Below are 143,347 nucleotides of genomic sequence, written 5' to 3'. Positions count from 1 at the left end.
TCATGTATATTAGTATATAGTGAAAAGTATTGTTTCTTGCATGCTACACAAAGCATACTGTTCATAGAGAAGGAAAGGAGAGGGTGCAGAGGGTTTCAGATGTTATGGTTGTTGCAGATGTGAGTGTTTGTCAGTTAGTAGCTGACCTTGCAGAGTGTTCAGGAATTGAAGGTCAATCTTCCAGGACACTGCAGCGTGTAAATCTGGCAAAACATCATTAGGGACATTTCATAGTCCCTACAGTGCAGAACAAGATCATACAGCCCATCAAATCTGCACCGACTCTCCTACAAAGCATCTTACCCAGGCCCTGTACTCCTAACCCCATGTACTTACCCAACTAATCCCCCTAACCTACGTATCTTCCAAGATGAAGGGGCAACGTATCATAGCTGATCCTCCTAACCTGCACATCTTCGGACACTAAGTGGCAATTTATCATGGCCAACCTACCTAACCCGCACATCTTTGGACTGTAGGAGGAAACCAGAGCACCTGGAGGAAACCATGTAGACACGGAGAATGTACAAACTCCACACAGCCAGTGATCCAAGCTGGGACTCGAACTCGGGTCTCTGGCGCTATGAGGGCAGTAGTGCTAACCACTGTGCCACCATGCCGTCGTGCCTTCTGGATGTTCTCTTTAAACATTTCTTTTTGCCCTGCATAAAAATATTGAAAATAGGGGAAGAACATTGTTTGGCTGACAGTCCAGCATCATCCAACTTGGTAATGTCTCTTTCTGCTTTCCGACTGGTGTAGGAAGGCAGTGCACCACAGGGGTGGGATGTTGGCTGATTAGTAGCTGGGAGGGGTTGAGAAGAGTCACGTGATGAAACCTCATGTTCATCACTATTGGCAACCCTATTTACCACAGCAATGTTTTCCAACCAGGGAACACATGGTTTCAGAGGAACATAGGAACATTCATCCCTTCTTGTTTACTCTGGATCTTGCTGATCTACTTAGACTATGGCCTCTCCAACTTCCCTTTTCACCCATAACGGCTGTCCTGGGAATCTTGCCAAAATTCTGGATCCTGGATACACATCATCTGTCAAAGTAGTGGAGAGGTAGGGGTCATGTGACATGGGCATCTGACCTGTGGAACAAGTAATAATGCCTTGCTGAACTGAAAAAGCTCAGTATATTGTTTAACATCTGACTGGCAGACCACCCTAAAAGAGCTCTGGTCCAGGCCAGACACCTGCCACCATTTACTACCTTCTGCTTGAAGTTTTGTACCATAATCTACAAGATTGATTCATCTCTACATGCCCAAGTCATCATGTGATGTCAACACCCCTGGCAAAGTGAATTATACAGCATTAGACAACCAACCTTCATGAAGGAATACCTTACTGGACTATGATTCTAGACTCCAGAACACACATGAAACAATATAATTATTTTCTCCCTGGTCCCTGTCCTGCAAAACCTTCCCTCTAACCTTCTTTTTACTGCAAGGGGATGATGTTGGATCCCTCTTTTCCGTATTTAGAGTGTGTGCAAATAAGGAAGGCACGGTGGTACAATGGTTAGCACTGCTGCCTCACAGCGCCAGGGACTGGGGTTCAGTTCCACCCTCGGGTCATGGTCTGTGTGGAGTTTGCACATTCTCCCTGTGTCTGTGTGGGTTTCCTCCCACAGTCCAAAGATGTGCAGGTCAGGTTAATTGGCCATGTTAAATTGACCCTAGTGTCAGGGGGATTAGCAGGATAAATATTTGGGGTTACAGGAATAGGGCCTGGGTGGGATCGGTGTAGACTCAATGGGCTGAATGGCCTCCTTCTGCACTGTAGGGATTCTATGATTCTATGAAATAAACTAACCCTTCAAGTTTATCCTATCTCAAGTTTGATGGGTTATTAACAGGAATTCGGATCGTCCCAAAACCGAGGATTGGGGAAAACACCATTGTTTATAAATATGGAAATAAGTCAAACCACCTTCCTGTTTAAGGATGGGTGGTGAGATGAGCCATTAGTGTGGTTTAAGATAACCCCGTCTGTAATGTCAGAGAAATGAAGAGAAAGAGACTAAAACAGGCCAGAAGTTAAGTTGAGACCTCAGCTATCGAAACAAATCTTGTCGGTTGTCAGTGATAAGACTTTATAAGACCCTTGTCAGGCCTCATTTGGAGTACTGTGCGCAGTTCTGGTCGCCTCACTATAGGAAGGATGTAGAAGCTATTGAAAGGGTACAGAGGAGATTTACAAGGATGTTGCCTGGACTGGGAGGCATGCCTTATGAAGTTAGGTTGAGGGAGCTGGGACTCTTTTCCCTGGAGAGACGAAGGTTGAGAGGCGACCTGATAGAAGTTTATAAAATGTTGAGCGGAATGGATAGGGTGGATTCTCGGAGGCTATTTCCCCGGGTTGAAATGGTCACTACGAGAGGACACAGATTGAAGGTGCGGGGAGGCAAGTACAGAAGTGATGTTAGGGGTAAGTTTTTCACTCAGAGGGTGGTGAGTGAATGGAATCGGCTGCCGTCAGTGGTGGTGGAGGCGAACTCGCTGGGGTCTTTTAAAAGACTTCTAGATGAGTATATGGAATTTAATGGGATTGGGGGTTATAGATAGGTCTATTGATTGGTAGGTGTTGATGTGATCGGCGCAACTCGTGGGCTGAAGGGCCTGTTTGTGCTGTAGTGTTCTATGTTCTATGATGCTCCAAGTTCAGAACATAATCATAGAATCCTTACAGCGCAGAAGGAGGCCATGGTGTCTGCACCGACTTTCCAACAGAGCATTTTACCCAGGCCCTATCCCTGCAACACTACATATTTACCCCACTAATCCCCCCAACCAACACATCTTGGGACAGTAAGAGACAATTTAGCATGGCCAATCCTCCTAACCTGCATATCTTTGGAATGTGGGAGGAATGATGTAGAGATGCCGGAGTTGGACTGAGGTAAACACAGTAAGAAGTCTCACAACACCAGGTTTAAGTCCAACCAGTTTATTTGATAGTAATCCCACAAGCTTACAGAAACGGTGTTCTTCATCAGGTGTGACTTAAACCTGGTGTTGTGAGACTTCTTACTATGTGGGAGGAAACCAGAGCACCTGGAGGAAACCCACACAGACACGGGGAGAATGTGCAAACTCCACACAGACAGTGACCCAAGCCGGGAATCGAACCTGGGCCCCCGGCGCTGTGAGGCAGCAGTGTTAACCACTGTGCCATAACAGGTATACTAACTGGATCTCTTGATCTATATCTTCCTTCCTTCACATTCCCCTCCTTCAATAAAACTCCCTCTAACGGCCTCCTCCTTCTCTGACTTTCCCAGTTACCGTGTATAGCAGCGGTACATGAGCCTTAACGTTCAGTTCTGCGAGTCTGAAGGGAGCATTTAGCAGTGCCTGAGGAACGGGCTGGCTCTGCACAGACCTCCAGCCACAGAAATGAATGAGGGTGAATCTGAACTAGTCACGTTAACCATGGATCTTTGGCAGCTACTCACAATTATGTTCTGAATGTTGAAGCTTGCAGAAGTGGGTAGCTTCTCCTAGAAGAGGGACAAACCTGCTGTCAAGGCCTTTGGTTAGTTTCCTTTCTGTTTCAAACTTTATTTATTAGTATAGACTTACAAAAAACACATTAACACACAATATATCGGCCATTCCTTCGCAGTGGCTGGGTCAAAATCCTGGAATTCCCTCCCTAATGGCATTGTGGGCAGACCCACAGCACATAGACTGCAGCAATTCAGGAAGGCAGCTCACCACCAGCTTCTCAACGGCAACGAGGGATGGGCAATAAATGCTGGCCAGCCAGCAACACCCATGTTCCATGAACGAATTTTTAGAAATTGAAAATCTCCTAGTCGCCACACTCCGACACCTGTTCGGGTGCACTGAGGGAGAATTAAGCATGGCCAATGCACCTAACCAGCATGTCTTTTGGACTGTGGGAGGAAACCGGAGCACCCAGAGGAAACCCACACAGACACGGGGAGAATGTGCACACTCCGCACAGAAAATGACCCAAGCCAGGAATTGAACCTGGATCCCTGACACTGTGAGGCAGCAACGCTAACTACTGTGCTACTGTGCCGTCCACTAACAAGGGAAAAAGAGATTACCTAGTAGGGGTGAAACCATGATGACATGGGAGGGGTCTGCCTCTCGGCCTTTTGGTTAAGTTATGCGCCAGATCAAGCCCATGACGTTGTGCGATGCATCATCCTGTCAGCTTGGATCTTGTTTGTCTCTCTTGTGGACACCGTGAATTGGATTCAATCTGAATTGCTTTTTAAAGCAAACAAGAAGATGGATTAAGAGTCCACCCGGTCCACCCTGAGAACTGGCTTTGTAACTTTAAGAATGGAATAAAAAAGAAAATTAAAAATCAGATTTCTCACAGTCCGAAGGGGAGATAACATATTCTGATACAACTGCTGAGTGTGTCATCGTTCTGTTGGCAAGTGGGGGATCGTCAACAGATCTCCCTATTTGGTAGAATACGAGTTTCCCTATTGGAAGAGTGGTAGCTTGCCCACTAGGGAAGGAAGTGAAGGGGTGTTTAAGACCAATTGGTTCCACTCAAGCGACCAGTCGATGAGCTCGGGGCTGACCCGTACACCATAGCCACAGAGTGGCACGCTGAACAGGTTGCAAATAAAAGGTGACGGAAGTCTGGCCTCAGTGAGATTATTACAACCAACCTCAGGTAACTTAAATGAACAGCCTGTTTGGGGCAGCGATGACCTGGTGGTACTATCGCTAAACTATTAATCTAGAAACTCAGCTAATGTTCTGGGGACCCGGGTTCAAATCCCATCACGGCAGATGGTGGAATTTGAATTCAATAAAAAATATCTGGAATTAAGAATCTACTGATGACCATGAAACCATTGTCGATTGTTGGAAAAATCCATCTGGTTCACTAATGTCCTTTGGGGAAGGAACTTTACAAGGTTGTGAATGTAGCCCAATCCATCACGCAAACCAGCCTCCCATCCATTGACTCTGTCTACTCTTCCGGCTGCCTCGGAAAAGCAGCCAGCATAATTAAGGACCCCACACACCCCAGACATTCTCTCTTCCGCTTTCTTCCTTCGGGAAGAAGATACAGAAGTCTGAGGTCACTTCCTGACTCAAGAACAGCTTCTTCCCTACTGCTGTCATACTTTTGAATGGACTTACCTTGCATTAAGCCGATCTTTCTCTACACCCTAGCTATGACTGTAACACTACATTCTGCACCCTCTCCTTTCCTTCTCTATGAACGGTATGTTTTGTCTGTAAAGCACGCAAGAAACAATACTTTTCCCTGTATGTTAATACATGAGACAATAATAAATCAAATCAAATCAAAATTAAATCTGCCATCCTTACCTGGTCTGGCCTACATGTGATTGCAGAACCATAATAATGTGGTTGACTTTCAACTGCCCTCGGGCAATTAGGGATGGGCAATAAATGGTGGCCAGCCAGCCACGCCCATGTCCCATGAATGAATAAAAAAAAGTCCTTCTGCAAACCAGCCCTACCAACTTCCCATGGGAACACTAAGATGTTCCTTAAATTAGTTCAGTGCCCAGTCACTCTTCCTGGCAACTGTTTCGGCTTTTGATCATCCTGTAAAGTATTATCAATGTCTGTCTGAAATTTGCCTTGCACAATGTTGAATCTGTTCCCACTTGTCCAGCTGCTCTTCCTGACTATTTCTGGAAGTAGGATTTTCAAAGAGCAAAGACCAAAGAAAAGTACGGCACAGGAACAGGCCCTTCGGCCTGCCAAGCCTGTGCCGATCTTGATGCCTGAACTAAACTAAAAATACCTTCTGCCCTTACTCGGACCATATCCCTCTATTCCCTTCCTATTCATGTACCCATCCAGATGCCTCTTAAATGTTGCTAACGTACCTGCTTCCACCACGTTCCAGGCTCACTACTCTCTGCGTGAAAAAGTCCCCCTTAAATTTTCCCCCTCTCACCTTGAACCTGTGCCTCCTTGTAACTGACACTTCCACCCTGGGAAAAAGCCTCTGACCATCCACCCTGTCTGTGCCTCTCATCATTTTGTAGACCTCTATCAGGTCTCCCCTCAGCCTCCGTCTTTCCAATGAAAATAAACCTAATTTATTCAATCTCTCCTCATAGCTAACACCCTCGAGACCAGGCAACTTTCAATGTGAAGTTAATGCTCCATTGTAAGGAGGAAAAGATATTTTCATTCACACAAAAGCGGAACCTTGTAAATGCTGGAAATCTGAAATAAAAATGTTGGAAAATCTCTGCAGGTCAGGCAGGTTTCAGGCAGCTGTTCACAGATGTTGCCTAACCTGCTGAGTTCTTCCAGCATGTTCCAATTTCTTGCATTTATATAACGCCTTTCATAACCACTGGTCTCAAAGCATTTTACAGCCAATTAAGTGTTTTGAAGTTTAATCATTTGGCAATGCAGCAAAAGCGGTCATCAAATCAATTTGCTTTGATTTTAATTTATTATTGCCATGTATTGGGATACAGTGAAAAGTATTGTTTCTTGTGTGCTATACAAAGCATACTGTTCATAGGGAAGGAAAGGAGAACATGCAAAATACAGTGTCACACTCATATCTAGGGTATAGAGAAAGATCAACTTAATGCGACGTTAAGTCCATTCAAAAGTCTGATGACAGCAGGGAAGAAACTGTTCTTGAGTCGGTTGGTACGTGACCTCAGACTTTGGTACCTTTTCCCCAATGGAAGAAGATGGAAGAGAGAATGTCCAGGGTGTGTGGCATCCTTAATTATGCTGGCTGCTTTTCCGAGGCAGTGGGAAGTGTAGACAGAATCAATGGATGGAGGCTGGTTTGCGTAATGCACTGGGCTTCGTTCATGAGTCTTGTAATTTCTTGCAGTCTTGGGCATAGCAGGAGCCATATCTGATACAGCCGAAAAGAATGCTTTCTATGGTGTGGTGTGTCTCCTCGTGTTGGTCGTTGCTGGCAATGGTCACCGTTGTTGTAGCTCGTCCGTGGCGTCAGAGAGAGAGAATAAGAGAGACAGAGCTTCTTCTGTTATACAGCACCTTTTATCCTTCCTTGGTTTTTGTGTCCCTTTTTGGGTGGTCTCCTGATTCTTGTCAATCAATCGATCAGGGTTTGATCACCCTGGTCAACAAGAGTCCAATCAGGTGCTGCCACACCGATCTCTGGGTGTGTACCCAACAGCCCATGCCTGTAGATGCTGGAGGCACGTAGGACACACACCTCCCTCCCAAATAAGGGGTTAAGACTCCCCTTTGTCTGATAAACAGATATATTTGACCAGAGAGTGTCCATTGTCTTTGGGATGACCTATTTCCTGTGTATTCGATCATCTGAATTGTAGCCTGCTGTTTCAGTGCTTGTCCAATTATCCCAGCATGCTCTGCAAATCGCCATTTTAGGTGGCCCATTTGGCCATACATGTGTGTTGTAGCCTGGAGCTATGGATAGTGATAAATGTTCTGTTCCTGTTGGCAGATTAGGGTCATTGCCCTGGAGGGATTTACAAATTCATAGAGTCATAGAACCACTACCATGCAGAAGGAGACCATTCAGCCCATCAGGTCTGCACTGATCAGAACCCCACCCACGCCCTATCCTCATAACCTCATTACCCCACTAATCCCCCTAACTTATACCTCTTTGGACGCTGTAAAAGGAAATTTTAAATCAGCTAGTGAGATTCACAGACAGATGTAGCCTTTTTGGTGACAGGATAGCTAGAAGGGGTCAAAGCATTCTTTATAACAAGTTAATATGGGCAGTTTGCTCATATGTGAATCCAATAATAATATTAAAACAAATGAATAGGATTTTAAAGCATATAAAAGCATGGAATGTATTTTAATATGGAAAATGTATTGTTTGTCTCAGAAAGAGCAAATGCTGCAAAGTGTAATGGTAAAGTCAGGGAGCTGGAGTGGGGAATCCATTAGTCAGAAAAAGTAAGTATTAGAAAGTTTCAGGTTTTTGGTACAAATGTTGTAACATTACAGCAGCTCACATTGTCCAGATATAAGATAGTACTTTTTACAGGGTTGCCAGAAACCACGTATCTTTCTGTCTTGGCAATGTGCCTGTGGGAAAGTTTCCATAGTTACACAGCAACCAGGAAGTGGGTTTAGCCAAAATGGGAGGACGTCCGGATTGAATGGGCAAATGAGACATCATTATACTGAGATTGCAATTGAGTGAGATACTTTGTCAAAAACTGGACTGACATGTGATCACCAAATGAAATCGATTTTAAGCTAACGAAAAGGCGTATCTTAGATAACAAAAGGTATAATCGTTCTGTATTTTGGCTGAGTGTCTCAGATCTTTGGAGAGGATTCACAGCCCTGGGTCTAAGCTGTCTGACCCTTTGGAGATCTCCGAACGGCCGTAATTAATGCTTAGAACATAGAACATAGAACATTACAGCACAGTACAGACCCATCGGCCCTCGTTATTGTACCGAGCTTTGCCTGAAACCAAGATCAAGCTATCCCACTCCCGATCATTCTGGTGTGCCTATCCAATAACCGCTTGAAAGTTCCTAAAGTATCACAACAGGCAGTGCATTCTACACCCCAACCACTCTCTGAGTAAAGAACCTACCTCGGACGTCCCTCCTATATCTCCCACCATGAACCTTATAGTTATGCCCCCTAGTAACAGCTACATCTACCCGAGGAAATAGTCTCTGAATGTCCACTCTATCTATCCGCTCATCATCTTATAAACCTCTATTAAGCTGCCTCTCATCCTCCTCCGCTCTAAAGAGAAAAGCCCCAGCTCCCTCAACCTTTCCTCATAAGACCTGGTAACTCTACTCTGCACTCTCTCCAATGCTTCCACATCCTTCTTATAGCGAGGTGACCAGAGCTGCACACAATATTCCAAATGTAGTCCCACCAAGGTCCTGTATAGTTGCAGCATAACCCTATGGCTCTTAAACTCAAACCCCCTGTTACTAAACACTAACACGCTATAAGCCTTCTTCACGGCTCTATGCACTTGAGTGGCAACCTTCAGAGATCTGTGGATATGAACCCCAAGATCTCTCTGTTCCTCCGCATTCCTCAGAACCCTGCCGTTGACCCTGTAATCCGCATTCAAATTTGTCCTACCAAAATGAATCACCTCGTACTTATCTGCCATTTTTAATCCAGCTCTACATCTTATCAATGTCTCCTTGCAGCCTACAACAGCCCTCCACCTCATCCACTACTCCACCAATCTTGGTGTCGTCAGCAAATTTACTGACCCACCCTTCAGCCCCCTTCTCCAAGTCATTGATAAAAATAGCAGAGGACCCAGCAGTGGTCCCTGTGGTACACCGCTGGTAACTGATCTCCGGTCTGAAAATTCCCCATCCACCACCACCCTCTGTCTTCTATGAGACAGCCAGTTACTTATCCAATTGGTCAAATTTCCCTCTATCCCATAACTCCTTACTTTCTTCATGCACCATCTACCATGGGGAACCTTATCAAACGCCTTACTAAAATCCATGTATGCAACATCAACTGCTCTACCTTCATCTACACACTTAATTACCTACTCAAAGAATTCAATCAAATTTGTAAGGCAAGACTTACACTTCATGAATCCGGCTGACTATCCTGGGTTAAGACATATCTTTCCAAATGGTCATAAATCCTATCCCTCAGGACCTTTTCCATTAACTTACCGACCACTGCAATAAGACTAACTGACCTATAATTACCAGGGTCATTCCTATTTCCTTTCTTGAACAGAGGAACAACATTCGCCACTGTCCAGTTCTCTGGCACAATCCCCTTGGACACTGAAGACCCAAAGATCAAAGCCAAAGGCTCTGCAATCTCATCCCTTGCCTCCCAAAGAATCCTATGATATATCCCATCTGGCCCAGAGGACTTACTGACTCTCAGGTTTTTCAAAATTGCTAATATATCCTCCCTCAGAACATCTACCTCCTCCATCCTATCAGCCTGTACCACACTCTCATCCTCAAAAACATGGCCCCTCTCCTTGGTGAACACTAAAGAAAACTATTCATTCATCACCTCTCCTACCTCTTCTGACTCCATGCACAAGCTCCCACTACTATCCTTGACTGGCCCTAACCTCACCCTAGTCATTCTTTTATTTCTCATGTAAGAGTAAAAAGCCTTGGGGTTTTCCTTGATCCGACCCGCCTAGGACATCTCATGCCCCCCCCCCCAGCTCTCCTAAGCCCTTTCTTTAACTCATTCCTAGCTACCTTGTAACCCTCAAGCGACTCAACTGAACCTTGTTTTTTCATCCTTACATACGCTTCCTTTTTCCTCTTGACAAGACATTCAACCTCTTTTGTGAACCATGGTTCCCTACTTGGCCATTTGCTCTGTGCCTGCCAGGGACATACCTATCAAGGACACGCAGTATTTGTTCCTTGAACAAGCTCCACTTTTCATTTGTGCCCATACCTGACAGTTTCTGTTCCCATCTTATGGTCCCTAATTCTTGCCTAATCGCATCATAATTACCCCTGCCCCAGTTATAAACCTTGCCCTGCTGTGTGACCCTATCCCTCTCCATTGCAATAATGAAGGACACCGAATTATAGTCACTATCTCCAAAGTGCTCTCCCACAAACACTTGGCCTGGTTCATTACCCAGTACCAAGTCCAATGTGGCCCCACCTCTTGTCGGCTTATCTACATATTGTGTCAGGAAACCCTCTTGTACAAAAAAACTGTCCCATCTGAACTATTCGACCTATAAAGGTTCCAATCAATATTTGGAAAGTGAAAGTCACCCATGATAACTACCCTGTGACCTCCACACCGATCCATAATCTGCTTTGCAATTTCTTCCTCCACATCTCTATTACTATTTGGGGGCCTATAGAAAACTCCTAACAACGTGACTGCTCCTTTCCTATTACCTCAGTAGGCAGATCCCTCTTGAACTGCCTTTCAGCAGCCGTTAAACTATCCTGGATTAACAATGCTACTCCTCCATCTCTTCTACCACCTTCCCTTACTGAAACATCTATATCCCGGAACTTCGAACAACCGTCCCAATCCCTGTTCAAGCATGTCTCTGTAATGGACACAACATCCTAGTTTGTCTTGTCTTCTTTGATTTTTGTGTTTTAAATAAATTTTGGTTACATCTTTTGAACAGAGACTTAGCTTTTTGTGAGTTTTTGAATAGAGCCTAAGTTTACATACATTGGCCACCTTTTTGGAAAAGAAATTCTCCACTATAGAGACTAAGGGGCAATTTAAACATGGCCAATCCAGCTAACCTGAACATCTTCGGAGTTCATGTTAAATACAGAGCAGGCTCAAGAGGCTAAATTAACAACTCCAGGAAACCGATGGGTTTGATTTGATTTATTATTGTTACGTATTAACATATAATGAAAAATATTGTTTCTTGCGCATTATACAGATAAAGCATACCGTTCATAGAGAAGGAAAGGAGAGAGTGCAGAATGTAGTGTTGCAGTCATAGCTAGAGTGTAGAGAAAGATCAACTTAATGCGAGGTAGGTCCAATCAACAGTCTGACAGCAGCAGGGAAGAAGCTGTTCTTGAGTCGGTTGGTACATGAACTCAGACTTATGTATCTGTTTCCCGGTGGAAGAGAGAATGTCCGGGGTGCGTGGGGTCCTTAATTATGCTGGCTGCTTTGCAGAGGTAGCGGGAAGCGTAGACAGAATCAGTGGATGGGAGGCTGGTTTGCACGATGGATTGGGCTACATTCATGACCTTTTGTAGTTTCTTGGTGTCTTGGACAGAGCAGGAGCCCATACCAAGCTGTGATACAATCACAAAAAATGCTTTCTTTGGTGCACCTGTAAAAGCTGGTGACGGTCTACCATGGTGGGATTTGAACCCAAGACCCCAGAGTATTGGTCTCTAGATTACCAGGACTAGTGACAATGCCACTGCACCACTGGCTCCCCTAGTTAATCACACCACTGAAAATTTAGGACCCAGCTTAGGGTAAGCAGTGAGATATATGCCAAAGAAGTCTTTTAGTCAAAGATATCATTGTTGAGATATTAATTAAATGAAGTTGAAATATGTCCTTGGAGTTTCAGCTTTAACAGTTAATGCCAGTAAAATCAATTAACATCAACAGCACAAAATAGACTCCTCACAAATCATAGGATCCTAAAGTGCAGAAGGAGGCCATTTGGCCCATTGAGCCTGCACCTACAACAATCCCACCTCGGCCCTATCCCCGTAACCCATGTATTTACCGTGCTAATTCCCCTGATACTAAGGGGCAATTTATCACAGCCAATCCACCTAACCCGCACACCATTGGAGGAAACTGCAGCACCCGGAGGAAACCCACATAGACATGGGGAGAACTTGTAAATTCCACACAGACAGTGACCCGAGGTCGGAATTAAACCTGGGTCCTTAACGCTGTGAGGCAGCAGAGCGAACCACTGTGCTGCCGTGTCACCAATCTTTCACCAGCACAGATCTGCTTCTCACCGATGTTTATGAAATTGGGCAGCACGGTGGCACAGTGGTTCCCTCTGCTGCCTCACAGCACCAGGCACCCAGATTCGTGTTTCCAGCTTGTGTCACTATCTGTTTGGAGTCTGCATGTTCTCCCCGTGTCTGCGTGGATTTCCTCCGGGTGCTCCGGTTTCCTCCCTTAGCCTGAGAGATGTGCGGGCTAGGTGGATTGGCCATGCCAAATTGACCCTAGTGTCAGGGGGACTAGCAGGCTAAATGTGTGAGGTTACGGGGATAGAGCCTGGGTGGGATTGTGGTCAGTACAGACTCAATGGGCCTAATGGCCCCCTTCTGTACTGAAAGGATTCTATGGCCCAAGATCTTTTTAGAAACCTGTTTTCTGGTTTAATTTTTGCTTGTTTTGAAATGAGAAATCTCGGCAGTTTTTTCTAAGTTGACGGGAAGCAGGAACTGGAAGGGTGAAAAATCAGATGCTGATTCACCAGAAACCCACTTAGCATCGCAAACAATCTAACCATCAATTAATGTGTACTTCGCTCCAATTTATTAACCTGAATATTTCAAAAAGAGACAGATGTGACCTGAATAAAAGCTCACATTCCATGAATCCAATATTTTTCAGCAGGGTTCCCAGGAGCCCAGGGTTCTGTGATCATCACCAAAGTGTTTCCGAAACTGACCAAGTCATTTGAAAATTAAATTAAGTTTATTTATTAGTTACAAGTAGGCTTTCATTCACACTGCAATGAAGTTACTGTGAAAATCCCCTAGTCGCCACACTTTGGCACTTGTCTGGGTACACTGAGGGAGAACTTAGCACGGCCAATGCACCCTAACCAGCATATCTTTCAGACTTTGGGAGGAAACCGGAACAGCCAGAGGAACCCCACGCAGACACGGGGAGAACATGCAGACTCCGCACAGACAGTGACCCAAGCCAGAATCAAACCCAGGTCTCTGGTGCTGTGAGGCAGCAATGCCATCAATTGTGCCATCAATTGTACCAAATACAAAAGAAGATGTTTTTTAAACTCTGCATGAAAACCTAAAGTAAAATGATTATGACATGTTGGTACATTGTACATTTCATTCCAATATATTACAAATACGCAGAGGAGGAGCAATTCATTTTTTGAACATAAGTGTAGAGTTTATTCATTCCCTTGAATAGGCGACAATATCAGTGATATGATGAATTTCTTTCATTGGACAGAACTGAAAGAAAATTAAATCATTACAGAAGCAGGAAGTAAACTTTGAGACTGGCTGCTAAGCCAGTCCCTATACTAGACAGGACCTCGAAAATAATCTGTCCACTGAACACATAGTTCCAAACTATATGTTAATTCTTATCTTGTTATTGTGAGTGTCCTTGCAGTCTGTCTGGCAAACACAGGTTTTGCAGCTGTTGTTACCAAAATGTGTTGCATACTTTTCAGGAATGTGGTCAATTTATAGCTAACCTAGCATGCCTTCTGAGTTTTAAAATGTAATCAATTTAGTTTTAAAAATTAGCAGTGTTAATTAGCCCCTACAGTCTAGCGTTTAAATGTAAGTACATAGGCAGAAATATCTTAAAATGAAGTCTTTGCATAGACTGAAGGCAAACTTGACTAAGCATACAACTCAGTGGAATTGGGTTAATAACCCATTACTGCAGGTGGTGTTTGATCTTTTATTTGGATATGCAAGGGGTCTAATGACTCCGTCAAGCCCACACCAATATGGCAGGCAATGTATAAAAGCAAGTTACTGTGGATGCTGGAATCTGAAACCAAAAGAGAAAATGTTGGACCCTTTGTCAAAGCCCTTTTGTCAAAGGATCATCCAGGCTCGAAACGTCAGCTCTTTTCTCTCCTTACAAATGCTGCCGGACCTGCTGAGATTTTCCAGCATTTTTTCTTTTGGTGGCAGGCAGTGCATTTCTGACTTGTAAAGTGTGTATGCTTCCTGCTGCCATATCGAAGACGCCCACATCCTATTGAAGAATAAAGAGTGGCCGGGGGTGGGGGGGTGGGGTTTGCGGTGGTGGGGGGGGTGGCGGTGGGGGGAGCTTTGAGTCAGTTTGAGAGGAAAAGTTAAACACATTAAAAAGTCCTGAGTCTGCGAGAGATTGCAGCCAGATTTATTGTCAGCTGAGTTGGCCACAGACCATTTAACCCTTCAGATGACGTGGATGGCCCATTTCAAAGTGTAGCTTTTTTTTATACATGAAATCGCATTTTCTCGTCTCAAATCAGACTGAAGAGAAAAGGATACTTTTAGGGGGAGTGTGGACAAAATCAAAAGTCTGGAGCACTCATGTCAAAGTAAGTGGGGCAGGAGCAGAACCACAGAGCCAGCTGGCCACTTGCTCAGCTCACTACCTAACTTCTGCCATTAATGTCAACACTTCCTTTTTTATTGCCTTTTCTTCTCTGCAATTTTTACAGATCCCTGTAATTAACTTTCCTTTCTTCTGGAAGTTAACCTGCAGCTGTTGTGGTCGGCTAATTAATGGCATCCATTGCTTTTTGATTTAAAAGTCAACGACAATGAGATTGAAAGCCCCGGCAATCTTAATATGATTTTGTTCCAATCTGCTCTGCAGAAGAGGGGAGTATTTTGTTTAAAAATAAAAATAGGGGAGGGAGTGAGGAGAGAGCTGAGGATACCTGACGACTGTTTGAAAAATAAGCAGCTCTCTGACCTCCTGAGATTCGACAAGATGTTCCTGTTGCAAATAGGTTATTAATGAACTTCAAATCGTATCCATCTGCCAGACTGTTCCCATTGCCTGTGGTGTTTATTCCTTTCATGAATGTTCTTGGAATCAGGTTTTAGATCTCCGGGCGGTGCAGTGACACAGTGGTTGGCACCGTTGCCTCACAACGCCAGGACCCGGGTTCGATTCCCAGCTTGGGTCATAGAATATTGGAGTAAGATGAGGCCATTCAGCCCTTCCAGCCTGCTCTGCCATTCATCACGATCATGGCTGATCATCCAACTCAATAGCCTAATCCTGCTTTTTCCCCATAACCTTTGATCCCATTCGCCCCAAGTGCTGCATCCAGCTGCCTCTTGAATACATTCAATGTTTTGGCATCACTATTTTCTGTAGTAATGAATTCCACAGGCTCACCATTCTTTGGGTGAAGAAATGTCTCCTCATCTCCATCCTAAATGATCTAGCACGAATCCTCAGACTGACCCCTGGTTCTGGATTCCCCCACTATCAGGAACATCCTCCCTGCATCTACCCTGTCTAGTCCTGTTAGAATTTTATAAGTCTCTATGAGATCCCCCCCCATCATTCATCTGAATTCCAGTGAGAAGAATCCTAACCTAGTCAATGTCTCCTCATACATCAGTCCTGCCAGCCCCGGAATCAGCCTGGTAAACCTTCACAGTCTGTGCAGAGTCTGCATGTTCTCCAGTGTCTGCATGGATTTCCTCCGGGTGATCCGGTTTCCTCCCACATTCTGAAAGACATGCAGGTTAGGTGCATTGGTCATGCTAAACTCTCCCTCAGTGTACCCAAATAGGCAACGGAGTGTGGCGACTAGGGGATTTTCACAACAACTTCATTGTGGTGTTAATGTAAGCCTATTTGTGACACTAATAAACTTTTTTAAAGAAGAAACTGTACTTTGCGCCATTGTAACACAACTTTATTTTAACATAAACCTACACTATTGTGTTACTTCTTCAATAGAGAACTCCCCAACAAGTTGATTAATATTCCGTGTCTCAGCCAGTCAACAAGAAATGTTGTTTTCAGATCTGACTCCAGTCTCCCAGCTGGGTCCTTCCACTGGTTTCAATTGGTGGCTCCATGATGACTCATATTTAATCCCTACACTGTTGCACTTCACCATCTCCTCGAGTCCATTGCTCAGAACAGGGTAACTTTTAAAAATTAATCAATGCCCCTTCTTGTGAACCACCCTCCCTCAAAAATGTTTCTTGTGACTAATAAATAAACTTTAAATTGCCACGTTGCAGGGTTCATTCATTCCTCAGAATAGGCAAAGACAGCACTGGTACTAAGTTGAATTTCTTTTATTGAACAGACCTTAAAATTAACATTACAAAAAGCCAACTGAAAAGAATCACTGGAGAGAGATTTTTGGGGTCTGACAGAGAGAGGACATGCCCCCTTTTCTTCGTGTCTGCTGCTTTTCCTTCAGCTTGCATCCAATCCATGTTGAGACAGAGAGAGAAAGAGATACTGGCTTTTGCCAGTCCGGTACTAATCACAGCAGAACCAACAACAGATTCTTGACTGAACTAAAAACATAGAACTGTGACTACAATATATGTTAACTCTTACCTAAGTTATTGAAATTGCTCGGCACATGCTGTCTCTGACTTTCATAACTTGCGGATGCTGTTTATGAAAATCTTTATGAAAAAGCCTGTTTTTGCTGGCATTGTACTTTCAAAAAATGCAGTCAATTTTCCTAGCTAACCCAGCATACCTGCTGAGTCTTAAAATATGGTCCATCTATCTAAGCCCTACAATCTAGCATTTAAATTTATTTGCATAGGCAGAAATGAACCCTTTGTATTTATGAAGCAGTCATAACTAAGCATACAGAGGATCCCTCAAATTCCAAGAAGTGATGAACAGAAAAGACAAAACCTTAAACATCTGTCTCTCTTCCATATTCTCTTGTTTAAATTCTGTTTTTCGCAATGGATCATTGCTGCTCTGATTAAAGACTGCAGTTGGTCACATGCTGGTTATTCTAGCCACCATCACTCAGAAGACTGACCTTTAGAAAGTCTCTAGGACAAAGAATGGAACCCTCTAGACAAAGCCACTGATATTGGACTTAGGCTCTGATATTGGACACTCCACTCACATGAAGTTATAGCAATAATTTCTTTGACTTTGTGAGAGGAAGTAAGGAAGATAACTTTTGTTTTTCAAACTGAATGAGACTCCATTTCCATTTATTTTACATCATTTCTTATTTTCATCCATTTCATTTCTTTACTTTTTCCGCTTCCAAAATTTCACTTTCCTTCTTGCTTCAACCTCCCTCCCCCAGGGCACTAGGGCCATCTGCCACATGCCTACAGTCTGCACCTCTGCTCTGCCATTTACACATTCCGATCTCTCAATGGACGCTGTTAGCACCATTCCTAGCTTTTATCATCACCATTTACATTCCCTTTGTCTTTTTGCCTATGTCATTCCTATCAATTATAGCCACCAACCCCTTACCCTCCCGGTATAAATCTCGTTCTATTTTCCTTGTCTTCAGCTCTGATGAAGGTCACCCAGACTCGAAACATTGGCTCTACTCTCTCTCACACACACACACAGATACTGTAGGACCCACTGAGATCTTCCAGAATTTTCTGTTTTTCTTTTAAATTCCAGCATCCGCATTATTTTGCCTTCATCTGAAATATACTGAATGTCCTCGTCTGTATCTTTTTGATTGGAGTATTTGCACCAACACTGGACTGGCTCATTCTGTCCCGCACTGACCAGTGCTGCTCTGATGTATTTGGCTGACTTTTCCATCTCGTTGCTCATCAGCAAGTTCTATGTTTGGTCACCTCGAGACTCACACATCGCAATACCTTTACCGTCACTCTGACAGAGGTAAGCTTGGATTTCAATTCCACAATTATTCATACAGCCGTGTTTTCACAATGAAAGAGCACTAAAGCAGTGATCAATTTGTGTATTTCTGCAGTTTGCGCCTTTGCACTCTGTGGGGCAATGGTGGGTGGGGTTGGGAAAGTGTGAGGTTGGGCAGTGGGGTGGGGGTGTGCAGAAATGAAGTTGAGCGTGGGCCACTGCGAATTGTAAATCTGCCTCTGGCAGAATGACCTCCTTCCGCTCATTGACTTGGACTCTCCTCCACTGACTGGTTAGCTGCAGGAAGCATGGGTGTCACTGGCTAGCCAGCATTTATTGCCCATCCCTAGTTACCCTTGAGAAGGTGCTGGTGAGCTGCCTTCTTGAATCGCTGCAATCCATGTTCTGTGGGCTGACCCACAATGTCATTAGGGAAAGAATTCCGGGATTTTGACTCAGCAACTGCGAAGGAATAGTGATATATTTCCAAGTCAGGATGGTGGGTGACTTGGAGGAGATCTTGCGGGTGGTGATGTTCCCATGTGTCTGCTGCCCTTGTCCTTCTAGATGCAAGTGGTTGTGGGGTTTGGAAAGTGCTGTCTAAGAATCTTGGGTGAATTGCTGCAGTGTATCTTGTGGATAGTACACACCGCTGCTGCTTACCATCCGTGGTGGAGAAATTGAATGATTGTCAATGCAGTGCCAATCAAATGGGTTGCTTTATCTTGGATAGTGTTGAGCTTCTTGAGTGTTGTTGGAGCTGCACGCATCCAGGCAAGTGGGGAGTATTCCATCACACTCCTGGCTTGTGCCTTGTAAATGGTGGATTGGCTTTGGGGAGTCAGGAGGGGAGTTACTCGCTGCAGTATTCCTAGCCTCTGACCTGCTCTTGTAGCCACTGTGTTTATGCAGTGAGTCCAGTTGAGTTTCTGGTCAATGGTAACCCCAAGCATGTTGACAGTGGGGGATTACTTTTCCTTCCAATAACTACGCAGACCGATTTTCAGGTCCAAAGTTGTCCTTCATTACCCCAAGGGAGAGAGGAAAATACAGCTCTGGTGCAGTGATAAAAAAACTAGCCAGTGAAAGGGGGACCAAACAAAATTCGCAAAATGGACTTTTCTCCTTCTGTCTGAAGTCTTTTCACCTTTCTCGCCTCATTTAAGACATGCTCTAAAATGACCTCTACTGCCAAATTTTTGGTCACCTGTCCTAATACCTCGGTTTTATCCAACAACATTCCTTGGAAGTCCTTTGGGTTATTTGCCCACATTAAAGGTTTCCTTTTAACTCAGCTTGCTCTGGTCATTAGTGCAAACTTGGCCTATAACCAGGGATCGGGGAATACAACCACAATGGAAACTTCTTGAAACTACAGGGAAACTTTTGGGCAGATACAGAAGAGAGGCCATAGCTAAGGACAGGGTTCTGGCAAGCTGGAAGCAGAGAATTAGAACTTAGGAACATAGAGCAGCAAGGTGGCACAGTGGTTAGCACTGCTCCCTCACAGCACCAGGGACCTGGGTTCAATTCCCAGCTTGGGCCACTATCTGTGTGAGTATGCATGTTCTCTCTGTGTCTGCGTTGGTTTCCTCTGACAGTCCAAAGATGTGCAGGTTAGGTTGATTAGCCTATGAGTGTCAGGAGATTAAATATGTGTGGCTACAGGGATGGGAGCTGGGAGGGATTCTGGTCAGTACAGAGTTGATGGGCCAAATGGCCTCCTTCTGCACTGCAGGGATCCTATGATAGGAATTAGGAGCAGAAGTAGGCAAATTCAGCCCTTTGAGCCTGCTCCACCATTCAATCAGATCATGGCTGATCTCTCCCTGGTCTCAAATCCACCTCCCCACCTAATCCCTTTTTTAATTAGAAATATATCTATCTCCTTAAAACCATTCATAGATTCAGACTCCGCGGTGCTATGGGACAGCAAGTTCCACAAATTCACCACCCTCTGTGAGAAGTACTTCTTCATGTGGCAGATGGATTACAACGTGGAAAAGTGTGAGGTTATGCACTTTGGAAGGAAGAATGGAGGCATAGACTATTTTCTGACTGGAAAATGCTTAGGAAATCAGAAACACAAAGGGACTTGGGAGACATTGTTCAAGATTCTCTTAAGGTTAATGTGCAGGTTCAGTCGGCAGTTAGGATGGCAAATGCAATGTTAGCTTCATGTCGAGAGGGCTAGAATACAAAAGCAGGGATGTACTTCTGAGGCTGTATAAAGCTGTGGTCAAACCCCACTTGGAGTACTGTGAGCAGTTTTTGGCCCCACATCTAAGGAAGGGTGTGCTGGCCTTGGAAAGGGTCTGGAGCAGGTTCACAAAAATGATCCCTGGAATGAAGAGCTTGTCGTATGAGGAACGGTTGAGGACTCTGGGTCTGTACTCGTTGGAGTTTAGAAGGATGAGGGGAGATCTTATTGAAACATACACAGGATACTGCGAGGCCTGGATAGAGTGGACGTGGAGCGGATGTTTCCACTAGTAGGAAAAACTAGAACCAGAGGGCACAACCTCAGGCTAAAGGGACGATCCTTTAAAACAGAGATATGGAGGAACTTCTTCAGCCAGGGAGTGTTGGAACTGTGGAACTCTTTGCCGCAGAAGGCTATGGGGGCTAGGTCACTGAGTATCTTTAAGACAGAGATCGACAGGTTCTTGATTAATGAGGGGATCAGTGATTATGGGGAAAAGGCAAAGGATGACAAAAATATCAGCCACAATTGAATGGTAGAGCAGACTCAATGGGCTGAGTAGCCTAATTCTGCTCCTGTGTCTTACATCTTAGGTCTCATCTCAGCTTTAAATCTATTTGATCTGATTTGATTTATTATTGTCATATGTATTAGTATACAGTTCATAGAGAAGGAAAGGAGAGAGTGCAGAATGTAATGTTACAATCATAGCTAGGATGTAGAGAAAGATCAACTTTATGTGAGGAAGTCCATTCAAAGGTGTACCCCCTCTCAACCTACACCTGTGACCTCTTGTTCTAGGCTGCCCTATAACAGGAAACATTTGGACTACATTTATCAATCCCTTTTAAAATTTGACATACTTTGATCAGATCCATCTCACCCTTCTAAACTCCAGCGACTATAAACCCAGTGGCGATCATCAGGTAATTTCTAGGGTCCGTGGGCTTTCTTGACCTACCCTGTGCATTTACAATCATGGGGAGATGCTGGCCTAGTGGTATTATTGCCAGATCATTAATCCAGAAACTCAGCTAATTTCTAGGGACCTGGGTTCAAATCCTACCATAGTCATCCAGATATTTTTTATTGAATTCAAATTTCACCATTTGCCAAGGCAATATTTCTTTGATTTGATTTATTATTGTCACATGTATTAGTATACAGTGAAAAGTATCGTTTCTTGCTGGCTATACAGACAAAGCATACCGTTCATACAGAAGGAAAGGATAGAATGCAGAATGTAGTGCTACAGTCATAGTTTGAGTGTCGGGAAAGATCAACTTAATGCAAGGTATGTCCATTCAAAAGTCTGACAGCAGCAGGGAAGAAGCTGTTCACGGTTGGTACGTGAGCTCAGGCTTCTGTATCTTTTTCCTGAAGGAAAAAGGTGAAAAAGAGAATGTCTGGGGTGCGTGGGGTCCTTAATTATGCTGGCTGCTTTGCCGAGGCAGCAGGAAGTGTAGACAGAGTCAATGGATGGGAGGCTGGTTTGCTTGATGGATTGGGCTACATTCACAACTTTTTATAGTTCCTTCCCTAAAGGACATTAGTGAACCAGGTGGGTTTTTCCACAATCAACAATGGTTTCAAGGTCATCAGTAGATTCTTAATTCCAGATATTTTTTATTGAAGTCAAATTCCACCATCTGCCGTGATGGGATTTGAACCCGGGTCCCCAGAACCTTAGCTGAGTTTCTAGATTAATAGTTTAGCGATAGCACCACCAGGCCATTGCTGCACCAAACAGGCTGTTCATTTAAGTTACCTGAAGATGGTTGGTACATGACTTCAGACTTTTGTATCTTTTTCCCAACGAAAGAAGGTGGAACAGAGAATGTTCGGGTGCGTGGGGTCCTAAATTATGTTGGTTGCTTTTCCAAGGCAGCAGGAAGTATAGACAGAGTTGATGGATTTGAACGCAGATCCCCAGAACTTTAGCAGAGTTTCTGCATTAATAGTCTAGTGATAATACAACAATACCATCGCCTTCACAGAGCAGCCTACAAACTGTTGGGAGATTTTATCCATTGGCTCTTACATAAATGTTTCAACCAATGAATGTCAAGAAAGAGCCTTCTGCTCAGATAGTGTGGGATTTTACCAGATTGCTGCATTAAATTTTACAGCTGCTCACACTTCAGAGTAGAGTCATTCATTTCACAAAACTCTGAATGCAATCTGTTTAAAACAAATTAACTTGTTTGTTAACCCTACTGGGCAGAGGGGCGAGGGGGTATGGAGTGGGAACGGGAGTTAATCTGAACAATGTAGCATTAACTGAAGAAGTGTTACTGTAAATAGCTGTTTTACATTTCAATTGCTCGGCCTTTTAACTTCTTGCTGGAGGTTCATGAAATCAATTACAATACTCCTTTTAAACAACTCAAAATTCAATGCTCCTTAATTTATTTAATGAATAATTCATCCCTCTTAAAATTCTACACTTAACAAGTTTCAATTCTGAGAGTGAAAGAGGCAAATAGATATTTATGCTTATCGAACCCTTAGGTGGGACTCTTCACCTGGGGAGGGACGCAGAAAAGGTCCTGCATAAAAGAAGCAGGGTATACATAGACAGAATGCAGCGGAGGTTCACCAGACTGATTCCTGGGATGGTGGGGTTGTCCCATATATAATGACTTAGGAGACTAGGTCTGCAGTGCCAGAAGGCTGGAGGATAGTTCAAGAAGGGGAGTAGAGACAACCCAGGTAATTATCGACCATGATGTGGGTATGCCGGCGTTGGACTGGCGTAAACACAGTAAAAAGTCTGACAACACCAGGTTTTAATCCAACCGATTTATTTGATAGTAAACGCACAAGCTTTCGGGGTTAGTCCCTTCGTCAGGTGAATGGAGAGTTCTGGCCTCAGACCTGAGTCCTGAGACCTCAGTCTGAGGCCAGAACTCTCCATTCACCTGACGAAGGGACTAACCCCGAAAGCTTGTGCGTTTACTATCAAATAAATCGGTTGGATTAAAACCTGGTGTTGTCAGACTTTTTACTGGAATTATCGACCAGTGAGCCTTACTTCTGTTGTGGGCAAAGTTTTGGAAAGGATTATAAGAGGTAGGATTTATAATCATCTAGAAAGGAATAATTTGATTAGTATTAGTCAACACGGTTTTGTGAAGGGTAGGTCGTGCCTCACAAACCTTATTGAGTTCTTTGAGAAGGTGACCAAAGGGGTGATGAGGGTAAAGCAGTTGATGTGGTGTATATGGATTTCAGTAAAGTGTTTGATAAGGTTCCCCATGGTAGGCTATTGCAGAAAATACGGAATATGGGATTGACGGTTATTTAGTGGTTTGGGTCAGAAATTGGCTAGCTGAAAGAAGACAGAGGGTGGTGATTGATGGGAAATGTTCAGTTACAAGTGGTGTACCGCAAGGGGCCACTGTTGTTTGTCATTTTTATAAATGACCTGAATGAAGGTGTAGAAGGATGGGTTAGTAAATTTGCGGATGACACCAAAGTCGGTGGAGTTGTGGACAGTGGGAAGGATGTTGCAGGTTACAGAGGGACATAGGTAAGCTGCAGAGCTGGGCTGAGAGATGGTAAATGGAGTTTAATGCAGAAACATGTGAGGGCATTTAAATGATCATTGGTTAAACATATGAATGATATTGGAATTGTGTAGGATGGGCTTTAGATTGGTTTTCACAAGTCGGCGCAACATTGAGGGCTGAAGGGCCTGCACTGTAATGTTCTATATTCTATGTATTCTTAAACGGATAGCACGGTGGCATGCACTGCTGCCTCGCAGCACCAGAGGCCTGGGTTCAATTCCCAACTTGGATCATTGTCTGTGTGGATTCTGTACATTCTCCCCTTGTCTGCGTGGGTTTCCTCCGGGTAATCTGCTTTCCTCCCACAGTGCAAAGATGTGCAGGTTAGGTGGATTGGCCATGGTAAATTGTCCCTCAGTGTCCAAAGATGTGTAGGTCAGAGGGATTGGCCAAGCTAAATTGCCTCTTAGTGTCCAAAGATGTATAGGTTAGGTGGATTGGCCATGCTAAATTGCTCCTTAGTGTCCAAAGATGTGTGGATTAGTGGGGTAAATATATGGGGTTACGGGGATAGGATCTGGGTAAGATGCTCTGTCGGACAGGCAGTGCAGACAATGGGCCAAATGGCCTCCTGCAAGGTAGGGATTCTATGATTCAAATACCAATTGCATGTCAATGGTGGTATCACATTCTCTGTGAGGAAGCTGAATCTCTGATGATCCAGAGGTATACGTCTCTAGTTGTGCAGTGGAATTTGAACACAAATTCATGCAAAATTCCATCTATCATCGATTTAAATGTGGAAGTATTATCTCAGTCCCAACCGCACAGACAATTTTTATCAAATTTTTTTTACACCTTAAACACTGTATGGTAGCAGTAATATTAGGCTTTCATTATTGTTATACCATAACCATGATATCCAGGAGGGGTCAGCTAATTAATTACAGAGCAACATTTGGACTTGGGACCAGGGTGGCATAGTAGTTAGAACTGCAGCCTCACAGCACCAGGGACCTGAGTTCAATTCCTGGCTTGGGTCACTGTCTGTGTGGAATCTGCACGTTCTCCTCGTATCTGTGTGGGTTCCCTCCGGGTGCTCCAGTTTCCTTCCACAGTCCAAAGATGTTCAGGTTAGGCAGCTTGGTCACGCTAAATTGACCCTGAATGTCAGAATAAATGCGTGGGCTTACGGGGATAAAGTTAGCTGGGATTTTTGTCAGTGAACTCAATGGGCCGAAGAGCCTCCTTCTGCACTATATGGATTCTATGATTCCAAATAGATGACATTAGTCCACAAACCACAGGAACCCAGAGCTCAAGTCTAGTTCACCAGTTATATTTGTTTTTTTCTCATAACTTCAGAGTCTGATGCAACACATCAAAGAAAATATGAAATCCTTGTTTTAAAAAAATTCATTAGTCACAAGTAGGCTTATATTAACACTGCAATGAAGTTGCTGTGACAATCCCCTAGTCGCCACATTCTGGTGCTTGTTTGGGTAAACTGAGGGAGAATTTAGCGTGGCCAATGCACCCTAACCAGCATCTCTTTCAGGCTGTGGGAGGAAAGCGGAGCACCTGGAGGAAACCCACACAGACACGGAAGAACATGCAGACTCCACACAGACAGTGACCCAAGCCTGGATAGAAATTGAACAATTGGTATTTTCCTTTTATTTTACGCATCCTTAAATTTGGGGGGAAATCAGAAAATGTTCCCATGAATGTACTTATTTCGCTGGTCTGGTTTCACTGGAGTGGGCTAAAGGGCTCATTGATCAGTGCAACTTTATTCTAAGCTACTAAATGGCGACAGGATTTAGATAGATTTTTCCTTAAGTTAGTGGGACCTCACCAAAATCCAACAACATAAGGCAGGAGAAAGGCCAGTGTAACAGTCTGGCTGCAGCTAGTCTGCAGGAGCAGTTTGAATGCAGGCATACAGTGACACAAATGAGATAAAAGCAGTCAGCAATGGCACTGTGTGTGTCGGTGAAGATTGGAAACATTAAGCAGGAAGGCCACAGCACCTTCTGCAGGCTGCATCATGGTGGTGCAATAGAGAATATTACGTTTCTCTACATCCCAGCTACCTCCCTTTGAACCAGAACAAAAATCGGGAACTTGAAACAAAATTCATACACTAAAGTATGCAAACAAAAACAGAAAAAGCTGGAAATTCTCAGCAGGTCTGACAGTATCTATGGAGAGAGAATATAACCAAAGAGCAGCACAATGGCACGCTGGTTAGCTCTGCTGCCTCACAGCGCCAAGGACCCAGGTTCAATTCTGACCTCAGGTTACTGTCTGTGCAGAGTCTGCACCTTCGATGTGGGTTTCCTCTGGGTGTTCTGGTTTCCTCCCACACTCCAAAGATGTGCGGGTTAGGTGGATTGGCTATGCTTAGTATCAGGGGGACTAGCTAGGGTAAATGCATGGGTGAGATTGTAGTTGGTGCAGACTCAGTGGGCCTCCTTCTGCACCACAGGGATTGCTTTGAGACAGGATAACCCTTCGTCAGAGCTGATTTGAAACATTAGCTCTATTCTCTCTCCACAGATCCACTGAGATTTTCCAGCATTTTCTGTTTTTGTTTTAGATTCTATCATTTGCAGTATTTTGCTTTGATCTAAAGTATGCAAAACCTTGTTCCTAGTTTAAAGTTTATTAGTGTCACAAGTAGGCATACATTAACACTGCAATGAAGTTACTGTGAAAATCTCCCAATCGCCACACTCCGGCGCCTGTTCGGGGACATAGAGGGAGAATTTAGCATAGCCAATGCACCTAACCAGCACACCTTTCAGATTGTGGGAGGAAACTGGAGCAACCAGAGGGGACCCACGCAGACAAAGTGCAGACTGCGTACAGACAGTGAACCAAACCGGGAATTGAGCCCAGATCCCTGGTGTTGTAAGAAGCAGTGCTAACCACTGTGCCACCATGCCACCCAGAATCTGTATTGTCAGCCTGCTGTTGACTAAGACTGGAAACTGAATGCTTTCTTTACTCCTCAACTTTTTTCTCTTTTTAAAAGCTTCATTTCCCAACACTTGTCAAACATCCAATTCAAATAAATTCTGAGTAACACTGTTACTGTATTCTGAATACACTTGAATGACTACAACTTGTCCCTAATTACATACCACCAACCAGGTAAACTGGCGAGATTCTTTTGGAATTCTATACACTCTTTGTTTCCTTTAACAATGTTGTGCCAGTATTGCAATTCAACAAAACACAACAATTTACTTAACTTCTGACAATCCCTATTGTGCATTTCTACATGCGACTTGTAAAAAGTTTTTTACTGTATTCATAGAATTAATCGAAAGGCAGAAACACCACTACACGTTTGAACTTCAACTCAATCTCTCCCAGTGGGTGGTCAAAATGATGACTATAGAACAGGAATTTGCACATGAGGTTATTCCAGTAAATAAACCTGGCTGAAGAGGCTACACCTTAAAAAATACAAACATACCCATACACCTCTTAACTTATGAATCTATCATTTTCTAATAACTCATTTATTTTGTTTGCAGTGGTTGCCCGATGCAGTAGGATTACCAGCTGGGAAAACCCTGTGGGCAGCATAGTGGTTAGCACTGCTGCTTCACAGCGCCAGGGACCCAGGTTCGATTCCCAATTTGGGTCACGGTCTGTGCGGAGTCTTCATGTTCTCCCCATGTCTGCATGGGTTTCCTCCGGGTGCTCTGGTTTCCTCTCTCATTCTGAAAGATATGCTGGCTACATGTATTGACACAAACAGGTACCGCACTGTGGTTACTAGAGGAATTTCACAGTAACTCCATTGCAGTGTTAACGTAAGCCTTACTTGTGACTAACAAATAAACTTTAACTGTAAAATAAGCAAGCCCATGTCAATGCTTATGCAAGTAATCTTAGGAGGGAGTTTTCCGAGTATATCCCACATCTACTGGTTTCCAGTAGCAAGGCTAAATTACTACTGACAGCAGTACTCAAATTGGATCTGGCCGATGCATTTTTAATTCATTTCCTGCATCCTTATATTTTGGGAAACATCGGGATTGTTTAATTGTTCCCAAAAAATATCCTTCTATCACTGGTCTGGGTTAAAGGACGCATTATGATTGTACAACTTGGAATGTTCACAATAACTTCATTGCAGTGTTAATGTAAGCCTACTTGTGACACTAATAAATAAACTTTAAATTTTTAAAACAGAAAGAGAGACAGGAACACTACTTCCACGACAATTTTTACTGAGAATTGAGGGTTGCATTTTAAAAATAGAATTCATAGATTCCCTAAAGTACAACAAGAGGCCATTCAGCTAGTCGAGTCTGTACCCATCCAGGCCCTATCCTCGTAACCCTGCTAATCCTCCTAACACTAGGGTCAATTTAGCAAGGTCAATCAACCTAATGCGCACAGCTTTGAACTGTGGGAGGAAATCAGAGCACCCGGAGGAAACCCATGCAGACATGGGGTGAATGTGCAAACTCCACACAGACAGCAACCTGAGGCCAGAATTGAACCTGGGTCCCTGGTGCCGAGTAACTGAAGCACATCCTGTCATTTATCTTCCTCACTTAATTAATATTGAATTCACCAAGTTGTTCTGAGTTGGACTACCAGGGGCACATTACTTTGTCCTTTGTAGATAACACAGGCAGAACTCAGACAGCACAATGATGATTTATCAGCAGACACAGTCCAATGGAAGTGACAGGCTAACTGCTACAGCAGAAAAACTGGAGATTAGATGGGCGGTGTGCAAAAAAATGATCAAAAGAAAAATGCTTGTGAACTTGGAATGGAAAGACTTGTTTACATTAATAGGCTTTGACTTGACTTTCACAATGCATTGCTCATACACCACATAAAATCATGGTATCTCCTTAGAGAAGACTGGCAGGAGATTTGATAGAAGATACTAGATTGATACCTGGAACAAGTGAGATGTCTTATGAGGGAAGTTTGGACTGAATTGGCTCATTTCCACTGGAGTTTAGTAGGATTAGGGGTGAATTAATTTAAATGTACAAGATCCTGAACAATAAAGGTAAACAAGAAGGCACCATTTTTAAATTAGCCGTCACCCTTTTAGGGTGGGGATAAGTTTTTTTTCCTCTGAGAGAGCCGTGCAACTTTGGAACTCTGCTCAGAAGATAGAGGTTGATCAATTCTTGGTAGCCTTGGAAGGAAACCAAAGGCTATCAGTTGGGTAGATGGGAATGTGGAACTCAAAACGAAAAAGGAGGCATGTGTAAGATTCAGAAAACTGAAGGGGAAACACAAACCGATCAACCAAGACCTTACGAAACAGTGGACAAACTCAAGGGGCTGAATGGCCTACTTCTGTTCTCATTTCGTACGTTGGTACATAAGTTTTCAAAATCATGGGGATTAAGACAAAGTAGATAGGGAGAAAATGTTCCCACTGGTGTTGGAGTCAAGAACCAGTTGTAGAGATGGGTGCAATTTTGTCTTTTAAAAAGCACTTAGACAGTTACATGGGTAAGATGAGTAGAGAGGGACATGGGCTAAACGCAGGCAATTGGGACTAGCTCATTGATAAAAATCTGGGTGGCATGGACAAGTTGGGTCAAAGGGCCTGTTTCCATGCTGTAAATATCCAGAGGATACAATTTTCACATGATTGACAAAATAACTCAAGGTGACATGAGTTTTTAAACACAATTGATTGGGATCTGGAACGTGATGCTTGAGAGTGTGCTGGAAGCAGATTCAATTTTGCGTTTTGAAAGTGAGTTTGATGAGCACCTTAAGATAAATGGAGTGGGACTGAATGATTTGTTCTCGTGGAAAGCTGACGAGGACTGAATGTGTTGAATCCTCTTCTTCTGTGCTGCAGCCACTCCATGATTCCAATATTCCTATTTCATGTTATACCCAGTCAAATTACTGAGTGAATAAAATACAGCAATAGCATTTCCACTCTTCGTGGATCAGAGGGAGAACAAGGAAAGCTTTGTTGACATATTTTCCGCCATTAATCCATGTCCCTTTGATGATCCTATGGGTTGTGAACGGAGCCCAGTCTACCACGCAAACTAGCCTCCCTCTGTCTACACTTCCTGCTGCCTCGGCAAAGCAGCCAGTAAAATCAAGGATCCCACACACCCCACACATACTCTCTTCCACCTTCTTCCATCATGAAAATGATGCAAAGTCTGAGGACACCTGACTCAAGAAGAGCTTCTTTCCTGCCCCATTAGTCTTTTGAACAGACCAACCTGATAGTAAGCTGATCTTTCTCTAAACCCTAGCTATGACTGTAACACTATAGTCTACACCCTCTCCTTTCCTTCACTCTTTTGTATTCTATGAATGGTATGCTTTGTCTGTATAGCATGCAAAAAAGTGGTTAGCACCGCAGCCTCACAGCGCCAGGACCTGGGTTTGATTCGCAGTTTGGGTCACTGTCTGTGTGCAGTTTGCACATTCTCCCCATGTCTGCTTGGGTTTCCTCTGGGTGCTCCGGTTTTCTCCCACCATCCAAAAGACTGGTTAGGGTGCATTGGCCATGCTAAATTCTCCCTCAGTGTACCCGACCAGGTGCTGAAATGTGGCGACTAGGGGATTTTCACAGTAACTTCATTGTGGTGTTAACGTAAGCCGACTTGTGACACTAATAAATAAACTTTAAACTTTTAAGAAATAATACTTTTCACTGTAGCCCTATATATGACAATAATAAATCAAGTCAAAAAGAAATCAACAAGCAACAAGTAGCTTCACAGCTACTACAATCCAGGTGTTCAGTAAAGCCACATAGTTTATTTCACTCCACCACAAAATTAATTTAACTATGTTACAGCAACCAAAATTTACAAAAATGTACAGTGATCTAACAATGCATCAAACACCTGAAGTTCTGTAAAGCATTTCATTTCATATAAATTATGATGCCAGTGAATGGTCCAAGCTCCTTTTACTGCAAACCAGCAATCACCAGCACTCCAGTGCAGAACGTTGGCTGCAAAGTCAGGGGCGTCTGCTCACTTAGGGCAGTACCATCTTTTTCAGTTGCCCTGCGTAACTAAGACTTGGTCATTAAATTCTGCTTATCCTCCGTTCATCTTGAAAGTATTAGAAACCACCGATCATTGCAATATGTGTTTTGTGAGGTTAAGAAAAAAAATCGCTGCTATCATTAATACACTTCTAGAAACACACCCTTTGATAGTTTGTGCCTATGTAGGACAATTTTGTGAAATGTCAGGTTTGTGCTAATTTTTGTTGGTGCACCAATTTGGAAATAGGTACAGCACCTCTGTTCAGTTGTAAGAAAAAGTATCCCATTGAGTTGTGAGGGACATGAGTTGGGGACAGAGGCTGTGGATTGGGGTGGTGGTGGTGGTGGTCGTGGTGGTGGGGCCATGTAGGTAGGGGGAGGGAAGGGTGCAGGCCTCAATATCAAAACCACAAATGATGATTCAAACCTAAAACTGCTGCTACAAGAGACTAAACAAAACAAAGGTGCTAGTTGTGCAAGTTCATTTATTTATTAGTGTCACAAGTAGGCTCACATTCTTTTTTCTTTCAGATTCCACCATCCACAGTATTTTGCGTTTAGGCACTGCAACGAGGTTACTCTGAAAATCCACTAGTCGTGACACTCTGGCACCTGTTCAGGTACACTGAGGGAGAATTTAGAATGGCCAATGCACCTAAGCAGCATGTCTTTCGGACTGTGGGAGGAAATTGGAGCACCCGGAGGAAACCCACGCAGAAATGGGAATAATGTGCAAATCTCACAGACAGTGGGAATCAAAACCAGGTCCCTGTGAGACAGCAGTGCTAACCACTGTGCCACTGAACCACCCCACTTGTGCTAATTTGTGTTTGGAAATAAGTACAGCACATCTTTTCAGTTATGAGAAAGATATCTCACTGGGTTGTACATTTGCGTTGGGGACACAGGCTGTGGGGGATGGGGAGAAAGAGAGGGAAGGGTGCAGGCCTCAACACCAAACCAAAAATTATGATTTTAACCTGAAACTGTTGCTGCGTGCGAGAGATTAAACAAAAAAAAGTGCCAAAGAACTCTAGATTAAAGCAACAGAAATGCCTTCTCTAATCTTTTTCATCGCTGACCTTACAGAATTTTTAATAGTTTTAAAGTGAGATAGCTACTTTCGAGGTTTTTTAACAAGATCAATTATTTTTTAAATTTAATTTAGTTTCCCCCCTCCTGACAATGCAACTCTACCAAAGTGTCATTTTTCACGTGCACGCGTGAACAAGGAGTGTCAAAATAATCCTTTTCTTAGCCTACACCTACTTACTCTATCTTCCCGCAGGAGTTGTCACTGGATAGCACTCGATATGGGAATCCTGGCTGATTTTCTTTGTCCCTAGCCTGCGGAACCGCGGCCAGATTTGTGCCCAAGCTGAGATTGGCTAATTTAGCTCAAATTGGAGTTCACTGGACCCTTCCGCAGCTCCATAGGCAGCAGTTTCATAATCACAATGGCCTGTCATCAGAAGAATTCTGGTCATTTAGAAAAAGCCTTTTAAATGAACTGTTACAACTTCAAACTAGGCAGCCGCTGCAACTTTGTACATTGTAATCTTAAAGGTAGAGAGGAAACAGGAAATACTGAGAAATACTTAAAGATCTTGGGTTAATAATTGTAGTTAAAGTATTGTGCAGCTTGTTTTAAACTGCAACCTCACATCAATGAGAAATCAATTAGTGCAACATAGCATGTGCTACATAAATATATTTTTCAAATCCATTTACACAAAAATAGACATGCAAAAGTCTTTGGATGTTCAGAATGGTGGCATAATCACAGAATTATATCTACATTTTTTTGAAAATCTATCTGAAAAGGGCTTTAAGCACTTTCATGTTGACAATATATTTTTAAAATCTGCAAAGTCTTCCCACAATTATATAGAGTACTTTGTGCAGTTTTGGTGTCCTGTCCCAGGGAAGAATTTACATGCCCTAGAAAGATTGCAATGAATGTTCACTATATTGGTTCACAGGATAAGAGGGCTTTTCTCAGAGGAGAGATTGAGCAGATTAGGCCTACGTTCCTTTTAAAGTTTGGAAGACAGAGACGTGATCAAATTGAATTCTTGAGGGGCTTTATAGGGTAGATGCTGAGAAAGTGTTTCCTGTAGCTGGGAAATCCAGAACACTGGGTAACAGTGTCAAGATAAAGAGATCAGCCACTTAGGATCAAGAGACGTCTTCAGTTAGAAGGCTGTGAATCTTTGGAATTCTCCACTGGAGAGAGCTGTGAATGCAAGGCAGAGGTCAACAGAATTTTGGGCACTGAAGAAGTGGAAGGATATGGGAGCAGTACGGGGTGGTGCAATTGAAGAGATGGTCTTGTTGAATGGCGGAGCAGGCTGAAAGGGCCAAATGGCCTCCTCCACCTTCAACGAAGAAAAAAAATATAAAGGTTCAAAAAAGAATTGAAGCTGAAAGCCACTGGATTGCACCTAATGTTTGAAATGTACGCTCAAAATTCAGCCTGACAGGTTTGCTTGTGCAGGTGGGGGTCAAAATTGCCGGACAAATACTTCTATTAATTTTCAGCTGACACTAATGCTGCTCCAAGGCAGTACCATACATAAGAGTTTGGTTAATTAACCTAAAGGGGAATTTTCGAAGTCTGCCATTGTCATGAGAATGCACACATTACACACACAACTTAAAGAAAGATATCCTTATTTGAAAGCACTACTTTTCCAGGCCGTGACAGGAAAGCTCCTTCCAGTCTTGTGCATATTAAAACTGAATAATCACAGAATCCTACAGTGCAGAAAGAGGCCGTTCAGTCCATCGAGTCTGGACTGACCACAATCCCACCCAGGTCCCCCATCCCCACAACCCCATGCATTTACCCTAGCTAGTCATAAGAACATAAGAAGAACATAAGAAATAGGAGCAGGAGTAGGCCATCCAGCCCTTCGAGCCTGCCCCGCCATTCAATAAGATCATGGCTGATCTGTCGCTGCTCAGTTCCACTTTCCCGCCCTCTCCCCATAACCCTTAATCCCCTCTCCTATCAAAAACCCACCAACCCGCGTCTTAAAAATATTTAGCGAGGCAGCCTCCACCACTTCAACGGGCAGAGAATTCCAGAGATTCACCACCCTTTGAGTGAAGAAGTTCCCCCTCAACTCCGTTCTAAACCGCCCCCCTTTTATCTTGAGGCTGTCCACCCGATACAAAGGGGCAATTTAGCATGGCCAATTCAATCCACCTAATCTGCACATTTTTGGACTGTGGGAGGAAACCAGAGCATCCAGGAGGAAACCAATGCAGACACAGGGAGAACATGCAAACTCCATACAGATAGTGACCCAAGCTGGGAATTGAACCTGGGTCCCTGGCACTGAGGCAGCAATGGTAAGCACAGTGCCACCGTGCTGCCCCAGTGAGGAATACTCAGGTCAACAACAAAACTTTTTTATAAACATGCATTAATTTTTAAAGTTCTACTCTTATTGTTGGCCTGGAATTTGGGAAGAGTTAAAAAAAACCTTCTGTACCAAATAGTTGGACTGCCCTAGATGCAAAAACAGCTTGTAATGCTGCAATTCTATTTGAGGGAGTGATAGTAATTTTCAATGGTATAACTGGACATGAGACAAGGATATCCAACTGGTTAGTTACTGGGAAGCATTTGAAAACAAATAGCAGGGTCTGGCTACTAGTCCCAAGTACCGAAGATAACAATATATTTTCCAAATTGGCAAACAAGTTCATCAACAATAAATTTTTAATGTCCTAATGATCATAAACCATCCAAAATAACCCTACATTAACAGAAAAAAAGGAAAGAAACGCTAACTACTGTGCACATATTCCTGACATGCAGTGGTTTGGAATTGGGAGGACTTGTGTGGTTACTGTCGAAACAGAATTTTCAGACATGTTCACCTTCAGAAGTAAAAATAAACTTATGAATTCTCATTGGAAAGTATACCACATGTGATGAAAGCTAAGGGTCAAAGAACAGTACAGCATAAGAACAGGCCCTTTGGGCCTCCAAGCCTGCACCGAACATGTTTACCTATCTAATTCCCAATTTAGCCACCAGCTTCATCATAATCCTTACTCCTTAACCATCTCATATCTACTATGCAAACTGTCTGCAACTCCAGTGGTCAGTTATTGCCTTTGTAGCTAAAGTAGCGGCTGAGAAGACATTGGGCAAAATTTCACCAGCACACCCCGCCCGCGGTTCATACGATCCCACCCCAGGCCAATGGGAATGCCGTTCTCCGAGCCTCATCCATCCCTGGAATCTGAGCGTGCGTGCCAGTAAAATTACGGCCATTGTGTCTCTTGATATCAATGCACAACCCAAGGCTCTGTAAGCCAAGAAGTAATATTTCACCACTTGTGGTTCCCAAACAGTGCTCAATACTTCATTGTGTTCTTGGATATAGTTAATGAAGGGCAATGTTTCCATCCAATAAGGCCTATACTTTGTGATACAAGTGGGCAACAGTCTGTTTCACTAGCTAATAAAGCGGTATACCTTTATCAATGTCAGTGCAATGGAATTATTTTCATTCACCAGGTTATGTCACGGACTTGGTGTCTTGTCCCATCTGCTTCACAGAATCATGAATTCTATGTTCTCATCAGTTCACAGTTAAGTAGATGGACTGTTTGTCTGACACTGGTAGAAGCTTTATGACTAATCTATTATGGTTCTGAAACCAATCAGGGTCAGGGTCAGAAGATAACAGATCACTTCTTAGTGACCTTATCAAAGTGGTGATGTAACACTTTAAACCATAATGACAAGAACCTGAATCTGATCATCTACATCATTCCTCAAGTATCATCATCGGTTGTTGTACTGACAGTATTTTCATCATTTGTTATATGTCAGAATTTGGGGATGCATTGAATCGCAGAGCTCTAGCTGTATTAACCCGTACATTACAGGAAAATTCACTCCCTCATGTGATGTGATGAAAGCTAAGGGTCAAAGAACAGTACAGCCTAAGAACAGGCCCTTTGGGCCTCCAAGCCTGCACCGACCACGTTTACCTATCTAACCAACCGTTATATTCCTCTATTCCCCGTTTGTTCATATGCCTATCAAGATAAGTCTTAAATGTGCTAATGTAACTGCCTCAACTAGCTGACAGTGCAACAAGCACTTACTTTCTTTATAAAGACTTTCAATATCCATAAATGAAAGTAGTAAAATAATTTACTTTCAGGTCCATGAGCTTGAAGTGACATGAATGAACACGATTCGTTTCATACACAAAAGAAACAGGAAGTGCTGGATAGACTCAGCAGGTCTGGTAGCATCTGTGGAAAGAGGAACAGAGTTAATGTATTAATGCCAGATGCCTCCTCTTCGGAGTTGAAGAGGGATAGAGATGTGATGGATTATATGGTTGGAGAGCAGGATGGAAGAGATGGAGTAGAATAGAAGATCAGGGACAGGTCGGAGATAAAAGTTTATTTATTAGTGTCATAAGTAGGTTTACACTAACACTGCAATGAAGTTACTACGAAAATCCCTTAGTCGCCATGCTCTGGCACCTGTTTGGGTAAACTGAGGGAGAATTTAGCACGGTCAATGCATCTAACCAGCACATCTTTGGACTATGAAAGGAAACCGGAGCACCCGGAGGAAACCCATACAGACAAGGAGAGAACGTGCAGACTCCACCATGAAGGTTCACCAGGCTGATTCTGGGAACTCATGTACGAGGAGAGATTGACTAAGTTAGGATTGTTTTCGCTGGAGTTCAAAGGAATGAGGGGGACATCTCATACTTATAAAATTCTAACAAGCCTATATCAGGTAGATGCAGCGAAGATGTTCTCGCTGGTTGGCAAGTCCAGGATCAGGGGAATCCAGAACACATGCAGACATAGGAGACTCCACACAAACAGTGACTCAAGATGGGAATCAAATCTAGGTCCCTGGCGCTGTGAGGCAGCAGTGCTAACCACTGTGCCACCCGTGCTGTCCTGCCACTGTGCCAGAGAGATTGATAAAGATGTCATGGATACAAGACGAAGGGGATGTCAATGAAATCATTAAGGACTAAAGAAGGTGCTGATAGTAGCATAAAGGTAAGATGGCAGAATATTTGTTTCATCCTGGCCTTGAGCACAGATGCGATGTCTAAAACCACAGTTGGGGGGGAGGGAGCGGCGGGGACGGTGTTGTGTCGCATTGACTTTCTTTTTTGCCTTGATGCTGCAATGAAGTCTATTGCGGGAGACAACACTCTAGCTTCGCTGAAAACATTCAGGAATTTGTGGGGAGAGTGACAGTCAGGAAGGGGGTAAACTTTCCTCTGATCAATAATTTTACCATCCTGCTTTGAATTCACATCGACTGTTTTGCTAAAATCACCAGCAAGAATTTTCACCCAAAGAAGGTAAGCAGAGAAGAAAACGACACAAATCCTGCTTTCACTCTGCAAGCTATTTATAAACATTGCTTTTATTTGATGTACGCATTTGCTTTCTTCAAACTAGGCAAAATAGTAAGCTCTCTAGTGGAATGCAAATGATTGGAGAGATAGGAATGCAAAGAAATGTCTTTGTTACCCATGTACACGTTATTTATCAGTCTGCTGTCCTACAAGGTCCCTCCTCCCCAGCATTTCTTCACCTTATTTGCTGAACCGGTCCCTGTGCTGACTGTGCAACAGTCTCTCCTCTCTCACGTTCTTGAGGAGAAGTTAATACTTGAAATCATCTTCTGGATCTTGTCCTCATTTTTCAGTATGTTTGCCTTGACAGCACAATTCTTATCCTGTTGATCCTTGATCAATTGCTCCAGTTCAGCGAGTTCAGTCTTTAATGGCTCCACAGCTGTGTCTGTGATACTGCAAGGACAAAAAAATTTAATTTACGCACGCAAGCGAGCAATGTGGTCAATACTGCCACAAAATACTGAAAAGCTACATAGGTTTCAGCAATTGCGCTGGTGAAATAAGTAATAGTCTGGGAATGCGGTCCATCATGTCATAATGGAGATGGACTGAGTGATCCTAGAATCATAGATCCCTACACAGCAGGAGGTGGCCATTTTGCCCATTGAGTCTGCATCGACCACAATACCACCCAGGCCCTATTCCCATAACCCAACGTATTTACTCTGCTAGTCTCCCTGACACTAAGGGGCAATTTAGCATGGCCAATCAACCTAACCCAGGTTGGGAGGTAAGTGGAGCACCCGGAGGAAACCCACGCAGAACGTGGAGAACGTGCAGACTCCACATAGACAGTGACATGAGGCCAGAATTGAATCCAGGTCCCTAGCACTGTGAGGCAGCAGTGCTAACCAATGTGCCACCGTGGCAGTTCCTGTCACTTATGTTAAATGATACTAAGATATCCTCTGCCTGATGATCCCTGACTGAAAAAATTTTAGTAAAGAGAGAAAGGACAGTATTACTTTTTTGATCACAAGACACCCATCAATGGTTGTGAAATCAATTGCGATCCTTACTTGGGAAGCAAAGGCATTAACAGATATACAGAAAAGGAAAGGAATTGGGATTAAAAAGATGAAAAGCCACTATGCATAATAAAAAAATAAATGTTTAACAGCTGTTCCCATATGGACCTCAGATACATACGAGCAACAAGTCAGCCAAGGGTCACAGGTGTGCAAGTCAGAAACACCGATATTCAAACTATAGATTTCTAGTCAGACCACATCTACAGTACCACTTCTTATCACCACATCCAGTTGCCATCCCAAGGAAGATATTCAAGCACTGGAAATAGTTTCGAGAAGAGTTGCTTGGCTGATCTCTTGTACCAGAAAACTGAGTTAAAATAAAATAGAAGTGTGATTTTCAAGGAGAAAGCAACAAGAAAATGGCCAAGAGTATGTAAGATAGAGAAAGAACTGTTCAGAAAAGCTAGGTCTTGAACAGGCCTTCAAACTCAGTCATGATAGAAGGACAGGGGAGTACAGCTTCAAACAAGAACAGGCAAATTTACCAATGATGGGAAGTAGTTCTTCATACAAGGAACGATTAACACGTAGAATGAATAGGCTTTCATGACGAGTAACAGAGGCATCTTACAGTTTGAAGATGGATACCATGATAGGAAAACTAGATGGATGAGTCACGAGAGGTCAGATAGTCTTCCTTATCCCTATATAGCTTGGGATTCGAGAATGGATTCTATAGTGTGAGTAATAAGTGTAAGTTAGATGTATAAGTACTAGATGAGATTCCTTTACAAACCTGAAAAGAAAAGCTATGTTAGAAGGGGGTCATTAAGGTACTGTTGTTAAATATCTATTGAAGATTTTTTTAAACAGTGACATTTTTAAATGAGCAAATGAGTGTAATTGCCTCCAAAGGAAGTCAGAACTTGTGTCCCACCCACCCCACTCCATTCCCAATATCACAATTAAAGAACTTGATGAAGTGTGGGGAGGTGATGGGGGGATGGCACTGATGAAGAGGAAGAGAGGAGAATGTGATCACTCATCTGAAGAAGCAGATACACTGTTACGTTTAATTTTGTTTATTAGTGTTACAAGTAGGCTTACATTAACACTGCAATGAAGTTACTTTCAAAATCCCCTAGTCGCCACAGTGTGGTGCCTGTTCGGGTACACTGAGGGAGAATTTAGCCAGCCAATACACCCTAACCAACACGTCTTTTGGATTGTGGGAGGAAACCAGAGCGCCCAGGGGAATCCACGCAGACACAGGGAAAAAGTACAGACTACACACAGACAGTGACCCAAGCTAGAAATCGAACCCGGGTCTCTGACGCAGTGAAGCAGCAATGCCACCCAGTTAAGTGACGAAAGGAACACAAGTATTGCATTGTATTGAGGTCATTTTCTTTCATTCCCAGCTAAGTGTGTGCTACATCACCCAGCCAGATTCTGGGTGTCACACATTCTCGCGTAATTGACATTTGATTGAATTAGAAAACAAACCATTCTGTGCAATCTCCATTCAAATTAAAAATTTCACCAAGCTGCATAGAGGCTGAATTAATTCAATAAACATTGTGGATTTGTTTTAAAATAGCCTCTGTAGATCAGCCAAAAAAATATTGTTCAGATAGACACAGAGCGCCATCTGGAGCCCTTTTGTCTGCTTCCTAGTTGCAGACCAACCATGCACTGATAATAAATTCTAGCAAGTCTTTCTGTTCTAAAATGCAGAAAACATCATGCATCTATGTATAGAGTATTCCTTTCAAAAGAAACACGACCACCACAAACCATGGGAATTTCTGTCCAGTAAAAAATCTGACAACACCAGGTTTTAGTCCAACCGATTTATTTGATAATAGACTCACAAGCTTTCGGGGTTAGTCCCTTCGTCAGGTGAATGGAGAGTTCTGGCCTCAGACAGAGCATATAAAGCACAGACAGTTTAGAGATTACTGTGCTTTATATGCTCTGTCTGAGGCCAGAACTCTCCATTCACCTGACGAAGGGACTAACCCCGAAAGCTTGTGAGTCTATTATCAAATAAATCGGTTGGACTAAAACCTGGTGTTGTCAGACTTTATACTGTGTTTACGCCAGTCCAACGCCGGCATACCCACATCAATTTCTGTCCACCCAGGGAAAAAATTACCAGCTGTGCACTTTAAAGGAAGCTTATCTATATGGGGCTCCTAGTCTCAAATTCAGTGGCTAGCACTGCTGCCTCACAGCACCAGGGACCTGGTTTGATTCCTAGTTTAGGTCACTGTCTATATGGAATCTGCATGTTCTCCATGTCTGTGTGGGTTTCCTCTGGTTTCCTCCCACAGTCTGAAAGGTGTGCTGGTTAGGTGCTAAATTCTCCCTCAGTGTACCTGAATAGGCATCGGAGTGTGGCAACTAGGAAATTTTCACAGTAACTTTTATTGCTGTGTTAATGTAAGCCTTACTTGTGACACTAATAAATAAACTTACAAACTTAATTTTGTAATTAATTTGTAATCAGACCAATGAAAAAATATACAATGGAAGACAGACTTGTAAACTTATAATACAAGGCACTAGATGGACATTGCTGTGGAATTTTAATGATTTAGAATGGATTGAGAAAGTCAAGTATTCAGGCATTTGATGAAACCAGATGACTAAAGATGCACGAACCGAGTAACTTGTGGCAACAGTCAATAAAAACAAAGTTGATAATGGAAATCTTAAGCAGGTCATTGAGCTGAAATACAATTTAAATCCCTTTTTCATTACAAATGACTGGCATTCACTAGCAAAAAATAATTTCAAGTGCCAGAATGAAAGAATGCCTATTAAAGGCAGAAGGAAAAGACGGAGGCTGAGGGGAGACTTGACAGAGGTCTACAAAATTATGAGAGACATAGACAGGAGTGGGTAGTCAGAGGCCTTTTCCCAGGGTGGAAGTGTCAATTATAAGGGGGACATAGGTTTAAGGTGAGTGGGGGAAAGTTTGAGAGAGACGTGCAGGTAAGTTTTTCACACAAAGTGGTGGGTGCCTGGAATGCGCTGCCAGAGGTGGTGGTGAGACCAGGCACATTAGCAACATTTAAGAGGGATCACAATGGGTACATGAATGGGGAGGGAATAGAGAGATGCAGTCCGAGTAAGGGCAGAAAGTTTTTTTTAGTTAGGGTATCATGATCGGCTTGTTATAGTGCTGCACTTTTCTTTGTTTTTTTTGAAAATATGCTTGGTGTGCCAGAAAATTTAAAAAGAGACTTAGAATATTGCCATCAACCCTGGCAAAATTAAAAATGACAAATATTGTTATCTACCTGGGCTTTTGCCTCTTCTCTACTTGCCAGTTTAATAAATTTATTACCCTGTGCTATTTTCTATTCAACAATAGCTAGCATTGGAAAAACTGTTCGAAGTTCCTAAGGATAAGATGTAGCAGGTCAGCAGAGAGGCAACAGAGGTAAAAATAGAGTGGAAAGATACACTAGTGTAGTGCACTCTGGAGAGTTGCAATATTTTAAGCTCTACCCAAAGCTGAAAACTCACCCTGAGCTAGCTAGCAAATAGAAGTTTCCAACCCTGACTGGAAGCTTAATAAAAGGATCAAGGGATATGGAGGCAGCAAAGCAAAATCAGGACACTGAATTTGATGATCATAGCTGATCATAGTAAATGGCACGGAGCAGGCTCAAAGAGCTGAATGGCCTACTGCTTCTTCTATTTTCTATGTTTACTAAATGTGATCCTAAATTTAACCATTTTAGAGATATTTCACAAAACACAAATAAATACTCAAATCCCAAATCAAGTTAAGATTGAAGAATCATCATAGATTTTTCACCACTACAAGTTCTGAATGCACAGTTCTTCTTTTCACCAGATTCTTTTATGAATGTATTAAGTTAGCTCTCTCAGCTAGGCATTAACTAAAATAGCAACGATCTTTCATTGTTTCTGAAGTTGCGTTTAAGAAAAGCACAGGTCCTACTCCGCAGTTGCGCTATGCATTACATTCCATTCCATCTCATATACTTGAGATGTGCTACATTTTAATAAAAACACTGATTGGGGTCAAAGAACTCCATTCCAGAAAATTTAGAAGGAAGGACAGTAACACATAGAAACATAGAAACTAGAAACAGGAATAGACCATTCAGTCCTTCGAGGCTGCTTCACCACTCATCTTGATCATGATTGATCATCAAATTCAATATCCTGATCCCCTTTCCCCCATATCCTTTGATTCTTTTAGCTCCAAGAGCTATGTCTAATTTTTTCTTGAAATCACACAATGTTTTGGCCTCAACTATTATCTGTGGTAGTGAATTCCACACATTCACCACCCTCTGGGTGAAGACATTTCCCCTCACTTCACTTACCCACCAGTTCACATTGTTAATTAGCAATCGTCCAGATTTCTACACACTTTTTCACAGATTTTGGTGCTTCTAACCTTTGTTCTCTTAGAAGAGATTCTGCATGCTTCTTGTTTTCCCTGCGCCACATTGACAATTCATTCTGCATGGAATCCATGTCTTCCTGTATATAATCCATTATTTTTCCCAAAGGCAAGGCACTGCGGCACAAGGTCTGGATGGAGGTGCGTAATTTTTCAATTTCCTTGGCCACAAGTTCCCTCTCCTTCTTCTTTGCTGTTTCGGAGATGATGGTTTTCTCCTGAAAAACAATTTTGCAGCAACATTACAAGACCGCTTTCGACATCAATCCCAACCTTGTGAAACAATAACACACAGTCCAACAATTTTGCAGCAACATTACAAGACACGCTTTTGACATCAATCCCAACTGTGTGAAACAATAACACACAGTCCAAAGATGTGAGAGTTAGGTTGATTGGCCATGATAAATTGACGCTAGTGTCAGGGGGATTAGCAGGGTAAATACGTGGGGTTACAAGACTGAGGCACACGTGGGATTGTGTTCGGTGCAGACTTGATGGGCCGAATGGCACTGTAGGGATTCTACATTAAAATTTAATAAAATTAAAAATAATAATAATGACATCAATTGAATTGTGGTCAAGAAAAATTGCTTACCAATCACACCTCAACTATACACAAAATAATAATAACCAATGCTGGAATTACACAACATGTGTCCCGACATCTGTCAAGAGATGGGGCTAATGTTTCAGATCTTATACCAAAATTGTTCTGACAACAAGTAAATGGACAAAGCATCTTTAGGAGATGTATTGTTCATTAGTTTCGTTAAGTTAGTGCTGTTAACTCATGTAATTCAACCATAATAAATTCAGCAGAGCCTTGTTCATCTTGAACTTACTACATTAAGAATGTTTGAGAACTTCTCAAAGTTAATGTTGATGTGCAGAGCAGCAATTGTACAGATACTTGTAGGACTATACTTTTTTTAAAGAAACAATTTGCTCAGTATAAATCCTTAGATTGAGAATATGCCTCATGTGCCACGAACATAAAACCAAATTGCACATCTATTCATCAATATATGTACAACATGAACATTATAAAATGAGGTAAGGCAACATGTAAAACGCAAATGCTATGGAAGTTTGACAATTACTAACCTAATGTCATTTAGCTTTAATTTGCCCATAAACAATCGCAGCACATCATGCATTAGACATTTATAGCATGTTTCCTTAAATTTATAGATGTGATTTATTTTTATTCCTTTCTGGGATCAAGCATGGTGGTCAAGGGCAGCATTTATTGTCCACTCGAACCGCTCTTGAGGAAGTGGTCATGAGCTGTCTTCTTGAACTCCTGCAGTCCACGTGGTTCAGGTGCATCCAGAATGCTGTTAGGAAGGGAGTTCCAGGATTTTGAGCTATCAACAATGAAGTAATGCTGGTACAGTTCCAAATCAGGCTAATGTGTGGCTTGGAGGAAAGCTTGAAGATGCTGATGTTCCCACATACAAGTTGCCCTTGAACTCCCTGGTGGAAGAGATTGTGGGAGAGGCTGTGGGAATTTGAAAGTGTGCAAAAGAGAACTTTCTTTCTTGGTGTATCCCCAGCCCAGAGTAGAAGGAAGAGATGGATCTAGTTTTGGAAAAGAAATTGTTCAAGTGGAATATGTTTCAGTTGGGAAATACACCAGCAGGTTTGGGAGGGTTATGGAAAAGTACAATGCTGTTTAAAAAAAAAAATCAAAGGGGAAAATGCTCATCTGGAGGAGAGCAAATTTCAGTCCAGTTTAAATGGGATTTGACCACAAATGACATCTGATTTATTTATTCATGGGACATGGGTGTTGCTGGCTAGGCTAGCAGTTACTACCCATCCCTAGTTGCCCTCGGGGTGGTGGTAAGCTGCCTCCTTGAACCACTGCAGTCCATGTTCTGTGGATTGACCCACAATGTCATTAGGGAGGGAATTCCAGGATCTTCCTGATAATGGAAGAATATCAAGAGAAAGAGTAAACGGCACAATTCAAGGAGCAAGTGAGAGATATAGGAGAAGCAATAGGATAAGCAGGGGGAGCTTATGGGATCCTTGGTCTTATTAATAGAGGTATTAAGTGCAAAGGCACAGGAAGGAATTTAAGGCCTTAATATAGTGCAGAAGAGATATGCTAGAATGGGATCAAGGGTGAAGGACTTCATTCATGGCAAGACTACAAAAACTGGAGATTTTCTCCTTGCAGCAAAGACAGTTCGGGGAGTTTAGTATTAAAATTTATTTATCAATGTCAAGTTACTCGTGACAAGTAGGCTTACATTAACACTGCAATGAAGCCACTGTGAAAATCCCCCAGTTGCCACACTCTGACACCTGTTCGGGTACACTGAAGACGAATTTAGCATGGCCAACGCACTTAACCAGCACGTCTTTCAGACAATGGGAGGAAACCGGAGCACCCAGAAGAATCCCACACAGACACAGGGAGAACATGCAAACTCCGCACAGTGGCCCAAGCTGGGAATCGAACCCAGGTCTCTGGCGCTATGAGGTAGCAGTGCTAACTATTGTGCCACCGTGCCATGCTTTAATGAAGGTGTTCATCATTAACCCCTTAATGAAGGGTTTTTGACAGGGTAAATAAGGCAAAAAGCTGTTTCCAAAAGGGGTCAGCAATCAGAGATCCTAGATTTAAGGTAACCGGGAAAAAAACCAGAGGCAACATGTTTAAATAAAAATGTTATTCAGTGAGCTGCCATCTGGAATCCCTGCCTGAAAGAATGGCAGAAAGAACTGTACAAATACTTGAAATAGAAAAACAAATACTGGGCTATGGCTAATGACCGGGGAGTGGAACTAATTACGTAGCTCTTTCAAAGAGCTGGCACAGGCAAGCTGGGCCACTTGGCATCCTTTTGTGATGCATCATTCTACCATTCTAAATAGACGAATGCAGTGTATACAGCAAAGGCTATGGCCATGATTGTGTCCTGGCTGTAGTGCTGAAGATTCACACTAACTTCCCTCAACCCAAGTTGTTCCAGTACAGTTACAATACCGGCACTTACTCAGCAATGTGGATTCTGTCCATAAAAAAAGGGACAAATCTAATCCCAGCCCATTACTACACTATCAGGCTACTTGTAATCAGCAGCTGGAAGCTGTTGTCAACAGTGCTTTCAGCAACACTTGCACACTAATGACCTGCTCACGAGGTTCAGTCTGGGTCCACCAAGACCACTCAGTCCTTAGTCTTTGTCCAAGCATGTGCACAAAAGCTGAGGTTAGAGTCAGCAATCTTGACACAGCATTTGCTTGAACATGGCACCAACGAATCCTGGTAAAACTGAAGCCGATGGAGATAGAAGGGGAAAAAAAATCATCACAAGCTGGAGTCATATTTGACACATAGGAGGATGTTTCTCGTTGTTAGAGAACAGTCATTCAGCCTCGGCATTACTGAAGGAGTTGCTCAGGGCAGTGTCCTCAGCCATCTTCAATAACCTTCCTACCATTATCAGAAGCGGTGGTGTTCACTGATGACTGATTCAGCTGCATTTTCAACTCAATGGATAGGTTAATGCAGAAATATAGCAAATGCTGGACAACATTCAGGGTTGGGTTGAGTGACAAGTAACATTTGTGCCGTGCAAGTACCAGCCAATGGTTATCTCCAACAAGAGAGAACCTAAATATCTGTTCTGGGAATTGTATGGTATTACCATTGAGGAATTCTGCACCATCCATGGAGGCAGCACTGCTGCCTCACAGTGCCAGGGACCCAGGTTCAATTACCAGCTTGGGTCACTTGCGGAGTCTGCACATTTGCCCCATGTCTGTGTGGGTTTCCTCCAGGTGCTCCGGTTTCCCCCTCAGTCCGAAAGACGCGCTGGTTATGTTCATTGGCTATGCTAAATTCTTCTTCAGCGTAACTGAACAGGTGCTGGCAGACATGCTGAGTTTTTCCAGCAACCTCTGTCCTTACCTCCAACTTGCTGTATTTGGAAAAAAAAAGGATCTGACACAAAGTATGATTTTTCAAATAAATCTTTAATGTAGATTATGATCACACTAATTAAAATTCATTTGGTCAACAGATGGATTACGTGTTAATAAAGCTCCTTTCGTTCTCTAACCACTCCCCAGATTGCCGAGAGTAAGCAAGGTGTTTGAAAAGAAAGTTTGCATTTCTGCAGCACTTTTCATGACTTCAGGGTCCCAAAGCACTTTTGAAAGGTTATCACTGTCGTAATGTAAAAAATGGAGCAGTCAATTTGCACACAGCAAGCTCTCATCAGAAGGAATGCAATAAAGGGAGGCAATGGCCCAGTGATATTATCGCTAGACTATTAATTCAGAAACTCGGCTAATGATCTGGGGACCCGGGTTCAAATCCCGCTATGGCAGGTGGTGAAATTTGAATTTAATAAAAACTATCTGGAATTAAGAATCCACTGATGGCTATGAAACCATTGTCAATTGTCGGAAAAACCCATCTGGTTCACCAATGTCCTTTAGGGAAGGAAATCTGCCGTCCTTACCCAGTCTGGCCTTCTTGTGACTCCAGACCCATAGCAATGTAGTTGACTCTCAACTGCTCTCTGAAATAGAGGGCAGGTAGGGATGGGCAATAAATGTTCACCCAGCTAGTGACACCCACATCCTGTAAAAATTAATAATCAGATCATCTGTTTTTGTGATGTGAAATAGAGGATAAATATTAACCACAACACTAGGGATAAGCCCACCCCCCACTCTTTGTAAGAGCTTTTACAACCACTGGATGGGACAGAGAAATGGTTTAACATCTCAGTGAAAAGACAACATAATGAACACAGCTGAGGTTAGCTGGACATTTTCAGCTAGCATTGGTGGGGAGAACAGTGGATTTGATTTTTTTTTGGGATGGCCAAATTATCAAATGCATTGTGGCTTCCACATCCAAACATCAACTCTTCTGCTGGTTTTGCAGATGCTACCTGATCAGCTGAGTGCTATTATTATACTTCCAGTTTTTTTTTGCCTTTTTACGTGGCTCAGCATGAGAATGTGGCCATGCAGAAGGATAATACTGGTAATGAGAAATGGAGTTTGTGGCAAGAACTGAAGACAGTCGGTGGAATTCTCCAGCACCCCCCTCTCCTTCCCACCCCACAGTAGAGGTGGCTCTCCATCAGCCACCTGTAGCATCTTCCAGTCCTGTTGAAGACAATGGCAATTTCCATTCCTTGCCGGTAGCAGTGGTCAACTTAAGAACATAAGAACATAAGAAATAGGAGCAGGAGTAGGCCATCTGGCCCTTCGAGCCTGCCCCGCCATTCAATAAGATCATGGCTGATCTGTCGTGGCTCAGTTCCACTTTCCCGCCCTCTCCCCATAACCCTTAATCCCCTCTCTTATCAAAAACCCATCAACCCGCTTCTTAAAAATATTTAGCGAGACAGCCTCCACCACTTCAACGGGCAGAGAATTCCAGAGATTCACCACCCTTTGAGTGAAGAAGTTCCTCCTCAACTCCGTTCTGAACCGCCCCCCCTTTATCTTGAGGCTGTGCCCCCTAGTCCTACTGTCTTTTTTGAGCGGGAAGAGTGTTTCCACCTCTATCCTATCCATCCCATTCATCATCTTATACGTCTCAATGAGATCTCCCCTCATTCTTCTAAACTCTAACGAGTACTTCAGAGGGACTGAAAGATTCTGCTGGCAGCAAGGGCTGGAGAATTCTGCCCAATGGCTTCAGTCTTCCCAATGTTTGGCTTGGATCAAATTACGGCGCAAGACAAGATATCAGACAAGAATTCTAACAGCAATGATGAAAGCTGAGGAAAGCAATGAAGAGGTAGAGCTGGTGTCATCAGCATACATGTAAGTTGAAGTAGAATCCTACTACTGCAGATAATGTTGCCAAATAGCAGCATGAAAATGAGGAAGACAGGACCAAGGATAGATCAATCAGGACTCCTGAGGTGATTGTGCAGAGGTGGGACAAAAAAACACTGCTCTAGTTCTGATCAAATAATTGATTGCACAGAGCTGGTAGACAAAATGGGGGCACTTGAGGAGGATGTTGTGGTCGACAGAGATGAGACAGAGGTGGGCATGGGAAAGGGCATAGCTACAACATGTACCAAGAGAATAGCAATTCTTACATTTATAATAATTGGGATAGCAGAGCAAGGGGATGCATCACCAACACTTCCTGAATTAGTGGTTAAATTGCATAATGAAGTGCAACACTCTGATCAACATATTAATACAAAACAAAAATAAAAATGCACGGTTTATGCAATCAGAATATAGTGAGAAGGAAACTGTTTGGTAAATTAGTCAAAGCATTATGACATATTCCAGAAATAACACAGGGTAAAATAAAAAGGAAATCAATAAGACTTGCACCTTCTTTTGCTCGTTTTCCTGGGGAGTTCAACTAAAGTTAATTACTCACAAGCAGGCTTACATTAATACTGCAATGAAGTTACTGTGAAAATCCCCTAGTCACCATGTTCCAGCAACTGTTCGGGTACACAGACAGAACTTAGCATGGCCAATACACCTAGTCAGCATGCCTTTTGGACCGTGGGAGGAAACTGGAGCACCCGGAGGAAACCCAAGCAGACACAGCGAGAATGTGCAAAGTCCACATAGACAGTGAGCCAAGCTAGTTAAACTAAATACTTTGCCAATAACTTGTATGTCATTGCACAATATTTTGAGTATGTTATTATTATTCCCCTCCCTTTGTAAAGAGGAGTTTACTTCCTTGAAAGCTGACAGTAACATTTTGTTTGATGCATTCCTATTTTAGATGAACTACACTTGGATGTGGAAATTGTGACATTAAAATGCAACATCCCTTTTTTTGATGCCAAATGACTTCTTCAGCAACTATTAGGTTATAAACTGCCACAATGTACAGCGTAAAGGCCAAGGAATCTCAGTGTGCTCTCTTTAACAGCTCAATCACATTAGCGACAAACCTCAGTTGCACGTTTTAACTCATTACGGAAAACTCCAAACCTTTGAGGATGGCCCATTCATTTTTCAAACTCCTTTCACAGTCAAGAGTATATTTTGTTTAATCATTCTGATGTTAAACCCAAGTCCAGGGAGACTATTACGTGACATTTTTTTGTTACACCAATCAGTACCATCAATAAAATCTTTATAAACAGACAGCTGATATTTAGAGGTTTAGCCTGCCTCTCAGGAACTGCCTGTGCCAAGTCATGTCATTCTGTCATCCCTCCCCCTCTCCCCCTCCATGCCCCCCTCCCTCTCTCCCTCCCCTTGGCCCTGTTTCCGACACAAGTCCTGCACTGTTTGTACAGCTGTGTTTGTAGACCCTGGGGAGACCTGCCAAGTGCACAGGGTGCTAAAACTGCTGCTGCCCGTTACCACACTGAGGCACACACATTTATATCATGAAATGAAACAAACAGCAGTGCAGACAGTATCCAGACTAAGTTTATTCACTTGCTGTCAATGTTATAAGCAATTCTGCACAGTATTGCTTTCCTCGATTTTTATACAAATACGTGGAATAGCCGTGAAGCAGTTAACGTGTACGGGGAGTGTGTGGGTGGCTTTCCAAACTGAATTCCAATGACAGGCACCCGTAAAAATAAATCACGGTACATCTCCTTCTTACAACAAGGGAATAGGAATAATTCAGACCATTTATTCCCAGTCTATACTGCCTCCTTAAACCACCACTGTCCTGTCTGGACAGCAATAACTCAACCATTTATAGGTTCTCACCATGGCCTACGAGCTCTGGATTCCAATATTTTTATCATCTTTCACGAGGCACCAAGAAAAATATTTATGTTCAATGCAGCAGAAACAGTCTGATTTCCCCATTACCTCATTCAATGAGAAAAACACTGTTCCCATAAGTGGCAGGTGGCACGCAGACAGCTTTCTTTTTACAGAAAAAGCTTGGAAGTGTCTAAATCTGCTTAGTATTGTGATGTCCAAAACACGTAATTATCCAAAATGAAACGAATTGGTCATTACTGTTTTAAAGCCCAAAGGAGCTGTGGTCAATTACACTATTGTGAAATATCTCCAGATTGATGAATAACTTGACAAATTTCGCTTTGATAATTTTGCCAGACTTCTCTGCTAAAGTTATTTCACATGAAGAGCTTTTACAGTCTAATTGGAAGTTCTAGATTTTTCCTACTTCCAAAACTTCTCTCTCAATGCCCTTCGGTCAGCTCTTCTGATTAAGTATCACCGACACAGTGGTTAGCACTGCTGCCTCACAGCACCAGGGACGGTTCGATTCCAACCTTGGGTTACTGTGAGGAGTTTGCATGTTCTCCTTGTGTCTGTGTGGGTTTCCTCCAGGTGCTCGGGTAGCAGTGGTCAAATATTTGCAGGTTAGGTGGATCGGCCATGCTAAATTGCCCTTTAATGTCCCATGAGGGTTAGGGGCATTAGTGGTGTAAGTGACAGGGTTATGGGGATAGGGCAGGTGGGTGGGCCTGGATAAGATGCTCTGTCAGAGTCAGTGCAGACTCGATGGACCGAATGGCCTCCTTCTGCAATATAGGGATTGTATGATTCCATGAAAGCACAACGCTTAATTCTAGCACTTGGTGATGCAAACTATGCAGATAGGTTAGCCAGAGAAAAAAGTATAAACTTAAAAATTGTATAGTCCTGAAAATTATAGATGAATGCTGTGAAGGTGCCAAACTATATATTTTTTAAATTAATTTAGTGGACATGGGCGTTGCTGTCTAGACCAACATTTATTGCCCATCTCCAATTGTCCTTAAACTGATGTTCTGCTCGGCCATCTTAAAGGGCCGTTTGAGAGTCAACCACATTGCTGTGGGAACACATGTAGGCCAGATCAGGTAAGGCAGGCAGATTTCCTTCCCTAAAGCTCATAAAGTGAACTAGATTTTATGGCAATCAATAATGGTTTCATGGTCATTATTAGATTTTTAAGCTCAAATTTTCACTGAATTCAAGTTTCACCATCTGCAATGGTAATATTTGAACCCTGATCCTTGTAGCATTGCCCTGGGTCTCTGGATTATTATTGTACTTTGCTATGAATATTGCTTGTCACTGAGCATAATATTTGCTTTCTATAAGTGATTGATAGATTGTTCTTGATTTGTTAATACCTGTGTTTTCTGATAGCTACATGGGTTCCACAAGTAGTCAGTTCAGTTGCTCTCAATACACTTTTCACCAGAGACTCTCAATTGGAATTCCAGACAGGTTTATTTCAGAGCTAGTAAAATCATACTTCTGCAAAGGAGGAACTCTTCAAAAGCTGGGCATCAGCCAGAAAAATGAGATTTTTGTCTGTACCCAGCCTGTAACGTACCTGAACTGGAATGACACGATGGCCATACCTGGTCCTAAGAAGGGGAATGCTTACAGTATTTTAGGATTGATATCCTTCACCTTTTTAATGGTATTTTCTTGCATCAATCACTTGATGTCCATTGAAAATAAAGAAATAAAACACCCTTGCAAATGAGATAGATGGCAACTAAATTATTTACCATTGCAAACTGATGCAAACATATGGCCATCGAATGCAAGTTGGAAACATGGAATATCATGTTATGTAGAAAAGGACGGCTGCTGAAATTCCAAATTTTGATGCACTATAGTAAAAGTTAGCTAGGTAGAGTTAGCAGCATGGAAATGCGTTCGACAAAGTACAGACTCTACACAGTATTTAATTCATGAATTTAGTGAGTGAGGAATTCGGTCCAGTGAAGGGACAGGTGCTATTGCGGCCTTTTCCAAGACAACAGTTGACCAAGAGAGGGAGCAACAGACAGCAAGACCAGAGAGCCGAGGTCTAGAGCATTAAGCAGGTGACCAGGTAGGTGAATGGATGGTGAGCATTACTTCTTTTCTTTAATCTAGGACAGTGGTCTAAACCAGGACTGGGGAAATAAAGCACTATATAAGTACTACATTAAATTTATAGATTAATCTGTTAAACTATTTACTATCGCTACAAAAAAATCATTGAATGATACTTCAAAACTTTAATTAGGTAGATGAAATACAATAGAGATAAGAGGGAAGGTAGTGTGTTGCAGCTATACCATGTAGATGCTGATGGCCAACCATGTGATTCACTGGGAGTAGTTTATAGACATTCCATGGGCAATTTTAATCTTCAAATCAAATTAGCAATGGAAGCCTTAATGATGAGGCCATCGAGTGTATTTGGGACCATTTCTTAGAAAGATGTGTTACAGAATAAACCAGGGAATAGACTATTTTAGATCTGTAATGTGCAATAAGACAGAATTAATCAATGATATCATAGTAAAGGATGTACGAGGCAAGATTTTCTTTACACACAGGGTGGTGGGTGCCTGGGACTCACTGCCGGGGGAGATAGTGGAAGCAGATATAATAGTGACTTTTAGGGGGCATCCAGACAAGTACACGAACAGGGTGAGAATGGAAGGATATGGTCCCCGGAAGGGTAGGAGATTTTAGTTCAGTCAGGCAGCATGGTCAGTGCAGGTTTGGAGGGCCAAGCCTGTTCCTGTCCTGTAATTTTCTTTGTTCTTTGATCCTCTCGACAAGATTGATCATAATACGCTGAATCACACATTCAGTTTGAGGGTGAGAATCGTGGATCAGAAGCGACCATCTTAATCCTTAATGAAGGGCAATTATAAAGGTATGAAGGCAGAGCTGACTACAATAGACTGGGAAAATAGGTTCAAAGTTAAGACGGTAGATAAGCAGTGAAGTTATTTAAGGAAATATTGCATAACTGCCAAAGATATATTCCATAGAGAAAGAAAACTTCCATGAGAAGAATGAGCCATCTGTTGTCAAGTAAGGAAGTTGAGGATTGTATAAAATTGAAAGACCAGACGTATCATACTGTGAAATTTAGGAGAAGACCAGAAGATTGAGAAAATTTAAACAACCAGCAAAGGGCAATCAAAAAGAATAGAAGAAGAAATTAGAACAGTCCAAAGGAGTTCTAAAAGTGTATAAAAAGGAACTGAGAAGCTAGAGCAAACACTGGTTTCTTGGAGATTTGGGAATCAGAGCTGGATCTCAAATATTTCCAATCTATATTAAATTCATGAAGGAACTGAGTTTATTATAGCCAAATTTGCTGTCAATACAAAGATAGGAGGAAAAGCAAATTATGACGAGCACACAGCCAGTAAAGGAATATAGATAGGTTAAGTGAATGGGCAAAAAATTGACAGATGGAATATAATGTGGGAAAATGCGAGGTTATTCACTTCAGCAGGAAAAACAGAAAAGCGGAATATTATTTAGGAGGAGAGAGACTGCATACGGAGAGATTTGAGTGTCCTGGTACGTGAATCTCAAAAGGTTAGCATGCGAGTGCAGCAAGTAATTAGGAAAGCAATAAAATGTTAGTCTTTATTGAAAGCAGGATGGGATATAAAAGTGAAATTTTACTGTACAGGGCATTGGTCAGATCACCCAGAATACTGTGCTTTGTTTTAAGTTCCTTATTTAAGTAGGGATATACATTGGAAGGAGTTCAGAGAAAGTTCACCAGGCTGGTTCCTGGGATGAAGGGGTTGTTTCATGAAGAAAGATTGAGCAGGTTGGGCCTATACTTATTGAACGAGAGGTGATCTTACTAAAACAGAAGATTCCAAGGGGGAAATGACAGGATCGATGCTGATGAAATGTTTCCCCTGAAGAAACCTAGAGCTAGAGTCAAAGTTTCAGAATAAGGGGGCTCCCATTTAAGAAGTAGCACTTATTGCTTTGGTGAAGAAAGAGAGCACATAAAGGGTTAAGGAGGCCCTCTAAACTGTGGCACATTCACTCACCAGCTACAAATTATAATGTTGTTTATTTGGTCTTCAAGGAGCCTTCATCAAATGCAATTTTACACATAAAATTGCCATATTAAGACATTGTTGGTGAAAGTGCTCTAGTCTACAAGCTGAAAGCTACACTGAAAATGTAGCTTATGATAATATACAAGTGTTTGAGTCACACTAAAGGTCACTCTGCAATTGTGTGCAAAATCTGATTAGTTACAAGAAAAAATAACTTTCTTCAAATTTGAGATTTGAGTTTATTTCATAAAATGCTCAGCACACAATTTGATTACAACTTTCATGAAGTCATTCAGTGTTGAACTTTGGAAATTAGCTGGATGGTACCTACTGGTTACCTGAAAGCAGATGAGAGAGCCTGCATAAGCACACAAATTGAGTTGGAAGTGATCTGAACATTTGTTAAACTGATTGCCGTCCATGATAGGTTGTTAGAAAGAAATTGGTTATAACCATCACCTATTGTACTTCCACATGCAGTGTACATATATATTGGTGGGTGACTTATCCCCATCTCAACCTCTCTCTTGACATTTGACAATCTCACAGAAATCATAAAAGCAAATTATTGCAGACGCTAGATCTGAAACCAAAAGAGAAAATGCTGGAAAATCTCAGCAGGTCTGGCAGCATCTGTAAGGAGAGAAAAAATGGGGAGTCAGTAGGTCTAAACATACACTTTGTTGTCCCAAACAGGGATTGTGTTTATGTTGTTTTTTTTAACATGCTAGAATGTACGGTACTTCAAAAGATCTTAACAAAGCACCAACAAATGTTACTGGTAATGCAGTTAGCTCAGAACCCTTTGTCATCCAATGTAGTGTTGCTTATAGATGCTACCAGACCTGCTGAAATTTTCCAGCATTCTCTCTTTTGGGCACAAAGAAATCATGTTGTATCTTTTGCTTCACCTGTGGGATTACTATCATTTGCAATTGGTCCAAAATAGTTAAATCATGAGATGATAGTACAAATATCTTCCCACCATGCTACCATTGCCTGACTGCATGATGTCATTAACATTTCACCTGACTTCACTCTATGACTCCTTTGCATATAGCAGAGTGGTTGTGTTTTCACCCTGTTTTTGCTGTTTTCAAATTTAACGCTAATTTAAATTTAACGGTAATCCTGATTTTTAAAGATAAATTTAAGGGTGGAAAACTGGATTATGCTCAATCTACAAATTCAGTATGAACCTATATTGCATGTCATCATGTTCTGGAAACAGAATGCATTATCAGCTCCAAATATGCACCAAAAAAGGCAAGAGCATCAGTGGTAAGCAAGATTTAACAATACACTGGATGACAAAGGGTACTATGCTAACTGCATTACCAATAATATTTGTTGGTGTTTTATTAAGATTTTTTGAAATGTAGAATATGGCATGTAAATCATCCAACATGAACACAATCCCTACTTTGGGCAAAGTGCACATTTAGACCTAGTGACTCCCCATTTTTCAGCTAATAAATGCACAAATAGGAGCCGGCCTCAATTTTTCAGCTCAGGAATACATAATTAGGGTCATACTCGCCTTATAAGTCAGTCCACTAGATCAAGCAGCTGTTGCAGACCATGTTGCCAAGATGATGGGCAGGAGTTTAAGACTCAAAGCAGATTGCGCTTGGCACGTGTTAACCAGAAAATTTTTCACATTTCAAAATGGCGACCACCTACAGTGGAACCAGCATTTCAAATTTTATACTCTGTACAAGTCAAACTGTTTCTGTAAGGATTTTTTGAAGCTTCAAAGACTGACATATATGCCACAATCTACAATATGTTTCACAGATATTGTGGGTTAGCAACACCATAAACTGCTTGGTGGTAAAATACTGCACCTGTCTCCATGTTAAAAAATGAAAGTATTAAAATTATTAGAGGAGTAGGGTTTGAACATTTACATCGATTATTAGCCTGGTAGAAAGGCAGCTCTTGGAAAATACTTCCTCTTAACTGAGTGCAGCAGAGTGCACTGGAGGTTTCCAAATTCATTAGATTTTCCAAGCAACAGAATGATAACCATAAGGTCCATTTAAATCTTATGCCATAATTATTTTTCTTTGTGGTGGGAATGAGGGGAGGTGCAGCCACTTGTCAATGAAAGGTGCGAGCAGTAAAAAGCGTGGAGATTCGAGGGCGGGGGTGGCAGGGATAAAGCAAGAGAGATTCAGTAAAAGCTGACTGGCAGGTGGCATGTTCCTTTCAGTCACCAGTGGTGGCGAAAGGTATGGGAAGAGGTCAGGAGGAAAGATCAGTTTAAGATTGGAGGGTGTGGGTCCTGGTTGGATTTTAGTTAACTGCATTGAACAAGAGGATGGCAAACTCTTAGTATCATTTTTTTAAAAACAGATTGCATAAAAGTTTATGGTTTAGCAAGGCATCTGAACCTAAATTAATAACAGCATTTGTTTCCATTTGTTCTTTTTTTCTCTCGCTAGGAATAATTAGCAATTTCTCATTTTTAAACGGTCAACACACATTCACATAGCAAAGTTGTTATATGGAGAGACTTGAATTCAAACCATTATCTTGCAATTGTATCTTTGCTTATACGTGCCCTGTTTGTGAATCCACTCACCTGATGGAGCAGTGCTCCAAAAGCTTGCGATTCCAGATAAACTTGTTGGACTTTAACCTGGTGTTGTGAGACTTCTCAAAGTGGTATTAAGTATTTAGAGAAAAGTTTATAAATGGAATGTGGATGTATAGCTATTTACAATTCCTGACTGTCATATGAAAGAATGCATTTTTAAACAAAAGGCTAAAAGTATGGGTTTTGCATATGATGTAACAGCATCATCAAACACACATTCAAACAAAATATTTGACCATCATTTAGAAAATCATTTAGCTCTGTTTAATCTTAATTGTGAGAGACCATTTGTGAAGGAGGGTTACCACTTATATAGATGATATCCTTTCATAAGGCAAATCCAGATGCTGCCTACTCTCACTTCACTGCAAGTGCTACGTTGCAAGAGGTTTCGTCCATCAGAGATTTCAAACCAAGGCCCCATTTGGCTATTCAGATTGAAATACAAAATCCCATGGACTCTATTCAGGAAGTGCAGGAGAGTTCTCCGAGTGTTACAGATAAAACTTATCCCCATTGAAAACAGATTTACTTATCACATTAATCTTTGTGGGGTTTTGCTGTGTACAAACTAAGAAGTCTCACAACACCAGGTTAAAGTCCAACAGGTTTATTTGGAATCACGAGCTTTCGGAGCGCTGCTCCTTCATCAGGTGAGTGGAGAATTGGGTTCACAAACACAGCACATGTAGACAAAGGCACAATTGCAAGATAATGGTGAGTATTTACAGGAAATCAAGTCTTTACAGGTACAGACAGTATGAGTGGAGAGGGGGATATCACAGGTTAAAGAGGTGTGAATTGTCTCAAGCCAGGAAGGTTCGCAAGATTTTGCAAATCCAGGCTGTTAGCGCGAGTGGGCGAAACGACCACTACGGACTCAGGGTGAAGTTCAATAACGGCACAGTTTTATTTTCTTTACATCGACAGAGAAGCACAGTCAGGACAATCGGACTGTCCCAAAAGCACTCTGCCCGTCCCTCGCAGCAGGCTATAGGTATACCTGAACTTCAGTGCAGTATGCAATTCAAATGCTAATACTTTATTTACAGTATTCGACCTTAGCCATCCTGCCTCGATGTTTCCAAGTGTTGAGGAAATTGTTTTACGTGTGTGTTAATTGTTTTGTCTGATTGGTTATTTAATAGTCTAGAATCTCTGGGGTTTGAACCATAGGTGTGTCATTGATCTCAAAAGAGGTTTTGAGGGGCCAGGAATGTTTCCTTAACTATGCTAATTTTAGGTGTCTTCATGGGTTGTCTGACTGTTTTAAAGGTGCTAATTTTGATGGGGTGGAGATTTAGTTCCTGTAGGTGCCATCCTGTCCAGCTTCCGTTATGTGCTAGCCCTCATTTGCATTCTAAAAGCATGCTCTTGCCTACTGATCAGTGTCTGTTTGTGATTCTTAGTGGAGAGCTCTGAGGGTAACTTTAGTCTGCTTCCATTTTGTGTGCCCAATTTCATAAAATTTGTTGTCCGATAACACAGGCCAAATGGTGGGGGTTACGTGTAATGTGACATGAACTCAAGATCCCAGTTTAGCTCAGTTGGCTATACAGCCGGTTAATGATGCAGAGCAACGCCAATAGCATGGGTTCAATTCCCATACCAGTGAGGTAACTCAACCTTGGCCCTTGCCTAAGATGAGGTGATCCTAGATTATCACCGTCAGTCACAGCCTGTGGTCATGTGGGACTACGGTGACTTTACCTTACCTTTTACATAGTATACACAATGAGTTCTTGAAAGAACCACCACTGAACAGGCTCATTGTGCCAGTCTGCTTCAGAAGAAGACAGGGCACCAAAAGTAGACATTTGAGGCAATAATGTGGTTTCAATACTGTGCCTGCAGCATCTGCAAAGAGGCAGCTATTAAATAGTGTAACTGGAATGTTATCAAGTGCCTTGCAGACCTTACTGCCTGGTCACTGAGGCACCCATGGTACGATCAATCCCAGTGAGCTCATCCTTGTTGTTGAACCCACACTCGACTATTACAAACTGCACTTCACTGTAGCACATCCGTTCAAATAAAATTCATTCAAAATAATACTGTAAACTTACATTGTTTCTAGAATTCTAATCTGTTGCACATTTAACATTAAAATAAATAACTCATTTATGATAATGATTTTGTGTTTTTGGAGTTTTAATACTTTATTAGTGTCACAAGTAGGCTTACATTAACACTGCAATGAAGTTACTGTGAAAATCTCTAGTTGCTACATTCTGGCACTTGTTCAGATACACTGAGGGAGAATTCAGCACAGCCAATACACATAGTCAGTGCGTCTTTTGGACTGTGGGAGGAAACTGGAGCACCCGGAGGAAGCCCATGCAGACACAGGGAGAACATGCAGATTCCTCACAGACAGTCACCGGGGTCCCTGGCGGTGAGGCAGTGCCAACCACTGTGCCACCCTTACCACAGCCATTCCAGGCTGACACTCCAATGCAATCCATGCCCCATTGCAAAATGTTATTTTAATGTATTGAACACACTGCAATAAATTTAGATTCTTTATTCTTGGTATAGTTCTTTTAGGTTTAATTCTTTCTGAACAGTATGTCCAATGATTATATTACCTTTCCCTTCCATCCCAAGTCTGGCTAACCTCTCTCTCTCTTTTAAGCTGCAAATTCTTCTGACCTTCAACTAGGTGCTCCCAGTAATTAACACTATAATGACCCTTTCATTGACATTACATTTTTAGAGGGCAACTTTCATCAAAAATCTACTTGCACTCGTCCAAAGCACAGCTCATCAGAATGTACAAGGTTTGGTCAGTAAGTAAGCTAGTCTCTGCGGTAAGCCATGTTCCTAGCAAAACTGCATACTTCACAACTTGATTAATGAGCTTTGACATTTAGACTAGTTAAGGGGCTCATTATTTGCTAGAGTGGTGTTATAGGTGCATTGCGAATTGCTATTTTACCACTACTGGTAACAAAACTGCATTTTAAAACTTCACTCACCAGTTTTCATTAGCAGGTAATAAATTAATAGCAAGCATTTCTCCTTTTTTTGAAGAAGGGAAGCCTAGTCTAAGTTATCCATACTTCAAGTTTACTTCTGTCAACATCTAATATATTACTGTAACTCCAGGACCGTAGATGCGAGCCCATGTTAGTTTTAACAAAACATTGTCAAAATGTCTATATACATTTCTCCCGATTTGCAACCAAATGAGAAATAAATAAGATAAATTTCAAGCAGAATTGAAAATACAGGGAGATTTGGGTTTGTTTTGTTTAGTGAAAGGCCTGTGGTGCCAGTATATTGTAGCAGGCTAATTTTATTCAATTGCATTTAACATCAAACCCTTTCTGATCAGGAAGGAAACAATTACAACTGCCTTCAGCTGACTACACAAAAAAAACTCCAAAAAATACACTAAACTCTCAGAGTGTGTAATGATCTTAATGAGGACCAGTTGTTTCCAGCCACTGATCTGCTAAACTTTTTTTTTAACACTTATTTAAAGCAGCACTGTCTCACCCCTGACCAGTGCACTTGTAAATGTTTCCTTGTTTAACCTCTCATGCTTGCTTGGCTCACAGCTGTCAATTCTGGACAGTTAACCTAGAGCACAGATGAATAGAGTCAACTCAATTTAGGCAAATGTTCAAGTTGTGTAAAATTGAATAGGAAAAACATTATTGCATATTCACACTGTGATTAATTTCTCACCACTACAAACAAATTAAAAATTAAGTTACAAAAACAATAAGCACCAGTAAAATATTTGGGGCAGGAGGTAGGGCAAGAAAGCAACTGCAATTGGGAAGGAGGGCACTAAACCATCGATGATCACACCAATTAACTCTGAGTCTCAGAGCCGCTTAAAAAAATCTTAAAAAAGGGCATATAAAGTATAAAAAGGATAGGCAATCTCACCCCATTTCCTTCTTACTTTCCAATCACCTGGGTTGGACAAAATTACATAAGGAAAATTCTAAAGAAATTCACTTTAAAAGCAATCAAGTTTCAAGGGACTCATCCCTGTCAACCCAGCAAGATTGTCTTGCACTTAGGAACTCTTACAGATTTTTTTTAATACAGTAAGAAGTCTCACAACACCAGGTTAAAGTCCAACAGAATTATTTGGTATCATGAGCTTTTGGAGTGCTGCCCCTTCATCAGGTAAGTGAAGAGTTGGGTTCACAAACAGGGCACACATAGACACAGGCTCAATTGCAAGAAAATATTTTTTTGAATATGTGTATAAAAACCTACATTCAGCACACATACTTCAGAGGCTGACAAACATCTGAAAAAATACTTGTGTTGATGACCAAAGTCTTGCTATGTATCTGGATCAGGGAACCTATTCACACAGATTATATCAAATTCCTTCCTAGCTTAAGGATAGCAATTATACCACCTTGAAGTCCAAACTTTTCCAACATAAATTCCAGCTCTCAAAGCTGCCTTGATAAAGATGAGCCTTTAAACTTGGTATCAATTGAGCAGCTTGTTGCAGAGGTAAAACCATGATCAGGCAGGGGAGGAGGCAAGCCCATTGCACTAGGGTGTGCTGATGCCTGCGATCGTGGCTAGAGTGAAGGATCAGGTTGACCAATGAGGTTAAACTGAGGCGTTACTTGATGCAATTTTTTAAAGCCATTTCAGCCTTTCAGGCAAGATGAAGCATTAGACCAAGCACAGGAAGGGATGCAATGCCTCAGCTTAGATCTTGTTTGATTGATCCCAAAGTGGGATGCAAAGTCTTGTCAACTTGGATCTAATTCATCCCTCGTGGGGATCACGACTGGACTTAATTTGAATTGGCTTTTTTGATGAGAAATAAAGTACTGAATGCTATCTATAAAAAACAAGTCCATTGTGTGAGGGCAACAAATGGACACTTTTCTACATATGGCCAGAAGAAGCCCTTATTTATGATTGGCACTGCCATCCCTCCCCTCAAAAATGCTTCATGCTACCTTTCTCAATGTTAAAAGATATCAACCAGATATAGGAGTATTCAGTGGCCACTCTTTCTGCAACTAGTTGCTTTGTTTAAAGTCCTCACACCCACACATATCATCATCTGCAATGTTTTCTCCAATGATCTCATCACTCTCTATGAACATAAGAAATAGGAGCAGGAGTAGGCCATCTAGCCCCTCGAGCCTGCCCCGCCGTTCAATAAGATCATGGCTGATCTGTCATGGCTCAGTTCCACTTTCCCGCCCTCTCCCCATAACCCTTAATCCCCTTGCCTATCAAAAGCCTATCAACCCGCGTCTTAAATATATTTAGCGAGGCAGCCTCCACCACTTCAACGGGCAGAGAATTCGAGAGATTCACCACCCTTTGTGTGAAGAAGTTCCTCCTCAACTCCGTTCTAAACCGCCCCCCCTTTATCTTGAGGCTGTGCCCTCTAGTCCCTACTGTCCTTTCTGAGCGGGAAGAGCCTCTCCACCTCTATCCTATCCACCCCTTTCATCATCTTATACGTCTCAATGAGATCTCCCCTCATTCTCTAACGAGTACAAGCCTAGTTTATTCAGCCTCTCCTCATAGTTCAACCCCCTCAACTCCGGAATCAGCCTAGTAAACCTCCTCTGCACTCCCTCCAAGGCCAAAATATCCTTGCGTAAGTGCGGCGACAAAAACTGCACACAGTACTCCAGCTGCGGCCTCACCACTGCCCCATACAGCTGCAGCAAGACCTCCCTACTTTTATATTCAATCCCCCTCGCTATGAAGGCCAGCATCCCATTTGCCTTCCTGACCACCTGCTGCACCTGCAGGCTGGGTTTTTGCGACTCATGCACAAGGACCCCGAGGTCCCTCTGCATCATCGCATGCTGCAGTTTTTCGCCACGTAAGTAATAGTTCTTCCTACCAAAGTGGACAACCTCACATTTGCCAACATTAAATTCCATTTGCCAGTTCCTGACCCATTCGCCCAGCCTATCTAGATCCTTCTGCAGACTCTCCACACCCTCCGCACAATTTGCCGTTCCACCAATCTTGGTGTCATCAGCAAATTTCGACACCCTGCACTCGGTTCCCTCCTCCAGATCATCTATATAAATGGTAAATAGCTGATGCCCCAGCACCGACCCCTGGGGCACTTCACTAGTCACCAACCGGCAATCCGAATAGCACCCATTGACCCCCACTCTCTGCCTCCTATTTGACAGCCAATCCTCTATCCACGCTAACACCCTACCCCTAACTCCATGCCCCCTGACCTTCTGTAATAACCTCTTGTGAGGCACCTTGTCAAACGCCTTCTGAAAATCAAGAAACACCACATCCACCAGCTTTCCTCTATCCACCACCCTAGACACATCCTCATAGAACTCCAATAAATTCGTCAGACACGACTTCCCCTTAATGAAACCGTGCTGCGTCTGCTCTATCAAACAATTCTCCTCAAGATGCCTCGCTATTTTCTCCTTGATCACGGATTCTAACATTTTATCTACAACAGACATTAAACTAACTCTCCTGATGTTCTGCAGAAGTAATTGCCCCAACCTCAATCCCTGCACGGCATTAATTGCCACCTTTTTTGCCAATGAAGCCAACACTAACTAGCATAACATATTTCCATCAATTCCAGAAGATATAACCTTCTTTAACAATTTCTTGTTTAGTACTTTTAATAAAAGATTTTTGAAAGTTCTGAATTACAGTATGAACCAATTTCTCCACCCTTTTGCAACCTTTTAAAAAGATTCAATCAAGTCGTTTTTCTTCGCCAGAATCTGTTCCAAGATTCCCTAATCTCACGGCACAGTGACACAGTGGTTAGCACAACTGCCTCAGACTGCCAAGGATCTGGGTTCGATTCCCAGCTTGGATCACTGTTTGTGCAGAGTCTGCACATTCTCCCCATGTCTACGTGGGTTTCCTCCGGGTGTTCCGGTTTCCTCCCACAGTCCAAAAGACGTGCTGGTTTTTCGCATTGGCCAAGCTAAATTCTCCCTCGGTGTACGCGAACAGGCACCAGAGTGTGGCGACTAGGGGATTTTCACAATAACTTCATTGCAGTGTTAATGTAAGCCTACTTGTGACACTAATAAATAAACTTTAATAGTCCCTGCCTATTGGCTGTGGTTGTTCATGAAGCCCTGCTTCATCCCCTTGCTCAATACTTGTGGAGTGGTGCCCCTCAAGCTAGACGTAACCAATTCTCTCTCTAACAGAGAGAGATGGCTGTAGTTCCTTGTGAACTATGGCTAATTACTTGAGATGTTCATATAGCACATCTCTAGTAATCCCTTCAAGCAACTTGCCTTGAGGTTAAACTAATGAGTTGTAATTTCCTAGTTGAGTGATTTCTCAGTTTATCTATAAGCACCAAATAGGCCCATCTACATTTCCTGGGAACAATTCCAAATCTCGGAAATAATTAAATATATGAAACAGTGGGCCACATCACAAAGACCCATTTATTTAAGCACTCTAGGGTGAATACCAGCAGGTCAAACCACCTGGTCTGCTTCAAGTGTTCCAAATCTGGCAAAAGTCATTTACATGTCCAAATATATTAACAGGATCACAATGCTTCAATATTGATAGTTAAGTATCATCATCAGTTCCAAAAACAACATGCCAACTTTCCAACTGTAGCTCTTAAACAAGCAATTTTATTTTAGAAATATGTATGATATAAAAATATCATTTCAAATGACCTTAGCACCTTGGTTCCTTAAAAATCTTTTGCTTTAGTTTTGAATTTCATTTCCTTGATTAACAAGAGCATCATCTAGAGGATATTCTGTGCATTACAAAATTCCACTGGGTAAATGTGAGAAACTAGGAACATTTACAATATAGAACATTAATTCCAGCCTCTTCAAAATACAGCATTCTGGTCTACACTGACAGGGGCAAAAACTAATCATTGTAGCAACAATGCTGTCACTTATGTAGTGCCATTTACGTCAAGACTGTGCCACTATGCAGAAAGCATAGTGGCACAGTGGTTAGCACTGCTGCCTCACAGCATCAGCGACCAGGGTTCAATTCCCAACTTGGGTCACTGTGTGGAGTTTGCACATTCTTCATGTGTCTGTGTGGGTTTCCTCCGGGTGTTCCAGTTTCCTCCTACACTCCAAAGACATGCTGGTTAGGTGAACTGGCCAAACTAAATTCTCCCTCAGTGTATCCAAACAGGTGCCAGAGTGTGACAACTAGGGGATTTTCACAATAACTTCATTGCAGTGTTAATGGAAGTTTATTTATGGCACTAATAAACTTTAAAGGCCCCTTTACAATATTTTAAATGATCAAAACAAACATATTACTGTGAATATCTGCTCTAAAATATTGACAACTAGTACAGTAAATAGATGTTGCATTAACTCCCTCAGTAATCATAAGGATGAAGGAGTGCATTTGGAAACTTCTAGGCATCTGAGTGTTCTGCCCTCACACGATACATGAGAGAGAACTTGACAGTACAATCTCAGAGGACCATCGCTTCCTGCATGGCTTACCTTCCTTACACAAACACAATTCTGGTTATCTCAGAATGCAGAGAGATTTGGATCAGATTTGTGGTACAGAGCACATTACCAGAGACTTAAGCACAAAAGTCATTTGTTCAAAATAGATCGATATCTTCTTTCTGGCTCGCAAGAATTCCGACCTGCTGCTCATAAGATGAATTTCTCTATTAAGATAAGCTAGGCTACTACAAAGAGCACATTACAGAACATTAGTAACAAAAAATGTACGCATGCAAAAAGCCAATACATTTGTTAACAAAAACGGACTGAAAGTTATTTAAAGGTCTTCATCGTGAAAGCAATAACATTGAGTAATACAATTTTACGGTTACCCCTTGTAAAATCTGCTCTGAGAAGGGCAGTTGTTATCTTAAGAATGTTGTAAACCTGGTGGGTCTCAATGTTCTGGGCAGCCTACTCTGCCCTTCATCTGAAGGAACAACTGGGACAGGTGAGTGTGGAAGTTTTGTACTGGAAGATGGGAATAATCTCACTGTTGATTGGTCAGGCTATTGTTTTGAAATGGGTGGTGCATATCAACTTTGCAGAGTGGCCAGTAACATGGTCGCTGAGTAACAGTAGCCAGATGTCACTGATAAGGTTGCTGTCTTGGGGGATGATGTACTGTTGGTAAATCTTCATGGCTCACCTGATGATGATGTGGGAATGCCGGCGTTGGACTGGCGTAAACACAGTAAGAAGTCTGACAACACCAGGTTTTAGTCCAACTGATTTATTTGATAATACTCTCAAGCTTTCGAGGGGACTGCCTCTTCGTCAGGTGAATGGAGTGTTCTGGCCTCAGACAGAGCATATAAAGCACAGACAGTTTAGAGATTACTGATTAGAATGCGAATCCTTACACCTGATGATGCCAGTATGTGATGGATGAGGTAAATCTTGAGTTGATCCATTGACTTAAGACTTAGCAACTCTAGCATCTGGCTCTAGCTCTGTCCACAGCCCATGTCCTCACGTCACTCCAGTGATTGTTGACTAGCTGGAAGTACTAACCGACAGTCTGGGCCATTGGATGTGATGCTTACTGAGTGTGCTTGACAATAGCTGACTTGTCCCATTCACCGTGTTTGAATCAGGCTTGCTAGTCCTGGAGACTAGTGTGTAGGTTGCGGCCAGTTTCCTCAGTGTAGCTGGGTCCGCAGTTGCATGGTATGCTGTAAATTCCTTGATTTTTGATTAATTTATTATTGTCACATGTATTAACATATAGTGAAAAGTATCATTTCTCACATGCTATACAGACAAAGCATACCATAAGGAAGGAAACGAGAGAGTGCAGAATATAGTGTTACTGTCATAGCTATGGTACAGAGAAGAATCAAATTTAATGCAAGGCAAGTCCATTCAAAAGTCTGACGACAGCAGAGAAGAGGTTATTCTTGAGTTGGTTGGTATGTGACTTCAGACTTAAATTTTTGGCTTATTGAAAGATAGTTTCTTGTCTTTGTGGATATGAAGGAAGGAGATAGGTTTCACTGATGATTTGGTTTATTATTGTCACATGTATTGGGATGCAGTGAAAAGTACTGTTTCTTGTGCACTAAACAGATAAAGCATACTGTTCATAGAGAAGGAGAGAGTGCAGAATGTAGTGTTACAGTCATAGCTAGGGTGTAGAGAAAGATCCAAGGTAGGTCCATTCAAAAGTCTGATGGTAGCAGGGAAGAAGTTGTTCTCGAGTCGGTTGGTACATGGCCTCAGACTTCTGAATCTTTTTCCTGATGGAAGAAGGTGGAAGACAGTATGTCAGGATGTGTGGGGTCCTTGAGTATGCTGACAGGAAATGTAGACGGAGTCAACAGTTGGGAGGCTGGTTTGTGTAATGGACTGGGCTACGTTCACAACCCTTTGTTTCTTGCGGTCTTGGTCAGAGCAGGAGCCATACCAAGCTGTGATACATCTGGGGAGGATGCTTCCTATGGTGCATCTGTGTCAGACTCCCGTGTTCACTGATTTGAGAATGTGTTGTCTGTGAGAGGTGGAACCAATATACAGGACGGTGACTCTTGTTTTAGAGGAAGTAGTTGTTACAGAGTGAGCATCAGGCAGGTGTGCTCCCTGTGTAAAGGGAAACCACTGAGCTGAAGCATAAACTTAATTTGACATGTTTCTTGTTGTCGATGTTTCCTATCATTGATGACGTAAGCTTTCCTAATGAGGGTGCTGGACACCAATTGGAGGGTGGAGGTAAAGACCAGCAGTTCAGATAACTGTCAGTATGAGTGGATTTTTGGTAGACTTAATATCTTGATGTGTTGCTGTGAGACTTTGTGATGAGAACATCAAACGTTATGGAAAGTTACAGTTCTGTCTCCGTGGTAAATTTAATACACAGATGTTGATTGCTCAGGTGTTATTTTGATTTGATTTATTATTGTCACATGTATTAACATACAATAAAAAGTATTGTTTCTTGCACACAATACAAAGCAAACTGTTCATAGAGAAGGAAAGGAGAGGGTGCAGAATGCAGTATTACAGTCACAGCTAGGGTGCAGTGAAAGAACAACGTAATATAAGGTAGATCCATTCAAAAGTCTAATGAAAGAAGTTGTTCTGGAGTTGGTTGGTACGTAATCTCAGACTTTTGTATCTTTTTCCCAATGGAAGGTGGTGGAAGAGAGAATGTCCGGGGTGCGTGGGGTCTTTAATTATGCCAGCTACTTTTCCTGAAATTCTTTCCTATCATGTTGCCATACGTCAAAAGTGCTTTCGATATATTGAAGCAAGAGTTTAGGTGAAAGAATAGTTGATTGAAGTGCTGTTTGTTTGATCTGTCCATAGGTACGTTTGAGATAGTTGGTGAAAAAGGAGATGGACTAACTTTCATATTAGTGTTTACTAATCTGCAGTTTTTTTTATTACAGCGTAACTCCAAATACATGTCACATGACCACATCTACTTCTGGATCTTTTATACTTGAGTGACTTTATGAACATTCAGCTTGCAAAGCCACAATCTGACTTTGATTTTTCTTTACCTGTTATCTATGGCTATGCGGTAAAAAAAGGCTACAGGGAAGGAAGGCTTAACCCACAATATTCAGTTTTTTACTCCAATTTAAAGAGTTTCTATATTATCAGAGAATATTAGAAGCGTGTACATTGGCTTTTAATGATTACTTTCTTCAAATGTTTAGTCTGTGCAGTAGTTTTCTCAAAAGTTAGCACTGTCCAGGAAAAATAGTTCCTTGTATTGGCAACTATTTTGGTGCTGCAAACAAAGCATATCCCTTCCCACTTTGGGAGTAAAACAAACCGTATGGTGCTTCCAGAAGTTGGAAAATTATAACGTGTTATTAAAAAAAATCATAAAGATATGACATGATATAGTTAGCTTCAAAACCTGAATCTCAAGATGAGAAGGTGAAAAGACTGGAGTCTATTTTCCACCTAAACAATCACAGAAAACTTGTGCTGCTTAATCATGACATGGTTGAAAGTCATGTACCTAAATGGCTAGCGTAAGTATCATATAAAAAAGATTGGCTCCTGTAAATTTTCCTTACCTGGTCTTTGGGTTTTGTTGCAGACTTTGATGATTCATAATCCTTCTTTGTTTCTAAAATCTTCCTGACAAGCACACCTGCAACAAAAATAGATTTGTGTGTGTTCTTACAGAATAAAATTCGCATCACGTAAAATTCTTCCACTGTTTTTGTGGCTGTTTTCCAAGATTAATGTAAATACTAAAAGGCAGATAAGAGGGCTTTTTATAGTCATAACCCACATCACAGTTCAATGTAATAAATTATACTTATTTAGCACCTGTAATACATATACAAACATATGAATTAATAGGAGTAGGCCCCTCAAGCCTGCTCCGCCATTTGATTAGATCATGACGGATTTGATTGTGGCCTCTACGTTCTTGTCTCTCCCCTATACCTGCAATCCAATGGGCTTTACACAACTGTAATCAGACAAAAAAAAAATGACTCTGGTGCAGCCTGGGATGTCATGCAAAGTTTCTAGCTAAGAGAATCACTCCCTACTGCAATATTTATTAGTTCCATAAAAGACTCTTGCGAGTCTTTTAACTTAAGGGTTATTTTCTATCGTAGATTCATATACACTGGAAACCAGGATGAAGTTGGACAAAGTAATTTTGCTGAAGATGTAGATAGCTACTGCCTATTGGTGACTGATGGTTTTGAAATCAAAGGCAGGAGCTAGAGATGAAAGATGAAAAGCAAATTCCCTTAAAACTGCTGGCCACAGGAAGTACGGAACTCAATTTTCTCTGAAGCATTGCCTCTTTTCCTCACTCCCAGAATGTCATAAATATTAAGAACATAAGAACATAAGAAATAGGAGCAGGAGTAGGCCATCTAGCCCTTCGAGCCTGCCCCGCCATTCAATAAGATCATGGCTGATCTGTTGTGGCTCAGTTCCACTTTCCCGCCCTCTCCCCATAACCCTTAATCCCCTCTCTTATCAAGAACCCATCAACCCGCTTCTTAAAAATATTTAGCGAGGCAGCCTCCACCACTTCAACGGGCAGAGAATTCCAGAGATTCACCACCCTTTGAGTGAAGAAGTTCCTCCTCAACTCCGTTCTAAACCGCCTCCCCTTTATCTTGAGGCTGTGCCCCCTAGTCCTACTGTCTTTTTTGAGCGGGAAGAGTCTCTCCACCTCTATCCTATCCATCCCATTCATCATCTTATACGTCTCAATGAGATCTCCCCTCATTCTTCTAAACTCTAACGAGTACAAGCCTAGTTTATTCAGCCTCTCCTCATAGCTCAATCCCCTCAACTCCGGTATCAGCCTAGTAAACCTCCTCTGCACTCCCTCCAGGGCCAAAATATCCTTGTGCAGGTGCGGCGCCCAAAACTGCACACAGTACTCCAGCTGCGGCCTCACCAATGCCCCATACAGCTGCAGCAAGACCTCCCTACTTTTATATTCAATCCCCCTCGCTATGAAGGCCAGCATCCCATTTGCCTTCCTGACCACCTGCTGCACCTGCAAGCTGGGTTTTTGCGACTCATGCACAAGGACCCCGAGGTCCCTCTGCACCGTCGCCTGCTGCAGTTTTTCGCCACGTAAGTAATAGTCCTTCCTACCATTCTTCCTACCAAAGTGGACCACCTCACACTTGCCAACATTAAATTCCATTTGCCATTTCCTGGCCCATTCGCCCAGCCTATCTAGATCCTTCTGCAGACTCTCCACACCCTCCGCACAATTTGCCTTTCCCCCAATCTTGGTGTCATCAGCAAATTTCGACACCCTGCACTCGGTTCCCTCCTCCAGATCATCTATATAAATGGTAAATAGCTGAGGCCCCAGCACCGACCCCTGGGGCACCCCACTAGTCACCAACCGCCAATCCGAATAGCACCCATTGACCCCCACTCTCTGCCTCCTATTTGACAACCAATCCTCTATCCACGCTAACACCCTACCCCCATCTCCATGTCCCCTGACCTTCTGCAATAACCTCTTGTGAGGTACCTTGTCAAATGCCTTCTGAAAATCCAGAAAGACCACGGTGCCAGACAGCTCTGATCAGTGGCTTCAAAACATAAACACGGTAAATCAGGAGGACTATTAGAAAGTGATAGATGTAACAATCACTTTCTTTGAGACGAAGATGAGGAGGAATTTCTTCTCTCAAAGGAGTGCTAACCCTTGGCATTCTCTTCCACAGAGAACAGTGGAGGTTGTGTCACGTTTTTGAGGGAGATGAGGCTTATGTGGGCAGCCAGGAAAATGGAGTTAAGGCCATAATCAGATCAGCCAAATCAAGCTCGATGTGCCAAATAGTCTACTCCTTCCTCTTTTTTTTGGATCTTACAAGAACAAGTTTCAATTTCAACAAGTAAATTTTTCCTTTCAAGCAGTACATTCAACTTAACTTCTGTCTGGTACATATAGATGTGTTCTACTCAATTGAAAATAATGAAAAAATAAACAGATGTAATAAACATATCATGGAGGGTGAATAAAGAATTATTTTCTTTCTGAAACCTAGGGGAAAATCCAGGAACAATTTTGTGACTGCCCCAAAATACAGGTCTATGAACCAACACGGTCCAATGGAAACTGGACAATTTCCCATACGAAGGTGTGGTAAACATCAATATTCAAACATACACACACACACATGCATGCAAGTATGCATCCATCATGCAAACCAGCCTCCCATCCATTGATTCCGTCTACACTTCTTGCTGCCTCGGAAAAGCAGCCAGCATAATTAAGGACCCCACACACCTGGGACATTCACTCTTCTGCCTTCTTCCCTCAGGAAAAAGATGCAAAAGTCTGAGGTCACGTATCAACTGACTCAAGTACAGCTTCTTCCTTGCTGTTATCAGACTTTTAAATGGACCTACCTTGCATTAAGTTGATCTTTCTCTACACCTTAGTTATAACTGTAACACTACATTCTGCACTCTCTCCTCTCTTTCTCTATGAATGGTATGCTTTGTCTGTATAGCTCACAAGAAACAATACTTTTCATTGTATACTAATACATGTGACAATAAATCAAATCAAAAATCATCTTGCTACCAACCCTGTAGACTGGAAATAATGCATGTATTTAACATGGAGTAATTACCATTTTTATATAAAAACAGATGCAGAAAAGTTTTGGCAGTTTTTCTTTATACTGTAGAAAATCCCTACGGCCTAGTAACTAAACCTTGGGACTTAGATGTGAAATGTATTTTCACACATCTCTAAAGCAACCCACTTGTGACCAAAAATAAAAACTGGCAAACACTACTAAGCAACAGATGTTTAACAACTCAACAGTACATTGTTCTCTGGCCTCCTCCAGGGGAGTTAATACATTGCTTTGGTGGTGGAAACCAGTCACAACCATAGAATAAACAATGGTCTTCAGTGCATCAAATTTCAACTCAAAAATATTTAAGCTGCAGGGCTGGCAAAAATAGATGGTAAGGTTACATTCCACAATTAATCCAGATGGAACCTGCAGGGGTTTCCCCCAACAATACGTTCAAGAGTTAAATGTCATTGCTAACAATCAGCTGTTTTTTTAAATTTATTAGTGTCACAAATAGGCTTACATTAACACTGCAATGAAATTACTGTGAAAATCCCCTAGTCACCACACTGTGGCTCCTGGTCACTGAGGGAGAATTTAGCATGGCAAATCCACCTAACATGCACATTTTTTGGACTGCAGGAAGAAACCACAGCGCCTGGGGGAAACCCACGCAGACACAGGGAGAACGTGCAGACTCCACACAGACAGTGACCCAAGCTGGGAATCAAACTCAGGTCCCTGACCCTGTGAGGCAGCAGTGCTAACCACTGCACCACCATGACACCCCAATGTCGCTGTATTCATCAATGTCACTGAAATGAGTGATTACGTGCACCGCACATTGCGCCAAGGATTGCACAACTAAGGGGTGAGTAACATGGGAATGGAGGAGGCCATTCAGTTAAATTATGGCCGATCAACACAGAACATAGAGATCAGCTGAATTGCCTCCTTCTGTTCCGATGTTACTCAATCTTTAGTGTATTTCCATCTAACTATGCTATCTCCATAACCCTTACCACAACAACAAACTCTGTCTTGAAGCTTTTACTGAACAACCAACCAGTACCTATTGGAGGAGTGTTCCAGATTTCCATTGGTTTGTGTGTGAAGAAATGGCCTCACTCTAATTTTAAGATTATGCCCCATTGGAATGGATTCTTCCACCATGGAAATAGTTTCTCCCTAGCTTGCTAATTCCTTTGTTCGTCTTAAAACATCTCAAAGATCATCCCTTAAACTTCTACATTCAAGAGAATTCAAATCTAGTCTTTGCAACCACTTCTTTAAATTTAACCCTTTGAACTCAGAGACCATTGTGTGTCTGCAAACCCCCCAAGGACAATGCATTTTCCTGAGGTGCGGTGCCCAGAATTAAATCCGGTTATTGCATACATAGGGTCGAACCAGAATTTTATACAACTATAGCAGAACTTCCACGTCTTTGTGCTGTGGCCCACTTTAAACACAGGCCAATGTTTCATTAGCCCTTTTAATTTGATTTTGTACATTTACACTAACTTTTAGTAATTTATGTACTTGAGCCCGCAAGTCACTTTGTTCATCCACAGTTCCTCTTTTCTTGCCTTTTTGAAAATATTCCAATATTCTCATGCTTGTCCATAGCAAACTCCAGCAGTGAGTGTTGTCCAGCAATCCCTTTGCAACTTTCTGACCCTATCTGGACTATTTTACTGGGCCTGTAAATTTAGTGTCATCAGAAAACTGCAATTATGTAGCTCTCTATTTCTCACCCATGTCATATATAAACATAATCAAAAACAGGGGCCCCATTACACATTCCTGGGGCACACCATTAACAACACAAAGGAGAAAATAAGTCAGATTATCACATTACTGAACATGTTTTAGTTACACATACCGTGGTCTTCACCGCCATGCAGTTCCACTGCTGTAGCCTAGAAAAAACACAGGTAAAAATATCCATTTAATCACTCTAGGCCAACAGTAATGTTTCTACTTACCAATAGCTTTGGAGATAATTTTTGGTTAAAAATTTTGTTCAAACAATATTGTACAGTCGCTCTACTGTGTGGTCATGTACAGTTTATTTATTAGTCGTAAATAGGCTTACATTAACACTGAAATGAAGTTACTGTGAAAATCCCCTAGTCTCAACCCTCCAACACCTGTTCGTGTACACAGAAGGAGAATTTAGCATGGCCAATTCACCCAACCTGCACATCTTTGGACCGTGGGAGGAAACCGGAGCATCTGCAGCAATTTGCTTTTATTAAGGGATATAGACCGTCTACATGAGTGGGCAAGGGTCTGACAGATGGAATACAATGTTGATAAATACGAGATGATCCATTTCGGTAGAAAAGACAGCAGAATAGACTCTTATTTAAATGATAAAAAATTGCAGCACGCTGCTGTGCAGAGGGACCTGGGTGCCCCTGCGCATGAATCACAAAAAGTAGGTTTGCAGGTGATTAAGAAGGCAAATTGAATTTTGTCCTTCATTGCTGGAGAGATGGAGTTTAAAAACAAAGAGGTTATGTTGCAGCTATATAAGGTGCCGCACCTGGAGTACTATGTAAAGTTTCGGTTTCCTTACGTGAGAAAGGATATACTGGCACTGGAGATGGTGTAGAGGAGATTCACTGGGTTGAGAGGGTTGGCTTCTGAGGAGAGACTAAGTAGACAGGAACTATGCTCATTGGCATTTAGAAGAATGACGGGGGATCTTATCGAAGCATAAGATTATGACGGGAATAGATAAGATAGAAACAAGAAGGTTGTTTCCACTGGCAGGGTCTGTTAGTAGAGCTTTTTTTTTCTGCTTTTCCTGAGCATATGCAGTTTGTTAGCTGTGAATCGAGCTGCTGGCTGTCTGGTGAATTAGACCCTTCCCGCTGCCTCTAGCGGCTAGAAGTAGTCTAGCCCATATTTTCAAAGACTGAGTGCATAAATTGGGAATGAAGACTTGCCTGAAACACAGTTCAGCAATTCTCCTGTTTTCACGCTAGCTGGACACTTAGAAAAAATCTTGTTAAATTCCACGCTATGTCTCTCCATAAGAAAATAATGAAAGTCAAATCCCACTAATTGCCTTATAATATTTTTGCTGCCAGTCACACCAGAGGTTATGGAAATCACAGTTTGAACCTCAATCACAACCACCTGCTGTTTACACTGTTGTCAGTTTTACTTCAGTGCAAAACAGTCAGTGTTTACTGCTAGGATCAGCCTTCTCCAAAGAGGTCTGCGGACAAAAAGGGGATCTTCCTCACAATTCAGACACTCTAGTACAGCACTGAATGCCCTACACTGTCTTTCAGATGAAACATTAAATCAACGGTCCACCTGTGCTCAACTGGATGTAAAAGATCCCACAGCATTATTACAAAGTTGGCCTGGGTGGTTATCCCCGCTGGCCTAGCCAATATTTATTCCGCAGTCAACATCATACACACACAGATAATCTGGTCATTATCGCATTGCTGTCTGAGCCCCATTATATCATGTAATTCTACATTACAGCAGCAATGATGCTTCAAAAAGTACCTCACTGGCTGCAAAGTGCTTTGAGTGATTGTGACAAGGGCTACATAAGTGCAAGTCTTACCTCTAATTAAAGTTTGACATTGAGCCAACTAAGGGGATATTAGGGCAGATTTCTGAACGTTTGGTCAGAGATAGGTTTGAAGAAACTTCTTAAAGAAGACAAGAGAAGGAGCAGGGCTCAAAAGAGTTAGAAAGTAAATGCTAGAGTTTAGGGCCAGGGCAACTGAAGGCAGCAATGGAGCGATTAGCTGTGGGGATATGAAAGAGACTAGAATTGGAAGAGTGTAGATACTCTGAGAAAGTGTACTCAACTGGAACTGTTGCACTGGAAAAGTTTACAGAGAGAAAAAAAGTTTATTTATTCGTCACAAGTAGGCTTACATTAACACTGCAATGAAGTTACTGTGAAAATCCCCTTGATTAGTGAGGCCATGAAAACATGGATAAAGATTCTTAAATTTGAGGCTTTATTTAACTGGAAATCAGTGTAGGTTTGCAAGCACAGGGATAATGGGTGTGCAGTGCTTGGTCTCAGTTAAAATAAAGGCAGCAGACTTTTGATGATCTTATGCAGCTTCACGGAGAGTGGAAGTTGAGAATTTAAATGTGTTAAAATAGTCAAGTGTAGAGTTACCAAAGGCATAGATGAAGGTTTCACAGCTGCTGAACTGAGGCAGGGCGGAGTCAAGTGGTGCAAATAGACTAGACCATAAGACGTAAGAGCAGAAGTAGGCCATTTGGCCCATCAAGTCTGCTCTGCCATTCAGAGTTCATGGCTAATCTGATATCATCCTCAACTCCACCTTCCTGACTTAGTGATGATTCAGATGTGTGTTTATAAGATTACTTCAGAGTCAAATATGACTCCCAAGGGGCAAGGAGGAATATTTTACCATGGCTACAATCATATGGGATGTCGCTTGCGACTTCTGCAAACATTTTGATACCTTGGCGGGAGCAGAGGCCTGCTGGAGGAATTCAAACATGGTGCTGTGGAAAAGATGGGCACAGATTTAACAGGCCACATATGTTCAAGAAAAAGCTGGTTAGAAATGGGGCAGTAAGGTTCGATTCCCAGCTAGGGTCACTGTCTGTGTGGAGTTTGCACGTTCACACCGTGTCTGCGTGGGTTTCCTCGGGTGTTCCTGTTTCCTCCCACAGTCCAAAGATGTGGGAGTTATGTTAATTAGCCATACTAAATTGCCCCTTAGTGTCACAAGATGCGTAGGTTAGAGGGATTAGCAGGGTAAATATGTGGGGTGACGGGGATAAGGCCTGGGTAGGATTGTGTTCGGAGCAGACTTGATTGGCCAAATGGCCTCCTTCTGCTCAGTAGGAATTCTATGATTCTAGTTTGCAAGGACTGGGGACAGGTTCCCTTTTTTGAAGAGGGAACGATAATAGTAGATTTGAAGGAGAGACGACAGTATCTGAGTGGACACAGCTGTTAACTATATAGCTAACTGGGACCTAGAAGAGAAATGGGGTGGTCAGCAATTTAGTGGAAACATGATCAAGGGTGCAGGAGGCGTATACCATGGATAAGGTGAGTTTGGAGAGGGTATGATGGGAAAAGGAGACAAACTAGAGAAGAATGTGAGTTCAGGGCTTGTGTATGGAGGACATTAAGTGAAATTTGACTCATTGGTTAAGCAAAAGGAGAGAAGAAGAAGAGCCAGCTGAATGGATGTTCTCAATCTTAGTGAGAAAGGTATCCAGCAGCCCCCCATACTTGAAGGGCACAGTAAGGAGTCTCACAACACCAGGAAAAAGTCCAACTGGCTCTCTGGCAGCATAAGCTTTCAGAGCGTTGCTCCTTCTTCAGGTGAGTGGAGGTTAGTTCACAAACATGATAATATATGAGCAAAGACACAATTGCAAGATAATTACAGATTGGAATGTGAAGAGTGGTTGAAACGCAGGTCTTGACAGGTAATCAAGTGTTCACAGCTTAGTCTTTCCAACTTAACCTGTTGGACTTTAACCTGGTGTTGTGAGACTTCTTACTGTGCCCACCCGTGTCCAACGCCGGCATCTCCATATCATGGCTACCATCAAGGTGAAGGGGGAAGAGGTGTTTAAGAAGATGGATTATAGAAGAAGCCTAGGGTTATCTTTGCATTCCTGGATGATCCTGGAATAGTGAGTAGTTTTGGCAGAAGTGAGCAGGGTTTGATAGTGCTTTAAGGTGAGGATGTGGTTGAACAGATGCTGCAGAAATGTGGTGAATGGGGGCTAAAAGCTAGGCAGTATGATTTACAAAATGCATATAAGTGAGTGGGGTTACAAAATGAAGTTGGGTTGGGTTGGGTTTCAGAAAGGTGCGTGGATGCAGTGTGATCAAAGATGACTTTATCTGTGACATGATGGCCACTTGCGATGGCAAGGGGATACTTTGTAATATCCAGCTGTAAAATGAACTGAAAATATACCACCTGGCTCAGAATGAGAACACATTTGTTTTAAGTAAAGTTCATACTTTTCCGATATCTGAATTTTGGGTAGTTGCAGAAATCTGCACCTGAAGATTTGTCTTTATTTTTGCACCACTTCTGAAGCTGTAGATATTAGTAAAAACAGCTGTTACACATTTGTGGACTATTTCTTTGTGGTCAGTTGGGGAGGATGGTATAATCTGTACCCTGCAAATTTTTTTCCTTATTTGGAGTAAACCCCTTTTAAACTTGCACTGAAATAAAAATGTTATCAACGTTCAATTTGGATCCAAAAGCATTTCCTGTACAGATTCCATCAACACTGTGGAAAAAGGACCTGGTATAAAATTTCTTTTGATGTTAACTCTTGCACTGAAAGCAAACAGGAATTCTACATTGCTAATATAAAAATATGGCTGGCAGTGTTTTGACCGAACAGATCCAGTGATATTTCTAAACCTCCAGCCCAAAGCTGAATTGTAGTACAAGTCGACCTGACATACTAGGTGACCTCTGTTTTATTCAGACCCATATGCTTGCCATTTAAGTGGACCCCCTTTTTAGCCATGGCATGCTATACTCCCATTAGTAGTCAGCCTTAATGTTTCATCCACAAACGCACATATTACATACAAGTAGCTTATAGCTGGGTGCAAGGGATCGTGCAGGTGATGTGAGCTGTGTATGAGAATCTAAGGCACACCTAGTCTTTGCATCAAACCACGATGGCATTTCAGAATGGCAGCCACTCACTTGGCATATAAGTCATCCCCATTTTTGGAGGCTTCAAAGGTTGACTGATACACCGACATCTACAGTATTTGTGAGACAGCAGTACTCCAAGTTGATCTGTCTCTTTGTAATAAATGTAGCTAAACATTTTTCATTTAAAAAATGTACATGTTGTACAAAAATTGGTAATGTAGTAAATAGCAGAGAGGACAGTGGCAGACATCAGGAGGACACAGGCTAATGAAATGGGTGTATACATGGCAAATGCACTTTAATGTGACGTACTTAGGGAATAAAAGCATGGAGAAGCAGAATTATTGAATTGGTACTATTTTGTGAGAATGAAAGAAAGAACAGAGGGGCCTGGGGTTTATATTCACTAATTGAAGATGGCGGGGCAAGCTGAGAAGCTGTTCAAGTGTCTGGGTTACTTGGCTTTGTAAGGGCACTGAAAGCAAAGCAAGGAATTATGATGAACCCTTGCAAATCATTAGTTTTTGCTTCAGCTGGAGCAATCCTGGTCATAACACTTTACAAAGAATGTCCTGGCACTGGACAAGGTACATAGGAGGTTAGCGTTGAGGGAATTCAACTTTCTGGAAAGAATAGAGGTTTTTTCATCTTGGAATTGAGATGGTTAAAGGGAGTCCTGCTAGAAATATTTAAAACTGAGCTATTAAAGCAAGTAGTTGAGGTTGAGGGGATGGGGGAGAGACTGTTTCCTCTGTCAAGTGGGTTGGTAACTGGGAGTCATAGATTTAAAATTATTGGCAGAAGAAGGGAAATGAAGAGAAATTCCTTCACCCAGAGATTGTTAAGATCTGGAATGCATAACAGTGCTTATGGAATCTGGTTCTTCAAAATTGCAATGGGATACTTTCTCAAAGGGAACTAATTTTATATGAAGAGTCACTTAAATGTTAATGCTGTTTCTCTCCACGGATGCTGCTTAACCTGATGAGTATTTCCAGCCTTTTCTCCTTTTATCTCCAATTTTACATGGTTCTATGGTAGAAAAACTGATGTTGGACTGAATTAGCGAGCTCTTTCAAAATGCAAAAGCTCTCCAGCATGCTGAACTAGACGCTGTCCTTTGCTGTGAAAGTCTATGGTATGAAATCAGCTGAAGAAGATGCAGGCTAACTCAGATTGCTTTAGTTTTGTTAGCATCACAGACTAATATCCATATCCTGTCAATATTTATCTGGGCAGTGCCAGCCAAACCAAGCATGCAGAACACATACTCACACTGTATGAAATTAGCATTTAAACTGAGCATGAATGGGGAAGAGTTAAAGATGAGGGATCGATGAATACAGCACTCCAGAATAAATTCTGAGCATCATCTGTTGATGAGCTGGGAGGGGAAAACCGTAACAGCGAAAATATATCATTGAGAAAGGAAGGAGAAAGAATCAAACAAATATAGAATCTGGCCGGGAGCACAGGAAAATCCAGCTGTTGTAGCCAGAGATAATGGAACAGAAAATTTGGACAATATTCAGAAACTATAAATGAACATTATTGTTTTATTTGCAATTTTCCCCCAGCCGTTTAACCTTAAATATGGGCAAGGATGATCAAAAGAAATAATTTGTATTTACTTGTGGTTAGACACACTGATCCACAAATAACATTTTGATCAGAATTGGAATATTTAATGTTTTATTTTATGCGCGCACACCCAAGTACACACTCTAAACACAGTCTGATTACAAGAAGAAATTAAATATAGTTCTTGGACTAAAGGGATCAAGGGATATGGGGGGGTGGGGGGAGGGGGGAGTGATCAAGTTATAGAATTTGGTGATCCTCAGCATGGTGGCACAGTCATTAGCACTGCTGCCTCACAGCACCAGGGACCCAGCCTTGGGTCACTGTCAGTGTGGAGTTTGCACGTTCTTCCCGCATCTGTGTCGGTTTCTTCTGGATGCTCTGGTTTCTTCCCACTGTCCTAAGATGTGTGTGTTGGGTCAATTGGTCATGCTAAATTAGCCCTTAGTGTCAGGGGCACTAGCTAGGGTAAATGCACAGGATAGGGCCTGGTTGGGATTGTGGTCGGTACAGACTCAATGGGCCAAATGGCAGCCTTCTGCACTGTAGGATTCTATGATAACGAATGGTGGAGTTGGCTCAAAAGGCTGACTGACCTACTCCTGCTTCTTGTTTCTTTCTCCCTCCTTCTCTCCCTTCCTGGCCTGACTTATTTAGATGGCAAGAAGCAAGACTCCATCATCTGTTGAGTTGGCAGACAAGTCATCCCCTCCAATTCCAAGTGCTGCGCAACCATTTCAGGCTCAAAGGAGCGCTAAGCAGCAGAAGATGGGACGTCCTGCCCCCTCATGAGAGGAAATCCTGCCATAAAGAACTGCGAGCCAATCTGATTGCCAGGAATGAGAGGTGGGGAGCCTGACCTCAGAAGGTAGCTTTGTGCCCAAGATGTTACTTTTTTGATTGTCAGACTTTTCCTACACAAGGTCATCATAAGAACTTAAGAACTAGGAGCAGGAGTAGGCCACCTGGCCCCTCGAGCCTGCTCCTCTATTCAATAAGATCATGGCTGATCTTTTCCTGGACTCAGGTCCACTTACCCGCCTGCTCACCATAACCCTTAATCCCTTTACTGTTCAAAAATCTATCTTTCCTTGTCTTAAAAACATTCAAAGAGGTAGCCTCAACTACTCCGCTGGGCAGGGAATTTCACAAATTCACAACTCTTTGAATGAAGATGTTCCTCCTCAACTCAGTCCTAAATCTGCTCCCCCTTATTTTGAGGCCATGCCCTGGGTGACAATGACAACAAGCAACACCACTCAAGCACTGGAGGGCTGATGACAGCACCCAGATTTGGGCCCAGGTGCTAGCATGCATGTGGCGCTCAGGTAAGAGTCAGACTAGTTTGCACCAGGGCATCATCACAATGGTGCATAACGAGTCATCATCACCCTCGTGCCTGCGACAGAATGGAATCCAGGTGCAGCAACACAGGCTCCTAGTGACTAAAGCATGTGGTGATTAAAGCCTCCATCGCATGCCTGATCCTTGCTGCTTCCAGCCTTCTAGCGCCTGGGTGATGTTGCTCATCATCCTCCTCCTCCTCCTGTTAATGCTGGGCAGCCTCCTCCCCAACCAGCTGGTTAGTTCCCACATCTTCCTCTTCCTCCTCCAAAAGGTCTCCTTGCTGCTGCACCAAGTTGTGTAGGGCATAGCATACCACCACAATGCAGGACAATGTCAGGGGGCTATACCGGAGGGTCCTGCCAGAGCGGTCCATGCACCTAAACCACATTTGGAGGAACCCTATGCACGGTTTGCAATGTGGGCCTCATTATATCAGCTCTTCACCTCAGTCTCAGGCCTTCACACAGGCATCATTAGTAAAGTCTGAAGCAGGTACTCCATGTTCCCCAAGAGCCATCCCTGCACCCTCCTCAAAGAGCTCCAGGACATCTGAACTCCTCAATATGAAGCTGTCATGCACACTGTCAGGGTATGTGGCGCAAAAATGCATCATGATCAGCTGATGGTCACCAATTGCACCTTTATTGAATAGAAGGCCTTTCTGTTCATGAATCTTCCTGGATTCTTCACCGGAGCCTTGATGGTCTAGCGCCTGAATCCAACTTTTATAGAAGAGGTGTTTTCCTGCCCGATCTGCTGCAGCGAACGAGGTGGGTAAGGCAGGTGAGTGGGAGTGAAACTCACTAATGACATTGTGATGAATGCAAAAAAAATGCAAGTTGACATTTCGCCCATTTTGGATGGGCTCCCGATCGCAGATTTCTTTTTGGTTAAATGGGAACAGGTGCGAAAGTGGGCTCCATTCCCGCAAGTTGCATCTTTCCCACCACAAAACGGGCCCGTGGAGATAGTAAAATTCCACCTATGATGTTGTTTAATATCTTATCCCATTCAAATGGAAAGCAAGTTCAGAGACAGTTGGACTAAGTAAACTAGTAAGACCAATATAGAAACAGTAATCCCTTCATCTATTGGTGCTTGGAGCTTGTCTGAGCATCATGAAATTTGGAACTGATTTTGGAATTGTACCCCAAGTAATCTAACATAAGGACATAAGAAATAGGAGCAGGAGTAGGCCATCTAGCCCTTCGAGCCTGCCCTGCCATTCAATAAGATCATGGCTGATGTGAAGTGGATCAGTTCCATTTTCCCGCTTTCTCCCCATAACCCTTAATTCCCCTGTCTATCAGAAACCTATCTACCCATGACTTAAATATATTTAGCGAGGTAGCCTCCACCACTTCAACAGGCGGAGAATTCCAGAGATTCACCACCCTTTGAGTGAAGAAGTTCCTCCTCAACTCTGATCTAAACTGCACCCCCCCGCCCCCCAATCTTGAGGCTGTGTCCTCTAGTCCTGCTATCCTTTCTAAGCGGGAAGAATCTCTCTACCTCTACCCTATCCATCCCCTTCATTATCTTATACGTCTCTATAAGATTCCCCCCCTCAGCCTTCTAAACTCCAATGAGTACAGCCCCAGTCTATTTAGTCTCTCTTCATAGTCCAACCCCCTCATCTCCGGTATCAGCCTGGTGAACCTCCTTTGCATTCCCTCCAAAGCCAATATATCCTTCCACAAGTGCAGCAACCAAAACTGCACACAGTACTCCAGCTGTGGCCTCACCAGTACCCTGTACAGTTGCAGCAAGACCTCCCTACTTTTATATTCTATCCTCCTCGCTATAAAGGCCAACATTCCATTCACCTTCTTGATCACCTGCTGCACCTGCAGACTGCATTTTTGCGACTCGTGCACAAGGACCCCCAGGTCCCTCTGCACTAGCATGCTGCAGCTTTTCGCCTTTTAAATAATAATCCCTCCTACTATTATTTCTGCCAAAGTGGATAACCTCACACTTGTGAACATTATACTCCATCTGCCAGGTTCTCGCCCACTCGCTCAGCTTATCCAGATCTCTCGGCAGACTTTCCACACCCTCCACGCAATTTGCTTTTCCACTCATCTTCGTGTCATCAGCAAATTTCGTCACCCCACACTCAGCCCCCTCCTCCAGATCATAAATGGTATATAAATGGTAAACAGTTGAGGCCCCAGCACCAATCCCTGCGGCACTCCACTAGTCACCAACTGCCAACTAGAATAGCACCCATTGATACCAACTCTTTGCTTCCTATTCGATAGCCAATCCTCTATCCACGCTAACACCTTACCCCCAACTCCATGCCCCCTAACCTTCTGTAGCAACCTTTTGTGAGGCACCTTATCAAACACCTTTTGGAATCTATTGACAAACAGAGGAAGGTTCCATACAACTTTTGATTGTTTGAACTTTCCTATCTACAAAAGCATTATTATGCTTTAGCTCCCTATCTGGTACGTACAAGGTACAGTTTCCTTTTACGTTATCCAAACAACACATCATAACCCAGGTCTTAAGAGCAGACTGCACTAGTTAACTTCCTCACTTCTTTCATGTGTCTTTGTTGGACCTTTCTGAATAAATGTGTCCAAAAGCCAATGTTGACCTGACCCAAGTCATTTCACTTAGTGCCTGTAGGTATGGCAGAGTAATCCTTTCTTCTGAGCTAGCTTTGGAATCAAAGCCTAGATGTAAGAAAAGGCAGTGTACTAATCAACTATGCCACTCAACTGTTTTTTTTTAGTGGACTAAATTAAGTTTTTCACCATTATTGATAAGCTTGTTCACCCCCTCTATCAAAAGGTGGCATAGTGGTTAGCACTTGTGCCTCTCAGTACCAGGGGCCCAGGTTCAATTCCGGCCTCGGGTCACTGTCTGTGGGGAGCATGTTCTCCTTGTGTCTGCGTGGGTTTCCTCCGGGTGCTCCAGTTTCCTCCCACAGGCCATGCTAAACTGACTGTGTCAGTGGGATTAGCAGGATAAATATGGGGGGTTTCAGAAGTAGGGCCTGGGTGGGATTGTGGTTGGTAGGATTGTGGTTGGTGCAAACTCAATGTGCCAAATGACCACCTACTGCACGATAGGGATTCTATTTTAAGATATAAAGAAATGTGAGCACTATGCAGGTGATGAGTAGTGTAATACCATAGAAGCCTTTTACTCTTATTCCCACACCACATTTTAACACATGAACTTGACTTACAGGTTCCATCTCTGGCATATCTGGCAGCTGTGAGACTGCTTCCTCCACCACAAACTGCTCATCATCATCCTCTTCCTCTTCAACATTCTTTCCTTTATCCACAATTACATTGGACACAGGCTTTGCACTACCAATTCTGGAAAGGGACAATGAAATTGTTTCAAAAGTACGTTAAAGTTACGTGAAGCATATGAAATGCTAATTGACCTACGTGCTATAAATTCTGTAATTTTATGACAGCTATCAAGACACCAATTTTTTTTTAAAAAGTGTGCAGCAAATGGTTAGCACTGCTGCCTCACAGTGCCAGGGGCCCTAGTTCGATTCCTGACTTGGATCATTGTCTGTGCGGAGTCTGCACGTTCTCCCCGTGTCTGCATGGGTTTCCTCCGGGTGCTCCAGTTTTCTCCCACAATCCAAAAGATGTGCAGGTTAGGTGCACTGGCCATGCTAAAATGCCCTTTAATGCAACCGAACAGGCACCAGAGTGTGGCGACTAGGGGATTTTCACAATAACTTCATTACAGCGTTAACGTAAGCCTACCTGTGACACTAATAAATAAAGTACTGGGTATCCTTGAAAATGACCTACTGACTACTCTGTTATAAAAACTCTCTGCCTACCAGTTAATTGTTGCATGAATGCTCCCAAAAGTCTATTAGCTTGAAAGGGTATATAAACTGTATTAACAAAATCATCATGGCACATGATACTTGGGTTGTCTCACTTCATTAAAGAACTCACCAGTAAATTTAATTCCAACAACTTTCAAATGCCACATCTCACTCAAGAACTGACTTGCACCCAATTGTCAGAGAGCTGTGTAGCTTACTTAAGCTTTGTTTTAGGTTGCACCCAAGAGAGATCCATTACCGTTTATCCATAAATGAATGACTGTGACAAGTGGGTTTTTGCATTCATAATGTCGATGAAGCTCACTGATAGGGGCTGGTTATTCAATCAAAGGGCCCAAATACTATAATCCAATAAAGGCAAAGCTGGAGTAATTTACAATTGTCATCTAAATTTAGTGTTCATTTATCACCTTGCAATGAATACTTTCCATTTGAGATGTAAAACCCAAGGATTTGCAGAGTAGTGATTTTATTTGCAATGAATTTCCAAGATACGCTCCATATTACAACAATAGCAGGGGGAAAATCTACCTTTCTGAAGGCAAATCTGGACTCTCCTGCTTCTTTATTCTGGGAGGTGCTGGTCTGGCACTTCCTGGTCGAGGTATTCGCCTGCTATTGTTTGATTCATACGAATATGGAAAAAATAAAAAAAAGTAAGAACGACAGCAATAGGCAAAAAAGGTTTTTATCCCATGAGTAGTTAGGATTGATGATGCAATGCCAGAGTGTGTATTGGAAGCAGAGTCAACCTAAAGCTTCAAAAGAGAATTGGATAATTATCTGAAGAGAAAAAGAAAACACAGGATTCTAGGGAAAAGATGGGGGAATGGGACCAGGTAAGTTGTTCCTTCAGACAGCCAGCATGGACACGTCAGGTTGAATGGCCTCCTGTGTTGAAAGCATCCTTTTTGATTCTGTTTGTAATTACACAGGAATTAAACAAGTTCCCTCATTGACGATCAAAGCTCAAAAAGTAATTTATCTGCTAAACACAAAGGAAGAATTGTGTGTATAACTACACCACATGGTGCAATAGTTTAAGAAAGTGGTTTACCACCCACTTCTGAAGGTTACTTTGGGATGGGAATAAAAATACTGGTTTTGCCTGAGATGCCCACATACTACGATGGAATAAAAAAAGTCAGGCCACATACAAGCCCTGCATAATCACCTGAATAAGGTAGCTGGCATGACAGAGTGAACATGGACTAGATACTGGCAAGCACAAGCTAGAAAGCAGTGCTTCAGACATCAGCGATGATCGTTGCACACTCCATAGCGATACTGTGCATCAGCAAGGACTAGAAATAGCCACACATTACTTGTTGATGTCTAACTGAAAATAGCAAAGTGGTGCATCACTGGAATCCTTCAAGCCAAGCCCAAGAGCCTGATTGCACATGCTGTTGCGACCACATCCATTCGCCATAACATTGCAACCTTCCAGGAATTCCAAGGGATTTAGGAAAACAAATGTCATCCCACCCACCAGCACCTTAACACAACTCTAAGTTGTGCAAGGCATTTTAGACTCACTCGTTTAATCTTTGTCTATGTACCCTCAAACTTGAAGCTTGAAAAACTGAATGTGCTTCACAAGAAGTCATAAGCAAATACCTCATGAAAGACCCATATAAAAAAAAACCTGGGCTTCGATCTTCAGTGAAGCTCATGGTTCACTCTAAACTACATCCACACAAGCTACGGCAAATGCGAATACGTGAAGCACAAATGGAGAATAAAGAACTTTCCACTCTGTAACTGTAGTCTCCCCAAAACACAACATGGAACACATCCTGATTCACTGATTCATAAACATGAAGGAGGCATCAAAGCAACACACACCACTACTGCTAAAGCAATTATCGGTCTTGTCCACTTGAAAGTAAAATTAAAGATGAAATGATACATCAGTCATATGAAAGAAGATTGATTTACCAGCTCTGGATATGAAACACTCAATATAAAGACATCAAACCTTTGTGCAACTTGGGGAGAAAGCTCATCAGAAATCTCTCCATTCACTTCAGCTGCATGCTTCTTCTCAATGGAATTGTGGGCAGCTTCAAGATCTGCAAATATTGATACATCAATCAGTAGGACAGAGCTTCCCAAAATGGAGACAAGATTTTGGGGTTGCAAGCTCTGAATATGTGCTTGAAGTTGCAGGTTTTCTTTGAAGTTACAGTTCAAGCTTCCCTTCAAACTTATTCCCATAATCAAACGTAAAATCTTCCATGCACCAACACAATAGAAGTGAATTGCTTTTTTTTCCACTTGAATTAAAAAGCACTCATTAAAAGGCACAGTTTGATTAATACAGCTGAAAATGGACGTCATAAGAAATAAGCTTTTTAAACAGGTGTTTAGTTCCCCACCTGAGGTTAACTAGAATTTTAATAATTAAAATAAAAACCAAATTACTGCAGATGGTGGAATCTGAAACCAAAACATGCTGGAAAATCTCAGCAGATCTGGCAGCATCTGCAAGGAGAGAGAAGAGCTGACATTTCGAGTCTGGGTGACCCTTTGTCAAAGTTTTCTCTCTTTACAGATGTTGCCAGACCTGCTGAGATCTTCCAGCATTTTCTCTTTTGGTTTTAATAATTAAAAGTTCCTTTAAAAGCCTGTACTGAATAGATTCATTGGTGTAAACCAATCATATTATTACTTCTTTTTAAAACACATTCCCTCTGGTACATTTGTGCCTAAGCCGTTGAATTTCAAGAGTCTTCTAGAATGACCATAAATGGGTGCCATTGGCCACATGCCATTATTTCAGTCTCAGGACGTGACCAGTTTTGTGAATGGGCTGGTTTCTTATTCTAATTTTTTAAATCAGTATTAAAGACCACAGAAATGCAATGTCTGCTCAACTTAACTAGCATATCAAAAACTCTCCCTTGTGTGCTGGTCACCTATTTTAGATGAACTCTACTTGAAATGCAGCCTCTACTGTTCTAGCTCAGTCACTCAGCTGGCACTACAACACAGTACTGTGGGAATGCTGTGTTGTCAGAGATGCTACATTTTCAATAAGCTGTTCAATTGAAGATTCTTTTCACGTGGTTACAAAAAATCCCATTAGTGTTATTTGAGGAATAGCATGTAGCACTTTAGAGTTCAAGCCAGCATTTCTCCATCAACCACCACCAATAAAAAGTAAGTCATCATTCCTCTCAGGTGATATCTTTGGAGCACTGTGTGGAAAATCACTGGTGCATTTCTCCACGTCAAAAGATAATTAAAGTGCCTTCGAATATCCTGAGGATGTGATAAGTTGCAACGTTAATGTAAGTTCTTTCTTTGGTATGAAATTGGGCATCCATTTTGATTACAGAAAGATTGCACAGATAGTAATGGAATGGACTGTCAGTTAGTGCACTTTTGGCAATGTTGCCTGCGTGAAAATGGAACTTCCACATAGATACAGACATGCAAATTAAGAGTAGTAGACTATTCGGCCCCTCAAATCCTGTCAGACAAACCAATGGTTTAAGATCATTTGGAAGTGAAGTTGGGGAGCAAATTCATGCACAAAAGGCTTTGGAAATCCAGATTATGTTCCACAGGCTATGAATACTGGGTCAATTCAAATTTTCTATAATAAAACCAACATGTTTTTATTTGGTAAAGATATCCAGGGATGTGACACAATGACAAGTAACTGATTTTACAACACTGATTGTTTATGAACTAATTCAAAGGTGGATCCGTTCAAGAGACAGAATCTGCTGCAGTTCCTATATTCAACGTCATGGGGATTTTTAACTTTTGCCTTCAAGTTCTACCTTCTCATTTGAAGAAAGGAATTTCAATGGTGTGGGACTGAGCATTTTGCAGCATTAAAGTACAAGCTCACATAGAACTGGGGATTCAACCCACACCTCCTGACTTGAGAATTTGATCAGATGAATGACATTTTCAGATGCACAGCACAATGCATACACCATATTAGGAGAGTGGAACCCAATGTCCACTTTTTCCCTTCATCTGTACAAAACACAAGATACCAGACATTTAAATTAGTGACCTTACAATATTTTTTAAATCCAGTTCTAAACAAAGAGGAATAGCCAATGCTGAAACTTAAGTACTTACCTCCTTCTATATCAGACTCATCTGCAAAGTAAAAATAGAATATAACCCAGTGAAATATTTGGATCATTAGTTTCATTTTCAACTTCAAACCCAAAAACCAAAAACACAACAGAATCATTTAGAATACATTATCTAAACAGTGGAAAGCACACACAAGGACAGGCGTCAAATCAGGTGATGAATAATTGATACGTTTAAGGGAGATCTGTATCCAATTAGAAACACTCACATTACAGTGACAGCTTTCTCAAATGTAAGGGAATTCTCAAAAAAATGACGACCTCCATTTTCCTGCCAAAAGTCCTAAAAACTCAGGTCACCATGGCTCTTTTGAGTGTGGCAATTTGGTCCACAATTCCTGCTCTTAGCACTGCCAACACTGCATAAAGAGACAAGCAGCATAGGAATAAAACATTACAGCCTACTGTGACTAACTTTTTTTGATGTCTGTTCCATCTTTAGTTAGGGCATTTTCATGGTTAAAGCCAAGTTTGAGATCCTTCCATCCAGAAAGGTTGATGGGCATGCAGCAACAGATCCATTTCAGATGGGGTCCTTTCACATGGCCAATGCTGATGGCAGAAGAGACCAATCATTGAGAGGCAGGTTCTGCCACAGGTGCCTCACATGAATCTACCAAATGTTATTGTGGGCTGATGATGTCATTGGGATCTGTAGCCAAGACACTGTAGCCATCGCTCATAGTCGTGGTGCACGCCAGCCCACAGGAAGAGTTCCATTTTCCTCTGTAGTCAGCTAGTGACTTCCAGCTGCGATAATTAATGTCTAGGATCTTCCTGTCACACTTGTTTCACTGAAATAGAGGACCATCTTCCATTCATGTAGCCGAGTCAAAGGGGCCACTTCCGTTGGCTGTGTGCTAACAAATAGGGAGCTCCATCTTTGCGAGGACTGCCACTTTGGTGATTTTGCCCTGTCACAATATATTCATCATGCACTGCAGACAGCAGAGTTGGAAATCATTGAGCCTCTTTGCTTGATAGCTATAAGTTTCTCATGTTTCACAGTCATACAGCAAGGTGCTGAGAGGGCTTAGCTGGTAATTTGAGGCCTGTGCTAAGAGTCAGGATGTTATTCCATGAACGTGTCAGCAGTTGGCTAAAGGTGGTAGCTGCTCTTCCTTTGCATGAATCGAGTTCTACATCAAGGGGTAGGTTGTCTGTCATTGTGCATTCCAAGCAGCAAAATTACCAGTGGAATCAAGGGTGAAGATGCAACACCTCATCCCATGACCATGGGTAAAATCATTGTTAAAACCACTTCAGAAAAAATGTTTTGATACAATAACACAGCACAAAATGACAGTAGTGGTTAGCTGAGCAGCCGTGCATCCTGGCACTTTAATTACTATGTGACATATTAATCAGTGCTATTGTCATTGTATATAGAGAGGCAGAACTTAGTTTTGTGCCTATATACACATACAATACATTTCATTTTCATTCTTACAAATAAATCAGAGAACAGAAAGCTGTACAGGGCAAAGACCACAGACAAAATAATAACTACTGTTTTAATTGAGTCAAGTGAGTCCAGAATTAAAAATGTAACGTTGTATTCTTTCAGAGTCAGTAGGCTGAAGATGGATGCTGGATAATGCACTTTTTCAGTAAAGATCACTTGCATGATGGGATAGGCACATGGCAATGATTTTGCCTTGTACTGCTGGTACAGAAGTTTAGAAATTTCCATAATAATAGTGCAGATGGTGGGGTGAGTGGGTAGGGCAGGCAATTTCAACTAGCACATAGCTGAGCTGATGGGGGGCAGCGGGCAGGATAACAGGTACTCCCCGCAGGAGGTTGTCATGTGATATGACTCCATTTCTCCACTTCGATTTGGACAAAGGATGCGTATTCATTTGTCTAGATCCTTTAGATCGGTAATGTTTCAACCATTAATCATTTCATAGGAGATTTCAGGGTTATTTGTCCAATCAGACAGGTTGTCTCTGTTGGCTGGGTCTCCCCTTAAGAGGTATAAGCAGCCTTTACACAGTTCCTTCAGATTTTCCCAAGCACTCGTCAGTGTGTTTGATGGTGGACTTGGGGGTAATTTATGGCAGGAGGCCCAGAAATCAGTTTCAGACAGGCGTTAATGTACAACAGGATCTTCCACTGGCGTCTGCCATGGCAGGTTGGAAAACCTTCCAGAGGCCACGTGAACATAATTTGCATTCCTCTAATGGGATGTGGGTGAAGGCCCAATTCCCGGTGCCAGATTCTCTGCAATGCTGGAGAGAAAACATACTAGCAGGAAACACATTCGAAACAATCTGGCATATAGAGATCAGGACTCATCTGGTCAATGCCTGGGGCTGCCTCTGGAGTTCAATAGGAGGGTTGCCCACAAACTCTTTGGAACACCACATCAGTGGGTGGGAGGATCATCTACAGGTGGACCTTCCAGATTAGATATCCTGGAGGAGCCCTTCTTCCTGGAGATCCAATTTTTCATTCTCAGAGGGTTCATCTTCTGGTCTCAGAGCGCTCCCAGAGGTCTATATTCATGTTCACTAGGCCCACCTTCTTTCTTCAATTGTGAGTCAATGATGTTGGACACCTTTTCAATATGGCATCAAAAACGATAGCTAATTGCATGCCACGCAGGCCTGCCTCAACACTGAATACAACAAAAAGCACTCAGGTGCATAATTAAAGAAGTCAAAGCCAGACGATTTGATGTTTTCCTTCAGGCTGCTGCAGCGGAGAATACTCTACGTTCCAGGCTGCTTTGGCACGTAATCTCAAAACGCGAGAATTCCACCTTTTGTTGCTCACTGCAGGCTTTTTAATTTGCAGTGCACAGGAACGTATACATGAGTTATGCTTCATGCTTTTTTAGCACACTGCACTGTTTATTTAAATCAGGTTGCAATCTATGCTCAGCTACTCAAAGAATGAACTTTATATGAAAAGTTAGAATGAAAATGGGACGAAATTCATTTTTCATTTAAACATTTGTACAGTAAAATCCCACCGCATAATTTGGAGACTGTCCTTAATTTTGTATTTTATGGATATTTAAATAGGCAGCAATGTATTAACAAGAAATTTCCAATTATTTAAATAGTTTTAGCTTAAAGCTAGTAGCGTTACAGAATTATCTACTCAGTTTGTTAGCTATCACTATTCAAAGTCTATTCAGAGGTCAATCTGCCCCTTCAATCTTACCTAACTTGTTTATAATAGTTTCTTTCTCAGGTTTTTGCTCTAATATCTCTTGCTGACTAACTGATGTGTTAGATTCTCTCTCTTCCTCTGACAGTGACAGAAAGAATAAATCAGTGTTATAAGCTGCTCTTAAAAATATTCCATCATACATTTTTAACATTAAAAACAAACCTATTGTCTACCTGACAACATGTTATTCTGAAAGGTTGAGTATAAGCAGAACACATCAGTATGCCCCCAAATTAATGGCGTAATGCTTGCACAGATTTAAAGTAACTGTCTGTCTTTCTGACAGTTTGCAGTTATTTGGCATTTAATTCTTGCATTTAAGTTCACAATTCTACTCAGCCTGTCCAGGGGAAGTACTTTTGCATTGGAAGAGGAAAATTTCAGACAAGGCAAACACATAATAATGCACCTAACATTTTGGGCCTTAAGCACCAGAAAGCAGGTATCTTGATTGATCTCTTGTTCGAGGGCAGCACATGCCCTAGGATAGCATGTAGTCAATATATAAATACAAAAATGCATAAATTGAGTGTGACAACTTATTACATACATTGTGGGTTTTGCTTGGCAGCATGCTCACTTTTGCAAACTACATGTGTAATTCTGGTTACTCTACAGCCAGGTCACAGCTGTGGAAGATGTTGAATTCTTGAGGATGCTTTGTGCACTTGTCAAAAGGTCACAAAGGGAAGGTTCCATTTATCAGCAGCCCCAATAATACTGTCTTAGATCGCAGGACAAAAAAAATACTGCCAATCATCACTGGCTTCACTATAAAGTGGATCAAAATCCAGCATAAGCTCAATGAGGAACCAAGATGTACAGAGACTGGTGAATGTCGAGTTGGTGGGAATGAGGTAAGGTGGCACGGATGGTGAAACAATTTTCTTCTCCCCGCCCCTTCATACTCACACTTCTCAATAGTTCAACTTGCCAAAGATTTTAAAACTATGTCAAGCTTTGGTGACCTACAACTGGTGTGTTGAAAAATACATTTTACAAGAGTTAACAAGTTGGCCATTGCATTTGTACTATCGCTAGACTATTAATCCAGAAACTTAGCTAATATTCTGGGTACCCAAGTTCGAATCCCACCCATGGCAGATGGTGAAATTTGAATTCAATTAAAAAAAAATCTGGAATTAAGAACCTACTGATAACTGGGAAACCATTGTCGATTGTCAGAAAAACACATCTGGTTCACTGGTATCTTTAAGGAAGAAAATCTGCCGTCCTTACCTGGTCTGGCCTACATGTGACTCCAGATCCACTGCAATGTGGCTGATTCTCAACTGTCCTCAGAAATGACCTAGCAATCCATTCAATTCAAGGGCAACTAGGGATGGGTAATGAATGCTGGCCTGGCCAGAGATTCCCATGTCCCACAAATGAACACAAAAATAAAGTAATCCAGGTTTATAAAGACAAACAAATTTCTTCTCTCTCTAAAGTAATTTTACTATCTGTGCCTTTCAAAATAAATACTTTATTTTATTAAACGCATCAGTGCAGTTTCCAATTTTGTGCAACTCTCAGTTTCAGAAAAATATATAAGAGGGACGCCACTCAGCTCATCTCCCTGTCCATAAACACCTCATCTCACGAAGGATTCCAGAACTGCTGCTGGCCCCACCCTTCACAAAGGACGAGAAGGTCATTTATCACACACATGATAACAAGCATGAAACATCTCTAACCTACATGAACTATGGATACTAGAATGCATTACAGCATTTTTTGTTAGGTTAGGGCTGTTTACAGTAAAGTTTCATACCTTCAACACCTGATTTTGGTTTGCGTCTTTGGCCCTTTGCTGATGAGGGTCTGGGTATCCTCACAGGACTCTCACCCTTCAAAATAAAAATAATTATGAATTCACAAGCACTGTAGAGAGACCAGATCACAATTACATTAGATCATCATTTATTGAAAGCCAGCCTAATTCGAGATGTTTACAATACATCACAGTCAGTGAAAAACAATACATAGGGACATATTTGATTCAACAGTATAATTGTACAGTTAGCTTCTAACCAGGTGTTGAGAGTGGAGATATTATTCATCCGCAATGATTAAGGTAATAATGGGGGTTAAGTCAAAGTCCATACCACTGTTTGTTTTTCCCCCCTCAGGTGTTACACAGTAATCTAACACTTAAAATTGGAGTCTGCAATATGAGTGCACATTTTTATAGAACGCCTACAATGCAGAAGGAGGCTATTCAGCCCATCGGGCCTGCACTGACAACAATCACACTTAGGTACTATTCCTTAACTCCATGTATTTACCCTGCCAGTCCCCCGACACTAAAGGGCAAATTAACAATTTAGCCAATCAACTGAGCCCATACATCTTTGGACTGCGGGAGCAAACAGGAGCACCTGGAGGAAACCCACACAGACATGGGGAGAATTTGCAAACTCTACACAGACAGGGTTCCAAGGCCACAATTGAATCCCTGGGACTGAGGTAGCAGTTCCAGCCACTGTGCTGCCCTACCCTGTAAGAATACATTCTTGCCAACTCCACTTTTAGACAGTTTTGCTTTAAAACCCACGCATTGACCAAATGAACCAAGACACTATTGAGTTTTGATCGCAGAATCTCCTGTTTACTAGACAGGTGCTTTACCCAACTAAGCCAATACATTGGCTATTTCTGATAGGAAGTGCACAGGATGCCATTCATAAAGGAGTGTGCACTTAACAACAACAACAACTGACTATGATGTCTGTGTACCTTTAAGAATTTTTTTTCAATTATGTTCTCTGCATTTGTAAGCAGACCTTTTTAAATGTTTTTTCCCGTTGTTGCTAGGCCATCTACTAGAAGTCCTTTTATTGTTAGTTCAATGGCTTAAATGGGATTTTGTTTATTTTTACTTTGAGATCTTTTATGACCTTACATTGTGAGGAGGAAGATTGATTGACAAGTCAATGTCAGGTGGTTCCTCCCCAGGAAAATATTTAAGGATTTATTTTCAGTTTTAATTTAGAAGAGAGTGGACATCAAGCTGAAAGCAGTATTTTTCTCTCTCTCTTTCTCGCTGGTATTGGAAATTCTGTTGGTTAGTTGAAAGTAAGGCTTCTTGCCTTCCTAGAGTGGAAAATCTGCTGTTGATGGTTGGCTTGACTAGAGTCACCCTGGTGTTTTAGAAAGCTGTTCTGACTTTAAACTGTTCTGGATACATCCAGAGGGCTGCTAGAAGTTACAAGGCTGAAACTTCAGGGTTTCAATTCTCCAACAAAACGACTGAAGCTTTTTTGATTCCAAGCTTGTCCATGTGCCTCAAAGAATGGCAGCATTCAACCAAAGGGCTGAATTCCAGTATCACGTGCGCGTTAGTTTTTACTGTGTTAAACTTGTAGCAAAGGTTTTGTTTCTGGAATTTGGTTCCTTGGAACGATGTTTTGCTGTTAAGATTGATACTGTATCATGATTGTTTTTCTCTTGTTTGTAATTGGTAAAAGATATTGCTAATTTTTCTCTCCATACATGTTAACTGTAACCTTAAATAAACTTTGTTTGATTAAAGCTTCCTAGTGGGAGCTTTTCATACCTGAAGTGAAATATCACTTGCTTACCCTGGCCAAATTCAAAGTGCAAAACTTATGATCCAAGCAGACTTCATAAAACATTTTGGTGTTACACTTGTACTGCACCATTCCAAGAAAAACATCGCAAGGTGGACATCACAGGAGACATTATAAAGCAAAACACAGAGTTACAAAAGGAGACATTAGGGAAGGTAACTAAAAACTTGATCAAAAAGATAGGTGTTAGGCAGCAGAGTTAAGAAGAAAAGAGGGAAAGAGAGGTGGAGAAGTCTGGGGAGGGAATCCCAGAGTTTAGGATCTTAGGTAGCTAAAGGCATCAGCACCAACAAGGTGCAATAGAAATCATGGATGCTGTAGATGCTAGGAATGGATTAGAGAAAATGCAAGTATCTCAGAATGCTGTAGGCAATTCAGAAAACGTAGCAGAGAAGCTTCGGGGCATTTAAAAACAAAGTGAGAATCTTAGAATTGAGGATTTGCTGAACTGGTTCCAGCAAAGGGATAATGGGTGAACAGAAATTGGCATAGGCTAGGGTAACCTTAAAGTTAAGGGTAGAATTTGGAAGCCCAGCCATGAATGCGTCAGAACGTCAAGTCGAGAAGTAACAAAGTCGTCAATAAATACTTCAGCCACAGAGAAGCAGAGGCAGGAACAGGATCGGGGTATGACGTTACAGAGATGAAAATAAATGGTCTTAGTGAGAAGGCATTACAAGTGATTTTCTTGATAGGCAAGAATGGAACCAGGTGAGTTCAGTCCCATCAGCTGGATAACACCAGATTTGTAAGCCACTCAAGAATCTTAGCCTGTATTTGATTGCTGCCAAAACAAAACTCACACATCAATCCACACCTGGTCAGCTAAGTATTCCACCTCTGATCTCAGCTGAAAGAGACACTCTGGAATATGTTGAGTATTTCCCATATCTTGGCAGATATCTCTCTCAAAAGGCCACCATCGACTAGAAGATCCAACACCATATGAGCTGTGACAGCTCAGCCTTCTACAAACTACAGCAACAAGTGTTTGACTATAAAGACCTCCAGAAGTCCTTGCATATAGGGCAGCTGTCTATTCCTGTACTTCAGTGAGACTGACACTGTATATCAATGGCACAAGAGCTTCAGAAAAATTACATCAGGAACATTTCCGCCACACGCTCGAGGTTCAACAGGAGGACTGGTGAGCAAATGCTCTACTTGCGGTCAGCTCCACAAGCTTTCAGACAAAATTGAAAAATCAATTTTGATGGACTGAATGCTGGGCAAATGGCCCAAAAGCATCTTCCCCAGAGGGTCTTGTTTTCTCAACATTCAAATGGTCAATGTTCCAGGAGAGGACAGAGAAATGACTTGAAGACGCACCGAGGCTCTCAAAGCACAGCAGCATTGACATTGGAGCAACAACGTATCCATCAAGCTGCATCACTCCTAAAATCAAAATATCTGAATGAAGCAAAGTGGCAGCAGAGAAGGAAAGAAAAAAAACAGTTCCAACTCCCAGTATTATGTGGGACAGCCCCGCCCCAACATTCCCAAAGATCATGGGTTGGGAATCGACTTGTTCCGTCAAATGAAGACCCATGGCAGAAACTTGCAATCCTGAGTAAACTTCATCCTTGAACCGAGGGCCATTCAACTGTGATGTAATGTACAACCAACATCTGTCTGCCAAATAATAAGACTTAGCCGCTCACAAAACAGCTTATAACTTTAGTCAGGCACTCATTCACATGGACACAACAGACACACAATGGGAACCAAGCTTCCACACAAACATTATAGAGAAGATAACTGGTGTTTAAGTGTTGCTTCGACTGCCAGGAGGAGGTTTGCAATACTCTGAATGGGGATCAAGATTTGTACATTTGTACATGCTACGCAATCCTGCAATCCTTGCTGCCACCTATTGGGCAATAACCTGAGGAGCAAGGACTCAAGGAAGAGGACAAATATAAGAGGACAAAAGAAAATGCAACTGGAAATGGAGAAAGACCAAGAAGAAAAGGAGGCTATAACATTGACAAACCCCTAAGGTCTGGATCTACATAATGAAATAATTCAGGAGCAGTAACCTCCACTATGCCTCCCCATTCACAAATATCCCATACTCCTTACATTTCCACTTAGCAACGACCATCACATTGTCCTCAAAATAAAAACCACATTCCAAAATAAATTTACAAATTCAATTATTATGTCTATCTTGCATTTGTCTTTGTCTATCCTAGTCCCCCCATCCTGGTTGCTCCCCAAAAACTGCAGCCTAGGTGATGGAAGCCTGCTGACTTTCAGTTATCAAGCTGGGCCTTAGAAGGTGATCTTGGAGAGTTCTTGGTCCAGAGGTTCCAGCTTCAGACTGCACACTGGGCTGCAGGCATGGACACTGGTGAAGTCAGATCAGGAATGCTGCCATCCTGACAAAGGACAGCAAGTTCTTTCTCAATAGAGTTACTACCACTCTCCTGGGGAGGTACTACCACTCTCCTGGGGAGGCACTTCCACAATCCCACTGATCTTTTGGATAACAAATTGATGGAATGCAATGATGTCCTGAAAACCTTTTTGACTGTGGTATCCTGGGCCATGGTGAAAGTCATCTAATCATTATTGCAACACTCAGACCTGAGACAGAAACTGTTTGTGCTGCAATGAAAGCTGTGACTTTGCCTGTTAGATCCTGAATCATTGTGGATTCCAGAGGTACACTGATGGGGATGAACACCTTTTCCACGTTGGAAAGCTCTGCACCAACTCAATGCTAGACCTCTCCACGTTCAGCAGATTTCTCAGCACAGCCAGGATTTTGGTTTTGTGGACACATCAGTCTTCTTTTGTAACCAAGTGCATCAAAGCCTTCACACGAGTCTGCTGCAATACAATTCACATGTGATTTTGTCCTCCAGTAAACTGGGACATATTCCAGCATACTTGGGTCCCGTGCCTCACCATGTGCAAATTCTCCCTCTCTCCTAGCTGCCAAAATATGAACAATGTCAGTCTCTGACCTTACAAGCTGGAGTGTTGTGCTGTCACCTTCACTGCCCTTTTTCTCAGCACGTGATTTGCAAATTCTTGGATACCTGAAAGAGAGGGAAAGGGTGGGATTTTCTGCAACCCCGCAGTGTGTTCGCAGCGGTAGAAGCAATCTGTCATTGGCTGGTGGTAGGATCTTACAGTCGCTGTCAATGGGGTTTCTCATGGTAAGCACTTCCTGCTGCCAGGAAATCCACCATGGAGATTCGTTATCAGTAGAACCGGAAGATCCTGCTGATGGGAACAGTTGGAAAATTCCAACCAAAGGGTTCGGTTCCAGTAAAAGGAGACAATAAGAAGTGCATGTGTACATGCATACACCAATGCCAGATGAAACATTCATTCAAGGGGCAAAGCAGGAATGGGGGAGAAGGAGTTAGAGCAGACCAGGAATGGGGGAATCGAGGGAAAAGCAGGAATGGGGGAAATCGAAGGAAAAGCAGGAATGGGGGAGTGAGATCAGATCAAGAATCGGGGTGTGAAGGGAAAAGCAGGAATAGGGACATCAGTGGAAAAGCAGGAATGGGGGGGGAATCTCGGACAAAACAAGAATGGGTGGAGTGAGGAAAAAAGGTTGCCTTATCTTTTAAATTAGCTCTCAAAATAAACATCTACATAAAATGTGTTAACAGTGCTATACCTTTGTTCCAGGGATCTCAACTACTTTATCCTGCTTGCAATAATTAAAATAAAAAATATTAAATTGTGAGCAAACAGCAAAAATCCCAAACTATTTCTATTACAAACTGCAGTAGTACAAATATCAAAATTAAATTTTTACAAAATAATCCTTGCCAATCATTTAAAGTATATAGTGAAGGAGATAAAATGCAGCACTATACCATCACTAAAAGTTGGGAGATTATTGAAACCCAGAAGTCAATATCACATTAGTCTTGTTTTAGAAATAAAGACCCAAAAAATTCTTCATTAGGGGGCAATCCATCAAAATAGCTCACCAAGTTAAAAATCCCCAAAAGAAGGCACCCCCGTCACCTAATCCTAAGACAATAAAATAAAATGTTTTTAATTGCACCTTGTGGGTCAGTGTGAATAGTCAATGCCATATTTCCTTTACAAACTAATACGAAAAAGGGCAAGAATAGACCAGACGATTTATCAATCCTGAACCACCCCACATGATAAAACCTGCACAAATCATTCAGCCTTCCCACCTTATGCCCCTCAGTGCATGCAAACAATCAGTCATAACAAAAGATTTCAGAGTTTCAGAAAAAGTAATATTGAGAATTTTCTCCATGAATCCCACAGGTAATCAAGCAAACCTCAGGAGTCCACAGCACTTGGTACCACTGTTATTGTCAATCTTGCCATCCTTCAAGTTGTATTCTGCTTGCAGGAACATATCCAGCTCCGTTTTGAATGGTATACAGTATTCACATTCTTTGTCGTGCTTACAAAGTCAATGTCACCAATTTCTTCATGTAGAAGAAATTCTGAAATTACACTGGAATTACATTTTGGCAGTAGTTTTCTGGCAATCCAGCTTTATGAAAGGATATTACTAAACTAAACTAGAACGAGTGCAGAAAAGATTTACTAGGGTGCTACTGGGACTTGACAATTTGAGTTATAAGCGCAGGCTGGGACATTTTTCCCTTGGAGCAAAGGAGACTTAGGGGTGATTTTATAGAGGTCAACAAAATAATAAAGGGCATAGGCAAGATAGATAACATCTATTCCCAAAAGTAGGAGAGTATAAAACTGGACGGCATAGGTTTAAAGTGAGAGGGGAGAGATACAGAGATGTAATTTTTTCACAGAGGGTGGTGAGTGTCTGGAACAAGCTGCCACAGGTAATAGTAGAGGCAGGTACATTTTTGTCTTTTAAAACACATTTAGACAGTTACATGGATGAGATGAATATAGAGAGAAATGGGCCAAATGCAGGCAATTGGGATTAGCTTAATGGTAAAAACTGGGCAGCATGCACAAGTTTGGCCAAAAGGCCTGTTTCTATGCTGTAAACCTCGATGGCTATCCCTTGTGACCCACTGACCAGGAAGCTTCAGTACTGCTGCGCAGTTGCAAACTAAACAGGATTTACTGTACATTTAAAAATACACCTTCTTACCTTTCCCTTCCATAAAGAGCACATAATTTGTATTTTATCAGGAAATACTAAGCTTTTCCTCTTTATGTTGACTATGTCAATGTCTGAGTCAAGAGATCCTCATTGTCATACCGCCTCCAACAAAAAGTGTGCAATAAACAGAACATCCCATTTTCATTTGAACAGGATCACCGAACATCTTTAATGTTTTGAACACATTTCACCATGTTTTTAACAGGATCACTGAGCATCTCGCCATGTTTTGAAAAGGACAACAGAACATCCAGTGTTTTTTAAACCAGACATTTGGTGACAAGTTTCAACATCCCCCATTTTTAAAAAACCCTGCATTACAGCACTGTGTTGCTGGTTCAATCCTCTACTCGTCAGCAATAGCACCAGCTTGGGTGAGATGGGCCGAATGGGTTCCTCTAAATTACCATTTTTATGACTCCAAACAGCTGTAACAACAGAGCATTGCTGAAGGTTAACTTGCTTCCTTTCATGGGTCAGCAGAGGGTAAATGGTCAGCACTCTGACTGAAGGTGAGCAGACAATCTCAGCTGACACCCCAGTGAAGTACTGAGGGAGTGTTGTCCTATTACAGGTGCCATCTTTCAGGTAAGACTTTAAGCCAAGACCTCCTCAGGCGGGTGTAAAAGATTCTATGACAATTTGAAGCAGGAGTCTTCCGATATCCTGGTCATAGCCTGTAGGTGCATTCATTTCAGTATCTGTGCAGAGAACCACACCTTCTCTGTCCTCATTGCAACAGTGTAATTTTACATTCCATTTACACTTCACAAAACTGGCCTTTGGTGGAACAGACTGCCTCCAATGTGGAAGCTCAAGCAGCTAAGAAAATGAGTATTTGAGGATTAGGTTCTCAAGCCCAAGATTAAGGTCATGGTTTACTGGGCAGTATTGATCCCTGCACTCTTGTATGCTTTGGAGATTTAAACAGCCTACAGTTGACACCTCAAAGCCTGAAGAAATACGACCAGCAATGCTTTCTCAAGATCCTCCCAATCCAGTGACAAGAAGGATGGTCCAACAGCATTACCTTCTCCCAAGCCAACATACTCAACACGAAAGTGCTAAACGCTCAAAAACAGCTCCATTGAGCAAGACAAATTGCTCATTTACCAAACACCAGACTGGTTAATCAGCCCTTATTAACATTACAAAAACAGAAAATGCTGGAAAATCTCAGCAGGCCTGACAACATCTGTGGAGAGAGAATAGAGCCAATGTTTCAAGACTGGATGACCCTGGCAGATGCAAAAAAACTAAGAGGAAAAAACCTGCAGCAAATTTAGGAGAAACTTTGACAAATTGCTCTGACTCCTTAGAGACAATGAAGCAAGATCCCCATGACCATCATTGCCTCCAGTCAAAATCATAGCTGGTGAGATACCAACTTTGCCCTCAACAATTACACTCTCCAGCCCCTAATTTTCAACTGAGGTGCTGAGCAAATTGGATAGAAATCCCCCAATGCCAGTTACCTTTGTTCTCCTGTTGTTGCAAACACATGCAGCTTTGCTGCACTTTTGCCGTTGGGATGTGAAATGCAATGATCATAGAAGCCTACGGTGCAGAAAGAGGCCCTTCAGCCCATCGAGTCTGCACCGAACACAATCCCACCCAGGCCCTATCCCCATATCCATACATATTATAGCCACTAATCCCTCTAACCTACGCATCCCTGGACACTAAGGGGCAATTTCTTAGCACGACCAGTCAACCTAACCCGCACATCTTTGGACTGTGGGAGGAAACCGGAGTATCCGAAGGAAACCCACGGAGACACAAGGAAAATGTGCAAACTCCACACAGACAGTGACCCGAGCTGGGAATCGAATCCAGGACCCTGGAACTGTGAACCAGCAGTGCTAACCACTGTGTTACCGTGCCGCCCCACGGTCGCACTTCTTTACAAAACCAGCTAAACAGGGTACTCAAAGAATAAATCCATGTAAAAATAGTAACAAAACTCTGTCCTTTTTTTGCCCAGTAAAATGCACATAAATGGACATGTTTTCATTTTATGAACATTGATTAATGATTTTTTTGATTGGTTTAACTCCCTAATACAAATTTCTTTTTGGAAGCACTGTAATACGAGTTCAGTCTGAGTGTATCAGTTCGCTTCTAAAAAGTGTATACTTCTCGACAGTAAATATTTTGCACAACTAATCCTCTCCCAGGTTTATCATACATTGCATACCTCTTGGTCGACATCAATTTTGCTGTCTTTCTTCATCATCTCTGGGGGCTGTTTGTGTGGTTTTTCCTCAGCTACAATTTTTGGCTACAGAAATAAAAAGCAACATTAAAACCAAGAGCAAGCTACCAGATGGATGGCACAGGATCAAGAAGGCAGAACGTTCACAAAGATAATCAGGAATGGCCTTACAAGCAATGCTCACATCCCAAGGTGTCATTTTTTGGATGAGATGATAAACTAAGGCCCCCATCTGCCATCTCGAGTGGCCATATACGATCTCGTGGCACTATTTTGAAGATGAGTAGGGGAATGATCCTCAGCGTCCTGGCCAATATTTATCCCTCAATCAACATGACAAAAATAAATTACCTGCTCGTTATCACATCACTATTTGCTGAGTGCAAATTAGCTGCTGCATTTACTACATTACAACAGTTACTACATTTCAAAAAGTACTTCACTGGCTGTAAGGCACAGATATTTGGAGTTGTGGAAAGAACCCTACAAATGTAAGTCTTTCTTTCCACAACGCTAAGCCAATGCCTTATAATATTCTGGTTTGTTATATTCAGAAATATTTGTTCATCCTATTATATAACTTTATAAAGTCTCATGTAAGACGCTGCTTTAAGAGTGAAGAATTCCAGTTTACCAAGTTATCTTGTCTAGTTCTTCTGAACACATTGTGTAGGTGAGATCAAACCTATATTGACAGTCACTTGATAATTGGCTGTTAATCTCATTTGCAAGTTTAGGTGTTTTTAATTCTTTCATGAGAGCGGGCAACACTGACAAGATGTGGAGATGCCGGAGCTGGATTGGGATAAACACAGCAAAAGTCTCACATCACCAGGTTAAAGTCCAACAGGTTTATTTGGTAACAAACGCCACTAGCTTCCGGAGCGCTGCTCCTTCATCAGGTGAGTGGAGAGTTTGGATCACAAACAGGGCATATAAAGGCACACACAGTTTACAGAATACTGATTAGAACGCAAGTCTTTACAGCTAATCAACTCTTAAAGGTGCAGACAATGTGAGTGGAGATAGCATTAAGCATAGGTTAAAGGGGCGTGTATTGTCTCCAGACAGGTCAGTAAGTGAGATGTTGCAAGCCCAGCCAAGTCATGGGGGTTACAAATAGTGTAACGTCACTTACTGTGCGCCTTTATATGCACCATTTGTGGTGTTTATCACTAACAAGGCCAACATTTGTTACCTATTCCCTAATTGCCTTGAACTGAGTGTCTTGTTCAGCTATTTCAAAGGGCAATTAAGAATTAACCACATTGCTGTGGCTCTGGAGTCCCACGTAGGCCAGACGAGGTAAGGACAGCAGATTTCCTGCCCTAAAGGATATTAGTGAACCAGATTTTTTTTTTAAACAACAACCAATGTTGATAATAATCGTGAAACTGTAACAAGCTTTCAATTCCAGATTTCTTAATTGAATTTAAATTCCACCAGTTGCCATAATGAGATTTGAACCCATGGCCCTGGAACATTAGTCAGGGTCTCTGGATTACTGGTCCAGTGACATTACCAATACATCACCGTTTTTACTGCAATATAGAGAAATCATTTAAGGAAAAATATGCTGGATGTGGCATTTAATTCTGGGAATAAGAGTATGAATTGCAAGATGCAAAACCAACATTTGTCAGAAATGGGCTCCAGCAGAATTTATTTTGTAATATTCATTCATGGCCTGTGGGTATTGCTGGCAAGAGCAGCATTTATTGCCCATCCCTGATGAATTGGCATAACTGGAATTTAATTGCTTCGCACAGTGTAAAATATCACAGGTTTGTTTGGCACTTTAGCTGTACACATACTTCTAACATCTGCAAAGCATTTGCTAAATTTAATTGCCATATTTTGTACAGTAAACATGCTACCATCTTCCACTAACTAAAGCAAAGTCATGCAATTTATAATTACCCTTTTATCCATTTTGTCCTGTTCTTTGGCTTTTTCGCTTTCCGCTTCCTGATCTCTGCCTTGGTCTTTCGAATGTTCACGCTCCTTGTCTCTTTGTCTTCTTTCTCTCACTCTTTCTTTGTTTCTATCTCTTTCCTTGCTTCGCTCTTTGTCCTTTTCTCCATCCCCTCTAATTTTGTCCTTTTCCACTTTTTCTCCATCACCTCGATTCTTGTGGTTTTCCTGATCTCTTTCCTTTGCTCTTGCTCGCTCCCTCTCATGTTCCTTTCCCCTTTCACGTCTATCACCATCTTTGTGTCGGTCCCTTTCTTTGTCCATCGGTTTACCTTGTTCCTTCGACTGTTCCTTTTCTTTCCGGTCTCCGCTCGTGTGCTTAATTGCATTCTCATTCCTTTCCTGAAAAAGAAAATTGGAAAAGTATGGTTCAGAAACACAAAACTGGTTGAAATGTAAAACAGACACCCAAAGAGATTAAAAGATAGAGGTTGTTTTGCAAGCACATGAGCAAACAGACTATTTTCTACGTAATTTGCAAATATCTGAAGTAACTTTACATGTTGATTCAGTGAAATCCTTTAACTTTTAACCAGAATGCAGCAATCTACTGCATAGGATGAAAGGTTCCAGAATATACTGGAAGACACCTTACATAAGTTCGTTGAGCAACATCAAATATCAATGATTTAAATACTGACCCTTAAAGTTAGAAAACATAGCAGTGTGAAGGGGAAATAAAGCTGAACCAGAAGGTCAGTAAGGTAAGTTTATCACCCAGATTAAGCTGTGTTTCCATCTCCAGCCTGTCTTCCCTTGACGATACGCAAGTAATTAGAGCCTGCCCAGCCAATGTGGTGCGATGGAAGCCGCCCCTTCTTGTTTTTATTTCTAAGCCCTGAATGATACGGTAGAGAATGCCATCATTGGTGCCAACAACTTCAATGATGCTTTACCTGCCCACTATTGGCCTTTTCCAATTCAGGGAAAATTTCGCCAATGGCTGATATAAAAGGAATGATCCCAAATGGAGGGTAAAAATGTGGCACAGTGGTGAGCACTGCTGCCTCACAGCACCAAGGACCCAAGTTCAACTCTGGTCTCGCGTCTTCGTGGAGTTTACACGTTCTCCCCGTGTCTGCATGGGTTTCCTTCAGGAGCTCCAGTTTCCTCCCACACTCCAAAGGTGTGTGGGTTAGGTTGATTGGCCGTGCTAAGTTGACACTTAGTGTCAGAGGACTAGCAGGTTAAATATGCGGGGTTACAGGGATAGGACCCGGGTGGTATTGTTGTCAGTGCAGGCTAAATGGCCTCCTTCTGCACTGTAGGGATTCTATGAATGATCAATTAACATTGTGGCAAGCACATGCAATATGGGAAAATAAAGGTAAGAAATAGAAAGAGATTTGGAGATGGAAAGTAATTAATATTTGATGGTAGAAATGTAAGTGGCAAAGGATATAAAAAGACTAAATTATAATTACAGCTGTGTTTGCTATTCCAAGAATTGATTAAAAAATTCTGTGTAAGATTTGTTTAGAGATTGAAACCTGATAATAGAAAGGATAAAAACATGAAAAGCATGCAATAGGGGCTATTTGAAATAAAACCAGGAACAAAATGTTATTATTAAGAGGAAAGGTTTGAAAAATGAAGATATTATTCACTAAAACACAGGCAATCAAGTCAGGAATTGAATAAGCATTTTAAAAATGATTAAATATTTTGAGGACAGAGTGGAGGATTCTTCCACTGATTGGAGAGTTGACAACAAGGGACTCAGACAGAAGATCAAAAGAATGAAAGAGGAAGTTATTTTACCTCAAGAAAATTATAGCTTTGAGACAAACACTTAAATTGGAAAGGAAACTCAACAGGTATTTGAAAAAACAACAAATACAGGGAATGGGTATAGAAATGGGATGACAACAGTTTGCTTCAGTAGACAAGCTAAGTTCAGAATCAGCACGGTGTCTCAAATGGCCTCTACTGTAATTTTTATGGATTTATGAATTCTAGTTCACATGTAATCTCAAATGAAGGGACTCCTTTCTTTTACATGACTCCTGATGGAAAAGTGGGCACAAGAAACACGCCTCATCAATTACTTATCAGTCATCGGGCAGCACAGTGGCAGAGCAGTTAACACTTCTGCCTCGCAGGGCCAAGGACCTGGGTTCAATTCTGGCTTCAGGTGACTGTACAGAGCCTGTGCATTCTCCCTGTATCTGCTTGGGTTTCCTCAGGGTGCTCCAATTTCCTCACATAAAGACATGCTGGTTAGATGCATTGGCCATGCTGAATGATCCCTCAGTGTACTTGAACAAGCACCAGAGTGTAGTGACTAGGGAATTTTTACAATAACTTCACTGCAGTGTTACGGTAAGCCTATTTGTGGCATGACAAACTTAAACAAACAAACTGATCTTTGAAAATGATGGCCAATATCTTCAAAAATGGCATATCAAAATCCTTAATCCATTAAGCAGCGTTAAACTGATGTCGATGTAGCAGATGGGAATCAGCAACGTTAGCAAAACGACAAGCATAATAAAAAGGTAGTCTGGAAATCTACAGTGTTACATTAAATAAACAAAATACACTATTTGCAGAGGACAACTATGAGATAGATGATGATGAGTAAAAGCAAACATAGGAAATAAAAGTAAATTTAAACATCAAGATGTAAAAACAAAAGAAAAACTGTAACAGAGTTTTGATATAGAATAATTGCACATTACAGACACAAACATGCACAAGCACCCAGAATACGAAAACAATGTGGACTATTTCACTGCTTTGAAATCAAAATATCTAAATTAATTTCACCTTTGATTCAAATAGATAGGAAATGCAAATAATAACTATGTTTCATAAATGGAACATAAATTAATAATTCCTAACATCAAAGTAAACAATAAACAATGCTATCTGACGTCTATAGGGCATCCTGAAGCAGCCCATGTCCAACAAGTTTCTTTACCATATCTAGTTACTTACGTGGGCATAAGAAGTGACAATTAGGAAAAGTGAAGTCATTTTTGAATTTTTTTTAATAGTAGAAAATCCTCAGTGATTTACTATGTGCTATTATACTAATATCAATTATGCTGGTTACACAATACCTTTAACTTATTTTGACATTGGCTTTAAAAAAAAATTGTGCGCATAATGAATTTTCAGGGTGGCTTCCTTTAGTGATTAGTATTACTGCCTCTCAGTGCCAGGGACCCAGGTTCGATTCCCAGTTTGGGTCACTGGCTGTGTGGAGTTTGCACATTCTCCCTGTGTCTCCATGGGTTTCCTCTGAACTCTCTGGTTTCCTCCAAAGATGTGGACGTGCCGGCGTTGGACTGGGGTAAACACAGTAAAAAGTTTGACAACACCAGGGACTAACCCGAAAGCTTGTGCGTTTACTATCAAATAAATCGGTTGGACTAAAACCTGGTGTTGTCAGACTTTTTACTGTGTTTCCTCCAAAGATATGCAGGTTAGGTGGATTGGCCATGCTAAATTGCCCCTTACTAGCTAGGGTAAATGCATGGGGTTATGGGGATGGGGCCTGAGTGGTATTGTAGTCAGTGCAGACTCAAATGGGTCGAATGACCTCCTTCTGTAATGTAGGATTCTATGATTGTTTGGGTATATTGGTTTATCCTGAGCACTTCAAAAATGTGTTGAAGTTCAGTCCCTTGAGCACTGCCCAAGTGATATATTAAAGTCTGAGGGTCACCTCCTGTTCTTTGTCTTTCTGCCTCTTGCGCTCATCATCCTTTTTCTCCCTGTTTTCTTTGCCCTGTGATTTGGAACCAGATATTGCTTTTGCCTTAAGATCTGTCTTTTCGCCAGCAAGGACCCTCCTCACCGAATCATCACTGGAAAGCTGAAGAGAGGAAACAAAATAGATTACTACAGCCTTCAATTCTGTGCAAGACTGAAACAGTCGCTGATTTAACATGAGCAATACTCTCAAAAATTATAAGGTTTGGACAGAAACAAAACTCATGATTCTACTATGTTCATGTTTTATTTGAAGGGTTTTGGGTTCAATTTGACATGTCTACCCCCCTGTCCTTGTGAATGAAATGCCACAGGCCAGGTCACAATGGCTTGTGTCCAATATAATTGGTATCCTGCTATTTCACCAAAAATTTAAAAAACAACTTGGAGTAGTCACAAGAAATGTGATACTAGTAACTCTTTGTAAAACCAGTAACAGATTGCAGCAACCTCACGTTCCTACCACAATGGCTGCCATAATCAGATTCAGAACCAGAAACAGAAAATGCTGGAAATACTCAGTATGTGTGGCACACCTGTGGAGAGAGAAACAGTCATGTTTCAAGTTGATGACTTGATGAAAGGAATATCACTGCACAAACTCCAAAGTGTGAAACTATTTGTGAACCATCCAAGTTCATGGCAAAAATTCAAAGGAAATATTCTCCTCCTCAAATTAAAAAAAGATCTTTTCCCAACGGTAGGGGAATTTAAAACTAGAAGGCATAGGTTTAAGGTGAGAGGGGAGAGATACGAAAGGGTCCAGAGGGGTAAATTTTTCCACACAGAGAATGGTGACTGTATGGAACAAACTGGCAGAGGTGGTACTGGTAAGGTTCGAGTCCCGGCTTGGGTCACTGTCTGTGTGGAGTTTGCATGTTCTCCCTGTGTCTGCGTGGGTTTCCTCCAGGTGCTCTGGTTTCCTCCCACAGTCTGAAAGACGTACTGGTTAGGTGCATTGACCTGAACAGGCACTGGACTGTGGCGACTAGGGGAATTTCACAGTAACTTCATTGCAGTGTTAATGTAAGCCTTGTGATATTAGTAAACAAACTTTTACTTTAGAGGCAGGTACAATTTCGTCTTTTAAAAAGTATTTAGACAGTTACATGGATAAGATGGGTACACAGGGATAATGGGCCAAATGTGGGCAACTGGGGTTAGCTTAGGGTTTTTAAAAAAAGGGCAGCATTGACAAGTTGGGCCGAAGAGCCTCTTTCCATGCTGTAAACCTCTGACTCAACCTTGACCAAACATTGCCTCTAATGGAAAACACAACTGCTCGGCAAGTAATGAAATATGTTGATTATTAGACCCAAGCATAGAGAAGAGAGGTGACTACAATTGGATAAGGATCTCTCGCCCCCATCCCCACTAGACTTCATTGGTTGTTTTTCTTCAGAGCACCCCAAATAACTTATTTCTCCTCTTTCCCTCCCTAATCCCAAAACAGGCTGAATTTACACAGCCAATGTCGTTTTCTCAGCACGCACCATCTGCAGCTGCATCCCTGGCTATTTAATTCTTTTTGAAGTATTTCTGAATTCCATCTTTGGGAGAAAGTTGCTAACTGGAGATTTGCATTATTTAAATCCTTCAAGAGATGGTTCCAAAGCACGTAAACGTTTCTGGTTTTACGGTTCCATTTTAAAATAAAAAAGGTCAGTGTAGTTTCCGATTGCGATACCTCTGGAGCTATCCCTAACCCCAACACATACCCTTGTTCCCAAAATGATTCTGTTCATTTATTTTTCTTCATTTCTCACCAACACTTGAAACTGTAGTGCAACTTTGTTATTTGGAAAAGGAGCTTACAATATTTTTTGGGGTGGCAGTCAGCAAGGCATCATTTTCTTAAAACTAACGGTGGAATGGCACAACTTGGACGGCAACTTCCACACATTTGAATTTAACCATATCCCTTGCCTGAAGTTGCTGGACATTTGTGTATAAATAATTATGAGAGGCATTGACAGGATGGAGGCTTTTTCCCAGGGTGGAAGTGTCAATTAAATGGCACATGTTCAAGTTAAGAGGGGGAAAGTTTAAGGGAAATGTGCAAGGGAAGTTTTTCTTGCAGGGGGTGGTGAGTGCCTGGAACACACTGCCAGAGGAGGTGGAGGAAGCAGGCACATTAGTCACATTTAAGAGGCATCTGGATGGGCACATGAATATGGAGGGAATAGAGGGGTATGGACCGAGTAAGGGCAGAAGGTTTTTTTTAAATTTAGTTAAGGGATCATGATCAGCATGGGCTTGGAGGGCCAAAAGACCTGTTCCTGTGCTGGACCTTTTTTTTTGTTCTTGATTATACCAGACAGCACCATTTCCCTCATTATTTTGACGGCAAAATGAAGACTATGGAACTCCAGCGGCATTCTATTACACAACTGTTTTCTTGATTACATACTGCTTAGTGTCGACCACCTTTGCTTTGGGTGTTGTATTACACAATGAAAAGAATCATGAAAAATTACATCAAACAAGAGTGGTGTGTGTAAGTATCTAAAAGAATGAATGTACATAATTGTATTTCAGAGTGTAGTACATAGTTGGACCTTTTATACACATCCTGCTGTTGCAATGCACCTTCGAATCTTGTCTCAATTAAACATTAATTGACAGCATTGGAAAGAACAAGAATAGCTCAAGTGATGCAGTACCATTACGGTGCAGGGTGGCTACATGACAGTGCCCCTTGTGCAGTACCTAAAAATGGGTGCCCATTTTGGTTCTTTCACATCTCCAGGGTTGTGTCTCTCAGAAAGAATTTACCTTGTTAAGGCAACATTTTGCAACTATTTGCAAAAGCTCATTGGTTTTCTCTGGTTCATGGCCAGCCACTACGCGTGCAGGTTTCACAGACAAAGGATCACCAGAGACCATCATCACAACATCAATAGCCTTCTGAAGGAATGCAATTTTAGCATCTTTATCCTGAAAAGAAAACAAAGGGAGATGAATTAATAAGGAAAGTGAAAATCAAAACTTTCAATTCATAATATCTATATCTAACAAATGAAAAGAACACATTTCCACTTATATAGAACCTTTTATAGCCTGTGCAGTGAATCTCCTGCTAACAAAAGTGATAATTTTCACAGAACAATTAAGACAAGTAACCAGTCTTTTTTTGATGGTATTAGTTGAGGGATAAATGTCAGCCAGAGCACAAAAGACTTTTCCCCTCTTCAAACATTGCTTTGGATTTTGTTTTCTGTCCTTTTGAACAAGCAGCGGGAGGCCTCAATTCAATATTCCATGCAAAAGGTGGTCCCTCTAACTAAACAGCACTCTTTTAGTCCTGCACTGAAATATCACCCTAAATTACACTCCCAAATCCTGGAATGAGACCTAAATGCACGATCTTAGAATTGGTGCAGAAGGAGAACTTTCGGCCCATCGAGTTGCACCGACCACAATCCCATCCAGGCCCTATCCCCATAACACTTGACACTAAGGAGCAATTTAACATGGTCAATCCACTTAACCTGCACATCTTTGGAGTGTGGGAGGAAACCACAGCACCTGGAGGAAACCCATGCAGACACCGGTAGAATGTGCAGAGTCCACACTGACAGTGACCCATGCCAGGAATCAAACCTGAGTCCCTGGGGCTTTGAGGCAGCAGCGCTAACCAGTGTGCCACCGTGCCACCCCCTACCTTCTGATTGAGGAAATGATATTACTATCACCAAGCTACGCTTACTTTCACATTCCTGAATATATATATTTTTTAATTGAAAACTTACACAATGGCCAAAGCCTAAAGTCCAGATTTAAACAGGAAAAAAAGGAAAGGAAATCAAAATTACACAAATTAATGTGAAAAAAGGAGGAAAATAATGCAATAAGTCTTTGCTTTAAGAAAAATAACGCAGAAGAATGGAAAAAATAGGTAGGCCGTTACATCTGGAGCTCTGAAGGAACAAAGAAGGAAAGATCAGAGGAGCAACAACAACAAAGTGCAAGACCAGAAGCACTGAAGGCATGGGCTGGTATATAGTACTGGCCCCTGCTATGACAAAGCAGAAAAGACTCCTGGAGAAGATTCAAACTTGTTCAGTTTCCACAGCAGAGTAACTGACAAAAAACAATAACAGTGATTAATCTGATAGTTATTGAGTTGGATGTGCAAAACCAAAACTGTTCCAAAAATCAAAATGGACAGGTCGGGGGGAGCAACGTGACATGAAGGAATTCTTTTCAGTTGTTCTGAAGACTACATTCCACAACTTTATCCATTATTCCATGAAGACTTTAAATGATTGGCCTTTAAATCTATTTTTATTCCTAACCATATTGAAAGCTGAAAATACACAGCACAATGCAGATATTGGAGGAAAGCATCAACAATGGAACAGTATTGGAGAAGGATGATAGAGTTTAGCTAAATTCAAAGGAAGTTCTGTGCTTTGGCTACCCAACAGGTAGTCATTGCTTTTGGAAGTACTGATGGCCTCTCCAGATAGTTAAAGATCACATTAAGCCTTTCGTGGGTGATAAGGAGTCATTGGAACTGAAATGGATGATGAAAGTCCCCAAGAGATGATCCAAGAACCAGATTTGCTTGGTCAGTAAAAGCCCTGAAAATTGTCAACTGAAAACAATCCTAACTATACTACAAAAGGCATCCAGAAATTTTCCAATTCATTAAGTTGACTGGTGTTAACACTGAACAACCGGTCTAGTTCCTACAGCAGAATCTCAAATGGAAGAAACTGTGATAGAGATAACTCTGGATATTCTCACAAAAGAGAGGAGATTTTGTTCTGAGTCTGGACCTCATTTCACTGTGACTACTCAGCAGAGAGAACAATAGGGCTAGGATTTTACAGGGCCAAGGGAGCACATCAAGAGGCAGTGGAGGGCATAAAAATCAGGTCGGCTATAAGGGGTGCCATGCCAATCACTTCCTTGCCGCATTTTACCAAAGGCGGGGGCAGGTGGCACCAATGCCAATATGCCCTTATGCCAATGGTGGCCTTTAAGTGGCCAATTAAGACCCACCTTCCTGCCACTACTGACAAGAGCACCCCCCTGCCCTTTTTGCAGAAGTCTTCCCAATTAGAAAAGAAAACATGAGCCAGTAAACTGTATTTCTACCTTGATAGAGAGATTAGGCCAATAGGTTTGCAAGATAATTAGATGAATGCAATCTGATGCAGAGAGATTTAGATGCTGCAGATGAATGGGCCATTCACAACTCAACTCGTACAAAATAGGAATGATTTGAATTCTTATCATATGCATTGATATACAGTGAGAAGTATTGTTTCTTGTGCACTATACAGTCAAAGCATATCATTCATAGAGGAGGAAAGGAGAGTGCAAAATATAGTGTTACAGTCATAGCTAGGGTGTAGAGAAAGAGCAATTTAAAATAAGGTAGGTCCATTAAAAGTCTGATGGCAACAGGGAAGAAGCTGTTCTTGAGTCAGTTGGTACGTGTCCTCAGATTTTTGTATCTTTTTCCTGATGGAAGGAGGTGAAAGAGAGAATGTCCAGGTGTGTGAGTTCTTGATTATGCTTCACCATGGATCTGTTACTATTATGTTCAGAATATCCGGACCAACTAAACTGCTCTTTACCAAAAGAAAAACCATTTGCTTTTGTGTGAGCAAACATGCATTTCGATTCACATTCTCTGAATTTCAGCAAAAATACAACAATCTAAATCTTAAATATTTCAATTGACCCAACGCTGTATTCTCAGCAGAGTTCCAAATTTCAACTAACCTCGGTGTAAAAAGGTGTTTTTACTCCCAAATGGCCAGCTCTAATTTCAAGAATATGCCCTCAGCAGAATACGTAGTTGTTCTGTACTGAACTTCTTTATTGAATCCTTTTATCGTTTTAAAGAGTTTGTGTAGGCCAACCATCAACTATTTTTGATCTCAAGAAAATGCAAACCACATTAATGCTGTATCTCCTCATAATTTAATTCTCTAAACCCGGGTAACATTCTTATGAAAACTTGGATAAAACTTATAAAATTGCAAATATAGATATAATGTGTTATATGTGTGCGTGTGTGTAATACTCTCTATTGCATCATTCAAGTCATTGGTGAAAAGTTGAGGTTCCAAATACAGATGATTGGGGAACACTCCTCCCCACATCCTACAAAGCCAAGTGTGTGCTAACCAATGTCCAAATCAAGTTAATTGGCTATCTCCAATTCTGTGTGCTCTAATTTTTCCAACTATCTTCTGTGTAGAACCCTAACCAGTGAGAGGAATCCCACAGGAATGCGACATTGGTGAATTAACCTGCACATTAATTACACTGCATTAGAGGTAATAATTCTTGAACGAATTAATCTAAACACCCTATTACATAAACTACACAATATATGCAATTACTTTTCACATACCTTGACATTATCAGATTTCATCTCAAACTCTGTATATAGTCCTTTCAAAAATCCAGTGGTCCTTATAACCTATAAATAGAAAAGAATAGAAACTTGAACACACATTTATTCAACTATTACTGGCAATGTTCATCCCCCTCTGACACCGGTCCCCTTTTTCTTCAAAACTGTTGGCATCACTCCCATTTCAACAAATGCGCATTCAACACTGTCTTTCTCAAAGATGAAAAGTCTTTCAAGCTCCTTGTATGCGTCACCTCCCTACTGTGCTCCTTTATCCCAAATGTTCAAATCCCTCTCAATAAAAACAGACCTAACCAAAGTCACAAATGACACCCCAAGTTTATTATCTCTTCTCAATCTCTAATCATGGCAATTGAGATTCTTCTCCTGCTCCAGCGTGCAGTTTGGTGGAACTGCATTTACCTAAATCATTTCATTCCTACTTATCCAAAGATAACCCGACCACTTTCATTAGTAGCCTTATTTACCATTACCATTTAATATCATACTCAAGTATCAACCTAAGATCAACTCTTACTCCCTTTCTTTTTACTCATAAATACACTTCTCTTAATGATATCATCAACTGACAGGAGCACATCTTCCAAATATCGATGATTATTTTAAGCCAGCTGTACCTCTCCGCTACTTGTCTGCCATCCAATCTTACACAAGTTTCAGCATCTAGCTCAATATTAAAACCATAACCAGCATCTTTGACCCATTGTGAGTTCCGCTCCTTCACCACTTCCTTTCCAAAATTACCCTCAAAACCCATTCACTGGGACCAAATGTGGTCATTCCTCTGGTTCAATGCATATTTTGCATACACCCATCCACGTGATAACCTAGGATTGTTCTATTTAAAATATCTGCATTAATAACAAGTTATTGCTTTTGTGTAAATTGAGCAATAACTTTGCCACACTGTAATACTTTGATAATAGTTAGAAGTCTCACAACACCCGGTTAAAATCCGACCAGTTTGCTTGGAATCACGAGCTTTCGGAGCACTGCTCCTTCATCAGGTGAGCAACTTGGATAATAATTGCAGATACTTCAGTAACAAACAACATATCCACTTGTAAATAATTTTAAAAGAATATAAACAGTTATTAGTAAGTTAAAAGTAAATGGAAAATGTGAGCTAAAGGAGAAATGTTGACAGATTTCCCCATAGTCTTGATGGACCAAGGTTTTTAAAACCAATGAAGAAAACTGTTCATATAACCAAGAAAATAATGTATTCACAGGTAAGCAAATAACAATGTAAAGGTGTTTCAGGGAGTGAGCAATGGACTATAGTAGATAGTGTTAAACATCTCATCATCGCCAGTTTCCCTTCATGATGAAGATGGCTGTTTCTTGTTTGACTGGAGCCCAATTGCAGATCTGCACGGCTTTCCGCAGTTACTGGCAAGGATGAATTTTCTAATTTTGTTGGGACTGGCCAGCCTTTCCAGCTTGCCTTTTGGCCTTAGCTGCCTGTATTCTTTGCTCTTCAAAGAAAGCAACATCACTACTTAAGATCATGATCATTCCCCAGGTAGTTCTTTCTTGCGCATTTTTTCTCAGTCCATGGTGACCATGCCACGTTTCTTGAGGTTCAACTTCAAGGAATCCTCGCGACATAATCCTGGCCTACTTCACAGGTGGTAGCCAAGTTTAACTTGTGAATACATGAATGCCTTCAAGAATTTTATCAAAAATGATGGCCCCAATTCTCTGGCTTCTCTGAATGGGACTCTCTGGTCCTGCTGCAGTGAATGGAGATTTGACTGAGGGCCAAAATTCTCCCTTCTCCCTGGCAGTGGTGGTGAGACATACGACACCGGAGAATTCCAGCCTCAGTTCTAAGTAAGCCGAAATCCTGAATATCATTCCAGTTGTTTTAATGCTTTCCTTATACTTCTGGACATGGTATAATAGGAAAATAAAGCTCAGATATCCAACATTTCTCATCATTAGCTTCCAAACTCTTCAGACTCATAGAACAATTTCTATGATCTCTTATCTAACCTGCTGCCACCATGGGGCTTCTGACCTTCCTTGTTTCTGCATATTTCATCCCTAGTCTTAAGACTCCAGCTCATTCGAGCGATGCGAAAAAATGACAACTGGTACAAAAACTTGGTCCTCTTTCTGATATTTACATTTGCTTATGGTGAATTGTGGTGAAATATGCAAAAATTTAAACTTTTTCTTTTGTTTCCAAATATTAAAATTAACCTACAGATGAATTAATATGTATATTTGCTTCATTTCAAATTGTTCTTTTAACTTTATAGGAACAATTGCCGAGGAACACCACTGCAAACAAAAGAACTTCAAATGCTACTGATCGCATCCATCATAGAGGTGGATCAGCCTGGTCAACTACCTCACGCAATACATCTTTAAAACAATTAGATGTAAAAATAGCTTTCAAAACACTCACGTATTCAGTACAGACTAAATCAAAGCATAAAACTGATGGCTTTTATATTACATTCAAACTATCAACATTTACTTCCTCACTAATTTCTCTCCCTCCCCTTAGCCCTGATTTTGTTTTAATAACAACAAATACGGGGTAAATCAGGCAGCAACTTCTGGTGTCTGCACATGTTCATTTTAACATGGAAATGCAGAAGTTCCTGTCAGAAATATCCCACTCCTCCAATGAATGAATGCACTGTAACTGATAGCCTAAGCATCGAAAGATATGCAACAACACATTTGGATATGTGCCCAGTAGCTCCCACTAAAGTTCAGCCATTAAAAACTACGGCTGGTGTATTCAGGATTAAGTGAAATTTAATGGTGCTGTAAGTGATAATTATTGCTATACAGCCTCTTCGGTTTTGCAAATTTAATTTTCTTATGTCTGATTTCATGTTGGATATTTTTCAAAACTATGTTCCTCTCTTAATTCAATTTGTCCATCCCAATTTTTATCTCTTCTTGGACATGGTATAAATTAGATTTAAACATCCTGCTTTATACTCCCTGATTTGGACTCTGCCTGTCTCAGTGAGGATTATTCAGTCTAACTGGTTTTAAGGGCCTTAACATTTATTTCCCTGCTCCCATGCTACAAATCTCCTGTAAAGGATGCAGTTCTGGCTTCGACCATGGATTAGAGCAAGTCTGTATTCTAAAGTCCACAAGAGCCATGCAGTAGCAAGAATCCTGTGGACAGAATGGTGAGCATCATTCTTTCATCATTGAATAATTGTTTTTATTGCTGTTTGACACTGTTACCTCACCCAAGCAGTGAACAGCATGTTATACAACAATGTCTTCGTAACAAAGGCTCACTGAAAAAGTCTTACTGCAACTGTATAGGCCTAGGTGCGATCATACCTGGAGGCTTGATGAATCAAGTGATCTGCCCCTATTTTTTATATTCTGATTATTCAATATTGAGCCTGGAATTGGAGTGACAGGAGGCTATTTGGCATTGGGTGTATTATAATCAAACCCAACCCTCCCTGGGCATTCATAGATGTACAATCGCTAGACAACAATCAGGATCAGAGACAACAATTCTTCCTTCTCAACCCCTTTGCAGACATAACTGTTGTTCCAGTTGGTATCAATTTACTACATCAAGGATGAAAAGTGCGAATATCACAACAATTCTCAGGAAGAAATAAACCATTGGTCCATCTATCAACCTCCAAAGATGCGCAGGTTAGGTTGGCTATGCTAAATTGACCCTTAGTGTCAGGGGTACTAACAGTATAAATTTGTGGGATTTTGGGGGTAGGCCTTGAGTGGGATTGTTGTCGGTGCAGGCTCGATGGGCCGAATGGCCTCTTTCGGCACTAAGACATTCTACAATTCTATATTGCTCAAAATTACGTTCTTATACCATTAAAGCTAATGGGCCAATATTCTATGTGCTGACAGGAAGATATCTAGCCTCTTTTAGAGCCATGTATTTTTCTCTTGATTCCCTGCCCTTTGATGCAAGTCTGTTCCACAAGTCTTTATTCTGCAAGTAAATCTGAATAAGTGTCAGCATTTTCCTTTGCTGTCCTCAATTTCAAATTGTTCTCAAGTTTTTGCCAGACAGAAAACGTAGGGGAATGTCACAGTAACTTGATTGCAGTGTTAATGCAAGCCTAACTCGTGACTAATAAATAAACTTTTAAATTTTGTATCTACAAGGGGAACAAAGAAGAGTACAGTACTGGAACAGGCCCTTTGACTCTCCAAGCCCATGTCAATCATGATGCCCTAACTAAAAAAAAACTTCCCGCCCTAAAGAAAAAAGAAAATCAAAAATCTACATTCCCCAAATTCCTCTATTTTAAATACTTCTATAACACTATCTGGGTAGCCAATGTCCCTGAACAGCTGTGATGTGTCATTCATTCCATCACAGCATTAAACAATGGTTGATAAATCTAGATGATAGCTTTTGATTTAGTTCAGCTGCCTAGCAGCAGCAACCAAATCAAAACTGCCAAATCCTCACACAGATAATGGACAAAGGTCAAGAGAGATTTCCCAGAAAGCTTCCATCGGGTGTCTATCAAACAGCACACCAGGAACTGCAGAAACGTGCCACCATCACAAACCATCTTGCAGCCAAATGGTGTTTTCCATTCGAAATGTTTAATGGCACAAAGAAAAATAGGGCAGAGAATCAAAGAATGTTACAGCGCAAAAGGAAGCCATTCGGCCCATCGAGTCTGCACCGACCACAATTTCACGCAGCCTTATCCCCATAACCCCATGCATTTACTCTAGTTATTATTATGTAGCATGGCCAATCCGCCTAATCCGCACATCTTTGGACCATGGGAGGAAACTGGAGCACCCAGAGGAAATCCCCACCAGACACAAGGAGAACATGCACAGACAGTGACCCAAGCCAGGAATCGAACCGTGATCCCCACTGTGCCACCCTTTTCGTACCTTATTTCATTGAAGTGTGCAACATCCTTGTGTTCTATGACCACAATTCTCTAACTCTTCAGTCGTGGGCTAATCATTCCCTACCTACAGAACACTCAAGTTGTATGGGAAGATGATGAAAGAACAAATGCATCCCTCAGAGAAAACTAGATCAATCAGCTGAACAAAAAAGGGCAAGGTTTGCTTGACTCAGACTGCATTAACTGACAGACAATGCAACAATAATAATTTAAGTGGATGCAATGAATCTTAAAATTTAATTGCATATCAAAGACATTCAGATGAGCTTTAAAAACGTAAGCTGACAAATTAGTACGAGGGATTGAACAGACACTGAGGGATAAGCTATAATGTTGTATACATATTGAAAAGTGACAGCCAGCTCTGTCACGTTACAATAATTATCACATCATACGATAGAATTCTTACAGCGCAGAACTGCATAAAAGAATTGAATCAATTATCAGAAGTAAGTTTGGTAGGAAAATCCTGCCTGACTGACCCCCTTGATGACTTTGAGGAAATGACAATCTAAATTAGATAGAACTATGTAGGGTGGGTTCTTCCAAAGGGTTTTTACAAAATTCTTCATGACAGGCAATTAACAAAGCTCAAAGCTATGACTCTGCAGGGTAAATCTTGAAAAAGAATAATACAAAATTGGCTGAAGAGTAGAAAATAAGAGGCAGTTGTTACAGGAGTTATATTGGAGGTGTGAGAAGATGGTACTGAACGGGATGCCTGCAGATTCAGTGTTGGGACCAGTTCTTTTTTATAACACATTATTGATCTGTACTCAGAAATTCAATCAAATCAGTCAAACTTGAAGTTGATACCAAACAGAAGTTGGAGAGGTGGCAGTGGGATTTAAAGGACACTGTTCAAAAATTACAAAGCAGGTTGCACAAAATGTGTGGGTAGAATGACAAGGGTAAAATAGTGCACATAAGGAGGAAAGGTGGTGAAGCATATTATCTATGACTGATTTTGAAAGCATGGAGGTTGAAAAAGAGCTTGGAATCTTCATAAACCCAGAGACACTCAACATACTCAACTAATGCAAGCAGTAACTAAAAGTTAAAAGAATGCTGAAAGATGTCAGAAGAGGTAGTGATCAAATTGTACAGCATCCTAATCAGACTGCAACTCAATTAAGGTGCTCAGTAATAGTTGCAAAGGAACAATAAAAAGATTCAAGTACTCGAGGCAGAGGCAGTACAAACAAAAACCCAGGGTTGATTGCTCATGTAAAAGATCCAAGCTAAGAGAACACAGAAATTTAATCAGGGCTGTCTGCCTGGAGGAGACATCTTAAAAGGTATATAAAATAGTTAAGGGTATTGAAAAGTTGATCCAGAATAATATTTTAAATTAGGATAAGGATTCAAACTAGTAAAAACATATATTTAGGGTTCATATATCAGGAAATTCCCTACAGAGTGATCAACACAGGAAATCAAGATAAAATGGCAGAGGAAAATCCTTGATATCATTGAAGATACATCTAATTTGCTGTAGGTTATACAACCTTCTTTATCCGATGTCTTGAGCACAGAAGCAAGAAGTCTCACAACACCATGTTAAAGTCCAATGAGTTTATTTGGAATCATAAGCTTTCAGAACGCTGCACCTTCATTAGGTGAGTGGTGAGGTAGGTTCACAAACACAACATATACACATCACAACTGTCTTGAACTTACCCAATGCAAAACACAATATTAATTATGACTGGGATTTTCTGGTTCTCTTCCCACTTAAGTCAGTGGACATTTGGCCTTTATAATATTTTAACTGTTAAAATTAATCTACCCCACTTGTTTTGTTTCAACATCAGTTACTATGCCTTTAAGTGCCAAGCTTGACAATTCCATCACAAACACTGTCTCATTCAGCCTTTAACGCCCTTACTAAAATCGATACTTTTACCAAATTTGTAGAGACCCTTCATGGCATCAGTTTCTTTTGGCTGGTCTCAATTTTGTCTAATTACGCTGCAATTAAGCACCTTGGAGCGTTTTCCTACATTAAAGGTTCTATATAAATGAAAGTTGTTATTGCATTAGAAGCATATAATTAAAATATCCCAATATCAAAACAGACAGATTATTCCATTAGCTGAAACTTGGTCTACCTGTTACAGTTCTATTCTGATCTACCCAGTCATTATCAGAGAATCACGGAATAGATTTTCTTCCTGCTCTCACACCATTATATCTGGGGTCATCCAAGGATCCATCCTCGGCCCACCTCCTCCCTCCTATTTTTCATCATCATGCTGTCCTCGACAGCAGCAGCTGTGAACATAATGACAGCTTCCATATGTACACTAGCCATATCCGGCTCTACCTCACTACCATCTGTCTTGACACCCCCTTCGCTGCCTCCGAGTTGTCACAATGCTTCTCTGCCATACAGCACTGGATGATCAGAAAATTCCTGCAACAAAATATTTGAAGGGTTGAAAATGATGCCCCCTGTCTTCTGCCACAAACTCTGTTTCCAACCATCAACTTCATTCCTTTCCTTGGCAACCGTCTGAAGCTAAACCATGATCTTGTCCTTCTTCCAACCCTGCAGCTTCCCCTAGCCCAACAAGCCTCTGAGCTCTCCATTCCCCTCCAATTGTGTAGCCCCAATTTTAATCACTCCATCACTGACAGCTATGCCTTCAGCTGCCTAGTCTCCTAAACTCCAGAATTCCCCCCCTAAGTTAGTTATATAAAAACAATACTATTATTAGTCAACACATAATTAAAGGTTGGTGTTGAAAACCACTCAATGTTGCATCATGTGGAGGTTATTACTGCAGAACTAACAAGCCTTTGTTGGAACCATAACCACAGGAAAGCCACTAAAATTGGCATCCTTGGTAGGCCTGAACTTTTAAAAACAGCAAATATTAAGTGGCTTACTGGTTTTGACTTTAGCATTTCAACAAATATTTGGCTGTGACCAAGTTGTAAATGATAGCTAATACTTAAATAAATGGAAATCAGAGGGAGATGTTTGATTATGATTGATTTAGAGCCAATCCCAAAGCAAAAGAGTAGCACATAGTTGTGGAAAAATCAGTCAGTTGTCCAGCCCATGACTGAACAAACAGAAAACAGCAAAGGGGGTTAGTTAAAACACTAACCAAAGACAAACACTTAAAAAGAAAAAATGGAAAATTGTGATTATGGTCTGGCTAGGACAGCAAAGAGCAATCACTGCCAGAACCCAGAAAATTCAATTAAAGGAAAACACTCAAAAAGATAGCAATTGTATCAAAACTTCCAAACACTCCATTAGATCAAAAAAAACAAAAGAAAGCATGACTTTCACCATGGAGGTAGATCATTTTCAAAAAATATAGAAATTGGGAGCATCAAAGCAAAACAAAAAGTGGAGTTTAAATAAAATTGGAACAAAAGATAGAGAAGTAAACCAGTGTTCTCAAACAAAAAGGAATTGACATTGTGATGGAGAAACAACAAGCATTGATGTAAAAAAAAATGCAGGAGTTAGAGGTGAGGTTAAGCAAAGGTGTACAACTAAACTCATTTTCACAAAAGATAGGCCAGGGAAGGGGTAAACCCTCGACAAGTAGCACAGGCTGTTAGCAAGCCAAGGAGCAGGAGCAGGACCAGGACCTAGAACCATAACCTTCTAACATACACCAAGCTTCCCACATAGTGATAAAACATGACGTGTAGTAAAAGCAGACGTGGCAGGCATTGGCATAGGGTTCTCCAACATGACCCATGTTTGTGTGTGAAGGTTTGTTGACCAATGAAAGTTTAGGGGAGCTATAGGCAATTTAACCATTTGTAGTCTTGACTTTGATGCTGCAAAGATGTTAATCATTTTAATCAATGTCTTTTCTATACATGCATTTTTTGGTTTTGTTAGTTACCTTCTCTGGACGCTTATTAACATTTCTATTATTTTTAATATACAAGTCACATCTTTGGTTTTGCACTGATTCAAACTCTGAATATTCCAGTCATTAATATTCAATAGTTCTTACAAAATTAAAGATGGCACGGTGGCATAGTGGTTAGCACTGCTGCCTCACAGCACCAGGGACCCGGTTCAATTCCGGCCTCAGGTGACTATGCAGAGCTTGCACGTTCTCCTCATGTCTGGACTGTGGAAGGAGAGCCACACAAAGATGTACAGATAAAGTTAACTGGACATGTTAAATTGCCCCTTAGTGTCGGGGGATCAGCAGGGTAAATACGTGGGTTTAAGAGCATAGGGCCTGGGTGGTATTGTCGTCGGTGCAGATTTGATGGGCTGAATGGCCTCTTTCTGCACTATAGAGATCCAATGAGAAAGAAATAGCTTGGGTGGACGATGAAAGAACTCTCATATGACTATCAGTAAATAAGATAATGCCAAAGCAACCACCTATGCATATGTTATATATGTTTATGTAACTGTGATAAAGCCAACCGTTCAAAAGAAAATTAATGAGTAAAGTGAAAATTGACCTATAGCGGTTTACTCAAGTTCAAAAGAAGGAAATGTTAAAACTGTTTGACCATCCTCCCATTGGGTCTGTCCTGTGTACGACCAGCTAGAATGTACAAGCTGGCCTTACAAATAGCAGGTTTTGTTTCTGTTTTGCAACAAACCATAAAGAACAAAACATTTACTGATATAACCTACTTGTTTCAGAAGATGACAACAAGCCTGTAAGACAGAGGCGATCAGGATACTGCAAAAACTGCTCCTCATGGCATCACCTTGGATGGATAATAAAATAACACGGGTATGTGCAGCTCAAATGTGCAAATTCATAAAGTCATCAATTTTCTTTGGAGTCAGAAGTCCATTGGCTTTAACTGTACCCCATAAAGGTCAAACCTGATCATTTTGGTCTTTCTAAAGGAAACAGGTAATATTGATGGTTTGATTCAAGGTTCTGATGAAAGATCATCTCGACCTGAAACTTTAACTCTGTGTTTCTCTGCTGCTAAACATTTCCAGCATTTTTTGTTTGTATTTCAGATTTCCGGTGTCCACAGTTATTTGTCTTTAGTATTAACAACTTGCTATTTAAAACAGTTGTGCATGTACAATACTGTTAGTCATGGATGTATTTTAAAATTTGTTGTTTAAAAAAAATCACTGAATGATGCTGAGCTTATGTCTATGAAACAAAATTCTACAGATGTGGCAAATGCAAAATATAAATTGAAAATGCTGCAAATACACAGCAGGTCAGATCACGGATATGGAGAGAAAAAGATAACATTTCAGGTCACGAAGAACCACCAAAATTCACACACACCACCCTTCTGTCAGCCCAGAATTTGCACACAATTTCGCTTGATTTGTATTTTGGTTGATCATGTGATCCCCATTCGTTTTATAAAATGTGCTACTTGGCATTTTTATATTTTCAAAATTACATGGAAGCTATTTCCTTATAGTAGGGTACTGAACAAAATGCATGGACAACTACAAGCTGGGAGCATATAGAACAACTTTTTGCATCACTGAAGATATTTAAAGTTAAAGTTTATTTATTAGTCACAAGTAAGGCTTACATTAACACTGCAATGAAGTTACTGTGAAATTCCCCTAGTCACCACACTGTGGCACCTGATCGGGCCAATGCACCTAACCAGCACATCTTTCAGACTGCAAGGAAACTGGAGCACCCGGAGGAAATCCACACGGACACAGGGAGAACATGCCAACTCCACACAAATAGTGACACAAGCTGGGAATCAAACCCGGGTCCTTGGAGCTATGAGGCAGTGACAACCACTGTGCCACCATGGTTTTCTAATATGCCCCAGGTGATTGTCTTGCAATTTTTGGTAATAATTTAAATGCTTTTACTTCGATGAACAGAAAGGGAAAAAAGAGAGCAAAAAAGACTGATAAACCATGAAATTAAAAGGTTTTGTGACAAGAGACTTTTGAGACAGCCCCTTAGTTCTGTTCATTTCCATGTACCATAGTGACAGCGGAAACAATTACAACATCCGCACAACACAACACTCAATTTATAACTCCAATTGTTCTTTCTCCTTCTCACATGAATTACTCCACTTCAAATACATAAACAAATATTTACAACCTGGCAATAACTAGGCAACTACCCTGATGTGACTTTGATGTTTTGTTCTATACTAAGCAGTAACAATGTTGTGCTTTCTTTCTGAGTTCACGTCATCCTATCCATAGCTAGGGCAGATCATAAGCTTACTGAAGTCAATGCTTCAAAAATGGAAACTTCAGATTAGGAGCTCCACCTTCTGGAATTTAGGGAAAAAAAATTTCCTTCAGTTTGATTTTACCCCAAAAATACCAAAATATTATCAAGCAAACGTGACTTCAGTGCAGAGACACAGCTCATCTTGCTGTTACATTGCTTGCAAATATAAATATTTGTCCATTTTACAATTAGCTAATTTGGCTACCAATCATCCCTGATAACTAAAATAAGAGCAAAATCCTGTCAGTGCTGGGGATCTGAAATAAAAACAGAAAATGCTGGAAGTTCTCAGCAGGTTGGGCAGCATCAGTGGAGAGAGAAATAGAATTGACATTTGAAGTTGTATCTGAACCCTAAAGAGGATTAATTAATATAAAATCATATAAACGATTCACAGGAAAATGGAGTTGAGATTATAATCAGATCAGCCATGATCTTATTAAAAAAATTTATTAGTCACAAGCAAGGCTTACATTAACACTGCAATAGAGTTACTGTGAAATTCCCCTAGTCGCCACACTCCGGCGCTTGTTTGGGTACACTGAGGGAGAAGCACGTCTTTCAGACTGAGAGAGGAAGCCCATGCAGACATGGGGAGAACGTGCAAACTCCACACAGACAGCGACCCAAGCCAGGAATCAAACTTGAGTCCCTGGCGTTGTGAGGCAGCAGTGCTAACCACTGTGCTACCATTCCGCCCATATTGAATGGGAGAGCAGGCTTGAAGGGCTGGATGGCCCACTCTTGCCCCGATGAATGGCCTGTTCTTATAACTGCCTTGAGCAAATGTTATTTTGGAGTACGCTGACCAGACCAGTTGATAAAGGATGATCACGATACGCGTCCAGCCCACTTTTATTCACAATGTAGAAGACATTTTCCAACATGTGTTTTTCTTTTAAACATATATATCTAAAAATGAGTTAAGCCACAAAGATAGCATTGCATCGAATAGATTTTCTCAGTCCCAATGAACTCCCTTGAGCAAATAACATTTGCTCAAGGCAGTTATAAGAACAGGCCATTCACTGGGGCAAAAGTAGGTCATCCAGCCCGCTCTGCCATTCGATATGGGCGGAACGGTAGCACAGTGGTTAGCACTGCTGCCTCACAATGGCAGGGACTCAAGTTTGATTCCTGGCTTGGGTCACTGTCTGTATGGAGTTTGCACGTTCTCCCCATGTCTGCATGGGCTTCCTCCCACAGTCTGAAATCAATCTTTATCTTTAAGGCTTGTTCCATGGGGTATTGTTAGTCACATTATTCATAGCCCTCTCTGACATGACTTCAACGCGTTAAATTCTACAAGGTATACAGCATCCTGAAAACAATAAGCAGGGTTTGTGAGGTAGTTGTTTAAAGGTATGGATGTAAAATAGATCTTAAAACATCATTTCATATTTATAGAGCATCTTTAACGTAGAGAAACATGAATGGTGTAATCAGACATAAACAGACAACAAGCCAGAGGATGAGATATTTGTACAGTTGAACTATTAGTCTAAGAAGTAGCCTGAGGGAGGGACAAGACCATAAAAGAAATTTTAAAAAAGGAGGATTTGAATTTTAAATCAGCATGGAAAGATCACTGAGTATGTTACACCTACTAAGGAACAAGATCTAATTTCAATTCATAGGAGCTACATGTTTGCCTATGACAGTATTAAAAACAAAACAGAAATATCTGGAAAAGCCCAGCTGTTGCACCGTGCTTTAAAAAAAAGTTGAAGTTGACAAAGACACAAGTTACAGTTTATAGAAAAGAACCAGAGTGCCACAAAATGAAAATGTTGCTCTCATCCCAGTTGTGATGACGGAAGTAGTAAACACAAGAGATTCCAATGTTTTGACCTGAACAAAAAACCTGGATACGTCCATCACTATACAGTGGCATAACTGCCAACATTTGCTATGATTAGTACCTGGTTCATAGCAAACATTACATGTTTAAAGCAGGGAAAAAAAAATCCCTGATAAAGCAGGATACAGATCGATTGGAAGCTTGGGTGGAGGGATGGCAGATGTAGTTTAGTCCAGATACGTGAGAGGTAATGCATTTTTGAAGTCTAATACAAAGAGGAAATATAGAGTAAATGGCAGAACCCTTAAGAGTATTGATAGGCAGAGGAATTTGGATGTACACAGATCACTGAAACTGGCAACGTAGGTGGAAAAGGTCATCAAGGAAGCATACAGCATGCTTGCCTTCATCGGTCAGGACATGGAGTTTAAAAATTGGCAAGTCACGATGCAACTTTATAGCTCAGCCACACTTGGAATATAGTGTTCAATTCTGGACTTTGCAGACATTGTCTGCACTTTTAAGACTTGATTAGGTGTAAAGACTCGCATTCTAATCAGTATTTTGTAAACTGTGTGTGCCTTTATATGCCCTGTTTGTGATCAGGGCTCCCCATTCACCTGACGAAACAGCAGAGCTCCAAAAGCTAGTGACATTTGCTGCCAAATAAACCTGTTGGACTTTAATCTAGTGTTGTGAGACTTTAGTGTGATGACTCCAAGTACGCAGAGGGGAGAATCTGAGTGCAGCCTAACGTATGGGATCTGACATTTTCAACCAGGTCTTTGAAGGGAAACACTCTGCCATAGAGTCATACAGCACAGAAACGGCCATTTGGCCCATCAAATCTGCACTGACAATAATGACTCAAGAACAGCTTCTTGAAGTTAATTTATCTGTAAACTTCTTCCCTGCTGCCATCAGACTTTTGAATGGAGCTACCACATATTAAGTTGATCTTTCTCTGCAATCTAGCTGTGACTGTAACACTATATTCTGCACACAATCCTTTCCCTCTCTATATTCAGTACGCTTTGTCTATATAGTGCACAAGAAACAGTACATGTGACAATAATAAACCAAATAATTACCATTAAAGCGGCGCTGATCCCATTTTCATGCAATTGGCTCATATCCTTGAATGTTATGATATTTCAAGTGCTCATCCAAATACTTTCTAAAGATTGTAAGGTTTCCAGCCTCCAGTACCTTCCCAGGCAGTGCATTCCAGATACCCACCACCCTCATGGACAGCACAGTGGTCAGCATTGCTACCTCAGTGCCAGGGACCCGGGTCCAATTCCCGGCTTGAGTCACTGTTTGTGCAAAGTCTGCACGTTCTCCCCACGTCTGTTGGGATTTCCTCCCAGTCCGAAAGGTGTGCTGCTTAGGCGCATTGGCCATTCTAAATTCTCCCTCAGTGTAACCGAACAGGTGCCAGAGTGTGGTGATTGGAAGAATTTTCATAGTAACTTCATTGCAATGTTAATGTAAGCGTGCTTGTGACACTAATAAATAAATCTGAAACTTTGATTTTCTCAAATCCCCTCTGAACCTCCTGCCCCTCACTCTAAAAACATACCCCCTTGTGATTGACCCCTCAACCACAAAGAGAAAAAGAGAAACAAGCACCCTTGCAACCAAAACACAACAGCTCAAAGCCACAGACACACAAATGTGTCCCTGCCTGGGGATTAGAGCCACCAACAGTGAGGCTCGTGAAATTCAAACACACATAAACAAGCCTGCCCACAATCATTCACCCTCCTGCTGGCAATAACGTGGCAGGAAAGGGAGAATGCATATCTCTAGCAACCAGGCAGTGACCCGCCAGGCCTGCTCTCAGCCCTCAGGGCCCAGTCTCCCCTGACCCCCAGGACAAACCAGGTTCTTTCCCCTGGTCCTCTACTGCACCCTCCGCACCACACCCCACCCAGTCCTCTTCTTTCCCTCTTCATCCCTTCTCCAAGCCCTCTTCTCTCCCCCTCCCTCAGCCCTCTTCTTCCCTACCCTCCTCTTCCTCAGGCACTCTTCTCCCCCCACCTCGCCTCCTCAAGCCCTCTTCTTCCCCTCCACCCCTCCTCCTCAGGCACTCTTTTCCCCCCGACCCCTCCTCCTCAGGCCCTCTTCTTCCCCCTCCCCCGGGTCTCTTCTTTCCCACCACCTCCCCCCACCTCCCCGGGTCTCTTCTTTCCCACCACCCCAACTCCCCAGGTCTCTTCTTTCCCACTTCACGCCCCCCCCTTACCTCCCCGGGTCTCTTCTTTCCTACCCCACGACAACCCCCCACCTCCCTGGGTCTCTTCTTTCCCACCCCACGCACCCCCCCCACCTCCCCGGGTCTCTTCTTTCCCACCCCACGCCCCCCAAACCCCCATCTCACCCGCCCCGCCTCTCCCCCGGCCCCAACCCCCCCCCACCCCCCTCACCTCCCGCCTCCGCCCCCCCGCCCCCCTCACCTCCCGCCTCCGCCCCCCCGCCCTCTCAACCCGCCCCCCCACCTCCCCTCCCCTCTCAACCCGCCCCCCCACCTCCTCTCCCCTCTCAACCCGCCCCCCCACCTCCCCTCCCCCCCCCGCCCCCCCCACCTCCCCTCCCCCCCCACCCCCCCACCTCCCCTCCCCCCCGCCCCCCCACCTCCCCTCCACCTCCCCTCCCCCCCCGCCCCCCCACCTCCCCTCCCCCCCCGCCCCCCCACCTCCCCTCCCCCCCCACCACCCCTCCCCCCCGCCCCCCACCACCCCTCCCCCCCGCCTCCCCTCCCCTCCCCCCGCTCCCCCACCACCCCTCCCCCCCGCCCCCCCACCACCCCTCCCCCCGCCCCCCCACCACCCCTCCCTCCCGCCTCCCCTCCCCTCCCCCCCGCCCCCCCACCACCCCTCCCTCCCGCCTCCCCACCACCCCTCCCCCCGCCTCCCCACCACCCCTCCCCCTCGCCTCCCCTCCCGCCCCCCCCACCTCCCCTCCCCCCGACCTCCCCTCTGCCCCCCTCCCCTCCCGCCCCCCCTTCCCTCCCCTCCCACCTCCCCTCCCCCCCCGCCCCCCCCCACCTCCCGCCCCCCCTTCCCTCCCCTCCCCCCCGCCCCCCCCACCTCCCCGGGTCCTCCCCTCCCCTCCCCGGGTCCCCCCCTCCCCTCCCCTCCCCTCCGCCCCGGGTCCCCCCCTCCCTCCCGCCCCCCCCCCCGGGTCCCCCCCTCCCCTCCCCGGGTCCCCCCCTCCGGGCCCCCCCCCTCCCCACCAGGGTCCCCCCCTCCCCCTCCCCACCAGGGTCCCCCCCTCCCCCCCCCTCCGGGTCTCGCCCCCTCCCCCCCCCAGGGTCCGCCCCCTCCCCCTCTCCCCCCCCCTCCCCCCTCCCCACCAGGGTCCCCCCCTCCCCCCCTCCCCACCAGGGTCCCCCCCCCCCCCCCTCCGGGTCTCGCCCCCTCCCCCCCCCAGGGTCCCCCCCCTCCCCCCTCCGGGTCTCGCCCCCTCCCCCCCCCAGGGTCACCCCCCTCCCCCCTCCCCCCTCCCCCCCCCAGAGGCCCCCCCCTCCCCCTCCCCCCCCCAGAGGCCCCCCCCTCCCCCTCCCCCCCCCCAGAGCCCCCCCCCCTCCCCCCTCCCCCCCTCCCTCCCCCCCCCACCCCAGAGCCCCCCCCTCCCCCCCCCCCAGAGGCCCCCCCAGGGTTCCCCCCCTTCCCCCTCCCCCCCCAGCGTCCCCCCCCTTCCCCCCGGTCCCCCTCCCCCCCCCCGCCCCAGGGTCCCCCCCCTTCCCCCCGGTCCCCCTCCCCCCCCCCGCCCCAGGGTCCCCCCCCTTCCCCCCGGTCCCCCTCCCCCCCCCCCTGCCCCAGGGTCCCCCCCCTTCCCCCCGGTCCCCCCCCCAGGGTCCCCCCCCTCCCCCTCCCCCCCGGTCCCCCTCCCCCTCCCCCCCCAGGGTCCCCCCCCTCCCCCTCCCCCCCCAGGGTCCCCCTCCCCCTCCCCCCCCAGGGTCCCCCCCCCCTCCCCCTTCCCCCCGGTCCCCCTCCCCCTTCCCCCCCTCCCCCTTCCCCCCCCCCCGGTCCCCCTCCCCCTTCCCCCCCCTCCCCCTTCCCCCCCCTCCCCCTTCCCCCCCCCCCTGGTCCCCCTCCCTCTTCCCCCCCCTCCCCCTTCCCCCCCCCCCCCACCGGTCCCCCTCCCTCTTCCCCCCCCTCCCCCTTCCCCCCCCCCCCACCGGTCCCCCTCCCTCTCCCCCCCCCAGGGTCCCCCCCCCTCCCCCTCCCCCCCCCCAGGGTCCCCCCCCCCCTCCCCCCCCCAGGGTCCCCCCCCCTCCCCCTCCCCCTCCCCCCCCCCAGGGTCCCCCCTCCTCCCCCCCAGGGTACCCCCCCTCCCCCTCCCCCCCCCGCCCCAGGGTCCCCCCCCTTCCCCCCGGTCCCCCCCACCCCCCCGCCCCAGGTCCCCCCCCTTCCCCCCGGTCCCCCTCCCCCAGGGTCCCCCCCCTCCCCCTCCCCCTCCCCCCCCAGGGGGTCCCCCCCCCCCCGCCGGTCCCCCTCCCCCTCCCCCCCCCCCCCCCCGCCGGTCCCCCTCCCCCTCCCCCCCCCCCCCCAGGGTCCCCCCCCCCGCCGGTCCCCCTCCCCCTCCCCTCCCCCCCCCCCCAGGGTCCCCCTCCCTCCCCCCCTCCCCCTAGGGTCCCCCCCTCCCCCTCCCCCTCCCCTCCCCCTCCCCCCAGGGTCCCCCCCCCTCCCCCCCCCTCCCCCCAGGGTCCCCCCCCTCCCCCTCCCCCTCCCCCCCCCAGGGTCCATGTCCCTCTCCCTCCCCCTCCCCCCCCCCAGGGTCCCTGTCCCTCTCCCTCCCCCCCAGGGTCCCTGTCCCTCTCCCTCCCCCCCAGGGTCCCTGTCCCTGTCCCCCCCCCCCTCCCCCCAGGGTCCCCCCCCCTCCCCCTCCCCCCCCCCTCCCCCTCCCCCCCCCCCAGGGTCCTCCCCTCCCCCTCTCCCCCCCCCCAGGGTCCTCCCCCTCTCCCCCCCCCCCAGGGTCCTCCCCCTCTCCCCCCCCCCCCCCCAGGGTCCCCCCCTCCCCCTTCCTCCCCCCCCAGGGTCCCCCCCTCTCCCCCCGCCCCCCCTCCACCCCTCTCCTCGGGGCCCTCCTCTCGGCCTCTCCCCCTACCACCTACCCCCGGACACCCTCTCCCCCGGGCCCCACTCTCCTGCTCCCTCACCTCAGTGAAGATGTCGTGCAGGTAGCGGAAAGGCGGCTTGCTCAGCAACTTCTCGGTCAGCGGCGGCTTCTTGATCACTTTCCCCAGCGAGTCCTGGGTCCGCTTAACGAACGGGCCGCTCATGGCGCCTGCCTGCCTGCCGCTCTCTCTCTACCTCATGAGGGGCTGGCTGAAAGGGGACAATCCGCTTCTCGGCCCCAAAACACAAGCGCCCACGACCCCTCCACCAACCGCCGCCCTGCGTCACCGCGCGAGCCGGCCGCGACGTGACGCGCTTACCCTGGCAACGGCGTCAGCCCGACAACGGCGTGACATTCCCGCCTGGCAACGGCGCCAGCCTGGCAACGGCGTGACGTGCCACCTGGCAACCACCACCACAACACTGTCGAGGCATGGTGGCCATGTCCCTGGGCTAGTAGGCGATTGGTAAGAAGTCTCAGAACACCAGGTTATAATCCAACAGATTTATTTGGTAGCAAAAGCCACTAGCTTTTGGAGCGCTCGCTGCTCCTTCCTCAGGCGAATGGGCGTTCTGTTCACAAATAGGACGTATAAACTTAAATTACAAAATAATGGTTGGAATGAGGGTCTTTACAGATAACCAATATCAAAGGTAGTAACCAATGCCCTGGAAGATTGTGGGTTTGAATCTCACCCAAGCTTTTGGTGGAAATAAAATTACACCTGAAATCGTGGAGCAGCACGGCACCACAGTGGTTAACACTGCTGCTTCACAGCTCCAGGGACCTGGGTTCGATTCCCAGTTCAGGTCACTGTCTGTGTGGAGTTTGCACGTTCTCCTTGTGTCTGTGTGGGTTTCCTCCAGGTGCTCCAGTTTCCTCCCCACAGTCCAAAGATGTGTGGGTTAGGTTGATTACCATGCTAAAATTGCCCCTTAGTGTCCTGCGGTGCTTAGGTTAGAGGGATTAGTGGGTAAAATTAGGGATATGAGGGTGGGACCTGGGTGGGATTGTGGTTGATGCAGACTCAATGGGCCAAAGGGCCTCTTTCTGCACTGTATGGTTCTATGGAAAGCTCCCATTTTTTAAAAAAATCTCTTCCGGTTCACTGATCCTTGCCTGGTGATTGCAGACAGACAACAATCTGAAATGGGCCTAAGTAACCCATTCAGTTGAAAGCAATTGGAACATAAGCATATACAGGTAGCACAGTGGTTAGCACTGTTGCCTCACAACATGGACCCTTCCCATTCTTGGGGTCCATCCATCCCCACCCCTCTTCTCGGGGTCCCCCATCCCAGCCCCTCTCCATGAGGCTCCCCCTCGCGGCCCCTCTCCCTGGGGCCCTCCTTTCCACCCCTCTCCCTGACCCCCCCCCCCCCCCACCCACCGCCCTCTCCAGGGACCCAGCTCGTATCTATTTTTGCGTCTTTAATATTATGGACTTCTGTCTAACATAGTGGACTTTATATGCGTGCCTTCATATGTATATTTGTTATGTATTATGTATTGTTATGTATTATGTACCAAAATATATGCTATACAAGAACACATATTTATCCCCCACCACCCCCTCTCAAGCACATCTGCACTTTCCCATACTCGGCAGTTCCCAGACTGGCTTGTCCTCCATCATGTGAACATGGCTGCCTCGACAGTTTCTTCATGGTTATCTCAAGGCCTCAATAGTCCCACATCTCAACACCTGTGGTGTGATTAGCTATTAGCTAACATACAAGCCGGCACAAACAAGTTAACTGGCATACAAAGTAATGGGGCCAGTATGTTAGATAAATATGTGTTCTTAATTTGTATTCGGAGAGAAGCTGGGGACCCGGTGTTAGGTACCAGGTGTATCTCCCAAAAGCTTCTGAATAAACTTGCTATGCTTTGACTCATAACTGGTCTCAGAGGTATTTTTACCTACAACCATCTGCTGTTCCAAAGGTGATTAATTCGACCACCCCCCCCCCTCCAAACAAAAAGCACAGGTTCACAAAATATATAGTAATTTCAAAACCGAAGGTGCTGGAAAAATAATCAGCAGGTCTGGCAGCATCTGTGAAGACAGAGACAGAGTTGATGTTTCAGTGTTGTGGCCTTCTTCAGAACTGTGAAAAGTAAGACTGTAAGTAAATCACTTTGTGTATGGAGTCTGCACATTCTCCCCGTGTCTTTGTGAGTTTCCTCCAGGTGCTCCGGTTTCCTTCTGCATTCCAAAGATGTGCAGGTTAGGTGGATTGGCCATGCTAAATTGCCCCTTAGTGTCAGCAGAATTAGCAGGGTAAATATGTGGGGTTACAGGGATGGGGTCTGGGTGAGGTTGTTGTTGGTGCGGGCTTGATGGGCTGAATGGCCTCCTTCTGCACTGTAGGGATTCTGTTCTATGATACAATAGTGTTAAGTAAGTGAAATGGAAAACTGAGTTTGCTGAACTTTGCATACAAACTATGTTATAGAAGGGCGCTGGAAAGATTGTATTATCAATAATATTAAAAGCTTATTTCTACAGCAATTGAATCAAAATAAATACTTGAGAACTTGGTATTTTTTGTCCGTGCATTTTGGTGTTTTTCTTTCCCAGATTAAACATTTAACTGTTGAAGAAGTCTTTTGAAGTTGTCATTTAAAAATTAAATAGCATAAATACAGATCACAAAGAAGACGTTTCCATTTACGTAAAAGCAAAATACTGAGGATGTTAGAGATTGGAAGTAAAGATAGAAGATTCATAATGGGCAGGAAAGGTTAGCTATGCAGTTGCTACTGAGTTTTTACAGCAATCTATATTTTTATTACTGTAAATAGCAGCAGCTAGGTGACACAGTGGGTCACTGTCTGTGCAGAATCTGCATGTTCTACCCATGGGTTTCCTCTGGGTGCTCCAGCTTCTTCCCACAGTCTGAAAGATGTGCTGCTTAGGTGTATTGGCTGTGTTAAATTCACCCTCAGTGTACCCAAACAGGAAGAACATGCAGGCTCCACACAGTGACCGGAGCCAGGAATTGAACCTGGGTCCCTGGCACTGTGAGGCACCACTGTGCCACTGTGACACCCTTGTTTTTGTTGTGGGGCATTAAACACTTGGATTTGCTCCCAGTGGACTCATGCCTGTGAGTGACAATTGAATAGTCAAATCAGATGTGCTAGGTGGGTGGGGCATATAATACCTAATCTTATTTCTGTTGGACAGCTATCTCTGACTGACACCAAAAGAGAAAATGCTGGAAAATCTCAGCAGGTCTGGCAGCATCCGTAAGAAGAGAAAAGAGCTGACGTTTCAAGTTCAGATGACCCTTTGTCAAAGCTAAAAGTGGGAGATATTTATACTGCAGGGGGAAGGAATGAAAGATGAGTCATAGCCAAAGAAACCAAGGGAGAGGCTGCTAATAGCAGTCCACAGAGAGAGAGAATAAAGGGTGTGAATGGCCAAATGGCAGAGAAGCTGAAATCAGAGGGTAAACTGTGACAGATGAAGATATGATGGGAGGTGGGAATGGGTGGGAGAGAGATAAAATTTAGAGAAAGGGAGAATCATCCAACATGCCCAATTGGAGGCAGAATGTTGCAGGCACATAAAAGGATCTGTGGAACTGGGTGGGCAGAGGACTCTTGCCCAATGAAATGGGCACAGAGATGAAGGCAACGAAAGAAGAGTTCAACATCATATTAAGCCCGGATGGGCATTTCCAGAACGGCCTGAAAGCTCTTTTCTTCTTTCTTGAAAAGAGGCCTGACCAATTCCCATCTACCACCACTCTCCTCCGCCTGGTTGAACTCATTTCCTCTCTCAACAACTAACTCATCCCACTTTCTCCAAATCAAAGGAGTAGCAATGAGTGCTCGCATGGGTCCTTTTTATGGGGTATGTGGAACATTCCTTGTCTTTTTATGGGGTACATAAGAACATAAGAAATAGGAGCAGGAGTAGGCCATCTAGCCCTTCGAGCCTGCCCCGCCATTCAATAAGATCATGACTGATCTGTCGTGGCTCAGTTCCACATTCCCGCCCTCTCCCCATAACCCTTAATCCCCTCGCTTATCAAAAACCCATCAATCCGCGTCTCCACCACCTCAATGGGCAGAGAATTCCAGAGATTCACCACCCTTTGAGTGAAGAAGTTCCTTCTCAACTCTGTTCTATGTGGAACATTCCTTGTTCCAGGCATACCCAGGTCCCTTCCCACAACTCCTTTACCAAAACATCGATGACTATTATTGGTGCCGCTTCATGCTCTCGTCCAGATCTGGAAAAATTCATCAAACTTGGCTTCCAATTTCCAACCCTCCATCACCTTCACCTGGTCCATTTCAGACACTTCCCTTCTTATCCTTGACCTTTCTGTCCCTATTTCCAACAATAGACTATTTACTAATATCTATTACAAGCCCACTGACTCCCACAACTATCTGGACCACAGCTCTTCAGACCCCACATCTGTAAGGACTCCATCCCTTTCTCTCAGCTCCTTTGTCTCTGTCACATTTGTTCCAATGATGCCACTTTCCAAAGTGGTGCTTCTAATATATGCTCCTTTTTCCTTAACTGTGGATTCCTACCCACAGTAGTTGACAGGGCCCTCAACAGCGTGCGGTCCATCTCCTGCATCATGACCTTCACCCCCTCAGCTCCCTCCTGCAGCAAGGAAGAAGCCCCCTTATTCTCATATTTCATCCCACCAGCCTCTGCATGCAAAGCATAATCCTTCACCATTTTTACCAACTCCAGCATGATGCTGCCACTAAACACATCTTCATTCACTCCGACTTTCAGCATTCCACAGAGACTGTTCCCTCCAGAATAACCAAGTTCACTCCTCCACTATACATAACACCTCTCCTGTCACTCCTGGCCCTTCCCTTGCAATTGCAGAAGGTATAACACCTGTTCCTTTACCTCTTCAATGCTTACCATCCAAGGTCCAAAACACTCATTCCAGATTGAGCAGCGTTTCACTTGCACCTCTTTCAATTTGGTCTATTGCATTTGCTGCTCCCAATGTGGTCTCCTCTATATTGGAGAGACCAAGTGTAGACTGGGCGATCGCTTTGCTGAACACCTTCAGTCTGTGTGCAATCAGGACCCTGATCTTCCTGTTGCTTGCCATTTTAACACACGATCCTGCTCCCATGCCCACATATCTGTCCTTGGCCTGCTGCAGGTTCAATGCAAACTGGAGGAACAGCATCTCAACTTTTGCCGAGGTATTTCACAGCCTTCCGGTCTCAACACTGAATTCAATAACTTCAGATGATTTGTCCTACCCCACCTCAAATCCTTTGTTTTCATTTTATTTAATTTTTTATTGTACTCCACCTTTTATTTCTTTATTGTCCTTCTTCATTTTTTCTTTTCTCCCGCACTCTTCCCCTTATTTTCTTTACCTTTTCTCCCCCTTTCCCCCTTTTTTAAAATTTTACCTCTTTCCCACCCATTCCCCTTCCTTCCCCCACATCTTCATCTGTCACAGTTTACCCTCTGATTTCAGCTTCTCTGCTTTTTGACCATTCACACTCTTTATTCTCTCTACGGACGGCCATTAGCAGCTTTTGCTCCTGGGTTTCTGTGGCTGTGACTCCTCTTTCAGTCCCTCACCCTACAGTATAAACATAAATCACAGAATTCTGACAGTGCAGAAGGAGGCCATTTGGCCCATCAAGTCCATACTGACTACAATCCTACCCAAGCCTATTCCCGCAACCCCACACATTTACCCTGCCAGTCCCTCTGACGTGGAGATGCTGATGTTGGACTGGGGTAAACACAGTAAGAAGTCTCAAAACACCAGGTTAAACCTGTTGGACTTTAACCTGGCATTGTGAGAATCCCTCTGACACCAGGCTCAATCTTGCATGGCCAATCAATCTAACCCATACATCTTCGAACTGTGGGAGGAAACCAGAACACCAGAGAAAACCCACATAGCCATGGGGAGAACGAGTAAACTCCATACAGACAGTCACCCAAGCTGGGAATTGAACCCAGATCCCTGGCACTATGAGGCAACAGTGCTAACCACTCTGCCACCATGCCTCCCCAAACTTCCCGCTTTCTATGTCTTTTAGCTTTGACAAAGGGTCATCTGGACTCGAAACGTCAGCTCTTTTCTCTTCTTACAGATTTGCTGAGATTTTCCAACATATTCACTTTTGCTTTCAGGTTCCAGCAACTGCAGGAATTTACTTTGGTCTCTGATTGACAGCCGGTTGGTCCAATCCTCAGCACTAGAGGCGGAGGTGGGGGGGCGGGGGCGGGGCTCAAGTAACACAGCAGGAACAAAAGCACCGCCTCTCCTACCTTCTATTGGATAAATGCCTCTGATTGACAGCGGAACAGCCCAATCAACGGAGCCGTGGCACTGGCGGGCGCGGCGCGTGGGATGTTGGGGATCAGCCAACCCGCCCCCTATGGTTGACGCCTCTTCCTATTGGAAGATCAGATGTGATTGACAGCGGGCCGCTCCAGTCAGCGGCGCCGTAGGGGCGCGGCGCGCGCTGTTTGAAGGAGCCGGCCTGGCGGGGTGAAGACGATGCGGCGGCGGCGGCAAGATGGTGGTTTGGAGCAGCGGGCAGGTATCTCAGGGCAAAGCCTGGATCAGGCGGAGGTGGAGACTGCCTTCCAGCAATTGTAAGAGGGGTTTTTATTTGGTGTATTTTGTAGTCTTTGTTAACGAGCTCACCGCGTTTGGTGGTGCGGAGAGCGGGACTGGGACGCTGGCGGGGTGTCGGCAACACTGGCTTATTTTACTGGGATGCTTCAGGAATCAGGCCCGAGGTTTTGCTTCTATTTTGTTGCTGTAGTTGCATGGAGACCTGGAGGAGTCGCTTGTGAAAGGATAGTCCCCCTGTTCCTGCGTCTCATTCCCTGCAGCAATGGAGGTGAAAACTACTTATTGCGCATTATTGCTCCTTCATTTGATTTGGATTTGATTTATTGTTGTCACATGTATTAGTATACAGTGAAAAATATTGTTTCTTGTGTGCTATGTAGATAGAAAGGAGAGAGTGCAGAATGTAGAGTTACAGCCTTAGCTAGGGTGTAGAGAAAGATCAACTTAACGCAAGGTAGGTCCATTCAAAAGTCTGACAGCAGCAGGGAAGAAGCTGCTCTTGAGTCGGTTGGTACACAGTCTCAGACTCTATCTTCTTCCTGGTGGAAGAGAATGTCTGTCTGGAGTGTGTGGGGTTCTTAATTATTTTGGCAGCTTTGCCAAGACAGTGGGAAGTGTGGACAGATTCAGTGGATGGGAGGTTGGTTTGCATGATGGATTGGGCTACATTCATGACCTTTTGTAGTTCCTTTGTGGTCTTGGGTAGAGCAGGAGCCATACCAAGCTGTGATACAACCAGCAAGAATGCTTTAAGGTGCTTTGTAAAAGTTGGTGAGAGTTGTAGTTGACTCAACTCAAACTAATTCAATTTTGGTGCAAGAATGCTTCACTTTGCCCGGAGCCCCTCACCAAAAAAAACGCCATTGCAGCTTCTACTCTCTAGAAAAAACCATTTTCAGACTGAGATTTTCCAGTTTTTTTTTCTTTATTGCAAATGCTGGTATCTGAAATGTTCAGCTTTTTAAACTTTTCTTGTTGCCTCAATTGGAAGAGCCTCTGTATGCCACATTTTAACACTGTAATTTGCCATCCTCCTGTACAGTGTAGGCATGTATTGTACATCACAACAGAGCACAAAGTAAAAGTTTACTTATTAGTCACAAGTAGGCTTACATTAACATTGCAATGAAGTTACTGTGAAAATCCCCTAGTCACCACACTCTGGTGCCTGTTCAGGTACAATTTAGCATGGCCGATTAACCTAACCTGCACATCTTTAGACTGTGGGAGGAAACCAGAGCACCTGGAGGAAATCCATGGGGAGAACATGCAGACTCCACATGGTGACCTGAGGCCAGAATGGGTGGTGCTTTGAGACAGCAGTGCTAAGCATTGTGCCACTGTGCCTCCATTGCTTCCAAAAATAAAAACACAAAATGCTGGAAAATCTCAGCAGGACTGACAGCATCTGTGGAGCTGCTGTTGGACCTACTGAAAACTTCCAGCATTTTCTGCTTTTGTTTCAGATTCTAGTGTCTGCAGTATTTTGCTTGCATCTAAAAATGTTCTATGCACTTTTTTGAAAAGCATCTTTAGTGACACTATTATCAATGTTCTTTTGTCCCAAATCTCCTGTAAAATGCTTTGCAGTGGCTGTGAACTGTGCAACTCTTTGCTACACCTCACCCCCACCCCTTGAAAGAACAGACATTTTTATCATTTGGAGCCTTGTTGTTTTCCAGACATGCTGACTTTCTCTGGTGTTCTCTGGCCTCTGCATCAATTGACTCAAACCTTTTACTGATTCCACTTTACACCTCTAGCCCTGTAACTTTCTGACTGCACTCCCGTCCACTCTTAATTTTTCATCCCCACAAGATCTCCATGCCATGTCCTGGCCACTTCATTGACAAATGTGGTCTTTTTACATGCAAGATCCTGATATCTGACCGCTTCTCCATCTCCATTGCCAGACTCTGCAACCGTACCATTTGTCATCTGCCCAATTCCCTTGAGTTTAGTCCTTCATTTGTCTTAACGTCTCCGCTTCCTCTGACTTGTAGTCAACTGTTTACAAGCTGCCTTTTTGCTCTTGTACCTAGCAAATTAATCACCATTTCCCATCCCTGTACCTCCAACTTTTTGCCCACAATTAAAAGGGGTTCAAGCCCAAACCTACTTAGCAAACAATTGGTTTAACTGGCAAATCTTGTCAGACTACGTGTGGAACACTGTGAATAGCTTAAATCTCCTCATTTAGAGGAAGAAATACTGGCATTGGAGGCAGTCCACAGATAGTCCATATCCTGGATATGGATGGATTTTCTTATGAGGGGGTGAGTAGGTTTGGCCTGGATTCAGAGTTTAGAAGAATGAGAGGTGACCTTATTGAGAGGTAGGGGATTTGACAGGGTAGCTGCTGAGAGGCTGTTTTCCCTTGTGGGAGCGTCTAGGACCAGAGGGCATCATCTCAGACTAATCATTTAAGACACAATGAGGGGGAATTTCTTCTAAGGATAGTGAATCTGGAATTCTTTAATTCTTTGCAGCAGTGGAATGCAGAGGCTGGGTTATTAAGTATGTTGAATAGCAAGAAGTGTCTCAACACCAGGTTAAAATCCAACAGATTTATTTGGAATCATGAGTTTTTGGAGCACTGCTCCTTCATCAGTTAGTCATCAGTTGTGTCCACCCCAGTCCAACACCGGCAGCTGCACATCAGGTATGTTGAAGGCTGAGATAGACAGACTTCTAATCAGGGAATTGAGGGTTATGGGGATAAGGTGTGATCGTGGAGTTGACTATCCCATTGTATCATCATGGTCTCTTTTACATCAAGCTCTTTGCTATAACCCTTTTTCTTGTCCTTTCAACCTTATCACAAACAGCAAACACACAGGGAACTCCTAGGTTTCTTAGTGTCTAAGATAGTACCCTTCATGCAGCTTTTTTTATTGATTATCTCCCCTCCCCCAT

The 143,347-nt window shown here is 42.8% G+C and overlaps 1 protein-coding gene across 2 annotated transcripts; it reads right to left on the bottom strand.

Moving 5' to 3' along the window:
* Positions 1-37,188: 37,188 nt before the first annotated feature.
* traf3ip1 (TNF receptor-associated factor 3 interacting protein 1) lies at positions 37,189-134,109 on the bottom strand. Of its 2 annotated transcripts, XM_080198742.1 has the most exons (16): positions 133,861-134,109; positions 115,768-115,836; positions 112,167-112,328; positions 109,345-109,494; positions 105,618-106,013; positions 103,680-103,763; positions 100,016-100,045; positions 94,557-94,632; positions 89,580-89,600; positions 87,457-87,550; positions 86,007-86,090; positions 84,840-84,975; positions 73,918-73,954; positions 69,018-69,094; positions 42,620-42,843; positions 37,189-37,594 (listed from the first exon to the last, which is right to left on the bottom strand). In XM_080198742.1, exons 1-16 carry the CDS (start codon positions 133,981-133,983, stop codon positions 37,429-37,431), a joined length of 1,929 nt encoding a protein of 642 aa, XP_080054868.1. In that variant the 5' UTR covers positions 133,984-134,109; the 3' UTR covers positions 37,189-37,428. The 2 variants fall into 2 exon arrangements, with proteins under 2 accessions (XP_080054868.1, XP_080054869.1); XM_080198743.1 differs by lacking the exon at positions 100,016-100,045.
* Positions 134,110-143,347: the final 9,238 nt, after the last annotated feature.

This window comes from Carcharhinus amblyrhynchos, chromosome 11 (genome assembly GCF_965287045.1).
Source record: "Carcharhinus amblyrhynchos chromosome 11, sCarAmb.v2.hapA, whole genome shotgun sequence".
NCBI lineage: Eukaryota > Metazoa > Chordata > Chondrichthyes > Carcharhiniformes > Carcharhinidae > Carcharhinus > Carcharhinus amblyrhynchos.
The sequence above is the reverse complement of the archived record's forward strand: the minus strand, read 5'-3'. Positions and strand labels throughout refer to the sequence as shown.

Bases quoted from the DNA above. Each gene is read 5' to 3' on its own strand.
- traf3ip1 (XM_080198742.1), bottom strand. From the start codon at position 133,983: ATGAGCGGCCCGTTCGTTAAGCGGACCCAGGACTCGCTGGGGAAAGTG. The intron at 87,551-89,579 runs GTAAGTACTTAA...CAATATTTGCAG, and splicing joins TGAGTCTGATATAGAAGGAG to ATCTTGAAGCTGCCCACAAT. The intron at 86,091-87,456 runs GTTTGATGTCTT...ATCAAACAATAG, and splicing joins TCTCCCCAAGTTGCACAAAG to CAGGCGAATACCTCGACCAG.